General features: G+C 45.1%; 3 protein-coding genes across 6 annotated transcripts; 1 reads left to right on the top strand and 2 right to left on the bottom strand.

Annotated features, from left to right (window-relative positions):
- The first annotated feature begins 22853 nt into the window (after window positions 1-22853).
- LOC120946040 (methylcrotonoyl-CoA carboxylase beta chain, mitochondrial-like) lies at window positions 22854-52946 on the top strand. The gene is made up of 12 exons (XM_040360731.1): window positions 22854-23094; window positions 26618-26814; window positions 29925-30103; window positions 30190-30270; window positions 34815-34993; window positions 37692-37884; window positions 40295-40386; window positions 41345-41501; window positions 43027-43149; window positions 46683-46828; window positions 50878-50959; window positions 52789-52946. The coding sequence occupies exons 1-12, from the start codon at window positions 22931-22933 to the stop codon at window positions 52870-52872; spliced, it is 1677 nt and encodes a 558-aa protein (XP_040216665.1). The 5' UTR covers window positions 22854-22930; the 3' UTR covers window positions 52873-52946.
- Window positions 52947-58249: 5303 nt separating this feature from the next.
- Window positions 58250-86850, bottom strand: RPE65 (retinoid isomerohydrolase RPE65). Of its 2 annotated transcripts, XM_040360728.1 has the most exons (14): window positions 86749-86850; window positions 81540-81622; window positions 80083-80233; window positions 75901-76008; window positions 75528-75669; window positions 73366-73513; window positions 71062-71143; window positions 68045-68177; window positions 65566-65705; window positions 62041-62170; window positions 61800-61914; window positions 60207-60301; window positions 60014-60125; window positions 58250-58432 (listed from the first exon to the last, which is right to left on the bottom strand). In XM_040360728.1, exons 1-14 carry the CDS (start codon window positions 86757-86759, stop codon window positions 58281-58283), a joined length of 1602 nt encoding a protein of 533 aa, XP_040216662.1. In that variant the 5' UTR covers window positions 86760-86850; the 3' UTR covers window positions 58250-58280. The 2 variants fall into 2 exon arrangements, with proteins under 2 accessions (XP_040216662.1, XP_040216664.1); XM_040360730.1 differs by lacking the exon at window positions 86749-86850 and having other exon boundaries at window positions 81540-81633.
- An 18191-nt stretch (window positions 86851-105041) lies between these two features.
- Window positions 105042-139381, bottom strand: DEPDC1 (DEP domain containing 1). Of its 3 annotated transcripts, none has more exons than XM_040360725.1 (12): window positions 139179-139381; window positions 134278-134543; window positions 132846-133002; window positions 130284-130405; window positions 128626-128756; window positions 127386-127433; window positions 126515-126655; window positions 123204-124046; window positions 115191-115363; window positions 112895-113071; window positions 109762-109926; window positions 105042-106576 (listed from the first exon to the last, which is right to left on the bottom strand). In XM_040360725.1, the coding sequence occupies exons 1-12, from the start codon at window positions 139224-139226 to the stop codon at window positions 106436-106438; spliced, it is 2412 nt and encodes an 803-aa protein (XP_040216659.1). In that variant the 5' UTR covers window positions 139227-139381; the 3' UTR covers window positions 105042-106435. The 3 variants fall into 3 exon arrangements, with proteins under 3 accessions (XP_040216659.1, XP_040216660.1, XP_040216661.1); XM_040360726.1 differs by having other exon boundaries at window positions 123441-124046; window positions 139179-139380; XM_040360727.1 differs by lacking the exon at window positions 123204-124046 and having other exon boundaries at window positions 139179-139377.
- Window positions 139382-144179: the final 4798 nt, after the last annotated feature.

Below are 144179 nucleotides of genomic sequence, written 5' to 3'. Positions count from 1 at the left end.
CACCGACCAGCACAGGGAACACCGACCAGCCATACACTGACCAGCACAGGGAACACCGACCAGCCATATACTGACCAGCACAGGGAACACCGACACCGACCAGCCATACACTGACCAGCACAGGGAACACCGACCAGCCATACACCGACCAGCACAGGGAACACCGACCAGCCATACACCGACCAGCACAGGGAACACCGACCAGCCATACACTGACCAGCACAGGGAACACCGACACCGACCAGCCATACACTGACCAGCACAGGGAACACCGACACCGACCAGCCATACACCGACCAGCACAGGGAACACCGACCAGCCATACACTGACCAGCACAGGGAACACCGACCAGCCATACACTGACCAGCACAGGGAACACCGACCAGCCATACACTGACCAGCACAGGGAACACCGACCAGCCATACACTGACCAGCACAGGGAACACCGACACGACCAGCCATACACTGACCATCACAGGGAACACCGACACCGACCAGCCATACACCGACCAGCACAGGGAACACCGACCAGCCATACACTGACCAGCACAGGGAACACCGACCAGCCATACACTGACCAGCACAGGGAACACCGACCAGCCATACACTGACCAGCACAGGGAACACCGACACTGACCAGCACAGGGAACACCGACACTGACCAGCACAGGGAACACCGACACCGACCAGCCATACACTGACCAGCACAGGGAACACCGACCAGCCATACACTGGCCAGCATAGGGAACACCGACACCGACCAACACAGGGAACACCGACACCGACCAGCCATACACTGACCAGCACAGGGAACACCGACCAGCCATACACTGACCAGCACAGGGAACACCGACCTCTATCAGCCATACACTGACCAGCACAGGGAACACCGACACCGACCAGCCATACACCGACCAGCACAGGGAACACCGACCTCTATCGGCCATACACTGACCAGCACAGGGAACACTGACACCGATCAGCCATACACTGACCAGCACAGGGAACACCGACCTCTATCAGCCATACACTGACCAGCACAGGGAACACCGACCTCTATCAGCCATACACTGACCAGCACAGGGAACACCGACCTCTATCAGCCATACACTGACCAGCACAGGGAACACTGACACCGATCAGCCATACACTGACCAGCACAGGGAACACCGACCTCTATCAGCCATACACTGACCAGCACAGGGAACATTGACCTCTAGAGCTACTCAGTGACCAGCACAGGGAACATTGAGTACTCTGAGACTCTCAGTGGCCAGCACAAGGAGCACCTACTACTATGAACCACTTAGTGACCAGCACAGGGAACACTGACCTCTATGAGTCACTTAGTGTGTGACCAGTATATGGAACACAATTACTCTGAGCCACTCATTGACCAGCACAGGGGACACCTATTACTTTGATCGATTCAGTGACCAGCACAGGGAACACAACTACTGTGAGCCACTCATTGATGGGAACAGGACACACCAACTACACTAAAATCTAGAGGAATACTTTGTAGAACCGCCTTTCTCTGCAATTACAGCTGCAAGTCTTTTTGGGGATGTCTCTACCAGCTTTGCACATCTAGAGAGGGACATTTCCCCTCCATTCTTCTTCTTTGCAAAATATCTCAAGCTCTGTCAGATTGGATGGAGAGCGTCTGTGATCAGCAATTTTCAAGTCTTGCCACAGATTCTCAATGTGATTTAGGTCTGGACTGTGACTGGGCCATTCTAATAACACATGAATATGCTTTGATCTAAACCATTCCATTGTAGCTCTGGCTGTATGTTTAGGGTCGTTGTCCTTCTGGAAGGTGAACCTCCCCCCCAGTCTCAAGTGTTTTGCAGACTCTAACAGGTTTTCCTCTAAGATTTCCCTGTATTTGGCTCCATCCATCTTCCCATCAACTCTGACCAGCTTCCCTGTCCATGCTGAAGAAAAGCATCCCCACAACATGATGCTGCCACCACCATGTTTCACGGTGGGGATGGTGTGTTCAGGGTGATGTGCAGTGTTAGTTTTCCCCACACATAGCGTTTTGCTTTAGGGACAAAAAGTTCAATTTTGGTCTCATCTGACCAGAGCACCTTCTTCCACATGTTTCCCTTGTCCCCTCCCCCACATGGCTTCTCACAAACTGCAAACAGGACTTCTTATGGGTTTCTTTCAACAATGTCTTTCTTCTTGTCACTCTTCTATAAAGAGCAGATTTGTGGAGAGCACGACTAAGGCCCCATACACACGAGAGGATTTATCCGCGGATTTCCATGCGATGGACTGTACTCACCATCGAATCGAAATCCGCGCCGAAATCCTCTGGCGATGATGTGTCGCGCCGTCGCCGCGATTATGACGCGGCGACGTGCGCGACGCTGTCATATAAGGAATACCACGCATGCGTCGAATCATTACGACGCATGCGGGGGATCCCTTCGGACGGATGGATCCGGTGAGTCTGTACAGACCAGCGGATAAATCCGTTGGGATGGATTCCAGCGGATAGATTTGATAGCATGTCATCAAATATTTATCCGCTGGAAATCCATCCCAGGGGATAAATATCCGTGGAAACAGATCCGCTGGAGTGTACACACCAGGGGATCTATCCGCTGAAACCCATTCGCTGGGATTTTTCAGCGGATGGATTCTATCGTGTGTATGGGGCCTAATAGTTGTCCTGTGGACAGATTCTCCCACCTGAGCTGTGGATCTCTGCAGCTCCTCCAGAGTTACCATGGGCCTCTTGGCTGCTTCTCTGATGAATGTTCTCCTTGCCCGGCCGGTCAGTTTAGGTGGACGGCCATGTCTTGGTAGGTTTGCAGTTGTGCCATACTCTTTCCATTTTCCGATGATGGATTGAACAAAACTCTGTGAGATGTTCAAAGCTTGGGATATTATTTTATAACCTAACCCTGCTTTATACTTCTCCACAACTTTATCCCTGACCTGCCTGGTGTGTTTCTTGGCCTTCATGATGCTGTTTGTTCACAAAGGTTCTCTAACAAACCTCTGAGGGCTTCACGGAACAGCTGTATTTATACTGAGATTAAATTACACACAGGTGGACTCTATTTACTAATTAGGTGACTTCTGAAGGCAATTGGTTTCACTAGGGCCAGATTCTCAGTACAAGTACGCCGGCGTATCTACTGATACTCCGGCGTACTTTCAAATTTCCCGCGTCGTATCTTTAGTTTGAAGCCTCAAACCAAGATACGACGGCTTCTGGCTTCGATTCGACAGGCATACAGCTTCGTACGCCTTCGGATCGTAGGTGCAATACTTCGGCGGCCGCTGGGTGGAGTTCGCGTTGTTTTCCGCGTCGGGTATGCTAATTAGCTTTTTCCGGCGATCCACGAAGGTACGCGCGGCCGTCGCATTCTCTTACGTCGTCGCTAGTCGGCTTTTCCCGGCGTATAGTTAAAGCTGCTATTTTGCGGCGTATAGATAGACCTGCCATGTTAAAGTATGGCCGTCGTTCCCGCGTCTAATTTTTTTTTTTTTTTTTTGCGTAAGTCGTTAGTGAATAGGAAAGGACGTAACTCACGTCTACGTTCAAAAAATGACGTTGGTGCGACGTCATTTCGCGCAAAACACGGCGGGAAATTTCAAAACGGAGCATGCACATTTCAATGGGCGCGGGCACGCGCTTCATTTAAATGAATCACGCCCCCTACCCGCCCAATTTGAAATATGCGCAGAGAAATACATTACGCCGCCGTAACTTACGGCGCAAAATCTTCCTGGATTCGAAATTCCGCCAGGTAAGATACCGCGGCGTAGCGTATCTCTGATACGCTGCGCCAGGGCAAATGAATCTGGCCCACTAGACTTTAGTTAGGGGTATCAGAGTAAAGGGGGCTGAATACAAATATTTGAAACCCATTTATAATTTTCCTTCCACTTCACAATTATGTGCCAATTTGTGTTGGTCTATCACATAAAATCCCAATAAAATACTTTTATGTTTTTGGTTGTAACTTGACATATGTGGAGTTAAGGGGTATGACAACTTTTTTAGAGCTCTCTAACTAGCCTAATACCAGTTTGGACTTCTACTCATTGACCAATATATACTGTATTTCTTCAACTAGTCTGAAGCCTGCATTGATCGATAAAAAATTCTCTAACTAGGGTTCTACTCTCCTTGACCAGTGTAAAACTATCCAACTAGTCTTCAGTACTCATTGACCAATACATCTAATAAGAGATGAATCCCTAAGTGCTAGGGTGTTTTTTAACCACTCCGTGACCGTGGGACCCGATCGCCGCTGGAGTCCCACGATCAGTCCCCGGAGCTGGCGCCGTCATTAATCGTGTGTTCCATTTTATAGGGAAACGCAATCAACGACGTCACACCTACAGCCACACCCCCCTACAGTTAGAAACACAAATGAGGTCACACTTAACCCCTTCAGCACCCCCTTGTGGTTAACTCCCAAACGGCAATTGTCATTTTCACAGTAATCAGTGCATTTTTATAGCATTTTTTGCTGTGAAAATGACAATGGTCCCAAAAATGTGTAAAAATAGTCTGAATGGTCCGCCATAATGTCGCAGTCACGAAAAAAAAACGCTGATCGCCGCAATTAGTAGTAAAAAAAAAAAAAATTAATAAAACTGTAATAAAACTATCCCCTATATACCAAAAATAGGTAGAAGAATACGTATCGGCCTAAACTGAGGAAAATTTTAGTTTTTTTTATATATATATTTTTGGGGGATATTTATTATAGCAAAAAATAAAAAATATTGATTTTTTTTAAAAAATTTCGCTCATTTTTTGTTTATAGCGCAAAAAATAAAAACCGCAGAGGTGATCAAATACCACCAAAAGAAAGCTCTATTTGTGGGGAAAAAAGGACGCTGATTTTGTTTGGGTGCCACGTCGCACGACCGCCAAATTGTCAGTTAAAGCGACGCAGTGCCGAATCGCAAAAACTGGCCAGGTCCTTTACCTGCCTAAAGGTCCGGGTCCTAAGTGGTTAAATGGCCTTGATTGTCATTCTGTTAGAAGCCCAACAGATTTATGGGACTTTTGGTTTTTCATAAAGTTTAGGGTTATCCCCTTTAATAATGGTTGGTTGGTGACCTTAGTTTCCAGGCCTGGGCAAAAATGGCCTTTACTAGACATGTGCACTGCCGAAAAATTCGTTATTTTTTTCCGTTTTATTCTCTTTTTTTTGCTTTTTTCGAAAAATTCGAAAATCTAAAATTCGAAAATGGGAAATTTTTAAAAATTCGATTTCCGAAATTCCGAATTTCCGAAATTCAAAAGTTCGGAAATTGGGGAATTTGAAAATCCAAATTTCGAAATTTCCAATTTTCGAACTGTAGATTTTCGAATTTTAGATCTTATAATTTAGCAATTTCGAATCTCAAATTTCCGAAATGTCCAATATTCAAATTTAAAATTTTTCGAATTTTCGAATTTCTGAATTTACAAAATTCGGTAATTTGGAAATTCGGAAATTCTGAATTTCAGAAATTCGAAATTTCGGAAATCCGAAAATACGAAAATTTCGGAATTAACTAATTTGTCAAAGTTAGTTAAAAAACGAATTTGGAACTAAACGAATTGCACATGTCTATCCTTTACCCTTTGTTAGGCTCAGGAAGAGAGGTGGCCCACATAGGGGTTTGTAATGAGATTTGGATTATGGCGTTACGGCAGAGCTTCCAAATCATTTGGTGGAGGGGGGATTATGGTGTGGGGGTTGTTTTTCAGGGGATGGGTTGGCCCCTTAGTGCCAATGAATTGAACTCAAGGCGTCAGCATACCAAGACATTTTGGATAATTTCATGCTCCCAACTTTGTGACAACAATTTTGGGACGGCCCCTTCCTGTGCACTGCGCACCGGTGCACAACTGCTATAAAACATTCCCCCCAAAAATAAAAAATAAATGTAATTTCTCCATCAGTTTAGGCCAATATGTATTATTCTACATATTTTTGGTAAAATAAAATCTCAATAAGTGTAAATTGATTGGTTTGATCAAAAGTTATAGCGTCTACAAACTCTGGTCATATCCTGAATATTTACTGAAATAACAAAAAAAAAAATTCGGACAATATTCAAATTGGAATAGTTTTCTAATCGTTTTTCAATATTTTTCGAATTCGAATTTGAAAAGATTTCGAATTCGAAAAGTTTTCAAATAATTTTTTTTTAGTTTCGATTTGTTATTTGCATAAATTTGTTTAGTTAAATTTGTTTCATTTGTTTAATTCATCTTCGGAATTTGTTTATTTGTTTTCGAATCGATTCGAAAAGTTTTCAAATTCAAATAGTTTTCCAATTTCCAAAGAGAATAAAATAGAATTGAAAATAAAGGAATAGAATAGATTTTTTTTTGTTCTATTCCTTTATTTTCTATTCTATTTTATTCTTTTTGAAAATTGGAAAACAATTTGAATTTGAAAACTTTTCGAATCGATTTGAAAATGAATAAACAAAACAAATTCCGAAGATGAATTAACCCGTTCCCTACCGAGTCATTGTAAAATGACGTCGGCGGGAACCCTCCGTCCCTCAGACTGGACGTCACATGACGTCCTTGCCTTCTCGTGCGGCTAGCCCGCAATCACGGCAGGACCATGGATCTGTGTGTGAAATGATGGGGTGTAAACATACAGATCCATGTCCTGTCAGCGGTAAGGAGACTGATGTGTGTTCCCAGTACAGAGGAACACACATCAGTCTCCTCCCCTTGTGAGTCCCCTCCCCCTACAGTTAGAACACACTTTAGGGAACATATTAATCCCTTCAGCTCCCCCTAGTGTTAACCCCTTCCCTGCCAGTCACATTTACACAGTAATCAGTGCAGTTTTATAGCACTGATCGCTGTGTAAATGTGAATGGTCCCAAAAATGTGTCAAAAGTGTCCGATATGTCCGCCGCAATGTCACGCCATTACTAGTAAAAAAATAAAAAATAAATAAAAATGCCATAATTCTATTCCCTATTTTGTAGATGCTAGAACTTTTGCGCAAACCGATCAAATATGCTTATTGCGATTTTTTTTTTCTTTTTGCCAAAAATATGTAGAAGAATACGCATCGGCCTAAACTGAGGAAAAATATTTATTTTTTTTAAATTATGATATCTATTAAATCAAAAAGTAAAGAATTTTGTGTTTTTTTTCAAAATTGTCGCTCTATTTTTGTTTATAGCGCAAAAAAATAAAAACCACAGAGGTGATCAAATACCACCAAACGAAAGCTCTATTTGTGGGTAAAAAAGGACATCAATTTTGTTTGGGAGCCACGTCGCACGACCGCGCAATTGTCATTCAAAGTGCGACAGCGCTGAAAACTAAAAATTGGTCTGGGCAGGAAGGGGGTGAAAATGCCCTGTATGGAAGGGGTTAAACAAATGAAAAAAATTTAACTAAACTAATTTATGTAAATAACGAATTGAAACTAAACACATTTTTTCATTCTGCACATGTCTAATTTAGACAAACTATACAAAACAAGCCATTCAGTTTAAAATAAAAATGGCAAAAAAAGGCAAACATTTATATATATATATATATATATATATATATATATATATATATATATATATATATATATATATAAAATATATAATTATAAATACCTTTTTTTCCTTTTCTATAAGTGATCACCTTCTCTCTGTTCTCAGCTGCATAAGAGCTTGGGGAGGAGAAGCAACAGCACACTGATCTTCACAGTGAATTACTGTGCAGCAGGGGGCATGCCAGGACAAATCTGAGCATTGGAGGAGTACACTGAGTTCCCAGCATGGCTAGAGAACTGACCTTGTGTGCTCTCCTGCTTAGTGTGGTCAGTTTGTAATAGGAAAGAAGAGGGACTGGCAGGAACACCAGGGATTTCACATAAAGGAAGCAATACAAAGAGAACAGGAGACTTTCTCATACAAGTACATGGCACAGCAGACACATATCAGGAATATGAAGTGTTGGGATAACAAACACTTTAAACCACTTCAGCCCCGGAAGATTTGGCTGCTAAATGACCAGGCCATTTTTTTGTAATTCGGCACTGCGTCGCTTTAACTGACAATTGCGCGGTCGTGCGACGTGACATCCTTTTATTCCCACAAATAGAACTTTCTTTGATCACCTCTGTATTTTAAATGTTTTGCACTATAAACAAAAGAAGAGCAACAAAAAAAAAACACACAATGGCCCGGATTCACATACCTCGGCGCATAGTTATGCCGGCGTAGCGTATCAAATATACGTAGCGTAGAGCAGCGAGCACAGTATTCACAAAGTACTTGCTCTCAACGTTGCGCCGGCGTAACGTAAATTCCTAGGCGTAAGCCGGCCTAATTCAAAGTAGGTGGAAGGTGGGCGTGATCCATTTAAATGAACCGTGACCCCATGCAAATGATGGGCCGAACGAACGGCGCATGCGCCGTCCCGTGGACGCTTCCCAATACGCATGCTCAGAATCACGTCGGAACGAACACCTAAGATACGTCGCATCACTGCCTACGACGTGAATGTAACCTACGCCCAACCCTATTCACGTACTACGTAAAATACGACGGCTGTGTTCCCTGGTGCATTGATGCTGCTGACTTACACCTGCTTTATGAGGCATAACTTTACGCCGGATGTACGACTTACGTAAACCGCGTATCTTACTGTGACGGGCGCAAGTACGTTCGTGAATCGGCGTATCTCACTCATTTGCATATTCAAAGCGTAAATCAATGGGAGCGCCCCTAGCGGCCAGCGTAAATATGCGCCCACGATACGACGGCGTAGGAAACTTACGTCGGTCGGATGAAGCTTATTTTCAGGCGTATCTAGTTCTGTGGGCACGGTGCACAGATACGACGGCGCAGATTTACACTTACACTGCGTATCTCGAGATACGCCGCGTAAGTGTTACGTGAATCCAGGCCAATATCTTTTACTTTTTGCTATAATAAATATCCCCAATTTAAATAAAAAAAAACTAAACATTTTTTTTCCCTCAGTTTAGGCTGATATGTATTGTTCCACATATTTTTGGTAATACATTTTTTTGCAATAAGCGTATATTGATTGGTTGTAGCGTCTACAAAATAGGGGATAGAATTATTATTATAATTTTTATCGGGACTGCGACATTGTGGCAGACACATTGGACACTTTTGACACATTTATGGGACCAGTGACATCTATCGAGCGATTAATGCTATGAAAATGCACTGATTACTGTTTAAATGACACTGGCAGGGAAGGGGGTTAACCAGGGCCGCCATCAGGAATTATGGGGCCCCTTACACAGCTTCAGGCATGGGCCCCCTGGAGCAGAGAACCGAGGGGGGGTGTTGCCTCCTCAAATTGAGAAGCGGGAGGGGTGCCACCGCTAATTGAGAAAATTGAGAAGCGGGGGCTGAGGACGAACAAAAAAAAAAGAAAGGGAGGTTGCCCTGGGGACCTCTGGGCCCCTTACAAAATATATATATATATATATATATATATATATATATATATATATATAAAAAAAAGGGGGGGTAGCCATCCGGGGGCCCTGGGGACCTCTGGGCCCTTTAATAAAAATAAAATAAATATTTAAAAAAAAATTATATAAAAAAAGGGGGGGTTGCCATCCGGGGTCCTGGGGACCTCTGGGCCCTTTAATAATAAAAAAAAATTATAAAAAAAAAGGAGGGGGGTTGCCATCTGGTGCCCTGGAGACCTCCGGGCCCCTGGGGACCTCTGGGCCCTTTAATAAAAAATAAATTAATTAATAAAATAAGGGGGGGTTTCCATCCGGGCCCCTGGGGACCTCCGGGCCCCTTACAGATGTACTGCCTGTACCCCCTGATGGCGGCCCTGGGGTTAACACTAGGGGGTGATCCAGGATCCAGGGGTTAACTGTGTTCCCTCGTGTGTTTTAACTGTAGGGGGGATGGGACTGACTAGAGGAAAAGAGAGATCGGTGTGCATACATAGGGCTGGATTCAGGTAGAATTAGGCGGGCGTAGCGTATCTCAGATACACTACGCCGCCGTAAGTTTGAGCAGCAAGTCCTGTATTCACATAGAACTTGCGCTGAAACTTACGGCGGCGCAGTGTGACAGGGCCGGCGTAAGCCCGCCTAATTCAAAATAGGCTAGTTGGGGGCGTGTTCTATGTAAAATGCTAGTGACCCCACGTATTTGACCTTTTTAATGAACAGCGCATGCGCCGTTCGTGGACCTATCCCAGTGCGCATGCTCCAAATGACGTTGGCAAATCCTCATGCTTTCGACGTGAACGTAAATTACGGCCAGCCTCATTCACGGACGAGTTACGCAAACAACGTAAAATTTTTAAATTTTGTTCGTGAATCGGCGTATCTAGCTGATTTACATATTCTAGGCGTAAATCAGCGTACACGCCGCGGCCAGCGTAAATATGCAGTTAAGATATGACGGCGTAGGAGACTTACGCCGGTCGTATCTTTCCTGCCACAAGATGATAAGCGCGGGGGGGGGGGGGGGGGGTTGTGGTAACAAAAGTGTCATTGCTTCTCTTCTCTCTCCTGCCACGCGTGATGATAAGCGGGACCGGGGGTTAGTGCTGACGAACAAAACAAAGTTAAGTCAAGTCTTCTATTTTCTCACCGCCCCTGACGCAAGTTGCTAAAGGTGGGGGGGGGGTCAGACGAAAACAAATAAAATAATTTTCAATAAAAAAAAATGGGGGGGGGCCTGCCGCAAGTTTCTAAAGGTGGGGGGTCAAAGAAAAAAGGGGGGCGTCTGGGCCCCTTACAGTTGTAATGCCCATACCCCCCTGATGGCCGCCCTGCACACACACATCCCTGTTCTCATTCTGTAACGAGCAATCGCGGGTGCCCGGCGGACATCGCGACCACTGGGCGCTCGCATCCGCTCCGGGGACACGTTTCGGGCGCGCGGCGTCTTAAAGAGAGTACAGCTACGACGGCTCGCGCAAGGGAACCAGCCTGCCACAGTACATACTGCGGCGGCTGGTGCGGAAGCGGTTACGATGTCAGTATTGTCACAGTTGACGCTGCTATCTGCTACAGAGGAAGTTACTAGGGGGTCCCGATCAAAATGTTGCTATGGGGTCTCATGATTTGTAGTCCCTCCCCTGCGCTTCTGAGAAGATCTGACAGTCACCGAGTCTGATTACGGGATCCTGTCTGCAGTCCTGGGCAATCCTTGTCTCCGCTCCCGACCTGCAAGGCATGCTTAGACTTGTAGTTTGCCGGCAGTTAAAGAGCCGGCATGTGCGATCCCGAGCATGCATCTCCATGACAGAGCTCGCAGCGCGTTCCATGCTGTGCACTCGCATTGTTGCAAATTTGCCTCACGTTACCAAAGGGCAGAATTGATGACTGTTTTCTCAAATATCCGGAGCTCTGCAATGAGATCATGTCTGAGACTTCTAGCGCACGTTGTTACGCAACACGGGCCGAGGACTCTCCCATCAGAGGTGTCTGCACTGAAAAACTGTGTCAGAAGAAACGCTCATAACACGCACTTCAGCAATGCCAGAAAGCAGGAAAATGATTAACCACTTAAGCCCCGGACCTTTAGGCAGCTAAATGCCCAGGCCAGGTTTTGCGATGCGGCACTGTGTCGCTTTAACAGACAATTGCGCGGTCGTGCGACGTGGCTCCCAAACAAAATTGGTGTCCTTTTTTTCCCCACAAATAGAGCTTTCTTTTGGTGGTATTTGATCACCTCTGCGGTTTTTATTTTTTGCGCTATAAACAAAAATAGAGCGACAATTTTGAAAAAAATGCAATATTTTTTCCTTTTTGCTATAATAAATATCCCCCAAAAATATATAAAAACATTTTTGTTTTCCTCAGTTTAGGCCGATACGTATTCTTCTACATATTATTGGTAAAAAAAATCACAATAAGCGTTTATCGATTGGTTTGCGCAAAATTTATAGTGTTTACAAAATAGGGGATAGTTTTATTGCATTTTTATTAATAATTCGTTTTTTACTACGATTTTTTTCGTGACTGCGACATTACAGCGGACACTTCGGACAATTTTGACACATTTTTAGGACAATTGTCATTTTCACAGCAAAAAATGCTAAATAAATGCATTGTTTACTGTGAACATGACAATTGCAGTTTGGGAGTTAACCACTAGGGGACGCTGAAGGGGTTAAGTGTGACCTCATATGTGTTTCTAACTGTAGGGGGGCGGGGCTGGATGTGTGACATCATTGATAGTGTTTCCCTACATTAGGGAACACACGATCAAAGGCAGCGCCACAGTGAAGAACGGGGAAGCTGTGTTTACACACAGCTCTCCTCGTTCTTCAGCTCCGAGGCCGCGGCGATTGGGTCTCGCGGCCGCGGTTACGGAGCTTCGGACCGGGTCACAGGCGCGCGCCCGCGACCCATGGCTGGGCACTTAAAGAGGACGTACAGGTACGTGCTTGTGCCCAACCGTGCCATTCTGCCGACGTATATGTGCAGGAGGCGGTCCTTAAATGGTTAAACTCCAAAAATACTTGTGCTGAAATTGCACGTTATATATATCGATGTTACACTGCCGATATGTCACATCAATTATTTATGAAAGTTACATTTTTCCATAAAGTGAAAATTTATTAAAAAAACGCATTTAAAATGGATGAAATCTGTTTATTTTTCCACTTTAATATGCAAATGACAATTGGGTATACAGCGAATCGCAGTCCTCGGAGACGGCGTTGTGTGAGATGATCTAGGCAGCATTGACTCAACAGCAAAACGCCCTTTGAAATCATTCTAAAAAAAATGATAAATTGGCAGCCGCGGTGTGTTGAAAATTTTCAGACAATTCCTGCAGTGATCTGGCCTAATTCTCTCGCTAAAATCTTTTTTTTTTTTAATAATTTTTTTTTTTTTTTATTCGTTAGAACGTGTTGCGAGTTTTTGCAGCAAAGCAAAGTGATCTGTTTTCATTACGGCATGAAGCTTCTTTTTTTTTTTTTTGATCTGTTAGCATTCCGGACCTGACTTTGCGCATGATGAGAGAATTCCACGGCTCTGGACTCTTTCCAGGACTTCAAGAGGACACAGTGAGTAGACTCTGCCAAACATTTGCCATCTAGCAAAATGACTCTTTTGTTATATTAGGAACACCAGCGTTAACCCCCGGCTGGGACGCGCAGGAGCCGGAGAGCAGTTATGATTAAACAGAGCATCAAATGATACGTTTTTTTCTGGATAATGAGCAAAAGTTGGCAGAGGAGACCTTGCGGTGGCAATGGCTGGTGACAGCAACCAGACCAATTAGACTGGGGTATCTTTGTTATGCCTGGTTCACCGTCCTTACTTCTTTTTAATTAAGTCATGAATATTCCCAGTCAATGAGCCCGACAGAAATAATTACAAGGCTTTCTGAAGGCAAATGCAGAGGCACAAAAAGCAAGGTCTTGGGGGAAATTGTAATTTTCCACTGTGCTTCTGTGTTATATGTGCGGTAGATGGCGCTGGCAAGCCCGGATTTCCCACAAGGCCACTAAGGGCAGGCTTTGGGTGCGGCAGGGCCCCAAGGGGCGGCAGTGGCATGGGGTCCCCCGACGTACAGTAACATACAGTTAAGGGCGGTAAGTTATGGGGGAATCCACTCGCTCGTTAACAAGTGATTGTGGCGATGTCGCCGAAATCACTTGTAAAATGTGTGCTCCCGTCCGTCCTCCCCTCTCCCCCCACCCCACATATCTCTCTTTGCTGGCTCTGTCTTCGGGACTCCCCCCTCCCCCCGGCCACCGAGTCTGTCTCCTGTCCCTGCTGCTGATGTACACAGTGAGAGGGGAGAGCTGTGCTCTTCCCATCTCAGCTGTGACAGGAGTTCTAGCACAATGCTAGGACTCCTGTTTTGGAGGTGACAGGGTCAATAAAGAGAACATGTCAAGTGAAAAAAATTGATAAAAAATAAATAAATAATAAGAAATAATAATTAAATTAATAAAATAAAAATGTAAAGAAAAAGAAAAAATAATAAGGAAAATGATAAGAAAATTATACAAAAATTAATAAAAGTACCGTAAGCGACAAGCTACAAAAAAAAGTGATAAAAAATAAATAAAAAATATTTTAACTAACCGTGCCGCCCATTCTCCTTTGATTTGGGGGGGGGAGGGTTCGGTTGGCGGGGAGGGGGTGCATTGCGGAAGCAGATTGGTACACTTGATAATAACCTGTTTTGAAGATTTATTGAATAGGAAAAATTACTGCGCTCGTTCAAATACAGTGAAACAAAAAGCTGCGACCAAAAAGTGTTATACTACACCAAACAAATATATAAACAGAGAGAAGGTCGCGCTAATAAACGTGATAAGCTGTGTACCAAACAGCTAACCCCAATTGAATGAAACAAATAATACAAATAAATAATATAACATATATAAAGTTTAATGAAAATACATATATATCAGTGGATGGTGATAGTTGGAGTAAAACAAAGTCCACCTTGAAGAAAGTTCATAATAAAAATTTCCCCAGTGCAGGATCAGTGAAAATCAGTGATCCCAGGAAAAGTGATGAGAAAGGCACTTCTCATCAAACGCTGCCTCTTACCGAATCCTATTGGTCTCTGTTTTAAGGAGACCAAATACAGCATGAAAAGATGGTATCCTCAAACAGGTTATCCAGCTCAGGAAGCCCAGAACGATGGATGATCTCAGTCAACCCAGGATAAGTACCATATTTATCGGCGTATAAAATCAGGGCAAAATCGTGGGTGCGCCATATACGCCGATACCCGCTTTCCCGCGCCGAGTTTGAATACTGCGCCGGCATATACCGAGCGCAGTACACTCGTGTATAGTCGGGCAGGCTCAGCTCCTCTCGCGCTCACGTCCTGGACGTACAGGACGTGAGCGCGAGAGTAGCCGAGCCTGCCCGACTATACACGAGTGTACTGCGCTCGGTATATGCCAGCGCAGTATTCAAACTCGGCGCGGGAAAGCAGGGATCGAGCGGGGAGGACGCCGCAGAAGGATGCTGGACCCGATGAAGAGGACACCCGAAGCCGCAGACGGACGACGGACCCGACGAGGCCGCCGATGGACGCCGCGCAAGACACCAAAACTGTAAGTACTAAAATCGTTTTTTACAGGAATGTCGGGTCCACTTTAGGGGTGCGCGCTATTCGCCGGAGCGCGCAATACCCCGATAAATACGGTATATGTAAGGAAGAAAGGACTGACATAGTGTAAAATCCTTGTGTTTAATAAGAAATAAAAGGAGTTGCACTTACATCAGGTCAAATGAATAAAGGCATCCAGTAAAAATCAAGCCGGCCAGCTCTCAAAACAAACAGCCCGTATCTTCCGGGTCCGATCACAATGCGCGGTGACGTCAGAACGTCGCCTCCCTACGTTTCGTCTCGAAGGGGACGTGGTATCCCGTGACTTTTCATGCTGTATTTGGTCTGCTTAAAACAGAGACCAATAGGATTCGGTAAGAGGCAGTGTTTGACTTTGGTGGAAGTGCCTTTCTCATCACTTTTTCTGGGATGTTTCACTGATCCTGCACTGGGGAAATTTTTATTATGAACTTTCTTCAAGGTGGACTTTGTTTTACTCCAACTATCACCATCCACTGATATATATGTATTTTCATTAAGACTTTATATATGTTATATTATTTATTTGTATTATTTGTTTCATTCAATTGGGGTTAGCTGTTTGGTACACAGCTTATCACATTTATTAGTGCGACCTTCTCTCTGTTTTGAAGATTTATTGCATACAATGTAAAGCCAGACCGTTTGATTTAGATAATGCAGGAAAAGTGGAAAAGTGCCACGTCTACCCCAACGCAGGTGGTCAGACACTATAGCTGGTGCAACGGAACGTCCCGCATTTGGCTCCCGGGCCGGACTTTGGACATGCCTGCTCTGGGGTAAAAAGGATCAGAAAGGCTGCCATAGAAGATTCCCACAATTGTAGTGCACAACATCACATCTAGGATTAAAGCACCACACCACAGAACCACTTGCCTACTGGGCACTTTCCCCCCTTCCTGCCCAGGCGAATTTTCAGCTTTCAGCACTGTCACATTTTGAATGACAAATAGACGGTCATGTGACACTGTACCCAAATTAAATTGTTATAATTTTTTTGAGACAAATAGAGCTTTCTTTTGGTTGTATTTAATCACCACAGGGTTTTTTTTTTTTTTGCTAAACAAATGAAAAAAGACCAGAAATGTTGAAAGAAAATAAGTTTCTCTTATCAAATTTTGCAAGTACAGTGGAACCTCGGATTACGAGCATAGTCCGTTCCAGGAGAATGCTCGTAGTCCAAAGTACTCGCATATCAAAGCGAGTTTCCCCATTATAGTCAATGGAAAGGAAAATTTGTTCCGCATTGGCTTCAATGGCATGCAATACCGCATGCGGCCAGAGGCAGGGGGCGCCGGAGAGCCTCAGAAACGGCCGAAAAGGCCTGAGAACACCTCGGCAAACCTCAGAAAGACTTTGTTCCCGAGATTTGCAGAGGTCAGCCCAGCTGTCCTCTGGCCTTTCCGCACATTTCCAGTTGCAGTTTGCCATCTTTGCCCTGGGCACGGGATGACCTTGTCCTGGCACTACATCTCAAAATTCTTTAATATTATCTCAAGAATTTATTTATTTCAGTAAGTTAGTGCTATTGCTAGTTAGTTAGCTAGTGAAAACCCAAAATTCTGTATCTCAGAAAATGTGACTATTGTGAAAAAGTTTAATATTGTAGACTCATGGTGCCACTGCCACTCTCTAATCAGCTAATTAACTCAAAACCCCAAAACCCCTGTAAAGGTTTCCCGAGGCTTTAAATGGTCTTTCCACAAGGAGGGTAAGTCACAAAATGTAATTGCTAAAGAAGCTGGCTGGTCACAGAGTGCTGTATCCAAGCATATTAATGGAAAGTTGGGTGGAAGGAAAAAGTGGATTGCACCGATACTAGTAGATACTCCATTCTCCGGTCCTCCTCCGTGCTCCTTGGTCCCCCTCCATGCTCGGATCCCCCTCCATGCTCCAGTCCCCCCTCTGTGCTCCTTGGTCCCCCTCCATGCTCGGATCCCCCTCCATGATCCAGTCCCCCTCCATGCTCCTCGCCGATTCCCCTCTGTGTTCCTTGGTCCCCCTCTGTGCTCCTCGGGCCCCCTTCTTGCTCCTTTGCCCCCTCTGTCCTCGTTCTGTCAGGATGGAGAGCGAAGGAAAGAGCCAGTAAACATGTAATTTACCGGCTCCTTCCTTTTCCGAATAAACAGAGTCAGTGATCACTGACTGTGTTCATTTATTAACTGTCACTAAGCATCGTAAACTATGTTTACGATGCTTAAATTTATGACTGGAGAGGAGCCGTTATCTCCTCTCCATTCATCTCCAGTGCAGCTGAGGCTGCAGAGAAAGGGACTGGAGAATCTGTGTCCTCAGTCCCCTTCCCTGTCTCAAAAAGGGAGATGTCAGGGGTCAGGGATGTAATAAATAAATATTGAAAAGGTTCTAAAAAGTGTAAAGGCGTAAAAAGAATAAAAATGTAAATAAAAAACACACTGACACTATCCACCCCCCCCCCCCAAAAAAAGAAAGAATTGTAAAAATAAATAAAAAGAATTGTAATAAATAAATATTTAAAAGGTTACATTTTAAAAAGAATAAAAAAGAAAATAAAAAAACACACTGACACTGTCCACCCCCCCCCAGCCAAAAAAAGGAAACATTGTAAAAAATAAAATAAAAAATTGTAATAAATAAATATTAAAAAGTTTGTAAAAAGTGTAAAAAGAAGTGTAAAAAGAATAAAAAAATAAAAATAAAAAACACACTGACTCTATCCACCCCCCCCCCCCCAAAAAAAGAAAGAATTGTAAAAACAAAATTAAAAATAAACAAAAAGAATTGTAATAAATAAATATTTAAAAGGTTAAATTGTAAAAAGTATAAAAAATTAAATAAAAAACACAATGACACTATCCACCCCCCCCCCCCAAAAAAGAAAGAATTGTAAAAATCAAATTAAAAATAAATAAATAGAATTGTAATAAATAAATATTTAAAAGGTTAAATTGTAAAAAGGATAAAAAATGTAATGAAAAACACATTACTGATAAAAAAAATAAAATAATGTCATGTGACACAGTGGCACTAATATTATGGGCACAGTTGACGGTAGTTTATATGTTATTTTTTGATGTATTTTTTTACAATGCGGGGAGTGGACGGTGTGTCCACTCCCCGCATTGTAAAAAAAAAAAAAAAAATGATTGTAAAAAAAAATGACATAAAAACTACCGTCAACTGTGCCCATAATATTAGTGGCACTGTCACATGACATTACATTTTTTTTTTATCAGTAATCAGTATTGGCGAGTACTTGAAAAAAAGTGGTATCGGTGCAACCCTAATATATGTATATGTCTAAATATATGTAAATTCAATCACTAAAATCTCATATATAAATAAATATATGTACCGTATTTATCGGCGTATACCGCACACTATTTTGCCCTGAAAATCAGGGCAAAATCGCGGGTGCGCGATATACGCCGATACCCGCTTTCCCGCGCCGAGTTTGAATACTGCGCCGACATATACCGAGCGCAGTACACTCGTGTATAGTCGGGCAGTCTCGGCTACACTCGCGCTCACGTCCTGTACGTCCAGGACGTCAGCGCGAGCATTGCCGACTATACGCGAGTGTACTGCGCTCGGTATATGCCGGCGCAGTATTCAAACTCGGCGCGGGAAACGAGCGAGGAGGACGCCGCAGAAGGACGCCGGACCCGACGAAGAGGACACCTGAAGCCGCAGACGGACGCCGGACCCGACGAGGCCGCCGTGCAAGACACCAAACTGTAAGTACAAAAATCTTTTTTTTCACAGGAATTTCGTGGGGCAACTTTAGGGGTGCGCGCTATACGCGGGAGCGCGCTATACCCCAATAAATACGGTATATCTATATATATATATCTATATATATATATATATATATATATATATATATTTATTTATATATGAGATTTTAGTGATTGAATTTACATATATTTAGACATCGTTGCTGCCTGGAACTGAGCCGCGCCAATGACCTCACACCTCGACTTTGTTTATGTTTGTTGTGTCTGCAGTCTACACTCTATTCAAGCTGCTATATTACCCATAGCATAACACAGCTATTTGCATCCTGGGAGCCCAGAGACAGCCATGGACTGTGAAGCTGTGGTTAGCAGTGGTGGGGGGGGGGGTGGATAATGTGCATGGAGGGGGGGGTGGGGGGGGGGTAGAGAATACCAAATCAGTGCAATTGACTCTGCTGGAATGTTGCAGTGCAAGTAATGATGATAAGATCTGACAAGGTGGCTTTCATGTACTATGGCAATATCCCCACCACCCGCTGTGAGGCTGAAAGGCAGAGCTTTCTGTAAAATTCACAGCACTCATCCTAATTAATCCTCAGACTTCCCGCTGTGACTGAATACATTGAGCTAGGTATCCAGCCCTTTAATGTGAGATATCTTCTGAATTTCTCTCAACCCCCTAAGGGCCAAGCGATACGGATAGCGAAGTAGGACACGGGGGCCCGCCATCTACCTACACTGTCCTCCTTGCCGTTCTTTAACCACTTAAGGACCGGACCAATATGCTGCTAAATGACCCAAGGGGTTTTTACAATTCGGCACTGCGTCGCTTTAACAGACAATTGCGCGGTCGTGCGACGTGGCTCCCAAACAAAATTGGCGTCCTTTTTTCCCCACAAATAGAGCTTTCTTTTGGTGGTATTTGATCACCTCTGCGGTTTTTATTTTTTGCGTTATAAACAAAAATAGAGCAACAATTTTGAAAAAAATTCTATATTTTTTACATTTTGCTATAATAAATATCCCCCAAAAACATATATACATTTTTTTGTTCCCTCAGTTTAGGCCGATACGTATTCTTCTACCTATTTTTGGTAAAAAAAATCGCAATAAGCATTTACCGATTGGTTTGCGCAAAATTTATAGCGTTTACAAAATAGGTAATAGTTTTATTATTATTTTTTTTTTTTACTACTAATGGCGGCGATCAGCGATTTTTTTCGTGACTGCGACATTATGGCGGACACTTCGGACAATTTTGACACATTTTTGGGACCATTGTCATTTTCACAGCAAAAAATGCATTTAAATTGCATTGTTTACTGTGAAAATGACAGTTGCAGTTTGGGAGTTAACCACAGGGGGCGCTGTAGGAGTTAGGGTTCACCTAGTGTGTGTTTACAACTGTAGGGGGGTGTGGCTGTAGGACTGACGTCATCGATCGAGTCTCCCTTATATAAGGGATCACTCGATCGATACGCCGCCACAGTGAAGAACGGGGAAGCCGTGTTTACATACGGCTCTCCCCGTTCTTCAGCTCCGGGTAGCGATCACGAGGGGGCGGCTAGAAACGAATAGCCGCGCCGTCGTCCCGGATCGCTCCTGAAGCCACGGGAACCACCACATGTACCGGGGGGGTCCCGATCGGACCCCCGACCCACGTCAAGCAGGGCACGTACAGGTACGTACATGTGCCTGTCCGTGCCATTCTGCCGACGTATATGAATATTGTGGCGGTCCGGAAGTGGTTAAAGTTTTTCAAAAAATTGACATACGATATAAAAATCGCCATATGAGCCTCGGTGTCATTTATTTTCGCTAACCGTATAGGGACCCCCGATGTATATAAAAGGGTTTGGATGGCGGCGCAATGAGCACAGGTCAAATCTCTGCTGCTATTGGAGCCTTTGGCCCAGATTCACAAAGAAGATACGACGGCGTATCTCCAGATACGCCGTCGTATCTCTGAGTTGTGCCGTCGTATCTATGCGACTGATTCTTAGAATCAGTTACGCATAGATATCCATTAGATCCGACAGGCGTAAGTCTCTTACGCCGTCGGATCTTAACTGCATTTTTTTTTGACCGCTAGGTGGCGCTTCCGTCGAATTCCACGTCGAGTATGCAAATTAGCTAGATACGCGAATTTCCCGAACGTACGCGCGGCCAACGCAGTAAAGTTACGACGTTTACGTTGGGCTTTTCCCGGCGTAAAGTTGCCCCTGCTATATGAGGCGCAGCCAATGTTAAGTATGGCCGTCGTTCCCGCGTCGAAATTTGAAAAAGTTACGTCGTTTGCGTAAGTCGTCCGTGAATGGGGCTGGACGTCATTTACGTTCACGTCTAAACCAATGACGTCCTTGGGGCGTACTTTGGAGCAATGCACACTGGGAGATTCCACGGATGGCGCATGCGCCGTTCCGCAAAAACGTCAATCGCGTCGGGTCACAGTAGTTTTACATAAAACACGCCCCCCCCGATCCAAATTTGAATTAGGCGGGCTTACGCCGGCCGATTTACGCTACGCCGCCGCAACTTACGGAGCAAGTGCTTTGAGAATACAGCACTTGCCCATGTAAGTTGCGGAGGCGTAACGTAAATCAGATACGTTACGCCCGCACAATTTTACGCGGCTCTACGTGAATCCGGGCCTTTGTCTCTAGAAGTTTTGTAGAGCTCAACATGTAATGGAAGTCACTACAGTAAAACCTTGGATTGCGAGCATACTTTGTTTCCGGAAACATGCTTGTAATCCAAAGCACTTGCATATCAAAGCGAATTTCCCCATAAGAAATAATGAAAACTCAAATGATTCGTTCCACAACCATTTATTCATAAGTCGTTCAGTTTATAATCCATATAAAAAGATTATAGCAATGTGATAGGTTGTGTAACCATAAAATGCCCATCCACAAATGAACAATATCAATCATTTTTAATGAAATACCCAAATCAGGAAAATACTGCATTATGGTAACTAGATCATGCATGTATCATTAAAGGGGTTGTAAAGGTAAATGTTTTTTCATCTTAATGCATCCTATGGCATCCTATTTTTCATCCCATTGGCTGACGCTGCTGTCAATCATATCTAATGACGCGGCGCGGCGGGGGGCGTGGCCGAGTGATACAGTCGGCAGCGATGGCCGCCGCTGTATCACGGAAGCGCGCCCGCAAGAGTGCATGTAAAGCACCTGAAAAGTGTCTCTCAAGCCACCCCAGTGTTAAAGCCGAGTGCTTTCACACTGGGGGCTTTCACACTGGGCGCTTGCAGGACGGGAAAAAAGTCCTGCAAGCAGCATCTTTGGGGCGGTGCGGGAATGGTGAAACAAATCAGCAGCGCTGCCGAAGCGACTGCAAAGCGTTATGGCAGTGCCGCCAAACGGGCGCTATTAACCCTTTCCTTGGCTGCTAGTGGGTGTTAAAAGCGTCTGCTAGTGGCTGAAAAGCATGCTTTAACAGCAGTCAAGCACCGCTAAAACTAGCGGGGCTTTACAGCTGACGCCTGCATCACCCCAGTGTGAAAGGTGTTAGTGTCAGAGCGTGTGCCGCAATATCGCAGTCCCGCTATAAGCTGCGCTAATAACAGCCAGGGAGACATTTCACGATCCTCGCAGCCGAGCATCGGGACAATGTCTCCCTGGCTGTGATCATTAGCACATCGCCGTGCACCCTTCCTGGCGGGCTCTGCACGTGTTCTATGCGAACACGCCAGAGCTCATCCTTAATCAGAACGCGGAAGCCCTGGACAAAATCAGGATATAAAGGTAAGTACAGAGAAAAAAAAAAAAATGCTGAAATGAAATGTCCTTACTATGCTAGCTGTAATGTAAAAAAAAAAAAACGTTTTTAGGGTGAACCTCCACTTTAAAGGACAGATCCATTGTATATACTAATTTTTGCGGTTTTGGAACTTTCATTGCACAATGACCTCTGTGAAAGAAACATTCCAGCGCAGGCTCCGCCATCTGGTGGTCCTATGAGGGAATTACAACAACAAGGAAGTGCTGCTGTGACGAATCAGCTGCTGTGAATCTGCAGCTGTGTGGAAAGTGCTGCTCTGCGAGTTTGCCCTTCCCTGGGAGACTTTGCTCAGGGCTGCAGCCATTGCATTGCTGGCTGATGGCAGCTCTGAGGCTGTACAGACACCTCCTGCGGCCGCCCCAGTGCTGCAGGTTCAGTAGCAGGGCTGCCCAGGCCTTCCCTGTCCTCAGAGGGGACATCCTGCCCATCCACAGACATGTCTATGAGGCCAATTCCAGGAACAGTGACCGCTGCAGGGAAAGGTGAGCCGGGGGACACTACTTCTCATTCATAGGTGACCCTGCTAGGGGACAGCGACAAGGGCTACATCTGCTGAGTGACTTCAAGTTGGCGTTGCGAGATTAAATCTTCTGCAAACACTTGCAGGTTAACATTACTTTGAGGGTTGAATGTTGGCGTTCACCCGACGGGCTCATGCACATAATCCTATGTGGTGCTAGAATGTAAAATACGGGTGTATTTCTGCACCCAGGCGCTTCCAGGGTTGTGTACATCCTCTTGTACAAATGAATGACAGGATGTGGCTGCACTCAGGCTCCAAATATTCACGCCGCACAGGTATGGACTAAGCATGAGCTCCAGCGTGTTCGCATGGTACACGTGCAGAGCCCGCCAGGAAGTCTGCACAGCGCTGCGCTAATCACAGCCAGGGAGACATTTCCCGGTGCTCGGCTGCAGAGATCGGGAAATGTCTCCCTGGCTGTGATTAGCGCAGCGCCGTGCAGACTTCCTGGCGGGCTCTGCACGTGTACCATGCGAACACGCTGGAGCTCATCCTTAGTATGGACATATCCCCCTGGAAGCAGATCGTCGGCATCTGGGGGCATACATGTGTGCATGTTACGCTCGGAGCTGGGTATACCAGCATACCAGTTCTAATTTCGTCTACTAAAACATTTTCGTTGACTAAAGTAAATACTATTTTAGGGCCAGATCCACAGAGCAAGTATGCCGGCGTAGCTACTGATACGCCGGCGTACTTTCGAATTTCCCGCGTCGTATCTTTAGTTTGAATCCTCAAACCAAGATACGGCTTCTGGCTTCGATCCGACAGGCATACGGCTTCGTACGCCTTCGAATCGTAGGTGCAATACTTCCGCGCCCGCTGGGTGGAGTTTGCGTCGTTTTCCGCGTCGGGTATGCATATTAGCGATTTACGACGATCCACGAACGTACGTGCGGCCGTCGCATTTTCTAACGTCGTCTGTAGTCGGCTTTTTCCGGCGTATAGTTAAAGCTGGTATTTTTCGGCCTATAGATAGACTTGCCATGTTAAGTATGGCCGTCGTTCCCGCGTCGAAATTTGAATTTGTTTTTTTTTGCGTAAGTCGTCCGTAAATAGGGATGGACGTAACTCACGTCTAAGTTAAAAAAAATGACGTCGTTGCGACGTCATTTCGTGCAAAGCACGGCGGGAAATTTCTGGACGATGCATGCGCAGTTCAATCGGCGCGGGGACGCGCTTCATTTAAATGAAACCCGCCCCCTGATCGCCGATTTGAATTCCGCCGCCAGAAATACACTACGCCGCTGTAACTTACGGCGCAAACTCGCTGAGGATTCGAATATACGCCAGGTAAGGTACGGCAGCGTAGTGTAGGTGGTGGAGCCTGGAATCCATGGCGGGGCAGTCGGGTGGGACACTTTGGTGGGGTGTATAATAAGGATGAACATCCGGCATGTTCGCACACTCCATGTGCAGAGCCCGCCAGGAAGTCGGCACCGTGCTGCGCTAATCACAGGCAGGGAGACATTATCCCGATGCTCGGCTGCAAAGATCAGGAAATGTCTCCCTGCCTGTGATTAGCACGGTGCCGACTTCCCGACGGGCTCTGCACATGGAGTGTGCGAACATGCCCGAGCTCATCCTTAGTGTAGAAGTGAAGCCAGCCAAATCACTTCCACCAGAGAGCCCTTCGCCTGCTGTCGAAATTTGAACACTAGAGTAGGGTGACCAGACATCCCCGGTTTCCAGGGACTGTTCCTGGATTAAGGACACTGTCCCCAGAGCCAGTCTCTGTCTCCAGATTACAGTGGCGGGGGCATCTGGTACTCTCGCCCCGGGTGCAACATTTAGGGGGGCATAAAATCATTACTGCCCGCCCTGCCCAGGGTCCAGCCTGTCCCCCATGATCCCTGTGTGTGTGTGAGAATGATGGAGGGGCGATGCTGAGCGTACGGCGGCAATTGGAGAAGCTCTTGGCAGGGGATCCTGAGGAGCGGCTGGGTGTCGGGAACAGTACCTGGTGCTGGGGAGAGCCCTGCTCCGATAGATTATCATGGAGGCCATGGAGAGGTGAGCAAAATCATCCGATCTACACTGTTCCAGTTTGGGGGTGGGGGATCTGTGTGAGTAGTGCAGGAATCAGGTAGGTCAGTGTAGTGGTCAGTATAGAAACTCAGGTAGGTCAGTGTAGGGATCAGTTAGGTCAGTGTAGTGGTCAGTAAAGGAATTAGGTAGGTCAGTGTAGGGATCAGGTAAGTCAGTGTAGTGGTCAGTAAAGGAATTGGGTAGGTCAGTGTAGGGATCAGGTAGGTCAGTGTAGGGATCAGTTAGGTCAGTGTAGGGATCAGTTAGGTCAGTGTAGTGGTCAGTGTAGGGATCAGTTAAGTCAGTGTAGTGGATAGTGTAGGGATCAGGTAGGTCAGTGTAGGGATCAGTTAAGTCAGTGTAGTGGTCAGTGTAGGGATCAGGTAGGTCAGTGTAGGGATCAGTTAAGTCAGTGTAGTGGTCAGGTAAGTCAGTGTAGTGGATAGTGTAGGGATCAGTTAAGTCAGTGTAGTGGTCAGGTAAGTCAGTGTAGTGGATAGTGTAGGGATCAGGTAGCTTGGTGTAGTGTGTAGGGTGACCACATTTCCAAACTGCCATTCAGGGACACACCCCCTCTCTCACCTTCCCCAAAAATAGATGGGGGGGTGAGGGTAATGTAGTCTCAGGGTTGATGGGGAATTTGGCGGCGGGTTATTTGTCAGGTGAATGTGCCACTTGCCACCAGATGCAGTGCCGCTTGCCACCCATAGCCTGCCACCAGATGCAGTGCTGCTGTCACTCCCTCTGCATGAGCCACGTGCGTAGAAGGAAAGGAGTGGCGTCACTATCTGGAGAGTGAAGATCACACCGGTCCTTGCTGCTGGGTGCCAGAGAAGGAGGAGGTGCCAAGGTGGGTGGGGACAGCAGTGCTGCACTAGGCGCAGGCCTCGCTCTCAGTCTCACTGTCTGAGAGTAAATTGTCACTGGTTGCAAGATGCCAGGCAGCGCTGGCCCTAGCAACCAGTTCCGGAAATGTAGTTACTAGTTAGTAGGGGGTGGCTGTGTCCTCTATTTCATTCCGGGACATTGTATTGTCCCAGGAATGAAGGTGCCCGGGACACGTGGGCACCTTTAGTGTAGTGGTCAGTATAAAAATCAAGTAGCTCAGTACCACTATACTAGTGGAAGGGACTGCTGAAAGTCTGGCGGGGTGGAAATTTCTTGCCCTCTCCCACCGCCGATAATGGTGATCTCACGGCGAGTCCGCCGCGGAGACCACCATTATCGTTTACAGGACCGGCCACTGAAAAGATGGATATCTCTGTTGTGGCAGCAGCTGCTGCCGTTACCGAGATATCCATCTTTAAAGTGCCGACGTATATGTACGTGAGCCGGTCCTGAAGTGGTTAAGAAATGTTTCCTATAAAAGGTTGGTAGTTGATATATAATTATCTTTTATGATGGTTTCAGATTAAAAAATCTCTAAGAAGAAGTGTGATTGTGTCATTTTGTAGGTACCTGGAGCTCACGGAGAAGGTGAAGTTGGGAGGAGGCGAGAACGCCATCTTGCGCCATACACAGAGGAACAAAAAGCTGCTGGTGCGGGAAAGGTTAAAGCTGCTTTTGGACGATGAAAACTTCCTTGAATTATCTCCGTTAGTGGGTCTTGGTCTGTCGTACGGTGATGTGCCTTCTGCCGGATGCCTAGCTGGTACGGTTAGTCCTTAACCAGTTCAGCTCCCACTATAGACCAAAATAAATCTTCACATTTCTTCTATGGGCCTGTTTGTTCTGCTGTACTGTAATCTTGTCATTAAAGCGAGGGTTCTCCCTAAATTTTTTATTTTTTTCTAGCATGTCATTCGGCATAGTAGCATGAGCTACAGTATGCCTTTATATATTTTTTTTTGCGCCGTACTCACTGTTTAATCGCGTAGTAAAGTTTCAGGGGAATGGGCGTTCCTATGCAGAGGGCTCGTGATTGACGGCCGGCTATAGCGCGTCATGCTTGACGGAAATAGCTGAAATAGGAGTTTGCTCTTCATGGCGCCTGCGCATTCAGCTCCGATGTCTGTGCGCAGGCGCCGTATAGCGCCGTGAAGAACCGAGACCTACTCCGGCTATTTTCGTGAAGCGTGACGCGCCATAGCCGGCCGTCAATCACGAGCCCTCTGCATAGGAACGCCCATTCCCCGCGGGGAGTCTGAAACTTTACTACGCGATTAAACAGTGAGTACGGCGCCAAAAAAATATATAAAGGCATACTGTAGCTTGCGCTACTATGCTGAATGACATGCTAGAAAGTTGTTTTTTTAGGGTGAAACACCGCTTTAACCACTTAACCCCAGGACCATATTGCTGGTCAAAGACCAGAGCACTTTTTGCGATCCGGCACTGCGTCGCTTTAACTGACAATTGCGCGGTCGTGCGACGTGGCTCCCAAACAAAATTGGTGTCCTTTTTTCCCCACAAATAGAGCTTTCTTTTGGTGGTATTTAATCACCTCTGCGGTTTTCAGTTTTTGCGCTATAAACAAAAATAGAGCGACAATTTAGAAAAAAAAATGAATATTTTTTACTTTTTACTATAATAAATATCCCCCAAAAATATATAAAAAAACTATTTTTTTCCTCAGTTTAGGCCGGTACGTATTCTTCGACATATTTTTCAGCGTTTTTTTTTTTTTTTTTCGGTACTGCGACATTATGGCGGACACTTCGGACACTTTTGACACATTTTTGGGACCATTGGCATTTTTTTAGCGATCAGTGCTATAAAAATGCATTGATTACTATAAAAATGCCACTGGCAGGGAACGGGTTAACACTAGGGGGCGGGGAAGGGGTTAAGTATGTTCCCTGGGTGTGTTCTAACTGTAGGGCGGGTGTATGAACAGACAATCAGGCATTTCTCCCCCTGACAGGACCGGGAGCTGTGTGTTTACACACACAGCTCCCGGTCCTCGCTCTGTAACGAGCGATCGCGGGGGCCTGGCGGTGATCGCGACCACTGGGCACACGCGCAGGAGCCAGGAGCGAGCGAGCGGGGGGTGCGCGCTCCTAGTGGCCGCTTCGCCTGCCTGCCGACGTAGAGCTACGGGCTCTCGCGCAGGAGAGCCAACCTGCCGCCGTAGAACAGTTCTACGGCGGCTGGTCGGCAACCAGTTAAAGGAGAAGTCCAGCCTGAGCTCATTTGGCTGGGCTTCTCCTGTGGATCACAGGAGTGCAATTAGTTTTTCACTCCTGTGACCCGTTTTCAGCAGAGTCTTCTTAAGTCCGATCTCTGCTGACGTCACAGGAATCAGTCCAGGCACCACGTAAATTCCGATGTATTGACGCAAAGTATCGGGAGCATTTTCACGAGTACTTGTGAAAAAAAAAGTGGTATCTGTACCGATATCCCTAATTTTATTTTTTAATTTGTCCCATTCAAAATGACACTAATGCCGCGTACACACGATCGGTTCGTCTGATGAAAACGTCCATCAGACCGTTTTCATCAGACGAACCGATCGTGTGTGGGCCCCATCGGTTTTTTATCCATCGGTGAAAAAACGTAGAACTTGTTTTAAAATGATCTGATGGTTAAAAAACCGATAGAAAAAAACGATCGTCTGTGAGCACGTCCATCGGTTAAAAATCCATGCATGCTCAGAATCAAGTCGCCGCATGCTCGGAAGCATTGCACTTCATTTTTCTCAGCGCGTCGTTGTGTTTTACGTCACCGCGTTCTGACACGATCGGATTTTTAATTGATGGTGTGTAGGCAAGACTGATGAAAGTCAGCTTTATCGGATATCTGATGAAAAAATCCATCAGACCGTTTTCATCGGATGAACCGATCGTGTGTACAGGGCATAAGATTATGATTCGTGAGCAAAGCATTGCAAAGTTATTTACAAATGGAACAAAATAAATGAATAGTTAATTGGAGAAGGGGAAGAAGGGGTTAATTAGGAACACATGTTTGTGGGGGAAAAAAAAAAAAACAGCGCCGCCTGCTGCTTATGTCTGAAAAGAAGCTCCTGTATATGCAGTGACTATGGCCCATATTCTCCTAGATTTCCCGCGGGCGGCGCGTAAGGCATTTACACTCCGCCGCCCCAAACTACAGGAGCAAGTGCTGTATTCCCCAAACACTTGCTCCGTAGTTTGGGGCGGCGGAGTGTAAATGGCCCGGCGTAGCCACGCGTATCTTCAAGGGGGCGGCTTCTATTCAAATTAAGCGCGCCCCCGATTCTAAGTAACTGCGCATGCGCCGGGCTTAAAAAAGCCCAGTGCGCATGCTCCAGTTCTCGGCGGAAAACGTCAATGACGCCGACGTGTGCGTCATTGACGTAAAGTCGTATTCAAGAACGACTTAGGGAAACGACGTAGCCGACGAAAAAACACGACGCGGACCCGACGCCATACTTAACATGGCCTACGTGGGACATGCGGAAACTTACTCCTCATATAGCAGGAGTAAGTTTCCGCTTACGCAAACGACGTTTAGCGACGGGTACGCGACGCAAAATTGTTCGGGAATCGGCGTAGCAGGCTCATTTGCATAAACAAATGAGACCTTCACGTAAATGCCATCTAGCGGCGGGCGGCGTAATTACATTTAAGATCCGACAGTGTAAGTGACTTACACATGGCGGATCTTAAGCGTATCTATGCGAAAATGATTCTAAGAATCAGTCGCATAGATACACGGGCCAAAAAAGAGAGATACGATGGAGTATCCTGAGATACTCCATCGTAACTTCTCTCAGAATATGGCCCTATGTTTTAATCCCTAAATACACATCTAATGTACGTGTTGCATTGTCTGTTGCAGGTATCGGGAAGGTCTGTGGTATTTGGTGCATGGTCATCGCTAATGATGCCACTGTAAAAGGAGGAACCGCCTATCCGATCTCGGTGAAGAAGCAGCTGAGGATGCAGGAGATCGCTCTGCAGAACAGGCTGCCCACCATCTACCTGGTGGACAGCGGAGGAGCCTTTCTGCCTCTGCAGGTGCCGCCCTCCCCCCATGTTGTCTGTGCTGCTGCCTACTCTGAAGAAAGTCCTCCGGTATATCAATATTTCTCTTGTCTTTCCAGGCTGAGCTGTTCCCAGACAAGGAGCACGGTGGAAGGACGTTTTACAATGAAGCCATAATGTCAGCCCTGAAGATCCCACAGGTACAGCAGCAGATGTAGGAGGGATTTTTATATGGGTAGGCTTGGTCAGGGCTTTTTTTCTCAGAGAATAGGTACAGGAACTCTCCCCTTCTAAATCACTACTTACCTCCGCCCCCTACCAACCCAGAGCACCGCCCCTTTGTTTCACCCCCTACCCACCTCCCATTACTGATCCGTTTAGAGAATACAGAACCAATTTTTATTTTGTGGTGCTTTTGATATGGATTGCTTTGATAATAACAAGAAAAGTAATAAAATAAATCCTCTGCAGCCAGTGAAAATAGACCCCCACCTCAGCAATAATAGATCCCCCAGCAATATAAGTTCCCACAGCAACAATAGATCTTCCAGTAATAATAGATACCCCCAGCAACATTAGACCCACCCGTCAACATTATACCCACCCAAGCAGCAATAGATTCCCCAGCAACAATAAATCCCCCAAGCAACACTAGACCCACCCCAGCAACACTAGACCCACCCCAGCAACACTAGACTAGACCCACCCCAGGCAACACTAGACCCACCCCAGGCAACACTAGACCCACCCCAGGCAACACTAGACCCACCCCAGGCAACACTAGACCCACCCCAGGCAACACTAGACCCACCCCAGGCAACACTAGACCCACCCCAGGCAACACTAGACCCACCCCGGCAACACTAGACCCACCCCGGCAACACTAGACCCACCCCGGCAACACTAGACGCACCCCGGCAACACTAGACCCACCCCGGCAACACTAGACCCACCCCGGCAACACTAGACCCACCCCAGCAACACTAGACCCACCCCGGCAACACTAGACCCACCCCGGCAACACTAGACCCACCCCGGCAACACTAGACCCACCCCAGCAACACTAGACCCACCCCAGCAACACTAGACCCACCCCAGCAACACTAGACCCACCCCAGGCAACACTAGACCCACCCCAGGCAACACTATACCCACCCCAGGCAACACTAGACCCACCCCAGGCAACACTAGACCCACCCCAGGCAACACTAGACCCACCCCAGGCAACACTAGACCCACCCCAGGCAACACTAGACCCACCCCAGGCAACACTAGACCCACCCCAGGCAACACTAGACCCACCCCAGGCAACACTAGACCCACACCAGGCAACACTAGACCCACCCCAGCAACACTAGACCCACCCCGGCAACACTAGACCCACCCAGCAACAATAGAGCCACCAGCAACAATAAATCCCCCAAGCAATAATAGACACCCCCAGCAACACTAGACCCACCCCAGCAACAATAATTTACCCTTAGCAATAATAGATACCCACCGCAACACTAGACCCACCACAGCAACAATAGATCCCCCAGCAACAATAGACCACCTGTTACAAAATATCACCCCAGCAACAACAACAGATTTCCCAGCAGCCAGCAACAATAGACCCCTCCCTCATCAATTGTCCAACCAGCAACAATAGACCCCCCAAACAAAAATAGATTCCTGCCAGAATACCTCGGTACCCATTGCCATTACATATATTCAGTGCTAAAGGTGCCGAACTGCGTTCCCCGCGTTCCCGCAAAAAAAAAAGCCCTGGGCTTGGTTATGATTGACGTTTAGGATTCATGTGTTGTGTTATGGTTGTGTCTCTGACGGGGAGATTATCCCTCTGTATTGGTCCTGATGATCACTGTCCCCAGTGCAGAAAATTGGAAATCCAACATTTTGTGATCAGATCAGGATCTTCCAATGGGGACATGTGTTTTGGTGACAACTCTCAAAGTGAGGAATTTTCCTTCACTTTAGAGAGATCTTCTTTTATGTCCTGTTGTACTTCCAGAACAGGATATTAAGGCATACCTCCCCTAGTGAAACACAAATAGACAAAAATAAAAAAGAATGGTGTCTTATGCCGCGTACACACGATCATTTTTCAGCATGTCAAAAAAACTGTTTTCCCAACTTCATCATTAAAACGACGTTGCCCACACACCATCGCTTTTAAAAAAATGCTCTAGCAAAGCGCGGTGACGTACAACACGTACGACGGCACTATAAAGGGAAAGTTCCATTCGCCTTTGGGCTGCTTTAGCTGATTTTGTGTTAGTAAAAGACGATTTGCGCTTTTTTGTCTGTTACAGCGTGATGAATGTGCTTACTCCAGTATGAACGCTAGTTTTATCAGAACGAGCGCTCCCGTCTCATAACTTGCTTCTGAGCATGCGCGGGTTTTTTACGTCGTTTTAGCCCACACACGACCATTTTTTACAACCCGAAAAACGACATTGTTTAAAACAACGTTAAAAAATGCAGCATGTTCGAATTTTTTTTTTTGTCGTTTTTCAGAACCTGAAAAATGATGTGAAGCCCACACACCATCATTTTAAATGACGTTTTTGAAAAACAACGTTTTTTTCATGCCGAAAAATGATCGTGTGTACGCGGCATTAGTCCTTCCCTAATTCTGTGTTTCTCAACCTTTTTCCAGTCAAACGCACCCTTTAAAATATTCTCGAGACACCCCCTTCTAAAATTATAAACTAGTAAACTAATAGTTCTACATAATCTATAATTAAGTTATTCTGCACTTACCAAAGTGATCATTATTTTTAAAATAACATAAACACTTGTGAAAAATTTGTGATGGAATATAAAATTTTTAAAATATAAGAAAATATATAATGTGAAAAATATGTGTAGGTGCCACTACTCAATTCACTCACACACATATATATATATTAAGAATTGCGCAATCCTAGATCACATAAATTTGAAAAATTTAAACATTATGAAACAAATGCTTAGCAGGAACACAAGGTCTCTATCTTCTCCCCTGTCAGAACGGCGATCTGCTTTGTTTACATAGGCAGATCAGCGTTCTGTCTCTTTGGGAAACGATCGCAGATGGCCGGGGGACATCGGGTCCGCTGGCCCCGCTGATTGGCATCCCCTGTGTCTAATCGGCACACGATTGCGCCTCCGGTGGTGTGCGCACACCACCAGTGTGTATTGCAGGAAATGACATACAGGTACATCGTTTCGCGCAATAGAGCCGACCTGGCGCAGTACAAGTGCAGTAGGTGGTCAGCAAGTGGTTAATGCATTTACTATATTAAAGCGGAGCTCCACCCTAAAGTGGAACTCACGCTGATCGGCACCCGCCCCCCCTCCGGTGTCACATTTGACACCTTTCAGGGGGGAGGGGGGTGGGGGGTGCAGATACCTGTCTAAAGACAGGTATCTGCACCCACTTCCGGCCCTACGATACGGGCAAAAGACGGGTTTTTCTGACTTCCCGTCTGTCGCCCGTTGTATGCTGGGAACACTCGGCTCCCAGCACACAGCGTGTGAGCCAATCAGCGGGCGCATCGCGACTCGCGCATTCGCCGCAGGGAACCGGGTAGTGAAGCCGGAGCGCTTCACTTCCTGGTTCCCTCACTGAGGATGGAGGGGGGAGCAGCAGAGAGACGAGCGATCGCTCATCCTCTGCTGCAGACGGCGCTGGACTCCAGGACAGGTAAGTGTCCTAATATTAAAAGTCAGCAGCTGCAGTATTAGTAGCTGCTGGCTTTTAATATTTTTTTATACTGGCACATCCCCTTTAAGGTATCAAACCTTCTGTGTGCAGCTCCCTTTTTATACTTGCCTGAGCCTTATCTCCGTCCAACGATTTGCACAAGAGCAGCGTCTCTCTTCCTCCTCATTGGTTCAGACACAGCAGTGGGAGCCATTGGCTGTCATACACAGCCGGTAAGGAGAGAGAAGGGGGTGGGGCTGAGCCACGCTGTGTGTGTCATTGGACACACACACAGTGTCTTGGGAGTGAGTACGCATTAGTGCCACCATAGCAAGTGGCTGGGGGGTGCCAAGAAGAGGAGGATCAGAGTTGCTTTGTGCAAAAACCATTAAAAAGCATAACATGTCTATTATAAAAAAATAAACTCTTTACAATCACTTTCAAGTGTGTGTTTTATATCTTTTATATAATAAACCTATCTTTTTCAGCTGATTAAATATATATATATATATATATATATATATATATATATATATATATATATATATATATATATATATATATATATATATATATATATATATATATATATATATATATATATATATATATATATATATAAATTTCTTTTTTTTTAATAAAAACTAAATTGACCTTGTTTATGCAGTTTACTATGACATTGCTAAACTGTAGTTTAGGTGAGATTGGCACCGATGTACTGAAAATCTGAGGGAATGGGGTCAAAAGCTATAAATGAAAGGGAAAATAAAGGCAATACACTTACCTCCACTTTAATGATCTGGGTCCCTCACTGGTGCCAGCATCCTCTCCCCGAGTGCCAGCCTCTATTGGCCGACTCTGGATAATGTAATGTCTAAGCATGTGCAGGAGACATTCATCCTGGTCTACTGTAGGTGTATTTCATTGCAGTAGAGACCGTGGGTTTCATTCATTAAAAGGAAAATAGACTGTGTATTTTGCACATGCAGTTGCATTAATTTTCTGACAATTCCTAATTTTCATTTAAAAATATTTGTGTTTTTTTTGGGCCAGGTGGCGGTAGTGTGCGGCTCGTGTACAGCTGGCGGGGCGTACATCCCAACCATGGCAGAAGAGACCATCATGGTGGACAGGATTGGAACTATATTTTTAGCAGGACCCCCACTCGTTAAGGCTGCCACAGGGGAGGAGGTATCGGCTGAAGACCTTGGCGGAGCCAAACTTCACTCCAGGTAACACAACCCAGCGTGCCTAGGAAGAGATGGCTGACTTTGAATTACAAATTGTTACCTCTTGAGAGGCTTGGGTGTCCCTACCCACCTTTTGTGTATTTTAGCTCCTCGTTTTGAATACTCCATAACATAGAATAAAGTAAAACCCAGCAGGGATGGTGGTAGAGAGAGCAGCCGTGCAGACCTGAGAACTCAGTGGCCCAGATTCTCAAAGAAGCGCCTATCTTTAGGCGGGCGTAGCGTATGTCAGATACACTACGCCACCGTAACTTAGAGCGGCAGGTCCCGTATTCAGAAAGGACTTGCGCTCTAAGTTACGGCGGCGTAGTGTAAATGGGCTGGCGTAAGCCCGCCTAATTCAAACTAGGCTGGTAGGGGGCGTGTTGTATGTAAATGATTGGTGACCCCACGTAAATGACGCGCTTTACGAACGGCGCATGCGCAGTATCACGTTGAGTTTTCAAAGTAAATTACGCCCGCTCAATGCTTAGTCGACGTGAACGTAACCTACGCCCAGCCCCATTCACGGATGACTTACGCAAACAACGTAAAATACGACGCTGTTCGTACATTTCCGACGTCCATACCTAACATGACTTACCCCTGCTTTATAAGGGGTAACTTTACGCCGGTCCGACGCCTTACGTAAAAGACGTATCTTGATACGCAGGGCGCACGTACGTTCGTGAATCGGCGTATCTAGCTCATTTGCATATTCGACGTGGAAATATACGGAAGCGCCCCTAGCGGCCAGCGTAAATATGCACCCCAAGATAGGACGGTGTAAGAGACTTGCGCCGCTCGTATCTAAGCAACAGTGAGGCGTATCTGATTCTATGAATCGGGCGCAGAGATGCAACGCCTCACACTCAGAGTTACGACGGCGTATCTGGGGATATGCCGTCGTAACTCCTTTGTGAATCCGGGCCAGTGTGTGTACATGTGTGTGTGTGTGTGTGTGTGTGTGACTTTGGTGTGCACACCCTAATGCAATAGGCTGTGCACACCTGTGCACAATATTATGATGAAGCAGTGTTTATGCACTGCTGCTTTATCATGTGATTGCTGTCAAACTACAGTGATCACCAAATGGATATCCATGTGGTGGGTTCTGAGCACCTTCACTGTGGCCATAGCTGCTAGTTACAGATTTGTATACAGCGGGGACGTTCAGTCAGGGGAGGCCGATGAGGCAGAGCCTCACCTGCCATAAAAAAAAAAAAAAAATACAGTATCAAAAAAAAAGATCGAGGGTCGTAGCTCGGTGACCTGGGGTCACAGAGGCCCCAAGTTTTGGGGGTAGGTAGCTGAAGTCATACCCCACCACTAGTCAACACTAGTTTAAGTACAATCTAGCAGACTCTGTTTGCAGCAGACTGAGAGGATGGGCTCACAGTGCCTTTCACTTCTTTTCTGAAGCACTGAGCTTAAAGCGGAGGTTCACCCTAAAAAGTATATACCATTACATCCAGCATACTTCCAACATGTACAGTATGCTGTGTTTTTTTTTTTTTTTTATCACTGTACATACCGTTTTTATTATTCTTTTCCACCCGGCTTCCGGGTTCTCACTCCCACGGGGAGTAGGTGTTCCTATGAAGAGGCGTAGTGTCATCTGGGACGTTCGAGAAAAAAATCTCCTGCAAGCAGCATCTTTTGAGCGGAGAGAGGAGCGGTATGTATACCGCTCCTTCCCATTTAAAGCGGAGGTTCACCCGCACATGACACTATTTCCCCCTAGATGGATGCTCGTTTTCTCTAGGGGAATCGGCTAGTTGTTTTAAAATATGAGCTGTACTTACCGTTTACGAGATGCATCTTCTCCGCCGCTTCCGGGTATGGGCTGCGGGACTGGGCGTTCCTATTTTGATTGACAGTCTTCCGAGAGGCTTCCGACGGTCGCATCCATCGCGTCACGATTTTCCGAAAGAAGCCGAACGTCGGTGCGCAGGCGCAGTATTGAGCCGCACCGACGTTCGGCTTCTTTCGGCTACTAGTGACGCGATGGATGCGACCGTCGGAAGCCTCTCGGAAGACTTGTCAATCAAGAAGGAACGCCCGCTCCCGAAGACCCATACCCGGAAGCGGCGGAGGAGATGCATCTCGAAAACGGGTAAGTACTGCTCATATTTTAAAACAACTAGCCGATTCCCCTAGACAAAACGAGCAGGAATCTAAGGGGAAAACATAAAAAAAAACATAATTGGGTGAACTCCCGCTTTAAAACAATGGGAAACCGCGGTAATACTGCAGAGGCGCATTGTGGCCGGTATTAACCCTTTATTGGCCGCTAGAGGGGGTTAATACTGCACCGCTAGCGGGCGAATCCCGCGGCAATTCCGACGGTATAGCGCCGCTATTTTTAGCGGTGCTATACCGCCACCGCGCCTCCCGCCCCAGTGTGAAAGGGGCCTTACAGAGGAGGTCTAGTGCTAGAATTATTACTCTCGCTCTAACGTTCGCGGCGTATGTAACCTGTGTGTATCTGGCTCTGATAATAGCCACTGACCTCAGCAGCCACTGACCCTGGTATACAGTCTATGTGAACATGCGCCCACACACAGTGAATGCACCTGGCTGGTAGGACATGTTGGAACTTGTAGTTCCCAATGGTTGAGTGTAGGGGGCCTATGTCCTGTGTACACCTATAATGACATCCACTATTCTATTTTAAGCGTTGTCTCCATTCTCTGCCTAGAGTCAGCGGTTGTGTCGATCATTTTGCAGCTACAGAACAGGAAGCGTACAGCTGCGCCCGACTCATCATTTCTACCCTAAACTTTGATCCGCCACCCGACGGCTGTGCCAACTTCGAAGATCCCCTTTATGACACACGTGAATTAGCGGGGCTCGCACCGAGGGACTACAGCTGCACCCTGGACATAAAACTGGTGAGTGTATCAGATAATGATATAACATTTAGGAATTTATCAAAAATGTTACAATCTAGGGCGGGCACAACTTACTAAACTTTACTGAAACTGGAGCACTCAGAATCTGGTGCAGATGTACATGGTAGTCAATTAGCTTCTAACTTCAGCTTGTTCAATTAAGCTTTGACAGCAAAACCTGGAAGCTGATTGGTTTCTATGCACAGCTCCACCCTATTTTGCACTCTTGAGTTTTATAGCCAGATTCAGAGACAGTTACGCCGGCGTATCAGTAGATACGCCGTCTTAACTCTGAATCTACGCCGTCGGAAATTTCAGCGTATTCTGGGAACCAGATACGCTTAAATTAGGCTAAGATACGAGCGGCGTAAGTCGCCTACGCCGTCGTATCTTAGGGTGCAATATTTATGCTGGCCGCTAGGTGGCGCTTCCGTTGGGTTCGGCGTAGAATATGCAAATGACTAGATACGCTGATTCAGAAACGTACGTGCGCCCGGCGCATTTTTTTACGTTGTTTACGTAAGGCTTTTTCCGGCGTAAAGTTAGTCGAACAAATAGCTGGCCTAGCCAATGTTAAGTAGGTCCGTCGTTCCCGCGTCGAAATTTGAAAATTTTACGTCGTTTGCGTAAGTCGTTCGTGAATGGGGCTGGACGTAATTTACGTTCACGTCGAAACCAATACGTCCTTGCGGCGTACTTTGGAGCAATGCACACTGGAATATGTCCATGGACGGCGTCAATCACGTCGGGTCACCAGTCATTAACATAAAACACGCCCCCCTGTTCCACATTTGAATTAGGCGCGCTTAGGCCGGCCCATTTACGCTACCCCGCCGTAACTTAGGAGGCAAGTGCTTTGTGAATACAGCACTTGCCTCTCTGACTTACAGCGGCGTAGCGTAAATACGATACGCTACGCCGACTCACTAATACGCCGCCGTACCTGAATCTAGCTATTAGTAAATCTATTGCTCTGTGGGTCCCCTTATGGCCTATACACACGATATGAATATCGTACGACTTTTTTCGCTTAATAGTCACAAGAAGAAATTGAATAGGGTAATAGAAGTCAGGAAAATTCTCATACGACAGAAAAATAAATCGGAAGTGTTGTCATGTGTTGTAATGTATTTGTATTGTATATTCGGACGACAACTGTACTGACTAAATGAAAATCGTACGATCTGGTATCGTACAAGGAACATTTTTGCGCTGGTCCGATCGAATAATATCGAATGAACTGTCATGATCGGCTCTCGAAAGTAGTGTACACACGATCCGAAAATCGCACGATTCTTCCTCGGACGACCGTTTTCGTCCGATATTCGGATCGTGTGTACGGGCCATTAGGGGAGATTTCTCCCAATGTCTGTCCCTGCAACACCAATTGGCCCAATGACAGGATATCCTTTCAGGTACATCATAGAATGTAATAGGAAACCTAACAGAGGCTTTAACCCTTCCCTGCTATTTTCAGAAACAAAATTGACTTAAAGGGGAACTTCACTAAAAAACAGAATTTTTAGCTGCTAATTTAATTTTTTGAAACCTGACTGAAGCTCCACCTCACATTAAAGCAATCATGGCTACTTGCACAACAACATACATTAGCATAGCCTGTGTAGGGCACAATGCTGGTTTTAGATATTTCCATTGTGCCCATGGAGATTGTAAAGTTCCTCCGATCACTATCACTTTCAGGCTGTTCGGTATTGGCACACAAATGTGGGGCATGGAGTATGGCTATGCTTATGCTAACTTGAGAAAATGGGTGCAGCAGAGAGTTAGGCCCCATACACACGATAGAATCCATCCGCTGAAAAATCCCAGCAAATGGGTTTCAGCGGATAGATCCTATGGTGTGTACACGCCAGCGGATCTGTTTCCGCGGATATATCTCCCCTGGGATGGATTCCAGCAGATCGAATATTCGCTGACATGCTAAACAAAATCTATCTGCTGGAATCCATCCCAACGGATGGATCCGCTGGTCTGTACAGACTCACCGGATCCATCCGTCCGAAGGGATCCCCCGCATGCGTCGTAATGATTCGACGCATGCGTGGAATTCCTTATATGACAGCGTCGCGCACGTCGCCGCGTCATAATCGCGGCGACGGCGCGACACGTCATCGCCAGAGGATTTCGGCGCGGATTTCAATGCGATGGTGAGTACACACCATCGCAGAGAAATCGGCTGAAATCCTCGAGAGGATTTATCCGCGGAAACGGTCCGCTGGACCGTATTCGCGGATAAATCCTCTTGTGTGTATGGGGCCTTGGAGGCTACCACCAGAGCACCAATGTTTATGCATTGTGTGTGTGTGTGTGTGTGTGTGTGTGTGTGATATATCTATCTATCTCTATATATAATATGTATAGTGGTTTCACTGAATAAAACTCTTTGCAGATTCTGAGTCGCCTTGTAGACGGCAGTAAATTCCTAGAATTCAAAGCCGATTATGGAACAACACTGGTGACCGGATTTGCTGCCATTCAAGGGTATGTATGCACATTTTTTATTTTAAGATCATCTTGAACATGTGGGTGTTTTTTTTTTTTTATTAGAAATTTTGTATTTTCTTTATTTTTTATTAAAAAAAAAAAATCATCTTTTTTTTTTTATTGTGCAATCGTTTGCAGATAATTTCAGTAGCTGTAGTTCAGAAACATTACAGCACTTCATTATGTTTGAAAGGACTTGCGGTGGCTCAACGCGATTGGCACCGCGATTGGCGCTGCGGTGGCTCAACGCGATTGGCACTGCGCTGACAAGCCATTCACCTCTGCAGCTAGGGGTTCGGATCCCGGTCTCGGCTACATGTGAATTGAGTTTGGTGGTCTCAGCCCGGCTCCCGGTGGGTGTGCTATGCGAGGTAAGCCTGCGCTTAGTACGCCCACCCCCCTCCCACAAAAAAAAACACCACACTTACACGCACTCGAAATTGGGTTAACATGCACGCACTTTGACCACACGGTCTCTAAAAAGAGAGGCGAAGGACTAACGGGGCTGGTTGAGCGGGCTAGATCCTCTCACTCCCTTATAGGGAGTCCCTCTGCCCCGTTGGGCTTCAAAGCGGAGCAGGTAGGGCGGGCTGTGTGGGAGGACCCCCTTACACACCCGCCATTGCCACCCGGGGCATGGAGAAAGGTGGCAGATTGCCTCTGGGGGAGGCCTGCCTACTCCCAACTCCTGCAGTCCGGCTCCTCTCTCGAGTACACGCACAAAATACATTTAAAAAAAAAAAAAAAAAAAGAAAGGACTTGCCAGGACTTTATTGTTTTCCTTACTGCACTATACCCCCTGCGCGGGTGACTATTTGCACAATTTGTTTTCTATTGCTACAATAAAAAATGATTGTACCAGAAAGGACAGTTTTTCTTGAGCTTGGTGTTTCACCCAGTGTGTCATGGTATCAGGTTTGATTATTTTTTTTTCTTTATTTTTATTTTTTTACAGATATTTGGTTGGAATTGTAGCTAGCAATGGTGCACTTACCCATGATGCCGCACTCAAAGGAAGCCATTTTGTACAGATCTGTAACCAGCGTAACATCCCTCTACTTTTTCTTCAAAATACAACTTCTCAGGAACCCCTTCCACCGAGTCTGTCAAAGGTATGCTGCAGTGCAGGGGCATCAGATTTAATGTCCCCCCCCCCCTCCGTCTCACAGCACTCAGTACTTTCAGGCATAAAGGGACATATGACTCCCTTCCTTTCCTCTCCCATCCACCATGTGATGGCACTGGTACAATCACTAAGCACCAGGGCTGTCACATGGAGGCTATCCTCAGTCCTGTGTGAGCTTTCCTTGCTCTTGGTGACTGAAGGTAGCAAACGCAAACACAGAGAGAGAGAGAAACCAAACTCTATGCAGATTTGATAGGAAGATGTCGCAAACCCACTGTGCAGGCATCCTGGATGGCCGCTCAGCATCTTGGCTGAGCGGCCACGATGTCAGCAGCCGAGGCTAAGCAATTGCTTGGTAATCGGCTGCTTCCGCCGCCATCCTCGGTGAGGGAATCAGGAAGTGAAGCCTTGCGGCTTCACTGCCTGATTCCCTACTGCGCATGCGCGGGGATCGTGGCGCGCAATCACTGGTCCCTGCTCTCTCCTGGGAACAGTGTTTCCCAGAAGACAGCGGGGGGGGATGACGTGCCAGGCTGGATTCCCCATGGGCATCCGAACCCGGAAGTGGTGCAAATACCTGTCTGAAAGGTGTCAAATGTGACACCGGAGGGGGGGAGGGATCCAAAAAGCGGAGGTTCACTTTTTTTGTGAACCTCCGCTTTAAACTGAGGTTTCACTGTAATGGTTATTCTAGAACAGGGTTTCTCAACCAGGGTTCCATGGAATGTTAGGGTTCCTTCAGAGGTTGGTAGGGGTTCCTTGAGCAATTTCTGCCTCTCGGTTCCCTCTGGCACCATTGATTTTTTTACATATCTGTAATTCTTCCCAATGACCACAAGTGTAAGGCCCCATACACACGATAGAATCCATCCGCTGAAAAATCCCAGCAAATGGGTTTCAGCGGATAGATCCCCTGGTGTGTACACTCCAGCGGATCTGTTTCCGCAGATAAATCTCCCCTGGGATGGATTCCAGCAGATCGGATATTTGCTGACATGCTAAACAAATCCATCTGCTGGAATCCATCCCAACGGATGGATCCGCTGGTCTGTATAGACTCACCGGATCCATCCGTCCGAAGGGATCCCCCGCATGCGTCGTAATGATTCGACGCATGCGTGGAATTCCTTATATGACAGCGTCGCGCACGTCGCCGCGTCATAATCGCGGCGACGGTGCGACACGTCATCGCCAGAGGATTTCGGCGCGGATTTCAATGCGATGGTGTGTACACTCCATCGCATAGAAATCCGCGGAAATCCTCGAGAGGATTTATCCGTGGAAACGGTCCGCTGGACCGTATTCGCGGATAAATCCTCCCGTGTGTATGGGGCCTTAGGAGCAATCTTCCCACTGACCATCACATGAACGTATCCTGAGTTGTAGATATGTAATTTTTTAGCAGGGGGTTTCCTGATACCAGAAAGTTATTTTAAGGGTTCCTCTGTTTTGAAAAGGTTGAGAAAGGCTGATCTAGTTCAATAATTTAACTGTGTTGTTTTGTTGTCCAGGCAGAAGTTTTGACGAACAGGCTGAAGGCTCAAGCCTCTATGATGGCTTCTGTAGCTTGTGCCTCTGTGCCAAAGATTACACTGGTGGTTGGTGGATGCCACGGAGGAGAGAGCTTTGCCATGGTATGTAGCCTCATGATTTCCTAAATGCACTAAATGGTTAGAAATGATCCCCTCCTCTAGGGGGCAGCGCACTAAAGAAAATTAAATGGCCACATCTTCCATACAGAAGATGGTGTATAAAAACCATTGCATAAAAATCCTCAAGAGTTTGGGCTTTTTCACATTTGACTCAATTTCTAACGCTTAACAAATGCTCTTATAGCGTTTGTCTGAGGTTAGTATGGGCATCAGACTGGCGTCAATGAACTTTGCCAGAGCGTTACCATAAACTTGAATAGGAGACATTGAAGGACTTGAAACGCCTCCTGACTTGAAATGAGGCTTCAATTTTGAAGCAAAGCGCTGTCATGTTGTATCATTTGCCTAGGCATTTGGGGCCAGATTCACAGCGGACTTACGATGGCGTATCTCCACGTACGCCGTCGTAAGTCCAAATGTGAGCGGTCGTATCTGTGCGTCTGATTTTTAGAATCAGTTACGCATAGATTTGGCCAAGATAGGAGCGGCGTACGTCTCCTACGGCGTCGTATCTTGGGTGCAATATTTACGCTGTCCACAAGGGGCGCTTCCGTAGATTTACGCGTTGAATATGTAAATTAGGTAGATACGCCGATTCACAAACGTATTTGCGCCCGCTACGCCATTTACGTAAGGCTTACGTCCGGCGTAAAGTTACCCCTGCTATATGAGGCGTAGGTAATGCAAAGTATGGACATCGGCAAGCGTATCTTTTTACGTAGTTTACGTAAGTCGTACGCGAATGGGGCTGTGTGTAGGTTACGTTCACGTCACAGGCAATGGGCCTGGCGTATCTTATGGAGTAAATTCAACGTGATACTGAGCATGCGCGCGCATGCGCCGTTCGTTAGGCGCGTCATTTACGCGGGGTCACGATTGATTTACATACAACACGCCCACCTCTTCCACATTTGAATTACGCCAGCCCATTTACGCTATGCCGCTGCAACTTACGGAGCAAGTGCTTTGTGAATACTGCACTTGCCCATCCAAGTTGCGGAGGCGTAGCGTAAATAGGATACGCTACGCCCGCACAAAGTTACGCGCTCGTACGTGAATCTGGCCCTTGGTTTTTAATGCCTGCTTTTAATGCCAGTGTGAACTTAGTCTTATAGTCATCCAAAATTCACACAGATATGGACGCAATGTACAAACTCCATGCAGATGGTGTCCTTGGTATAACCAGCATGTTGGGTTTCTAGCATTTTATTATTGCCAGTGGCTATAGCCGCTAACGATAATCCATTGTGTTTTCCCAACAGGGACGGCTTTCCGTGCCTCCCACCAACTGGGAGAACACAATCGCTCTACAGAAGGGATTGCCCCATCAACATTGACTGTATGGATGGGGGAAATTGAGCGATTCTCTTTCCTGCAAACCATGGTTGCAGGAAAGAAAATCACATAATCTATGGCTGGCTTAAGTTTTAAATAACATTTTATAAAAACGGTGCAGAGCCCCCCCTTCCCCAAAGCACCCATCCCCCTATGTTAAGGGCATGCAGCCTGGTATGGTTCCGGAGGGGGGGCACTTGCTTTTCCTCCTCCCTTTCCTGACCTGCCGGGCGGCATGCTTGGATAAGGTTCCGGTATAGATTTTGGGGGGGACCCCACTCTTTTACATTTTGACCTAGGGTCCCCTCCGAATCCATATTAGACCCGTTTTTTACGCTAATTTTTTTTGTCTGTCATTTTTTTTTTCAATTCAGGGGAACCCCGCTGACAGCTGATGACTTGTCAGTTGTTAGGGACGTGACAGCCCCCTCCTTAGCAACCAGCTTTATACAGTGTGTCTTAGGCCCCGTACACACGACCAAACATGTATGCTGAAACTGGTCCCCGGATCAGTTTCAGCATACATGTTCGGTCGCGTGTAGGCGCGAGCGGGCCGAATTCCAGCAAACATTTGCCCGCCGGGCCTTTTCCCAGCAGACAAATATTCCTGGACGTGTTTTAAAACCGTCCGCTGGAATCCTGCCCGCTCGGACATGTACGGTCGTCAGTACAGACCTACCGTACATGTCCGAGCGCCCGCCGTCCCTCGCATGCGTCGAATGACTTCGACTCATGCGTGGAAGCCTTTAAATGGCAGGCCCGCCCACGTCTCCGCGTCATCGCCACGTCATCGTCGCGGCGACGACGCGGACACCCCCTGCATATTGTTTACGCGCGGACTTCTGTACGATGGTTAGTACAGCCATTGTACAGAAGCCCTCTGGCAGGCATGTACGATGAAAACGGTCCGACGGACCGGTTTCATCGTACATGTTTGCCCGTGTGTACACGGCCTTACAGTGCGTTTAAAGAAAATAAAAGTAAAATGCTAAATGCATGAAAACTGCATGCAAAGACTCATAAAAGACGCTGGTTTAAAAACGCAAAATGTACTGGAAAACGTGTCTAAAAAACACATCAAACACAGCCGCATAGATGTGAACCTAGACTCAATCTGCCCATCGGGGACAGCAATAGCAGTAGATAGACAGCAATAGACAACTGAACGAATGTCTGTTCCCTAATCTATCCACGCCTAAAAAATGTTTTTTTAGATTTGACTAGAGATACACAAAAAATAATAAACCTTACTCTGTTAGTTTGACCAATCCCGTGTTGCCTGAAATCATTATTCTATAGGGTGGAATTCCCCTTTTTATATTTAGTGGGAATAGCATTCCCAGTATTGTTGTTCGTTTTTTATTATTCTTAATTTTATTCCGTACGTTTTTTTGGCTCTGCGTAACTTCTGCATACTTTTAGCTATTAAGACCATTCAACTTTTAAAATGTTCAGCTCTTTCAGCTAATGATGGGACTTCAACTTTTTTTCTACTATTTATACTTTTTAAAATATTATTATGCTTTTTAACACTTTTTTTTAACATTGAAGTCAATGAGAGCATGGGGCAGTTTTTGATGGGGCAATAGGATGGGGGAAATTTTGATGGGGCAATAGGATGGGGCAGTTTTTGATGGGGGCAATTTGATGGGGTTTTTGGTAGGGCAAAAGGATGGGGCAATAGGATGGGAGCAATTTTGATGGGGCAAAAGGATGGGGGCAGTTTTTAATGGGGAAATTTGTTGGGGCAGTTTTGATGGCGCAATAGGATAGGGCAGTTTTGATGGGGCAATAGGATGGGGGCAGTTTTTAATGGGGAAATAGGATGGGGCAGCTTTTGATGGGGCACTTTTTGATGGGGCAATTTGATGGCAGTTTGTTTGGTGGTAATATGATGGGAGAAATTTGATGGGGGCAGTTTTGATGATGGTAATATGATGGGGGAAATATGATGGAGGCATTTTGATGGGGGAAGTTTTGATGGTAGAAATTTTATAGGGAAGCTCCTGCAAAAGGTAATTACTTTTAAAAAGATGCTAATTGGTGGGAATGCTGATTCTCACTTCAACTTTGTCTTACGGATTTAAGCTATTCATCCAGTTAGCTTTAGCAATTCAGCATTCCCACGCATTTTCTGCAGGAAATGCATTTTCTAGTTTATTTTTGTTCTTTATCTGCAGTGCGGGAGATCATTTGAGCCAAACTTTTTCTTCCTTTGGCCGAATGCAAGAATCGGTCTTGTAGATCCAAACTGTGCTCCACCTAGCAGACCGGAGGAGGGGGATAGGTCAGAAGATGAAGAAGAATTCACTGCTTTGCTGACCAGGTATGGAACATCTGACAAAGCGATCCAAGAGTTACAACGTATAGATGGCAGGCACTGAATCTGCCGTTCAGTCTTACAGTGCGGAATGGAGATTTATACCATAAGAGTGTGGCGTCTCTTGTAAACCTTAGGGCAGGGTGTCCAAACTTTCGACTCTCCTGGGCCACATTGGAAGTAGAGGAATTGTCTGGCCCACGCATAAATAGAACCCTAGGGCTCATTCACACTTTGCAATTTTGAATCGTAGGCAGAATTGCGCCGTTTCTGCCTGTGATTCAAAATCGCACTGCAATCGTGGCAAAACGCACCACGAATATGTGGGTGCCATTCATTTTTAATAGCACTTGAAATGCGGTGTAATTTCTCTTTCGTTCATGGACGGACACAGAACTCTCTTGACAAAGTGGGTATTCAAGCTTCAACTAGGAGAGGACTAGGCAGAAACAGGTTAATGTTTAAACACATCAAATAAATTGTACAGCACCGCCCTCTCCCTGCACCATGCCCTCTCCCTGCACCATGCCCTCTCCCTCCACCAAAGTCTCGATCATCGAGGGGTGTCAGCACTCGCAGATATGTAAAAGAACCAAGGGAGACTTGCATAGTGTAAAATCCTTTGGATGTTTTAATGAATAAAAAGAAATGCGCACTTACATCATGTCAGTAGCATTCGATCATAAAACGAATAAGCCGGCCGGCATATCAGAAGCGTGTACCCGTCTCTTCCGGGTCTTAACGTGCAAAGCGGTGATGTCAGAACGCCGCCTCACTGCACACTGTGGGCTGGATTCAGATACATTGGCGTATCTGTCCGCCCGGCGTAACGTATCTCCGATACGTTACGCCGCTCTAACTTTGGGCGCAAGGGGCCAGATTCACAAAGAGATACGACGGTGTATCTCCTGATACACCGTCGTATCGCTGACTTAAACTGGTCATATCTATGCGACTGATTCATCGAATCAGTTACGCATAGATATGGCTAAGATTCGACAGTGTTACACTGTGTTACACCGTCGGATCTTATTTTCAATTTGAAAATGGCGCCGGGGGCGTTCCTGCTGATTTACGTTGAATAATATGTAAATCAGCGAGATACGCGAATTCACGAACGTACGTCGTTTGCGTAAGTCGTTCTCGAATACGGATGGACGCCGTTTACGTAAGCGTCGAAACCACTAACGTCCTAGCGACGTCAGTGGGAGCAATGCACGCCAGGAAATTCCGCGGACGGCGCATGCTCATTTAAATCGGCGCAGGAACGCGCCTGATTTAAATAGTACACTCCCCCTAGCCGCGGAATTTGAATTCCTCTGGGGGATTTACGATCCGCCGCCGCAAGTTTGGAGGTAAGTGGTTTGTGAATTACCCACTTGCCTCGCAAACTTGCGGGAGCGGATCTTAAATCAGGTAGATCGAGCGGATCTAAAGATCCGCTGATCTACGTGAATCTGGCCCATGTTCTTTGTTCAGAAAGAACTTGCGCCCTTAGTTACGGCGGCGTAACGTATCTGTTGCGGCGTAAGGCCGCGTAATTCAAATGTGGAAGGGGGGGGCGTGTTTTATGTTAATGTATGATGACCTGACGTGATTGGCGTTTTTTACGAACGGCGCATGCGCCGTCCGTGTACATATCCCAGTGTGCATTGCTCTAAATGACGTCGCAAGGACGTCATTGGTTTCGCAGTGAACGTAAATTACGTCCAGCCGTATTCGCGAACGACGTAAAATTTCAAAACTCGGCGCGGGAATGACGGCCATACTTAACATTAGCTACGCCTCATATAGCAGGGGTAACTATACGCCGGAAAAAGCCGAACACAAACGACGTAAAAAAAAAAGCGCCGGGCGGTCGTTCGTTTCTGAATCAGCGTAAATCCTCATTTGCATATTCCTCGCGTAAAAATACGGAAGCGCCACCTAGCGACCAGCCTGGAATTGCAGCCTAAGATACGACGGTGTAAAACACTTACACCTGGCGGATCTTAGGGATATTTATGCGTAACTGATTCTCTGAATCAGTCGCATAGATACGACCGTCGGAACTCAGAGAGGCTCAGCTCACATGTGGGCATTACATAGGGCAGTGTTTCTCAACTTCAGTCCTCAAGGCGCCCCAACAGGTCATGTTTTCAGGCTTCCCATTATTTTGCACAGGTGATTTGATCAGTTTCACTGCCTTAGTAATTACCACAGCCATCTCATCTGAGTAAAATTCTGAAAACATGACCTGTTGGGACGCCTTGAGGACTGGAGTAGAGAAACACTGTCCTCTGAATGCAAATAAAGCCAGTCTAGGAATACCCACTCCTTCAAACTGACCTCCACCCATCAAGGCATTTAGATTTTTTCATAACTATGAAGGGTCCCCCTGACCATTGGGGTCCTTTCCTCTGGTCATGGGGGCCCTTCCCTCTAAGCCAAGGGCCCTTCTTACTGCTTTTGGGGTCCTTTACTCCCATTGGGAGACCCTTATAAGCCCCAGTTCACACTGCTGCGACACATAAAGACAAATGACAAGTCAAAACACATTGGCCCGGATTCACATAGCACTTACGCCGACGTATCTCGAGATACGCCGCGTAAGTGTAAATGTGCGCCGTCGTACCCATAGAACTAGATACGCCTGAAATTAGGCTTCATCCGACCGACGTAAGTTTCCTACGCCGTTGTATCGTGGGCACATATTTACGCTGGCCGCAAGGGGCGCTTTCATTGATTTACGATTTGAATATGCAAATGAGGGAGATACGCCGATTCACGAACGTACTTGCGCCCAACTCATTCATATACGCGGTTTACGTACGTCTGGCGTAAAGTTAAGCCTCATAAAGCAGGTGTAAGTCATGTTAAGGTATGGACCAGGGAACAGCCGTCGTATTTTACGTCGTTTACGTAGTAGTACGTGAATAGGGCTGGGCGTAGGTTACGTTCACGTCGTAGGCAGTGATTAGACGTATCTTAGGGAGTATTTCCGCCTGGTTGCAAATGTGTGATTTTTGCTTCCCTGGTAGTTCTGCCACCCAACATGCTGTGATGTTTTCAGGAAACTATGTACAGCACCCTGCCGGTCCCTTCCACCAGCCATGACATGCCTGCTTTGCAAGAAGCGGTGACCCAGTAAGGGTCTAACATAAGATATATTGTGAAAAACTGATTCATTTTAATTAGAAGGTTAAAGTGGTTCTAAACCCATTTTAGCAACTTTATGCTACAAATAAGCCTATAATAAAGCTTACCTGCAGCTACCCTGGATATCTCCTAAACCTACATGGTTTAGGAGATATCCCCCTGTATCTGCCAAAGTGATCGGCACATGCGCACTAAAGCGACGGCACGTTGTGCCATCGCTTCATATAGATGTGCAACGCGTTACCCGCGGCTCCCGCGCGCGGAAGTGACGTCATCGCGGCTCTGGCGAATCACGGGGCCGGAGCCGTGATATCTGGAAGTAAGCTCCGGGAGAGATGTCCGCGGCTGGAGGGGGGGGGGGGGGGGGGTCGAGGATGGCTGCTGGGGCTTCAATAGGGTTGCCACCTCATCCCTTTAAACCCGAACACATAGTAATTACACAGGTTCTGGGGCTAATTTAATGTCGATAAGGCACCAAGTGAGTTTAATTAGCAGCACCTTAATCAGCCAGAGAACCTGTGTAATTAATATGTGTTCGGTTTTAAAGGGATGAGGTGGCAACCCTGGGCTTCGCTCTCAGGTAAGTAATACATAATGAGCTAGTATGCTATGCATACTAGCTCATTATGCCTTTGTCTTGCAGGTTTTTTTTTTTTTTTTAAGGGTTTACAACTACTTTAATAAGGGAGGAGAGGAGGAACCAGGCCATGCACAATATAAACAGTTTAAATATCCACTTTAATTGAGTCATTGACTGGTAAAGACAAGATTTTAGGGTAATTATCTAGCAATTTATTAACCCCGAATTTACAGAAAATGTGTGCAGGTGGTTCTTGTATTTTTCTCCATAGAAGATTTACACTTCAGTTTTATAATGTTAATGGTCATGCAAAACTTGGCTTTTCTTTGTTTTTTAGACTAAAGGAAGAAAGTTCAGCATTTTACTCTTCGGCCAGACTATGGGATGATGGAGTTATCCTTCCTGAAGACACCCGACAAGTAAGTCTATATTCCAGGCGAGGAAGAAAAAACAACAGTTTTTTGTATTTTGGCTCCAGCAGTCAAAAAAAATAAATAAGCAGCTGTGTTTTTTTTTTCTTATGCCGCGTACACACGACCGTTTTTCGGGTTGTAAAAAATGAAATTTTAAATGGTCTAGAAAAAACGAAGTTTTTTTTCAACCCGATCGTTAAAACGGCCTTGCCTACACACGATCGTGAAAAAAAAATGCTCTAGCAAAGCGCGGTGACGTACAACACGTACGACGGCACTATAAAGGGGAAGTTCCTTTCGGATGGCGCCACCCTTTGGGCTGCTTTTGCTGATTTTGTGTTAGTAAAAGACGATTCGCGCTTTTCTGTCTGTTACAGCGTGATGAATGTGCTTACTCCATGACGAGCAGTAGTTTTACCAGAACGAGCGCTCCCGTATCATAACTTTTTACGACGTTAAAAAATGTAAAAATTTTTTTTACATTTTTTACATCGTGAAAAATGCTCTGGAGCCCACACAAGATCGTTTTCAATGACATTAAAAAAAACTAAATTTTTTACAACCCGAAAAACGGTCGTGTGTACGCGGCATTAGAATATATCCATTAGGCTTTCCTTCCTGTGGCTGCTTAGTTATTCCAGTGTTTAGGGACGGGTACAGGTCCATTGACTGCCATTGAGTTTAAAGTGAACCTGTCACATGACCAAAATGCAAAAGGTTTAACTAAATTCCTGTGATGGTGGGGGAGCCTCCAGATCCCAGGCCTGTATTATATGTAGGTCTTTGAATGCTACTAGACCAGGAGATAAATCCCACACAATCTAGAATATTGGTCTCAGCTGATAAATTAACAATTCAATGTGAGAGACTTTACTCTGAGGTTTCCATGTTGGATTGTTCAATAATGGGGGCTGAGCTCAGCTACAGGGTGGACAGGAAGGATGGGCTGAAGTCAATGCATTTACTGTGCATAACAAAATGTGGAAAAAGTGAAGCGCTGTGAATATTTTCCAGATGCACTGCCATGCCTCCCAACTTTTTGAGATGGCAATGAGGGACACCTATCAGCAAAAGTATGCAGGCATAGGACACACCTCCTTGCCACGCCCCCTTAAAGGAGGATTGTACAAAAAAACAAGATTGGTTAAACCCACAAGTGCTTTTTTTACCACTACTATTTCTTTATATTGGCTTTTGGAACTTAGAAATGCAACAATTTAGAAATCAGATGAAAGGTTTAGCACTGGGAAACACTTTTCGATAGCTAAAAAATTAATATTATATACATCAGACCAAAATGAGGGACAAATGAGTTGAAATGTGGGACAGAGGGACATTGTTCCAAATCAGGGACAGTCCCTCGAAATCAGGGACAGTTGGGAGGTATGCACTGCATCTAACTGAGAATTAATATAACAGAACATTCCCTCAGAGTTCATTACCTGGGTGTCTGGTTTAACTGATTTTTATTTATTTAATTTTTTCCAATGCAGGTCAAGTCACAACTCTTCCTACCCCAAGTGGTGGCGACATTAAGTGCATTAGTGGTCAATCTCCAGGCATTAGCGTGATTAGGGGTTATCTTTAAATATTGCCATACACCAGTGATGGCGAACCTTGGCACCCCAGATGTTTTCGAACTACATTTCCCATGATGATCATGGGAAATGTAGTTTCAAAACATCTGAGGTGCCAAGGTTCGCCATCACTGCCCTACACCATACTAAGCTACCAACAGAAGCCAGAGAGGAACCGCAGCCGAGGCTCCACATAGGAGTACACTGGAGTACACTGGAATTATATTTGTTTATGAAATTTGTTACTCTTTTTACCAGGTTCTCAGCAAGTGCTTTCGAATTATTAATCAAAGGAAGTATGAAGGGGCCGCCCTCCGTTCGTCTCCAGTGCTGAGAATGTGATACACTTCTCTTGTAATTCAGGGATCTTTATAAATTGTGTACATATTCTATAAAAAAAGTGTTTTCTAAACTAACAGGGAAACTTTTTAAATTGTATTAATTTTATAGATACCATAAAAAAATATACAGCTGCAATATAAAAAAAAAAAGCCTCTTGTTTATGTTTACATACAGATTAAAAGGGGGTTCCACCCGCAATTTATTTTTATTTTTTTAAAGTCAGCAGCTACAAACACTGTAGCTGCTGACTTTTAATAAGGACAATAACCTGTCCTACTCACCCGCTATGTCAGCCCCCCCCTGAGGCCGATCCCTCGATCCTGGCAGCTCCCGGCGCCGCCATACTCGGTAAGGGAAACAGGCAGTGGAGCCGTGCGGCTTCACTGCCCGTTTCCTACTGCGCATGTGCGAGCCGTGCGGCTCTTTGTGAATGGGCGGCTGCACTCTGGGATACACACTGGCCCAGATCCACAAAGAACTTACGCCGGCGTATCTATTGATACGCCGCGTAAGTTCTAAGATGCCCCGTCGTATCTTTGTTTTGTATCCACAAAACAAGATACGACTGAATGTGGGCTCGATCCGACTGACGTACGTCTTAGTACGCCGTCGGATCTAAGGTGCATATTTACGCTGGCCACTAGGTGGCGCTTCCGTTGATTTCTGTGTAGAGTATGCAAATTAGCTAGATACGCCAATCCTCAAACGTATGTCTGCCCGGCGCATTTTTTACGTTGTTTCCGTAAGGCTTTTTTCGGTGTAACGTTACCCCTGGGTCTATGAAGCGTACGCAATATTAAGTATGGTCGTCAGGCCAGCGTTGAATTTTCAGTTGTTTGCGTAAAACGTTCGCGAATAGGGCTTTGCGTAAATTACGTTCACGTCGAAAGCATTGACTATTTGCGACGTGATTTCGAGCATGCGCACTGGGATACCCCCACGGACGGCGCATGCGCCGTTAAAAAAAAAAACGTCATTTACGTGGGGTAAAGTAGAATTAACATAAAACACGCCCACATCTTATCCATTTGAATTGCGCGCCCTTACGCCGACACAGTTACACTACGCCGCCGTAACTTACGGCGCAAATTCTTTCAGGATACGGAAACTACGCTGTAAGTTACGGCGGCGTAGTGTATCTTAGATAGGCTACGCCTGCCTAAAGATAGGCAGATCTTTGTGGTTCTGGCCCACAGTTCTCAGAAGACACCGCGCCCCATTCCCCAGAAGACAACGCGGGGAGGACGGAGGAAAGGACCCACTGCGGACAATGATGAGGCAGATTACGGACTTCTGCATAGCAACTGCTATTTCTGGTAAGAAAAAAAAATATTTTTTTTTTTTTAGGATTTTTGGTAAAAAAAAAAATCAGGGTGGAACTCCACTTTAAGAAGAATTTCTGTTCTGAGAAAAACATTTAGGGCTAGATTCAGGTAGATTCGTGCATTGTTACGGCGGCATAGTGTATCGTATTTACGCTACGCCGCCGTAAGTAAGTGAGGCAAGTGCTGTATTCACAAAGCACTTGCCTCCTAAGTTACGGCGGCGTAGTGTAAATGGGGCCGGAGTAAGCGCGCCTAATTCAAATGAGGATAAGGGGGGCGTGTTTTATGTAAATGGGTGGTGACCCGACGTGATTGACGTTTTTTACGAACGGCGCATGCACCGTCCGTGTACATATTCCAGTGTGCATTGCTCCAAAGTACGCCGCAAGGACGTATTGGTTTCGACGTGAACGTAAATTACGTCCAGCCCTATTCGCGAGCGACTTACGCAAACGACGTAAAAAATTCAAAATTCGACGCGGGAACGACGTCCATACTTAACATTGCGTACGCCTCATAGAAGCAGGAGCAACGTTACGCCGGAAAAAGCCTTACGCAAACTACGTAAAAAATTCCGCCGGGCGCACGTACGTTTGTGAATAGGCGGATCTAGGTCATTTGCATATTCTACGCCGAATTCTTACTGTATTTATCGGTGTATAACACGCACAGGCGTATAACACGCACCCTAACTTTAAGAGGGAAGTTTCAGGAAAAAAAACTTTCCACCGCCCCCTGCGTATAACACGCAGGCACAGTTTACCCTCTATTTTCAGGGTAAAAAAGTGAGTGTTATACGCCAATAAATACAGTATGTCAGTGCAGGTCGCTGCCACCTGTGGTGTGTCTGAGACCAGAGCTGTCATCTCTCACTCTCCCTGTTCTGCCCCTGCTGGTGAAAAGGGGTTTTGCCGTTTGGCCTTTCGGATTAAAGAATATTCAAACCCAACATTTCATATTCCTGATATAGAAATAAAAAAAAGATGCATCTCTGCGCTGTGGTGACAGCTGACACCGATAAATAATATACCGAACTTATAACTAATCTTAAGAAAAAGTGTGTAGTGCCAAAAGTAAACGAACAGCGATGAGATGATAATACTTAGGGGTCATTTACGAAAGGCAAATCCACTTTGCACTACAAGTGCAAAGTGCACTTGAAATTGCATTGAAAGTGCAGTTTCTGTACATCTGAGGGGTAGATCTGAAATGAGGGGAAGCTCTGCTGATTTTATTATCCAATCATGTGCAAGATAAAATGCTGTTTTTTTTATTTTCCTTGCACGTCCCCCTCGGATCTACAGAGACTGCACTTCCAAGTGCAATTTCAAGTGGATTTGCCTCGTAAATAACCCTAACAGTGTTATAAATAGAAAGCACATTGAAATAAAGTCCAAAACAGTGTTAACCCCTTAACCCCCGGGCCATATTGCTGGTCAAAGACCAGAGCACTTTTTGCGATTCGGCACTGCGTCGCTTTAACTGACAATTGCGCGGTCGTGCGACGTGGCTCCCAAACAAAATTGGCGTCCTTTTTTCCCCACAAATAGAGCTTTCTTTTGGTGGTATTTGATCACCTCTGCGGTTTTTAGTTTTCGCACTATAAACAAAAATAAAGCGACAATTTTGAAAAAAATGAATATTTTTTTACTATAATAAATATCCCCCCAAAAATATATAAAAAAAAAGATTTTTTTCCTCAGTTTAGGCCGATACGTATTCTTCTACATATTTAAAAAAAAAAAAAAATTGCAATAAGCGTTTATTGATTGGTTTGTGCAAAAGTTATAGCGTTTACAAAATAGGGGATATTTTTATGGCATTTTTATTAATATTTTTTTTTTACTAGTAATGGCGGCGATCAGCGTTTTTTTTTCGGTACTGCGACATTATGGCGGACACTTCGGACACTTTTGACACATTTTTGGGACCATTGGCATTTTTATAGCGATCAGTGCTATAAAAATGCATTGGATTACTATAAAAATGTCACTGGCAGGGAAGGGGTTAACACTAGGGGGCAGGGAAGGGGTTAAGTATGTTCCCTGGGTGTGTTCTAACTGTAGGGGGGAGTAGCCTCACTAGGGGAAATGACTGATCGCTGTTCATACATTGTATGAACAGACGGTCAGGCATTTCTCCCCTGACAGGACCGGGAGCTGTGTGTTTACACACACAGCTAAGAAAAAGGTTCCTGTACTACTTTGGGGGCGATTCGGGGCGACTTGCATTCACTTCAATACTGAAGTCATTTTGCAAGTTGCCTCTCAAGACGCCTTGAGATTGCCTTGCCGAGTCGCCCCCAAAGTCGTGTCGCCTGTGTGTAAACCGGCTCTTCCTGTTTTGTTATTTTTTTAATTCATGAAATTCTTTTCTTTTCTAAAAAAGCATTAAAAAAATTGTTGCGCAAATATGTGTGACATAAAAAATTACAACTTCCCCTAAAAACATGGACGTAGCCTTTATGGTGGTTAATTGCTTAAACTATTTCCTGAATTGCACAATCCTGTCAGCAGGGGGCACTGTTTGTCCATCAGACTCTGCTATAGACACGCTTGTGAAGTTCATTGACAGTAAAAGTTCATTGAGTGATATATAAAATAACTTTATTGACAAAAGAAAAAGGTAACTAAATAACATTATCTGGCACAAGATGCATTTTATTTCTGTGATGGACTAGGCAGAACATTAATACACCCCGAGCGTGACAACTCATTCCATAAGAAGATGCTGAGAGTTGTCAGGGGGTCTCATTACACCGGGCTGTACTGTACACACATTCACATACGTGATACAACAGGCTCCACTAAGGACCAATTTGTGTTCTCCATACCAATCAGATTCTTTTGCCGTGGGAAAGGGAGAATCTGATTGGGTGCCATGTGTAGCCAGGACTGTTCCTCCATTGTACGGTATGTCACCAGAGAAACAAACATTTACCTTTTGGGGGGTCTGCTTATAAATGTTTTCACACAATATTTACCCAAGAATGTGTGAACGCTGGGTGAATCTTGGGCAGGGCCGATCCTAGGGTCACAGACGCCACAGATATAATACAGGAGATGGTCAGAGACTCCAGACATACTACAGGAGATGCTCAGAGACTGCAGATATAATACAGGAGATGGTCAGAGACTCCAGACATACTACAGGAGATGGTCAGAGACTGCAGATATACTACAGGAGATGGTCAGAGACTGCAGATATACTACAGGAGATGGTCAGAGACTGCAGATATAATACAGGAGATGGTCAGAGACTGCAGATATAATACAGGAGATGGTCAGAGACTGCAGATATAATACAGGAGATGGTCAGAGACTCCAGACATACTACAGGAGATGCTCAGATACTGCAGATATACAGGAGATGGTCAGAGACTGCAGATATAATACAGGAGATGGTCAGAGACTCCAGACATACTACAGGAGATGCTCAGAGACTGCAGATATAATACAGGAGATGGTCAGAGACTCCAGACATACTACAGGAGATGGTCAGAGACTGCAGATATACTACAGGAGATGGTCAGAGACTGCAGATATACTACAGGAGATGGTCAGAGACTGCAGATATAATACAGGAGATGATCAGAGACTGCAGATATAATACAGGAGATGGTCAGAGACTGCAGATATAATACAGGAGATGGTCAGAGACTGCAGATATAATACAGGAGATGGTCCGAGACTGCAGATATAATACAGGAGATGGTCAGAGACTGCAGATATAATACAGGAGATGGTCAGAGACTGCAGATATAATACAGGAGATGCTCAGAGACTGCAGACATACTACAGGAGATGGTCAGAGACTGCCGCTATGGAAGGAGGAGGGAGGGAGGGAGGATGGACTTGGGCAGGAAACACAGCCTCTCTCCTCCTCCTCTGATCAGCTCTTGTCAGTTGGCCGGTGGAGAGAGCTGCCTCTGGACACAGACAAGAAGAAGAGGAGGAGTTGGAAGGTGAGCACTCTGGCACTTCAGCGTTCCCCACCTCTGTGGCAACTGCCCAGGATCGGCCCTGATCTTGGGGGGGGGTGAAAACATTTAAAAAAATGGACCCTTGTGATGTGATCATGTGTTTAGGCGTTCTTGAACATCCCGTGAAACGTGACGGGAATGTCGATGTCGACTTCGGCTCTGGCGATTTCACTCATGTCTTTGGCGTCCAAAATCAGCATGAAGGAAGGTTTGTGCCCCACACCTGGGCAAACAGCGATGCTGAGCAACACACCTACCAAATAAAAAAGTTGGTGTATTAAATTCAATTAGATCAAAGATTGTATGCAAACCCAAGAACAAATATGATCCAGCCAGTAACACATTTCATATCCTAGAGCAGTGATGGTGAACCTTGGCACCCCAGAAGTTTTAGAACTACATTTCCCATGATGCTCCTGCACTCTGCAGTGTGGTTGAGCATCATGGGAAATGTAGTTCCACAACATCTGGGGTGCCGAGGTTCGCCATCACTGTCCTAGAGTGACAATGCTCACTCATTGTACTTTATCTACGGACGAGCAGCACTGTTGCTATAATGCAGGACTACAGAACTCCTCCCCATCACCACTACATGTGGGGGAGGTGTTCTGTAGTTTACAGAGAGGATTGGGATCCATGTACAGTGGAACCTCGGTTTAAGAGTAACTTGGTTTGAGAGCGCTTTGATTTGCGAGCAACTTTTTTTTTTTTTAATTCTGACTCTGTTCGCGAGTGTTGACTCGCAAGACAAGCAGAATTCAAGCTAAATAGGCCTGCAGTACCTCATTTGGCCTGAGGTACGGAGGCGAAGAATGCCGAGCAGAGCTGAAAATAGGCCTGCAGTACCTCATTTGGCCTGAGGTACGGGGGCGCAAGAGCAGAGCTGAAAATAGGCCTGCAGTACCTCGTTTGGCCTGAGGTACGGGGGCGCAAAAGCCAAGCAGAGCTGAAAATAGGCCTGCAGTACCTCATTTGGCCTGAGGTCCGGGGGGGGCGCAGGAGCCGAGAAAAGCCGAACATTGGCCTGCAGTACCTCATTTGGCCTGAGGTACGGGGGCGCAGGAAATGAGCCGAAGTGTCCTCAGACCTTTTCGACGCTCTCTGGCGCCCACCCACCTCTGGCCGCATTTGGTATTGCATCCCATTGAAGTCAATGCGGAACAAATGATTTTCGTTTCCACTTCAATGGGAAAACTCGCTTTGATATGCGAGCACTTTGGATTACGAGCATTCTCCTGGAACGGATTATGCTTGTAATCCGAGGTTCAACTGTAAATGATAACACTTAGTACCGAAGAGCCAGAGTACAGAACAGTCAGTTCACTAGATTTCTGGAAGGATCAACAGTGTTTTTTTTCCCATTTAAAGTGTTACTAAACCTACAACAGTAAAATCAGTCTGTATATGCAGTAAAGCATGCTTGTTATACTCACTGTGGAACCTAAGGGGGTAATTCTGCACACTGTGTAAAAAAGGCTGTTAGATCCTTTCTTCTCTGATCCTCCCCTTCTTCCACTGTCCCCAATTCATCTTCTGATAAAACAGAGCCTTTGGGGTACTCTGCATATGCTCAGTTTGGTGTGTATTGCTGGCAGAATGCATGTGATCGGCACAGGGCCAATCGGCACAGTCCAGAGCCATACAGCCTCATAGGGCAGTCAGAGGAGAATGAAAACTCCTCCTACAAGCTTTAACCAGACACTGCTAGAAGTCACAAGACTGCTATATACTGCTGATGAGAAAAGGTAATCATGAATTGCTTTCACTTTATAGATCACACCTACAAATCTCATTATAACATAGTTTTTTTTTCTTTTTTTTTGTTCATTATTACCGTCATCCTCTCCTGTGGCATCTGGCGATTCTACAAATATCGGCTCGGAGGGGTAGGTGTTGGGCTCTTGCCATACCCAAGTTTCTTTGGTTTTAACATTCAGTTTGGTGAGCTGCAACAACATAAAATCCTGTTAGCAGAGCTCCGCGGGGGCGGGCCTACAGGGCAGGGGGCAGTGATGAGTGACGCTTACCCTGTCCGGAATAAAATTGTTCAGACCCAGTGCATAGGCAAAGGAATAATCTTTTCCGGCGTACTTCTTATAATTTATCTGTGGGAATTCAAAGGCTGTAAAGATAATCAAAGCTTCAGAAGGAGTTGTAGTGATAAAGAAACACATTTCGTATAAGGTAACTATGTTTTTTCATGACATACACAGCCTCTGCTTCCTTCTTAGGAGTACTGCACAGCAATCGAGTATTGCAGATCATCTTGTATCACTGCGAGTCTACAAGACAGGGGGCTAGATTCAGGTAGCTGCGCTTGATCTTACGGCGGCGCAGTGTATCGTATTTCCGCTACGCCACCGCAACTTACAGAAGCAAGTTCAGTATTCACAAAGCACTTGCTCCGTAAGTTCCGGCGGCGTAGCGTAAATGCGGCCGGCGTAAATCCGCCTAATTCAAATGTGGAAGGGGGCGTGTTTTATGTTAATGTGTGATGACCTGACGTGATTGACGTTTTTTACGAACGGCGAATGCGCCGTCCGTGTACATATCCCAGTGTGCATTGCTCCCGAGTACGCCGCAACAACGTATTGGTTTTCGAAGTGAACGTAAATTACGTCCAGCCCTATTCGCGAACGACTTACACAAACGACGTAAAAATAAAAAAATCGAAGCGGGAACGACGTCCATACTTAACATTGCATGCGCCTCATAGAAGCAGGAGCAACGTTACGTCAAAAAAACCTTACGCAAACGACGTAAAAAACTACCGACGGGCGCACGTACGTTTGTGAATCGGCGTAACTAGGTCATTTGCATACTCTACGCCGAAAACGACGGAAGCGCCACCTAGCAGCCAGCTTGAGAATGCACCCTAAGATACGACGGCGTAGGAGACTTACGCCGCTCGTATCTTAGCCTAATTTAAGCGTATCTGGTTTCCAGAACACGCTTAAATTTACGCCGGCGTAGATTCAGAGTTACGACGGCGTATCTACTGATACGCCGCCGTAACTACTACGTGAATCTAGCCCAGTGTATTGCAAAATGCTTGTTAACCGCGTTTCTCGCAATCCAAGGTTCCACTGCGGCCCTCCAGCTGTTGCAGAACTACAAGTCCCACGAGACACTGCAAGTTGATTACAGTTATAAGCAGGGGCGGACTGACCATTGAGGCACTCGGCACTGCCTGAGAGCCCCATGCCACTAGGGGGCCCCATCAGGGTTGCCAGGCTCAGTAAAACCAGGGGCAGTATTTTTTACATCTGTCCCTGATATGTCCGAAACCGACATCCCGAGTTTCTAGCTGCCCCGCCTCTGCACTGCCTCCTGGCGTGGTGGCCATCTGTAAGCCCAGTGGCCCCATAATCTTCTATTGCCCGGGGGCCCCATAAGTTGTCAGTCCGCCTCTGGTTATAAGCATGACTCCGAAAGGCAGAGGCGTGTATTTCCTCAACAGCTGGAGGGCCACAGGTGGAGCACCCATGGTTTAACCCTTCCCTACTCTATCCTAACAAAAGTTTTTGCCTTCGCATACACTTTACACTGACCACGTTCAAAGAATATCGTTACCCTTTAAAGTTCCACGCTGTGAAATAAGAATTACAGAAATCACCAACCTTGACGTGGCCCTGAGAAGAGAACCTCGGGCTCCAGCCAGATGGTGTCATCGCTGCGCAGGGTCGCTGTGGCGGTTGTGTACGGTAAACTGACCAAGTTCTTCCCCACGTCATTCTGCGCATCAGAAAAAGTAGTAGTAGTAACTTATCACAATCTAATGGATCTACTGCTAATCTAAATCCAGTGCCTCGCTTCTATTTGTTTATCTCCTGAAATAGCAGCTGTTCCGGAATACTTTACCTTCTGGATATCGAGAGGCAGGACGTATCGGCGTGCTTCCGGCTGTGGCGCTTTGTCCGCGAGCCTTTTAATCTCTTCCCAGTTTTCACGCAAGTTGGCCAGATACAGATAGTTGTAGATGAACTCAAAGCTGCAAGAGAAACAACCAGACGTTTTGGTCAACTTTCAGAACTGCTATAGAATGGATGACGCCGTCTGGCAGGGCTGCTAATAGAAATCTAGGGGCCCCGTACAGCCTACCTGACAGGGCCCCCCCATGCTGAAAATATCAAATATGAAAGGCCACAGCCAAGATGCTATGCTTTGCAGCCATGGCAGAGATTACACCCCTGTCAAACAAGACCCATTCAAGTGAACAGGGCCTCCATCAGGGTGTTACAGGCATTACACCTGTAAGGGGCCCGATGGGGCCCGGCTGGCCCCCCTCCCGTTTTTTTTTTTGCATTACATCTGTAAGGGGCCCGATGGTTCCCAGGGGCCCGGCTGGCCCCCCTCCCGTTTTTTTTTTTGCATTACACCTGTAAGGGGCCAGATGGTCCCCAGGGACCCTTACAGGCCTGGCTGGCCCCCTCTCCCTTTTTTTTATTTATTTAAAACAAATTATTTATTTTTTGCATTACACCTGTAAGGGGCCCAATGGTATGGTCCCCAGGGCCCCTTACAGGCCGGGCCGGCCCCCCTCCCGTTTTTCTTTCTTTCAAATTACACCTGTAAGGGGCCCGATGGTCCCCAGCCCCCCCCCCCCGCTTATTATCTCGCGTCAGGAGAGAAGAGATTACACTTGTTTTTTTTATTTGTCAGCACCCCACCCCCCGGGTTCTGTGTAAGGGGTGGGGGGTGGGGTGTTATGGCTGCCCTGCAAGTGAACAGTGCTGCTCTGTAAGCGCCCTGCAACCTTGTGCAAAGCATGCTAATGCAGTGCGCTAGTGTGGGGGTTAAAGCAGGTGGCAAAGAGTCTAAATGTGCACCCCCAATAGATAGGCACTGATCGCTCACTGTGTTCATTCAGGAAAGGTGTGTTAAATCCATATGGTGAGCTCCCCCTCTCATCCAGGACTGTTTTAATGCATGGGCAACACTGGGCACTGCCCAGGGGCCCTAGGTGCATGGGGGCCCCATGATAAGCTCTCATTACATCATACTTGCCAACTGTCCCGGATTGGCCAGGACAGTCATGTTTTTTACTAAGCCGTCTTTTTTAGAATGTCCGTGTCCCAGGCAGCGTCCCTAAATCTGTTTTGTGCCTTCCTGATCCCCCCTGTACTGTGCCATTCCGATTTCCCCCCCTCTTTGGGTTGATTAGTCTTTGATTTATGGCATGTTTTAAAATCGATTTTATTGAAATTACTAATGAATATATATTTAATTCCATCCACGTTTTATACTTAAATTCCTGAGAGCAGATGCATAAATTGGGTAAGGCTGGTAGGGGCTCCAGTGCATTACTTTGCCCAGGGGCCCATGATGGCATTAAGATGGCCCTGCTGTCACTATCCTAAAATGACCCCCCTGTGTATCCTCAGCAGCTGCCAGTGGGAGAGGAAGACGGTAGCACTGTGGTGGAGGCACATAGGGGTCCCAGACAGCAGAGGGAAGGGGGTGAAGATATTAGAACCAATTCCCCCGCAGCGCAGCTAGTAGAAACCAGCAGTGCTGCGGGGGGGATCCACAAGAGTAACAAGTGTCAGCAATAAGGTGGTATAGCCGGCCCTCCTGCTCAGCAGGTGCCCGCCCCCCCCCCCCCTTTTAAACTGATGGGGCCCGGTACATAAGGGCTGGCTGTACTGCCTTTCAACGGCCTTCTTGTTTTGGTATTAATACTTAGACCCGGGGGATCATGGAGTCAAAATTGGAAATGCCCAAAAGGTGCAGAAGAGCCTTATACTCAAGGCAAACAGCTAAATGAAATGATGAAGTAGATATACGGTTTGGGGCTGTTTTACCTGCCAAAAAGTTTGTATGTCTTTGTCCTAAGATTAAGGCTGGGTTCACACTGCAGCACGGGTTGGCTCACAGCGGGGGTCCGATGCGTCCCAATTCACCGTTTCAGGTCTAATTTCAGCCCGAACTTTTGGCTGAATTAGAACCCGAAAGGGATCAGAAGACGCACAGGACTCCTGTGCAATTCGCTCCGGAGATACGTGATCCGGGCTCCTTAGAGAGCCATTCACAATCTCATGACATGCGAATTGGATGCAGAGAAACCTTGCATGGGGACTGTGTACTGGTGTGCTCTACATGGTGATTGTGTACTGGTGTCCTCTACATGGTGATTGTGTACTGGTGTCCTCTACATGGGGGATTGTGTACTGGTGTCCTCTACATGGGGGATTGTGTACTGGTGTCCTCTACATGGGGGATTGTGTACTGGTGTCCTCTACGTGGGGATTGTGTACTGGTGTCCTCTACATGGGGGATTGTGTACTGGTGTCCTCTACATGGGGGATTGTGTACTGGTGTCCTCTACATGGCGATTGTGAACTGGTGTCCTCTACATGGGGACTGTGTACTGGTGTCCTCTACATGGCGATTGTGTACTGGCGTCCTCTACATGGGGACTGTGTACTGGCGTCCTCTACATGGGGATTGTGTACTGGTGTCCTCTACATGGGGATTGTGTACTGGTGTCCTCTACATGGTGACTGTGTACTGGTGTCCTCTACATGGTGATTGTGTACTGGTGTCCTCTACATGGGGGATTGTGTACTGGTGTCCTCTACGTGGGGATTGTGTACTGGTGTCCTCTACATGGGGGATTGTGTACTGGTGTCCTCTACATGGGGGATTGTGTACTGGTGTCCTCTACATGGCAATTGTGAACTGGTGTCCTCTACATGGGGACTGTGTACTGGTGTCCTCTACATGGCGATTGTGTACTGGCGTCCTCTACATGGGGACTGTGTACTGGCGTCCTCTACATGGGGACTGTGTACTGGCGTCCTCTACATGGGGACTGTGTACTGGCGTCCTCTACATGGGGACTGTGTACTGGCGTCCTCTACATGGGGACTGTGTACTGGCGTCCTCTACATGGGGACTGTGTACTGGCGTCCTCTACATGGGGACTGTGTACTGGTGTCCTCTACATGGGGATTGTGTACCGGCGTCCTCTACATGGGGATTGTGTACTGGTGTCCTCTACATGGGGATTGTGTACTGGTGTCCTCTACATGGGGACTGTGTACTGGTGTCCTCTACATGGGGATTGTGTACTGGTGTCCTCTACATAGGGATTGTGTACTGGTGTCCTCTACATGGGGACTGTGTACTGGCGTCCTCTACATGGGGGATTGTGTACTGGTGTCCTCTACATGGGGACTGTGTAGTGTACTGGCGTCCTCTACGTGGGGATTGTGTACTGGTGTCCTCTACGTGGGGGATTGTGTACTGGTGTCCTCTACATGGGGATTGTGTACTGGTGTCCTCTACATGGGGATTCTACAGATGGAGATACAACTATTCCAAAATGTTTTGGTCCATCAGCCCCCTCCTAATAGAAAGAGTAAAAAAAAAAGAACACATTACCCTTTCCAGCAGCACAAATCCACTATTAGAAATCCATTGTCTTCATAGGTGTTGATGTGGTGGAAAATGTTGAACGCTGAGGTTCTGTATTTTATATTAAGATATTCCCCAATGTGCTTTTCAGCTACGTGCATCCAAACCTACATAACATAGGAGAAGAGTTATATATTCTATCCATACTTACAGAACACCATCCATGCCTACATGACATAGGAGAAGAGTATATATTCTATCTATACTTACAGAACACCATCCATGCCTACATGACATAGGAGAAGAGTCTATATTCTATCCTTACTTACAGAACACCATCCATGCCTACATGACATAGGAGAAGAGTATATATTCTATCTATACTTACAGAACACCATCCATGCCTACATGACATAGGAGAAGAGTATATATTCTATCTATACTTACAGAACACCATCCATGCCTACATGACATAGGAGAAGAGTATATATTCTATCTATACTTACAGAACACCATCCATGCCTACATGACATAGGAGAAGAGTATATATTCTAAGTTTTTTTTTTCTTTTTTAAAGTGTATTTTGTGCGTGTACTCGAGAGAGGAGCCGGACTGCAGGAGTTGGGAGTAGGCAGGCCTCCCCCAGAGGCAATCTGCCACCTTTATATAAGGGAGTGAGAGGATTAGCCCGCTCAACCAGCCCCGTTAGTCCTTCGCCTCTCTTTTTAGAGACCGCGTGGTCAAAGTGCGTGCATGTTAACCCAATTTCGAGTGTGTGTAAGTGTGGTGGTTTTTGTGGAAGGGGGGTGGGCGTACTAAGCGCAGGCTTACCTTGCATAGCACACCCACCGGGAGTCGGGCTGAGACCACCAAACTCAATTCACATGTAGCCGAGACCGGGATCCGAACCTCTAGCTGCAGAGGTGAATGGCTTGTCAGCGCAGTGCCAATCACGTTGAGCCACCGCAGCTCCCTAGCCCGCCGTAAGTTTGTGCGGGCGTAGCGTATCTCAGATACGCTATGCCGCCGTAACTTAGTGAGGCTGGGGCTGGATTCACAAAGAACCTGCGCCCTAAGTTACGGCGGCTTATCGTAAATCTGCTGGCGTAAGCGCGCAAAATTCAAATTGAGAAGAGGTGGGCGTGTTTTATGTAAATAAAACATGACCCCACGTAAATGACGTCTCTAACGAACGGCGCATGCGCCGTCCGTGAACGTATCCCAGTGTGCATGCTTCTAATCACGTCGCAAATAGTCAATGCTTTCGACGTGAACGTAATTTACGCAAAGCCCTATTCGAGAACGACTTACGCAAACGACGTAAAATTTGACGCTGTCCCGACGTCCATACTTAACATTGGCTATGCCTCATATAGCAGGAGTAACGTTACGCCGGAAAAAGCCTTACGCAAACGACGTAAAAAAATCCGCCGGGCGCACGCACGTTTCTAAATCGGCGTATCCAGCTCATTTGCATATTCTACACTGAAATCGACTGAAGCGCCACCTAGCGGCCAGCGTAAATATGCACCCTAAGATACGACGGCGTAGGAGACTTACGCTGCTCGTATCTTAGCCTAATTTAAGCGTATCTGGTTTCCAGAATACGCTTAAATTTACGACAGCGTAGATTCAGAGTTACGACGGTGTATCTACTGATACGCCGGCGTAACTGTCTCTGAATCTAGCCCTATATGTTCTATTTATAACTACATGAAAATGGGTTGGAGAGGTGACCGGATTGGCCGCCGAGGAGGAGACCAATTGTGTGTATGCGGCATTAGAGGCGCCTCTCTTCTCTTTTATACTCAGTGGCTCCTGCTGGATCCCCTTGTGGAGGCTTCCATTTGTGGATGGACATTTTATGGTTACACAACTTATCACATTGCTATAATCTTTTTATATGGACTATAAACTGAAGGACTTATGAATAAATGGTTGTGGAACGAATCATCTGAGTTTCCATTATTTCTTATGGGGAAATTTGCTTTGATATACAAGTGCTTTGGATTACAAGCATGTTTCCGGAACGAATTTTGCTCGCAATCTGAGGTTTTACTGTAATAATAAAGGTGGTTGAAGGTTTTTTTAGATTCCGGGGGAATATGAAGCAGTCATAATACTGTAACCTCAGAGATTGGATTGCAGAGGACTGTAGTGTCTACTTTGATTTCACCTGCTCTGTATTCCCCGGGAATCTTCCTGCAAGGACGGTGACATCATGCAAGGATGGTGACATCATGCAAGGATGGTGACGTCATGCCAAGTGATGTGGAGGACGGGTTACTATAAGTATAAATCTAGATTTTTCTACAGCTTTTTACATTATTAGGGGATTAGTAATGGGGGAAAGGAGGGGGACGTTTTATAGAACTTTGCATTTTACTGAAAGGTCGGCTTTAAATGAGAAATAACAGATTAAAAGGAAAACCATCAAACTCCTTCGCTAAGAAGTTGTGTTCAGTTTCGATTTTTTTTTTCTATCTTCTATATTTCTCAGACTCACCCCCATGGTTTCATGGGACTCGAAGCAATCCATGTAGTTGGCCCCCCAAATACTCCACGCCGAAAGGAACTTAAACAGATTAATCTTCACCGGCTGTTCTACGAAGACTATATAATTTGGCGACAATCCGAAACTGCAAAACAGGTAACAAGAGGTGATCAGTGAACTGTACCGCTAGTGGCAAGACCTCATCTACACCATGCCTGTATACACTATATTGTCAAAAGTATTGGTACGCTTGCCTTTACACACACATGAACTTTAAAGGCATCCCAGTCTTAGTCCGGATGGTTCAATATTGAGTTGGCCCCGCCCTTTGCATCTATAACAGCTTCAACTCTTCTGGGAAGGCTGTCCACAAGGTTTAGGAGTGTGTCTATGGGAATATTTGACCATTCTTCCAGAAGCACATTTGTGAGGTCAGACACTGATGAGGACGAGAAGGCCTGGCTCGCAGTCTCCGCTCTAATTCAGTGGCAGCTGGTGGTATTTTTTTTGGGGGGGGGCAAACAATCCAGGGGTTGGGCTTGGCCCCTTAGTTCCAGTGAAGGGAACTCTTAAGGCGTCAGCATACCAAGACATTTTGGACAATTTCATGCTCCCAACTTTGTGGGAACAGTTTGGGAATGACCCCCTTCTGGTTCCAACATGACTGAGCATCAGAGCACAAAGCAAGGTCCATAAAGACATGGATGAGCGAGTTTGGGGTGGAGAAACTTGACTGGCCTGCATAGAGTCCAGAACGCAACCCAATAGATCACCTTTGAGCGGAGAATGTGAGCCAGGCCTTCCCATCCACATCAGTGTCTGTCCTCACAAATGCTCTTCTGGAAGAATGGTCAAACATTCCCATAGACACCCTCCTAAACCTTGTGGACGGCCTTCCCAGAAGAGTTGAAGCTGTTATAGCTGCAAAGAGTGGACCAACTCAATATTGAACCCTACGGACTCAGACTGGGATGCCATTAACGTTCATGTGCGTGCAGGGCAGCCATCAGGAATTATGGGGCCCCTTACACAGCTTCAGGCATGGGCCCCCTGGAGCAGAGAACCGGGGGGGTGCTGTCGTCTGAAATTGAGAAGCGGGGGGCTGCTGCGAATTGAGAAGGGGGGGCCTTTACAAAGAAAATAAAAATATATATAAAAAAAGGGGGGGACCTCTGGGCCCTTTAATGAAAAATAAACAAATATATATATATATATATATAAATATATACAAATTATTTTATTTTTTTATAAAAAGAAATTACAAAAAAGGGGGGTTGCCATCCGGGACCTCTGGGCCCTTTAATAATAATAAAATTAAAAAAATAAACCTCTGGGCCCTTTAATAAAAATATATATAAAAAAAATAAAAATAAACATTTATAAAAAAAAAAAAAAAAAAAAGGGGGGTTGCCATCCAGGGCCCTCTGGGCCCTTTAATAAAAAAATAAAAAATAAATAAATAAGTATATATAAACAAAAATAAACATTTATAAAAAAAAAAAAAGGGGGGTTGCCATCCAGGGCCCTGGGGACCTCTGGGCCCTTTAAAAAAAAAAAGTATATATAAACAAAAATAAAAAAAGAAACATTTATAAAAAAAAGAAAGGGGGGGGGGGTTGCCACATGGGGCTCTGGGGACCTTCTGAGCCCTTTAATAAAAAAAAATACAAAAAAAATAAAAATATATATATATATAATATATATATATAAAAAAGAAATTAAATATATAAAATAATAGGGACCTCTGGGCCCTTTAATAATAATAAATATATATACCTATAAAATAAATAAAAAAATATATAGAAAAAATATTTTTTTTTATAAAAAAAGGGGGGTTGCCATCCGGGCCCTTACAGGTGTACTGCCTGTACCCCCCTGATGGTGGCCCTGTGTGTGTGTAAAGGCTGGTGTCCCAATACTTCTGACAATATAGTGTATATAAAAAGAATGTAAGATGATGAAACTCTCATGAATAAGTTTTTATAACGAAACATGTCGGGGTATTGCCATACAGTCTAATTTTACTAGTGAGTGCTGCGTTTTTGGATGCAGAGTGCGTTTGAAGTTTTTTATTTAAGTGGATGTGCAGCTGCATCTGACAGAAGTCCATGGCACCGTGAGTAGGAGAATTGGTTTCACTTTTTCTCGCTGATCGGGGGTCCGCCGTGACCGCTTCTCACCATTTTGACGTTTGAAGGAGTTTCTTGATGTGATATTCTGCTGTTTTACAAGATTTTGTTTGTGAGTGCACTGTTTGAAGTTTTATTTTGGTGTGCTATTAAACCTTTGATGGTATCACACTATTTGCACTTCTTTTGTCTCTCTCTGACATATATGTGGAACTGATTGGATGTCATATTTGGATTACATCTTTATTGACGGGAACAACTACATCTGATAAGGTTTTTTGTGCCAAAACACGAGAGTGTGAGGCATACCTATCCGGTGAGTGTCCATTTGATGGGGGAGGAGTCACTGAGCACTGTCGGGTGTGGTGGAAGTTTTTGGAAAAATTTGAAGATCGCAGGATCCTTATACACATGAACTTTGCTTTGTTTGGCCACGTTCTAAATTATTTTTAAAGACTGTCTCTTGCACTTTCAGTGCGTTCACTTCACGTTTAAGTCAATCACGGGTGTTTATTATTACAGTCACAGTTTAGTGTTTATTTCTTAAACTGGATATATTTTGTTTATTATCACTGTATATCATTACATATGGGTTGTAGTAATGTATTTTATATAGTCAAATATGCACAGTTATTTGATAGCGCTGTTTTAATTTGTTGACACTCCTTAGAGAGTTTCATCATCTTACATTCTTTTTGTTCACTTATTATCTTCTAAACAGCAGCTAGGCATCATCCACTCCTCCACAGGCGCAACGGTGGGCGACTTTTTAGGGCGCATTCTATAGATCACCCATTGTTACTATCAATATAGTGTATATAAACCTTTTTTTTGTCAAACTACATAGCCAGGTGTACAGAAAATCGGGATCACGTGTTATATTATGAATGCTCCGCTCACCTGTGAACATAGGATGGCATAAATCTGTCACTACAAGGAAACTGGACAACGACCTTGGATTTTGTCACGGGATCTTCTTTGTCTGAAACGTAAAACAGGAAATGTTTTTCATTTTATACATTCTTTGCTTTACAAAGAAACATTTAAAACTCAAGCTTAATGGGGGCGTGGTCTGGAGCTGCATGTAGCAGGACGTGCAGAGTGAGAGCTCCGCTCGAGACTCATCCTTTTCAACCGATCCTGGGGGATTTATTCCCTGCCAAAGACCACCTGAACGCTCTACTCACTCGCAGGCGACCATGTCCCCAACTAAAAGGTCTGGGGCTATCGCCAAAATGGCTCCATTCCGCCACGACGAGCAAGATCCTAAGGAGGAAGATGGCAGCCGACTCTTCTCGTGTGGATGGAGCTCAGGCCTCTGGAGACACAGCCAGAGTGCTAGAGGCGATCGCTCTCTGCCAATCCACTCTAACAACCAGAATCGAAGAGGTAACGATTGATATCTCCCTAATCCGGCAGGATATCCACAAGCTCCGCGAGCGGGTGACTGAGACGGAGCGCCGGGTCGGCCACGTGGAGGAGGGCCTGCATCCCCTCCAGGTTACCACAGAACAGCTGCAATACCAACTGAATGCGGTCTTATCCAAGCAAGACGATATGGAGAATCGCCTACGAAGATGTAACATGCGCTTCGTGGGCATCCCCGAGAGGGCGGAAGGTGCGGATCCCCCTACCTACCTTAAAAACCTGCTGGTCAAGACGTTTAGCAGGGAGGCCTTCTCCTCAACGTTTGTGGTGGAGCGTGCGTATCGCCTTGCTGCAGAGTGCAGGGGTCAGGAGTGGGTAATGTACAGAGTGCAGGGGTCAGGAGTGGGTAATGTACAGAGTGCAGGGGTCAGGAATTAAAAGAATGAAGGGGTCATGAATGGGTAACGTACAGAGTGCAGGGGTCAGGAGTGGGTAATTTACAGAATGCAGAGGTCAGGAGTGGGTAATGTGCAGAGGTCAGGAGTGGAGGTTAGGTAAATGTATGATTTTTGAGGAAAGGCAGAGTAATCCTCTGTGCCATGATTCCGGAAAATAAATAAAAGTCCTGGCCTTTTATTTTATTTCTGGGAATGGCGGCATGGAGAATTACTATTTGCTATTTCTTGCGCTGGTTTGAATTTTCCATTGAATAAAAATACCAAAGTAACGATACCATATTTGGCCACTAGATGGTGCTAAGTATTATAGGAGTTTGCTATGATACTTAGAACCATCTAGTGGCCAAAATTCAGTATTGTCCATATTAAATAAATAAAAAACATTATATAGAATATACAGGGCCACCATCAGGAATTATGGGGCCCCTCACACAGCTTAAGGCATGGGCCCCCTGGAGCAGAGAACCGGGGGGAGGGAGAGGGTGGTGCTGCCGTCTGAAATTGAGAAGCTGGGGGGGGGGGTGGCTGCCATGAATTTAAAAAGAAGAAATAAAGAAAAATCTATAAAAAAAAAAGGGGGACCTCTGGGCCCTTTAATGAAAAGAAATAAAAAAATATATATTTTTTTTTAAAAAAGGGGGGGTTGCCATCTGGGGCCCTGGGGACCTCTGAGCCCTATATAAATACAAATTATTATTATTTTTTATAAAAATAAATTACAAAAAAAGGGGGGCTGCCATCCGGGACCTCTGGGCCCTTTAATAATAAAAAAATAAATAAACCTCTGGGCCCTTTAATAAAAAATAAATAAAACCAAGAAATAAAAAAATATATATAAAAAAAGGATTTTTTTTTTATAAAAGAAAGGGGGTTGTCATCCAGGCCCCTGGGGACCTCCTGACCCCCAAATAAAAATAAAAAAAATGTCCCTAAATTGTCCCTAAAATAAAAATATAAAAAAAAAATTCTATAAAAATAAATAAAAAAAAGGGGGGGGTTGCCATCCGGGGCCCTGGGGATCTCTGAAAAAAAATGGGCCTTTAATAGAAAATAAAATAAAAATATATAAAAAAAAAAGAAAAAAGAAAAAAGGGGGGTTTCCATCTGGGGCCCTGTGGGCCTCCGGGTCCCTGGGGACCTCCGGACCCCTTACAGGTGTACTGCCGGTACCCCCCTGATGGCGGCCCTGAGAATATAGCCTAATAACATTAGTTTTTTGTGCCACATTTGCCCAGAACGAATGTACATGAACTTTCACTGGAGGAATTGCTATGCACACTTTTTGACTGTCATTTTCTACCCCAGTGAATACAGAGTGCGTATTCCATCCATGTACCAGAGCAGACCCCCATAGTCTGTTCACTTATTGGGGACGTACCTGCCTGCAGAGGGGGAATTTTGATGACATTATAAGCGAAGGCGAAATGCTTCCCAAAACAATTGCCGATGTTGTAGACCGTGCCGTCGTTCTCGATGTGCGGGTGTGCCGTCACCCCGTTGATGGAGATGTAGTTGGAAAGATCTACCTGAAAGTCAGACAGCAAGCGACAAGGTTATCGATGACTAATCGCAGTGACTCACGCTGCGCATTTTGCCCCGCCATTCAATGACATTTCCAGAGCCATCCGCATATGTTTCCTTCTTCCATCATAAAAAACGGTCGTTTAAATTCACAGTCACGCTCCGGTTCACATTACTTTCCTAATTAGTGTGAAAAACAAATATCCCATAATTCTGGAAAAGGTTCACATGAGTAATGACAAGGCTCAAAGGGGACGTGAGGTCTCTTCAATGAGCCTTTCAGATATAGGCTAAAGAGAACCTGTCACATGACTTGTAACACAATGGCTACCCTATTAAAGCTGCCCTTTGTGGTCTGAACCTGAAAGTTAGCTGTCATTGCTGAGACATTGAGCTACTGGCAGGAGGTTCTCCATCCCCGACCTTGGCAGGGATGCTTGAGCCAATGACATTGGCATAGGCATGCGCAAAGGGCGTGCCAGGTGTGCCTGGGCACACCCTAAACACCCTGTGCTGTGCAGGTTTCCCCTGCTGCTTGGCTGCAGAGAAAGGGACTGGGGAATCTCAGGGGGGTACAGGCATTACACTTGTAAGGGGCCCGATGGTCCCCAGGGGCCTGGCCGCCCCCCCACCCCACTTTCGTTACCACAACCTAAAGCTGTGTAAGGGGCCCCAAAATTTGTGATGGCTGCCCTGGTGTATATTTGTACTTTGATGCACTTCGCAGTTATCGGTGTATTATCGGTATTTGCACCACTTCCGGGTTCAGATCCTCGCGGGGAATCCAGCCTGTGACGTCACCCGCCCGCTGTCTTCTGGGAAACACTGTTCCCAGGAGAGAGCGGGGACCAGTGACGGGGCGCCACGATCCTCGCGCATGCGCAGTAGGGAATCGGGCATTGAAGCCGCAAGGCTTCACTTCCTGGTTCCCTCACCGAGGATGGCGGCGGAAGCAACAGAGGACCGAGCGATTGCTCGCGGGCGCGCTGGACAGGTAAGTGTCCATTTTTTTAAAGTCAGCAGCTGCCGTATTTGTAGCTGCTGGCTCCGCTTTAATAAACCTATTTCCTGATAATAAAATAATAATATATAATATATATATAGCTCCCTCTACTGGCTAATCTACAAATCTCTTAATTTATTATAACAAAAATATGGAAAAACAACCAGTTTAACCACTTCAGCCCTTAAAGTGAGGCTATATATATATATATATATATATATATATATATACACACAGGGCCAGATTCACAACCGAGATACGACGGCGTATCTCCAGATACGCCGTCGTATCTCTGTGTTGCGCCGTCGTATCTATGCGCCTGATTCCTAGAATCAGTTACGTATAGATTTCCCTTAGATCCGACAGGCGTAACTGTGTTACACCGTCGTATTGTAAATGCATATTTACGCTGGCCGCTAGGTGGGGCTTCCGTCGAATTCCGCGTCGAGTATGCAAATTAGCTAGATACGCGAATTCAAGAACGTGCGCCCGGCCGACGCAGTACATTTACGCCGTTTACGTTGGGCTTTTCCCGGCGTATAGTTACCCCTGCTATATGGTGGCGTAAGTGCGGCGTACCAATGTTAAGTATGGCCGTCGTTCCCGCGCCGAAATTTGAAAATTTTACGTCGTTTGCGTAACTCGTCCGTGAATGGGGCTGCACGTAATTTACGTTCACGTCAAAACCAATACGTCCTTGCGGCGTATTAGGAACAATGCACACTGGGAGATTTCCATGGACGGCGCATGCGCCGTTCGTGAAAAACGTCAATCACGTCGGGTCACACAACATTTACATAAAACACGCCCCCCTGTTCCAAATTTGAATTAGGCGGGCTTACGCCGGCCGATTTACGCTACGCCGCCGCAACTTACGGAGCAAGTGCTTTGAGAATACAGCACTTGCCCGTCTGAGTTACAGAGGCGTAACGTAAATCAGATACGTTACGCCGCCGCAAAGATACGCGGATGTACCAGAATCTAGCCCACAGTATATATATATTTTATGAACGTACCTTTTTAATGGTCTCTAACGTTTCTGGATCCACCTTTGTGATGAAATTGGTTTCTGTGCAGGCGTAAAAGTCCTCGCCAACGGGGTAGATGTTGACCAGGGCATTGTCCGTCACTTCTAGCCCTTTAAAGTAAGAGAAAAACCTGCAAGACAACATCGCAGTCACTCGCTGTCCATAGGAGGCAATCCATTTTACATTTTGTCTCTGGTTTGCACTGTATAGTCAATATTGAATTAAATATTATATAAAATAATATATATAAATAATAAAATATATAAAAAATAATAATACATATAAAAAATATTATAACATTTAAATAAAATAGAATGTAAAATTGAATAGTCAATAGTTTGACATCATATATCCCACTCACCTGGAAAATATGTTTTTGCAGGGATCAGGGTAAGCAAATGTTCCAAACTCTGTGATGACAATTCTTTTCTCAGTCATGGCCCTGACATATGCATCAGTCTTTATAAATCTGCAAAATAACATTAAAGAAATATTGAAGCATATATATATATATATATATATATATATATATATATATATATATATATATATATATATATATATATATATATATATATATATATATATATATTAATATATTATTTAAAGTAGAACTAAAGGCAATGCTTTCTTTTTTCATTTTTGGAAAGAGTAAGGGATACCCTTACCCTGATAACCTTGTTGAAGTCACGTGACGGTGTGACAAAACGCCTCAGGGTGGAGCTTGCAACGTAATTTCTCAAACCCAGAAGTGGGTGTGTGACTTTCCTATGATGGAGTGCCTATCAACTAACTTTAAGGGGGCAATGCTGTGTATGTATATATATATATCACACATATATATATATATATATATATATATATATATATATATATATTTATTTTTTAACAGAAATGCTGCATATATACATTTTTTGGGTTAACAAACGCTTTAATGTAGAAAAATGAAGAGGGTTTAATGCTACTTTAAATTTACCATTGGAAGGATTGTGTTATATCTGTTCAACAAGTGAAAAACACATCCTGTTGATCCTGAATTGCGCTGCTGTCCTGTGCACTCCGCATTGTGGTCACAATGACCAGCCCTGTCCAGTTCCCCTCGATGAATTCACAAAGTGGATTAATATCCTTTTTGGCTACTGAGAAATATATTTAAAACGGTTGTATACCCCCCCCAAAAAAAAAACCTGCAAGGCAAAGGCATAATGAGCTAGTATGACTAGCACACTAGCTCATTATCAATTACTTACCTTAGATCCAAGCCCCCGCAGCGGTCCTCAGACACGTCCTACGTCGCCGCCATGATACCCAGAGTGACTTCCGGGTATCGCCGCTCTGGCGCTGTGACTGGCCGGAGCAGCGATGACGTCACTCCCGCACATGCGCGCAGAACTGCACGATCCCCGCGCATGCGCACATTTACTGCACTTTCCGGCAGGCTCTCATTCAAGAGCCGGCACGCTAACCATGTAGGTTATGGAGATATTGCAAGCACCTACAGGTAAGCCTTAATGTAGGCTTACCTGTAGGTGCAAGTAGGATATGAGCGTATACAACCTCTTTAAAGAGTAACTCATTAAAATGCAAATCAATTTAGAACTTTTTTAAAATGCATTTTTCAGGAAATTTTTGTTGTTGTTCTGTCTCTCACTGTTAAAATAAACCGACCATTAAAATTATAGACCGACCATTTCTTTTGTCAATGGGCAAACATACAAAATCAGCATGGGAACTAATACTCTTTCCCTGTAGGATAACATGCTGGGGGAATTTACTGGCTGCTACTCTGTAAAAAAAAAACATCCAGTGTCCATGAGGCCTCAACTAGCTGCTGTACTTGCAGGGTTCTAATGAGGAATGTGGCAGGGTCTGTATCCCTTTAGCTGTGGTGCAGCTGTGCAAAGTAACCAATCAGCTTCTAATTTCAGCTCAAAGTGTTTGTTAACCCCTTTTAGTAAGTCACTGCCAGCCCCTCTATTAGAGGCTGGCATAGCACACTATGTAAGTTGTTTTAAAAACCGAGCATCCTGAATATCGATTTAGAGCTCTCTTCAGGCCGGTCACATGACTCGCGGCCGCTTTACAGCTCTGATGGATGGCTTATGCGGGAAGGGCCGTGATCTTCCTCTGAAGTCAGCCGGGGAGGTCACGTGGCCACTCGTCTCCTCCCGCAGAAGCTTTGTCTCGTAGCTGTAAAGCGGCCGCGAGTCACGTGACCGGTCTGAAGACAGCTCAAAATCTGTATTTAGAATGCTTGTTTTTTAAAACAACTTAAATAGTGTGCTATGCCAGCCTCTAATAGAGGGGCTGGCAGTGACGATTTTATGTTTTTTTTTTTTTAAAGAATAGCGGCGGGGCGGGGGGGGTGGTTTAGGGCGGGGCATGGTGGAGATAGACTATAGAGATAGAGAAGGCGCTGACAGGCAGGAAGGAGGGGGTGAGAGGAGAGCAGAGGGGACAGCAGCGTATGATGCAGGGACGCACTCTGACCACGGTGGTCAGGGCTCAGCAGCCCTGATTTCCGTGGTCAGTATAGAGAGGGCATACAGGAAGTGGCAGATTCAGGCAATTTTTTTTACAGTTTAGAGGGGGGCAGAGAACACAGCACAAGCACTTTGCTGTGTAATCTGCTTTAAGGGACCAGGATCTGTATTTATTTTTTTTCGTGTTAACAAACTCCACTTCAGGACCGGCTCACGTACATATATGTCGGCAGTTTTAAGATGGATATCTCGGTAACGTCAGCAGCTGCTGCCACAACTGAGATATCTATCTTTTCAGTGAGCGGTCCTGTAAACGATAATGGTGGTCTCCGCGTTGGATTCGCCGCAAGATCACCGTTATCGGCGGCGGGAGAGGGGCCCCCCTTCCTGCCGCTTTCCCATGCCCTCTGCCGCTTACCAGAGACGTCGGTAGCGGCGGAGGCGATCGGGTCCCTGTTCTTCCTTGGTATGGAGACGAGTGAGGGGAAGATGTCCCCCACCCGTCTCCATACCATATCAGGGCGGAAGTGGCATCAAAACGTCACTTCCGCCCATGCGTCTTAAAGGCACTTTTTTTGTTGTCATCTTTTCAAATGACAATTTTTTTTTTATTGCATTTTAGTGTAAATATGAGATCTGAGGTCTTTTTGACGCCAGATCTCATACTTAAGAGGACCTGTCATACTTTTTTCTATTACAAGGGATGTTTACATTCCTTGTAATAGGAATAAAAGTGACCTATTTTATTTTTATTTTTTTTAAGCAGTGTAAAAATAAATAAAATCAAGTAAAATAAATAAGAAAACAATTTTTTTTTTTTTAAAGCGCCCGGTCCCGACGAGCTCGCACGCAGAAGCGAACGCATATGTGAGTAGCGCTCGCATATGAAAACGGTATTTAAACCACACATGTGAGGTATCGCCACAAATGGTAGAGCGAGAGCAATAATTCTAGCCCTAGACCTCCTCTGTAACTCAAAAGATGCAACCTAAAGAACTTTTTAAACGTTGCCTATGGAGATTTTAAAGGGTAAAAGTTTGACGCCATTCCACGAGCGGGCGCAATTTTGAAGCGTGACATGTTGGGTATCAATTTACTCGGCGTAACATTATCTTTGACAATATAAGAAAAAAAATTGGACTAACTTTACAGTTGTCTTTTCCAAAAAAAAGTGCGCTTGTAAGACCGCTGCGCAAATACGGTGTGACAAAAAGTATTGCAATGACCGCCATTTTATTCTCTAGGGTGTTAGAAAAAAAAAAACAATTATAATGTTTGGGGGTTCTAATTAATTTTCTAGCAAAAAATTTTTTTTTAAACGTGTAAACACCGAGGGCCCGATCGACGAAGCGTTTACGCTGGCGTATCTATTGTTGATACGCCGCGTAACTTCTAGTTTGCTCCGGCGTATCTTTGTTTTGTATCTACAAAACAAGATACGCCTGAAGCTGGGCTAGATCCGACTGGCGTACGTCTTAGTACGCCGTCGGATCTAAGGTGCATATTTACGCTGGCCGCTAGGTGGCGTTTCCGTCAATTTCCGCGCCGAGTATGCAAATTAGCTAGATACGGCAATCCACGAACGTACGTCCGGCCGGCGCATTTTTTTATGTCGTTTCCGTAAGGCTTTTTTCGGCGTATAGTTACCCCTGCTATATAAGGCGTATCCTATGTTAAGTATGGACGTCGTTCCCACGTCGAATTTTTAAAATTTTGCGTTGTTTGCGTAAGTTGTTCGCGAATAGGGCTTTGCGTAGAATGACGTTCACGTCGTAAGCATTGGCTTGTTGTGGGTTAACTTCGAGCATGCGCACTGGGATACCCCCACGGACGACGCATGCGCCGTTCAGAAAAAACGGCATTTACGTCGGGTCAAGACGTATTACCATAAAACACGCCCCCATCTCATCCATTTGAATTTCGCGCCCTTACGCCTTTGACAACAAACCTACAAGCTGATTGGTTATTATGTAGCGCTGCACCAGATTCTGTGTGCAACAGTTTTAGTAAATCTCCCCCAATGTCTACAATCATACTTACTGTGATAGGCGCACACTTACCGCCGATGATATGTCACATGACCGTCTTTAACCTCAAACTTGTGGAGGAGAGCCTGACCATCGAACAAATGATAAAACTGCTCAGAGCCAACTTCAAACAGGCCGGGACCGCATCGCAGGAGACTGCCGGACAGCCAAGTGGGGAGACGGCCTGTGGTGTAGATAAACTGTATAGGTATGGAGAGATCGATAGATACTAGACATGTGCAATTCGTTTAGTTTCTAATTCGTTTTTTAACGGACTTTGAGAAATTTGTTAATTTCGAATTTTCGTATTTCCGAATTTTTCAATTTCCGAATTTTCGGATTTCTGAAATTTCGAATTTCCGAATTTTTCAATTTCCGAATTTTCAATTTTCGTATTTCCGAATTTCTGAACTTCCGAAGTTTAGAATTTACAGAATTTTTCAATTTCCGAATTTTCGTATTTCCGAATTTTTCAATTTCCGAATTTTCGTATTTCCGAATTTTTCGATTTCCGAATTTTCGTATTTCCGAATTTCGGAAATTCAGATTTTCGGAAATTTTGCAATTTTGAATTTTCAAATTTTCACATTTTCGAATTGTTTAATTTTCGCATTTCCGAAAAAAAGCAAAAAAAACTAAAACATTTCGGGAGTGCACAAGTCTAATAGATACCAATAGATAGAGAAATAGGCAGGTAAAGTGTAACTAAAGGCAGATTTTCTTATTTCCTGAATTTCTTAATTTTTTTTAAATTTTAGAATTTCCGAATTTTGAATTTCCGAATTTTGAATTTCCGAATTTTCGTATTTTCGAATTTCGGAAAAATATGAAAATTTTAGATTTTCGAATTTTAGATTTTCAAATTTTGCAATTTTGGATTTTCGAATTGTTTCATTTTCGAATTTTCGAATTTCCGAAAACAAAACAAAAAAAAGACAAGAAGACAGACAAACAGACAGACAAATGCACAGACAGACAGACAGACAGACAGACAAATACACAGGCAGGCAGACAGACAAACAGACTGACAAATACACAGACAGGCAGACAGACAAATACACAGACAGACAAACAGACAGACAAAAAAATACAGACAAACAGACAGACAAACAAATACACAGACAGACAGACAAATAAACAGACAGACAGACAAATACACAGACAAACATACAGACAGATAGACAAATACACAGACAGTGAGACAAATACACAGACAAACATACAGACAGATAGACAAATACACAGACAGTGAGACAGACATACAAACAGACAGAAAAAAACACAGACAGAAAGACAAACAGACAAATACACAGACAGACAGACAAATACACAGACAAACATACAGACAGATAGACAAACAGACAAATACACAGACAGTGAGACAGACATACAAACAGACAGAAAAATACACAGACAGAAAGACAAACAGACAGACAAATACACATACAGACAGATATGGGTATCTAGATACAGATAGATAGATGCCTAACCTGTGACATGCACACTCATTGGTGTAGCCAGCTCCTCCACTGTCTCGAACAGTTTCTTGTACCCTCCGGCGGGGTGCTCCACCCTACAAGACATCTCAGGTTATCTATGATATCGGGGTTACATTGGAATATTCTAAAAACTTTAGCCATGTTTTAAAAATCACATACAGACCACAAATAGTATTTCTAGGAGGGTTCTTTTGGCTAAGTTTCTATACAAGACCAGAAACCCATACTTGGCCGGCTAGTGTTGGGTCCTAGAACTATAGATGGGAATCCCTGATGATTGTGAAATTTGCTCTGTTGGAGTGTTATGTGCTCAGTGGGAATTGCTAAGAATGCGGTGGGGTAAAGTTTTTTGGTCCAGTGTTATGTAATCTGTACTATATGTTTAATGTCTGATTGATCTATATAATGTCATGTGTAGCTTAGAATATAGAAGATCATATGCTGGGAATGTAAAGGTTCTAATGGAAAAGAGATGACGGTTGCACCCAATAATCTAGCCGACACTAGCTTAGGTGCTCTGGAACTGGAATTTCATTGTAGACTCACACATAATTTACATACCACACAATCACGTTATGCAAACAGTAAAATAATTAACATAGCTAAGGAACAGCCAACATAAACATAATCTAAGTAAGCTAATCAACATAAACATATAACATCCACCTACAGGGGGGGGGGGGGTACAGACTGCACCTACCTACACGTGCACATGATACAAGAGAAAGTCAGAGACTGTGGGAATGATACAAGCGATGGTCAGAGACTGTGAACATGGATACAAGAGATGGTCAGTGACTGTGGACATGATACAAGAGATGGTCAGAGACTGTGAACATGGATACAAGAGATGGTCAGAGACTGCAGACATGATACAAGAGATGGTCAGAGATTGCAGACATGATACATGAGATGGTCAGAGATTGCAGACATGATACATGAGATAGTCAGAGACTAAATACAGGATACAAGAGATGGTCAGACATAATACACGAGATGGTCAGAGATTGTGGACATGGATACAAGAGATGGTCAGAGAGTGCAGACATGATACATGAAATGGTCAGAGACTGCGGACATAATACAAGAGATGGTCAGAGATTGAACACATGATACATGAAATGGTTAGAGACTGCGGACATAATACAAGAGATGGTCAGAGATTGAACACATGATACATGAAATGGTTAGAGACTGCGGACATAATACAAGAGATGGTCAGAGACTGTGGACATGGATACAAGAGATGGTCAGAGACTGTGGACATGGATACAAGAGATGGTCAGAGACTGTGGACATGGATACAAGAGATGGTCAGAGACTGTGGACATGGATACAAGAGATGGTCAGAGACTGTGGACATGGATACAAGAGATGGTCAGAGACTGTGGACATGGATACAAGAGATGGTCAGAGATTGCAGACATGATACATGAGATAGTCAGAGACTGAGTACAGGATACAAGGGATGGTCGGAGACTGCAGACATAATACAAGAGATGGTCAGAGATTGTGGACATGGATACAAGAGATGGTCAGAGATTGCAGACATGATACATGAAATGGTCAGAGACTACGGACATAATACAAGAGATGGTCAGAGATTGCAGACATGATACATGAAATGGTTAGAGACAGTGGACATAATACAAGAGATGGTCAGAGACTGTGGACATGGATACAAGAGATGGTCAGAGACTGTGGACATGATACAAGAGATGGTCAGAGACTGTGGACATGATACAAGAGATGGTCAGAGACTGTGGACATGATACAAGAGATGGTCAGAGACTGTGGACATGATACAAGAGATGGTCAGAGATTGCAGACATGATACAAGAGATGGTCAGAGATTGCAGACATGATACATGAAATGGTTAGAGACAGTGGACATAATACAAGAGATGGTCAGAGACTGTGGACATGATACAAGAGATGGTCAGAGACTGTGGACATGATACAAGAGATGGTCAGAGACTGTGGACATGATACATGAAATGGTCAGAGACTACGGACATAATACAAGAGATGGTCAGAGATTGCAGACATGATACATGAAATGGTTAGAGACAGTGGACATAATACAAGAGATGGTCAGAGACTGTGGACATGATACAAGAGATGGTCAGAGACTGTGGACATGATACAAGAGATGGTCAGAGATTGCAGACATGATACATGAAATGGTTAGAGACTGCGGACATAATACAAGAGATGGTCAGAGATTGCAGACATGATACATGAAATGGTTAGAGACTGCGGACATAATACAAGAGATGGTCAGAGACTGTGGACATGGATACAAGAGATGGTCAGAGACTGTGGACATGATACAAGAGATGGTCAGAGATTGCAGACATGATACATGGAATGGTTAGAGACCACGGACATGATACAAGAGATGGTCAGAGACTGTGGACATGGATACAAGAGATGGCCAGAGACTGTGGACATGGATACATGAGATGGTCAGAGACTGTGGACATGGATACAAGAGATGGTCAGAGACTGCAGACATAATACAAGAGATGGTCAGAGATTGCGGACATAATACAAGAGATGGTCAGAGACTATGGACATGGATAAAGGAGATGGTCAGAGACTGTGGACATGATACAAGAGATGGTCAGAGATTGCAGACATGATACAAGAGATGGTTAGAGACTGCGGACATGATACAAGAGACAATGTAACGTTGTTCACAGGGGAGATACAAAGATACAATGTAACATTAACAGGAGAGATACAGAGATATAATGTAACATTGGTCATAGAGGAGACAGAGAAAGAATGTAACATTGTTTCTTTTGTATCTTTTCTGTTGAATTTTTCTGCAAATCAACGTAACCCTTTATTACGGTGGCCACACACGCTTCAATTTAATTACATGATCGATGTGCAATTCAATCAAAATGATCGATTCTACAAACATATGAATGGTCATAACTTCCCTTCCAATCGATTTAGACTCAATTTCGGTAGTACCGAGATACCGTGTTCATTAATATGATCGTATTTTGATTAACCGCAGTATAAGATTACATGGTGGAAGCAGAGAGGTGATCAATAATTTATGATCATAAATTAGATTGTTTCTTAACTATCAATTGAAACCCACTTCCCAGTGTTTGGAATTATTGATCTAATAGGTTGTTGACTTTAGATTGAGTATTCCTATCAGAAGAGATCGATTGTGAAAAATACTGATTTATTGAATAGTGTATGGCCCCCCATGTAACCTAAGGATGGATCCTGTAACAAAACGTCCCGCACTCCACTTGAGTGCTTTCGTCATATACGGCTTCCTCCAGTCTGAATATAGATATCAGATATTCCAACCACTAACAACCAAGAACTAGGCAGGACTCGTTTTGGCTGCTGAACATGAAGGGCCAGATTCAGCAACGATTTACGCCGGCGTATCCATAGATACGCCGCGTAAATTCAAATCTGTATCTACTTTCTGTATTCAGAAAGCAAGATACGCCGACATTAGCCTAAGATACGACTGGCATAAGTCTCTTACGCCGTCGTATCTTAGGGTGCATTCTCACGCTGGCCGCTAGGTGGCGCTTCCGTCGTTTTCGGCGTAGAGTATGCAAATTACCTAGTTACGCCGATTCACAAACGTACGTGCGCCCGGCGTTCGTTTTTTATGTTGTTTGCGTAAGGCTTTTTCGGCGCAACGTTGTGCCTGTTTCTATGAGGCGCACTCAATGTTAAGTAATTTGCCTGGAGTCAAAACAGAACTCCAGCCAAAAATAACGATTTAAACGAGTCTCCCAATAAAAGATAAAATAACAAGATCAACTATTGTTGCAATACTTTGCTTCAATCCAGAGATTCCCCCCCCCCCCCCGCTGTACTTTCTTCTGCCACTAGATGTCCTCTGTCTGATGGCCCAAATCATTCGTACCCACTTCCTCTGAGCCCAGGTCGCCGCCCCCAGCCTGTGATTGGACAGTAAAAGGAGAGGCAGCACAGTAGTGAGCTCATCTGTCTGTCACTCTGCTCTCTCCTATCCGATCAGCATGCTTGTTGTCATCACATGAACTGATTGGCTCCTTGTGCTGCTTCTTCCTCTCACACTCCGGCCCTGCTGTACAAGAGGCTGATAGCAAGTGCTTGCATTTGAAAAAAAAAAAAAATATATATAACTAAATATATATATAAATAATAATACATTTTACACACACACACACACACACACATATATATATATATATATATATATATATATATATATATATATATATATATATATATATAAAAAATGAAATATATAAATAAATTAATATATTTAATATATTAATACATTTTATATATATATATATATATATATATATATATATATATATATATATATATATATATATATATATATATATATAATTTATTAATATATTAAATTATATATATATATATAATTTAATATATTAATACATTTATATATATATATATATATAATTTAATATATTAATAAATTATATATATATATGTATATATATATATATATATATATATATATAATTTATTAATATATTAAATATATTAATTTATATATATATATATATATATATATATATATATATATATATATATGTGTGTGTGTGTAAAATGTATTATTATTTATATATATATTTAGTTATATATATATATATATATATTTATATTTATATGTGCGTGTGTGTAAAATGTATTATTATTTATATATATTTAGTTATATATATATATATATATATATATATATTTATATTTATATGTGCGTGTGTGTAAAATGTATTATTATTTATATATATTTAGTTATATATATATATATATATATATATATATATATATTTTTTTTTTTTTCAAATTCAAGCACTTGCTATCAGCCTCTTGTACAGCAGGGCCGGAGTGTGAGAGGAAGAAGCAGCACAAGGAGCCAATCAGTTCATGTGATGACTATATATATATATATATATATATATATATATATAAAATAAAAATATATATAAAAAAAATAAAATGTAGTAATAATACTGCATTAACTTGTATCCTTTGTTTTATCTGCCTGAAGTTCAGCTTTAAGCGTTAACTTGACCCCTCCCCATCCAAAACTAAAAAATAAACATTTGGGATTAGAACGCCGGATAGCAAAGAATTATATTGTTCATATTCTGTGATTATTTCGTATTTAGGTGATTAGAAGTCCACTTACCGACTGACCATGGCGCCTGTTCTCGGGGACCGGCTGTGCGGACAGTAAGGTTCGGAAATTCGCAGCCCCGGTGCTATTTATAGGGATTTTGATTTGTTTCAACAGAATAATCTCCTTAAAAAGCCGCAGCGGCCAATCAGAGGAGGGATTCGGGAACAGAAGTCCCTTTCAGTTCTTGGAATTCTCTTGAAGGACTTTTTTTTTTTTTTTTTCTGAGTCTTCAGCGCCTTTGCTCTTCTCAACAAGGAGTTTCTTTGAAAAAAAAAAAAAAAAAAAAAAAAGTTTCCTTCTTAAATCCTTTCAAGCCACCAGTGGATTAAATGAAAGAATCGCGGGAAAGAATTTGGTCACGCAGCCAGACAAATGTTTCCACATACTGATATCTGCTTACAATTGGTGAAACACACTGAGGCCCTATAGAGACGCATCGTGACGCTCAGCCGCCGTGTCTTATATTCCGGGACGGGTCTATATTCCTCTAATGATGCGCCTTTCTCAATGGGCTCCATTTTTATTTTTTTTAAAGGGACTCCAGAATTCAGTGGAGCATTGTCCAGAGCCAGCTATTAATAAACCATGTGATTAGAAAAAGTAATTATAAACAATTATTATTAAAATATATATATAATTTTTAACAAGTAAACAAATAAATATAAAAAAAGTATAATAAATAATAAGCAATATAATAAGTATATAAGTACATAAAAAATATAAAAAAAAGTATAATAAGTATAATAAGCAATATAATAAGTATATAAATACATATAAAACAAGTACAATAAGTATTATAATAAGTATAATAAGTAATAAATAAGTATAATAATAATAAATAATAAGCAATATAATAAGTATATAAGTACATTCATAAATATAAAAAAAGTATAATAAGTATAATAAGTAATAGATAATAAGCAATATAATAAGTATATAAGTACATTACTAAGTATAATAATAAGTAATACATAATAAGTATAATAATAAGTAATAAATAATAAGCAATATAATAAGTATATAAGTACATTCATAAATATAAAAAAAAGTATAATAAGTAATAGATAATAAGCAATATAATAAGTATATAAGTACATTACTAAATATAAAAAAGTAATATAAGTAATAAATAATAAGCAATATAATACGTATACAAGTACATAAATAATTATATAAAAAAAAGGATAATAAGTCTAATAATAAGTAATAGATAATAAGCAATATAATAAGTATATAAGTACATAAATAAATATAAAAAAGGATAATAAGTCTAATAAGTAATAAATAATAAGCAATATAATAAGTATATAAGTACATAAATAAATATAAAAAAGTATAATAAGTCTAATAAGTAATAAATAATAAGCAATATAATAAGTATATAAGTACATAAATAAATATAAAAAAAGTATAATAAGTAATATAATGAGTATAATAATAAATAATAAGCAATATAATAAGGGGCAGATCCACAAAGAAATTACGCCGGCGTATCAATACGCCGGCGTAATTTCAAAATTCCCGCGTCGTATCTTTGTTTTGAATCCTCAAAACAAGATACGACGGCATCTCGGCTAGATCCGACAGGCGTACGTCTTAGTACGCCGTCGGATCTTAGATGCAAAATTTCGGCGGCCACTAGGTGGCGTTTCCGTCGAATTCTGCGTCGAGTATGCAAATTAGCTATTTACGGCGATCCACGAACGTACGTCCGGCCGGCACATTTTTTACGTCGTTTTCGTTCGGCTTTTTCCGGCGTATAGTTAAAGCTGCTATTATGAGGCGTACTCAATGTTAAGTATGGCCGTCCTTCCCGCGTACAATTTAGAATTTTTTACGTTGTTTGCGTAAATTTTTCGCGAATATAAATTTGCGTAGAATGACGTCACCGTCGTAAGCATTGGCTGGTTCCGGTTTAATTTCGAGCATGCGCACTGGGATACCCCCAGGGATGGCGCATGCGCAGTTCCAAAAAACTTTGTTTACGTCAGGTCACGATGTATTAGCATAAAACACGCCCCCATTAGATCAATTTGAATTCCGCGCCCTTACACCGCAAGAGATACACTACGCCGCCGTAACTTACGGCGCAAATTCTTTGTGGATTAAAAAAAAAAGATAAGTTACGGCGGCGTAGCGTATCTTAGATACGCTGCGCCCAGCGCAATTCTACGTGGATCTGCCCCTGTGTATATAAGTACATAAATAAATATAAATAAGTATAATAAGTAATAAATAATACGCAATATAATAAGTATATAAGTACATAAATATAAAAAAAGTATAAGTAATAAGTATAATAAGTAATAAATAATAAGCAATATAATAAGTACATAAATAAATATACAAAAAGTATAATAAGTAATGTGTGATAAGTAAATACTGTAAATAAATGAAATACAAATAAGGTAAATCAATAAATACATAATATTTTTTTATTATTATATAAAATTATAAAAAATGTATCAAACAAATAGACCCAAATGATGTACTTAGAAAAAGTAATTATCAATAATTTGTATACATAATAATATTAGTAAATATATAATAAATTAAATATGAATAAAAGGAAATCAATACATAATCATTTTTTTTTATCTTTTCAGAGACAATTGAGTACTGTCTGTGATACTTTTTTTTATTTGCACTAGCATACAATTTTTCAGAACAAGCTTTTGGGTTATGTCCCCTCAAGGTCCAAGCAGTACTCAAAATATATATAAGTTACTGTATATCAAAATTATAAAATGATGCTTCCAGAATTTAGTTGAGCATTACCCAAAACCAACTATTAAAAATTATGTAATCAGAATAAAGTCATTATAAATAATAATTACTAGTAAATAAATAATAAATGAAATACGAATAAAACACATTAAATAAATACTAAATGAAATACGAATAAAACACATTAAATAAATAATAAAGTATATCAATAAATATTACATATATTTTCTTTATTATTATATGAAATTCTAAAAATGATGCTTCCAGAACTCAGCAGAGCATTGTCCAGAGCCAGCTATAAAAAATTATGTAATTAGAAAAAGTCATTATAAATAATTATAACTTGTAAATAAATAATAAATGAAATATGAATAAAACACAGGAAATAAATAAATAATAAAGTAAACCAATAAATATTGCATATATTTTCTTTATTATTATATGAAATTCTAAAACAATGTTTCCAGAATTCAGTGGAGCATTGTCTAGACTCTAGAGCCAGCTATTAAACATTATGTCATTTGAAAAAGCCATTATAAATAATTATAACTAGTAAATAAAAAATAAATGAAATATGAATAAAACACATTAAATAAATAATAAAGTAAATCAATAAATAAATCATATATTTTCTTTATTATTTGAAATTCTAAAATTATGTTTCCAGAACTCAGTGGGGCATTATCCATAGCTAGCTATTAAAAAGTATGTAATTAGAAAAAGTCATTATAAATAATTATAACTAGTAAATAAATAACAAATGAAATATGAATAAAAAAATAATAAAGTAAATCAATAATTTTGTATTATTATTATTATGACATTTCTAAACAGATTCTAGCAGAATGCACTGGAGCATTGTCCAGAGCCAGCTTTTAAAAATTATGTCAAATGAAAAAGTTGTTTTAAATAATTATTATAATGAATTATATCAAGAAATAAATTGAATACAAATTAATTCAATAAACCCAAAAAAATATATATACACACACACACACAGTATCTCACAAGAGTGAGTACACCCCTTCTTTTCATGTGATAACACTGAAGAAATTACTGTACACTTTGCTACAATGTTGTGTAGTGAGTGTACAGCTTGTATAACAGTGTACATTTTCTGTCCCCTCAAAATAACTCAACACACAGCCATTAATGTCTACACCGCTGGCAATAAAAGTGAGTACACCCCTAAGTGAAAATTTCCAAATTGGCCCCAATTAGCCGTTTTTCCTCCCCGGTGTCATGTGACTCGTTAGTGTTACAAGGTCTTAGGTGTGAATGGGGAGCAGGTGTGGTAAATTTGGTGTTATCGCTCTCACTCTCTCATACTGGTCACTGGAAGTTCAACATTGCACCTCATGGCAAAGAACTCTCTGAGGATTTGAAAAAAAATTATTGTTGCTCTACATCAGTGTTTCTCAATTCCAGTCCTCAGGCCCCCCCAACAGGTCAGGTTTTCAGGATTTCCCTCAGATGAAAAGGCTGTGGTGATTACTAAGGCAGTGAAACTGATCAAATCACCTGTGCAAAATAATGGAAATCCTGAAAACCTGACCTGTTGGGGGGGCCTGAGGACTGGAATTGAGAAACACTGCTCTACATAAAGATGGCCTAGGCTATAAGAAGATTGCCAAGACCTTGAAATTGAGCTGCAGCACGGTGGCCAAGACCACACAGCGGTTTAACAGGACAGGTTCCCCTCAGAACAGGCCTCCCCATGGTTGACCAAAGAGGTTGAGTGCAAGTGCTCAGCGTCATATCCAGATGTTGTCTTTGGGAAATAGACATTAGAGTGCTGCCAGCATTGCTGCAGAGGTTGAAGGGGTGGGGGGTCAGCCTGTCAGTGCTCAGACCATACGCCGCACACTGCATGAAATTGGTCTGCATGGCTGTCATCCCAGAAGGAAGTCTCTTCTAAAGATGATGCACAAGGAAGCCTGCAGTTTTCTGAAGACAAGCAGACTAAGCACATGGATTACTGGAACCATGTCCTGTGGTCTGATGAGACCAAGATAAAATTTTGGTTCAGATGGTGTCAGGCGCGTGTGGCGGCAACCAGGTGAGGAGGACAAAGACAAGCGTTTCTGCCCACAGTCAAGCATGGTGGTGGGAGTGTCATGGTCTGGGGCTGCATGAGTGCTTCCGGCACTGGGGAGCTACAGATCATTGAGGGACCCATGAATGCCAACATGTACTGTGACCTACTGAAGCAGAGCGTGATCCCCTCCCTTCGGAGACTGGCCTGCAGGGTAGTATTCCAACATGACCTCCAAGGTGACCACTGCCTTGCTAAAGAAGCTGAGGGTAAAAGTCATGGACTGGCCAAGCATGTCTTCAGACCTAAACCCTATTGACCATCCTCAAACAGAAGGTGGAGGAGCGCAAGGTCTCTAACATCCACCAGCTCTGTGATGTCGTCGCGGAGGAGTGGAAGAGACTCCAGTGGCAACCTGTGAACCTCTGGAAAATAATGGTGGCCACACAAAATATTGACACTTTGGGAGAGGGAGGGGAGAGAGAGAGAGAGAGAGAGAGAGAGAGAGAGAGAGAGGGGAAGAGAGAGAGAGAGAGAGAGAGAGGGGAAGAGAGAGAGAGAGAGAGAGAGAGAGAGAGAGAGAGAGAGGGGAAGAGAGAGAGAGAGAGAGAGGGGAGGGGAAGAGAGAGAGGGGAGAGAGAGAGAGAGAGAGAGGGGGGAGGGGAAGAGAGAGAGGGGAGAGAGAGAGAGAGAGAGGGGGGAGGGGAAGAGAGAGAGAGGGAGAGAGAGAGAGAGAGAGAGAGAGAGAGAGAGAGAGGGGGGGGGGAGAGAGAGAGAGAGAGAGGGAGGGGAAGAGAGAGAGAGAGAGAGAGGGAGGGAGGGAGGGGGAAGAGAGAGAGAGGGAGGGGGAAGAGAGAGAGAGAGAGAGAGAGAGAGAGAGAGAGAGAGAGAGAGCGCGAGAGGGAGAGCGCGAGAGGGAGAGGGAGAGGGAGAGGGAGAGGGAGAGGAAATAATACATAGCACATGGAATAATACATAGATAAAATTAGATAAATACATAGATAAAATTAGATAAAATTAGAAAATGATGCTTCCAGAATTCAGTGGAACATTGCCCAGAGCCAACAATTACCAACAATATAATGATAAAAAGCTATTATAAAGCCATTATAAATAATGAATGCATGATAAATTAAATAAAAGTACAATTTAAAAAAAAATTAAATGCATGGTTAAAAAAAAAAAAATATATATATATATATATATATATATATATATATATATATATATATGTTAAATAAATACAGTACATAGTAATTTAATTGTAAATTATTATTTTTTTTTTGCGCCGTCGTGCGACGTGGCACCCAAACAAAATTGACGTCCTTTTTTCCCCACAAATAGAGCTTTCTTTTGGTGGTATTTGATCACCTCTGCGGTTTTTATTTTTTGCGCTATAAACAAAAAAAGAGCGACAATTTCGAGCAGGGCGGTCGATGTTATATATATACGCTTCATAGGAAAATAAATTCATGGTGACATCGCCATTGTAAACGCTCATTGTTGGCGAATTGTATAATGGGATTATGTAGGGACTTATTATCTGGTTATGTGGTTTGTTGGACACTAAGAACCTTGTCCTGGAACACATGTAATGAGATTACTCCTATCACTTCTTCTACATTTCTCAGAGTATTTACCAAAGGATCTTACAAATTATAAAAAGAATGTTGGAGTTTCTATTGGGGATCCTGAAACAAAGAGACGCTCATAGAAAAGGCAGCAACGAGATTATTTTTTAATATAAATAATTTTGTATTAAAAATGCCGTTACTATAATGGCGGCATTGATTAATAATCAGTTTCTTGTCCAAATCGATACCTCTCAATAGGAATGATCGATACAAAGTTCACAACCCATTTGATTAATATGACATTAACAGGGAAATGGGATTTGATTGACTGGGAGATATGATTATAAGTTATTGATCACATCTCGGCTTTCGGCATGCAGTCCCTTAAACTGATCGATCAAAATGCAATAGAACTTATGAATAAAGCATCCCATCTGCACCCCCCTCCCAGATTCTGTATGTGCAGCACCATATTCGCACGTGCGGTTTTTTTGTTTTATGCCCAAAGACAGGTAAAACCGAAGTCTCAAAACGTCACTGTCATTGCCAGGGCCGGATTTGCTCTCCCTGCCGCCCCAAGGCCAGGTTCCATAATGCACCCCCTCCCCACCAACCGAACCCCCCCCCCCAAATCAACGGAGAATGTGCGGCACGGTTAGTTCAAATATGTTTTGTTTGTTTTTTTTAGTTTTTTATTACTTTTTTTTTGTAGCTTGTCGCTTACTTTTTGTATCATTTTCTTATTATTTCTCTTATTATTTATTTATTTTTTATCAATTTTTTTTTTACTTTACTTTTTTGCTATCACACAGGAGAAAACAATTTCCTGTGTGATAGCAATTGGAGGTGAAATGTTCTCTTTATTGACCCTGTCACCTCCAAAACAGGAGTCCTAGCACTGTGCTAGAACTCCTGTCACAGCTGAGATGGGAAGAGCACAGCTCTCCCCTCTCTCTGTGTACATCGGCAGCAGGGACAGGAGACAGACTCGGTGGCCGGGGGAGGACGGAGTCCCGAAGACAGAGCCAGCAGAGAGAGGTATGTGGGGTGGGGGGGAGAGGGGAGGACGGACGGGAGCACATATTTTACAAGTGATTTCAGCGACATCGCCGCAATCACTTGTTAACGAGCGAGCGGATTCCCCCATAACTTATCGGCCTTAACTGTATGTTCCGGGTGTCGGAGGAATCCATGCCACTGCCGCCCCTTGGAGCCCTGCCGCCCCAAGGCCTGGCCTCAGTGGCCTTGTGGGAAATCCGGACCTGGTCATTGCGCACATGCAGGACATTTCCTGCATGTGCGCAAAAAGGGGCTCTTTTGAGGTATTCCATAAAGTCTGGGACCCATGGCTTGGATATCTTACCAATGACCTAAGGACGCTGGCGACATAGTTATGGTCCTATTTGATGGGTCTTAGGGCTCTGGACGGTTGCTCTCCTATTTCTTCCTTTTCCTTCTTTACTTCTCTCTTCTTCCCCTCTATTTTTCTCTCAAGAGTTCTCAAATACTGGCCCTCATGTTTAGGTACTAGCAGTAGGATGGGCTTATGATTTTGTGCCCGGGGACCCTTGGCCTGGGGTACTTGAGGTTCCTGGGGTACATACTGACTGTTTTCCTATTTATAATGGGTTGCACTTTGGGTTATGCCCTAGGGTTTTTCTAAGATTGTTATTATTTTTACGATTTATGTATGGGCACTTATATTGCGTTTGTTAACGCATGCTAATGTGTTGCGATACTTTTGTACTATTTTATTAAACTTTTCAATAAACATAATTGAAACTAAAAGAAGATGTGTTATAAAAGGGACTTTTATATTTTATTGAATTTCACTTTTTGGGGTGCCATCGCTTAAAGCGGAGTTCCGGCCACAATTTCACTTTTTATATATAAATACCCCTGTAATACACAAGCTTAATGTATTCTAGTATAGTTAGTCTGTAAACTAAGGTCAGTTTTGTTAGGTTGTTACAGCATTTGGACACTTTATAAAATAGAAATTGACTGGGGCCATCTTAAGTGTGGGCATCATGAAGCCAGACTGTATGACTTCCTGGATTTCAGCCTTGCAGATCTCGCACATGCCCAGTGCTGCACAAGCAGTGTCAGATCAGGTTTTAGCACCTGTGCTGTCCAAGTCACATGATTCTTCGAGACTGGGGAGTGCACAGACTCCTGGAAAGTTACACCCACTACATTCCCAGGAGTCTGTGCGGTGTAGGTTAGGAAGCATTAAGCACCTAGGTGTAGGAAGTGGGAAGATTAACTAGTCTGCCTAGCAACAACACTTTGAAGGCATCTAAAAAAAAAAAAAAAAAAAAAAAAAAAAAAAAAAAAAAAATCGTAAAGGACTAATGACATTTTTTTTTAAAACTACTGATGTAATGTTATATTTATGGGTGGAACTCCACTTTAAGTTTAACAGATGCAAAGATACGCCATCATCACCGGTCATTTAGCTCTTCCTAATGATCTTCTTTTTCTAGCAATCCATTGCAGGCTGACAGCGGAGGCCCCTTAACACTGACAACCTGAAAGATTATGGTATCGTTGTCACCAGCTGGAGTAGCAGTTGTGCCGGACACACCAACCTGGAGTGTACACAAATACTCGGCCTTTGTTTCTGTAGGCTAAAGAGAAATGAGTGGCTTTCTCATCTAAACAAAGGCTCTCCATCTTAGGACCACACCATCTGTTCCAGAAAATGTGGTAACCCGGTACAAAGGACACAGAGAAGATCATCCATCTACATAAGAAAAATTATGGAAAATTGAAAAAAAAAAAAAAAAAAAAAAAATTAAACCATGAAAATTGTTGACCTTTTCAACATATATAAAGAGGCAAACATCAGGTCTAGATTCAAACAGTGCCTACAGATAATGGCGATATACTTCAAGGGGTAGTAAAGGTAAACGTTTTTTCACCTTAATGCATTCAATGCATTAACCACTTGCTTACTGGGCACATAAACCCCCTTCGTTCCCAGGCGAAATTTCAGCTTCTGGCACTGCGTCGCTTTAACTGACAATTGCGCGGTCGTGCGACGTGGCTCCCGAACAAAATTGGCGTCCTTTTTTCCCCACAAATAGAGCTTTATTTTGGTGGTATTTGATCACCTCTGCGGTTTTTATTTTTTGCACTATAAACAAAAAAAGAGCGACAATTTAAAAAAATATATTTTTTTTTTACTTGTTGCTATAATAAATATCCCAATTTTTTTTTTAAAAAAATATTTTCTCAGTTAAGGCCGATACGTATTTTGACGTATTTTTCGACGTATTTTTGTAAAAAAAAAAATCGCAATAAGCGACTGGTTTGCGCAAAAGTTATAGTGCCTACGAAATGGGGGATAGATTTATGTTTTTTTTTTTTTTTTACTAGTAATGGCTGCGATATTGCGACGGATGTATCCGACACATTTGACACAATTTTGGGACCATTCACATTTATACAGCGATCAGTGCTATAAAAATGCACCAATTACTGTATAAATGTGACTGGCAGTGAAGGGGTTAACACTAGGGGGTGAGGAAGGGGTTAAATGTGTATCCTGGGTGTGTTCTAACTGTGTGGGGGGAGGGGACTGACTGGGGGAGGTGACCGATGCTGTGTCCCTATGTAAAGGGACACAGATCGGTCTCCTCTCTCCCTGACAGCACGTGGAGCTCTGTGTTTACACTCAGAGCTCCACGTCCTGCTGTGTTACCGACGATCGCGAGTGGTTGGCGGATATCGCGGCCGCCAGGCACTCGCAACGGCTCCCGAGCGATGCACCGGGCACGTTGTTTCCCCGCTGCGCGCCCCCAGCGGCGCGCACAGGGAACAACAGCAGGACGTCTATGGACGTCCACCCAGGACTTGAGAGCCGTGCTGTGGACGTCTTTCGACCATAGCGCGGATCTCAAGTGGTTAAGGTGAAAAAATATCTGTGTATTAGCGCCCCCCGAGCTCCCCTTTACTTACCTGACCCTTCAAAAGTCCCGCGCCATGAATGCACAGGCTTCTGGGCCGGCTCATTCATTGGTTGATCGAAAGCAGTGCAGCTATTGGCTTGCGGTGCTGTCAATCACATCCAATGGCGCGCCGCGCCGGGGCCGAGTGATACAGTGAGCGGCTATGTCCGCCGGGTGTATCACGGGAACATGCCCGCAAGCACTCAACACCATGCTCGTTCGCATTAAAGGTGTCGAATCCTTGCGGGGGGAGGTTGAGACAGTCGCTGAGGGACCTCAAAAGACCAGGATCTGCACAGTGGAGGCAAGTATAAAATGTTTGTAATTTAAAATAAAATACCTTTAGTGATCCTTTCAATAAAGAAAATGTGCCTTTTCAATAATTTCTTTAACAAAAATAGATGTATTGTTCTACTGTGGGAAAACTAAGTACGCCCTTGGCATCAGAAGATAGCATTGCCCTGTTCAGTAGAAATGATTTCTAGTAGGCGTTCTATAGAATTGTCTCTAACATCAACTCAACTGTGAAATTTTTGACCACTTCTCCATGCAGTTGCAAGATGCGTTTGGGTTTCCCTATATTAAAATTTCCCATTTTAAAACCTCCTACAAAATTTCAACGGGACTCAAATCAGAACTTTCACTAGGGCCATCTATAACCTTCTGTTTCGGCTTTTATTTTTTTTGTGTTTCAATAGTTTTTATTGATATTTCAAATAGAAAGGAAGAATTACAGTCAAAGAAATAGAAGATTGTTAATAATGGTCAAAAATAATCACAAATATTACACATACAGAACGTAACTAAATGACTGTTACAAATGTTTTAACTCAGGGGAGTACACTATATACAAGCAATATAGTATTGTTTTATAAACAATTCGATAAATAATCTATCCAAGGTTTCCACATCTCACCAAAAGAATGTTTGTCCAGTAGAATTGCTGCAAGACGTTCATTAAACTATTATAAATGATAATTTATTTTTAACCAACTGGATGGGAACATAGGGAGATTTCCAAGATTTGGCTGCTGCAATTCTAGCAGCAGCAAAAATGAATGCTATGGGCCAGATTCTCAAAGGCGTTACGACGGCGCAACACCATTAGCGCCGTCGTAACTCCTCATCTGGCCCCGGGTATCTATGCGACTGATTCTTAGAATCAGTTGCGCATAGATACCCATTAGATCCGACATGCGTAAGGCTGTTACGCTGTCAGATCTTAAAAGTAATTTTTTTTCCCGCCGCTAGGTGTCGCATCGTCGTTTTCCCCGTCGTCTATGCAAATGAGGTAAGTACGCAAGATTCCCGAACCTCCGCGCGTCCGACGCTGAGAATTTACGTTGTTTCCGTAGCGTACGCGACGCGTAAGGTTGCCCCTGCTATTAGCAGGGGCAACCAATGTTAACTATGGCCGTCGTTCCCGCGTCAAAGTTAAAAAAAAAATACGTTTGCGTAAGACGTCCGTGAATGACGCTGGACGCCATTTACGTAAACGTCTAAGCAAATGACGTCGGGGCGACGTCATTTAGCGCAATGCACGTCGGGTAATTTACCCGACGGAGCATGCGCAGTACGCTCGGCGCGGGAGTACGCCTAATTTAAATGGTGCCCGCCCCATTTGAATTGGGCGGGCTTGCGCCGAGTGAATTAACGATACACCGCCGCAAGTTTACAGGTAAGTGTTCTGAGAATCAGGATGTAAACCTGCGGCGGTGTAGCGTACAGCACATACATTAACGTTGCTCCTGGGCAGCGTAATGTATGAGAATCTGGCCCAAAAAGTTTTCTCATATGTTTCCGAGAATGTTCAATAGAGTATCCTAATAATGCTTGTTTAGGAGATTTTATTAGGGTCATTTTGGTCAAGGAATATATTAAATCATAAATTCATATCCAAATTTTTTTTATTCTTGGACAAGTCCACCAAATATGGAACATGGTGCCATCCATTCCACATTCTCTGAAACATAATGATGCTTCTGGGATATATTTTGCTAATCTAATTGGAACCATATACAGAACCACCTAAGTAATGCCTTATAATTAGCCTCCATCAGGTTAGTATTAATAAAGGATTTAGAGGCATATTGTACCAACGGTTTCTTCTTTGAGACATTCCTTGGTGGATTTGCTAGTATGCGTCAGATTAGAGGCGTTGCTAGGTCTGCAAAAGATCTGGGGCTAGAGCCCATAGCAGCAGTCACCAACTTGCCATGCCAGCCAGTTCTACCAAATGTGCATTGTAGGCAGGCTGGCAGCACTGGCCCATTTAGCACAGAGGCAGGTGCAGTTGCCGGTTCTGAGTGAGGGCAGCAGAGCAGTAATGCGGGGTGGGCAGTGAGAGATGGTGTCATCTTGCTGGTCCCCTGCTGCACCTCCGACACTGAAAAAGGCAGGCTGTGAGGGCGGAGGAGCGGTGATGCAGGGCGGGTGGAGAGAGAGATGATGTCATCTGTGCTCATCCGCCCACTCGCTTCTCTCATCCCCCTGCGCGGCTCTCTCATGCAGGCCGCACGCTGCACCCAGCTGCAGCGAGGCCACGGCCTGCAGGTTAGGCAGGGATCCCTGCGACAAGGGGCTATGGGCCCCAGATTCGGGGCTATAGCCTCAATAGCCACCCCCTAGCAACGCCACTGCTTCAGATTATGTTGAAGGACCCATTTCCATTACAGCTTCAACTCTTGGATAGATGGCTTCACAGTCTCTTCAAGAACCATTTTATATGATGTACAGTAGAATATAAAGTAGGCTCAATGACTGGACAGTTGCACAGGACCTGAAGCAGCAAAGCAACTCCAAACCTTTCCACCACCATGCTTCAGTTTGAGGTTCTTCTCCTAAAATACTGTCTTTGTGACAAACATGTATTCCGTTAAGATGAACCATTATCTTGGATTACACAGTCTTCAGCACCTGTCTTCTCCTGTTCATAGTTACATTGTTGAAAAAAGACACAAGTCCATCCAGTTCAACCACAAAAAATAAAAACCAGTACAATCCTATACACCCAACTCCATACCCACAGTTGATCCAGAGGAAGGCAAAAAACCCCAGCAGAGCATGATCCAATTTGCTATAGCAGGGGAAAAAAAAATCCTTCCTGATCCCCCGAGAGGCAATCGGATTTACCCTGAATCAACTTTACCTACAAATCTTAGTACTCAGTTATATTCTGTACATTTAGGAAAGAATCCAGGCCTTTCTTAAAGCAATCTACTGAGCTGGCCAGAACCACCTCTGGAGGGAGTCTGTTCCACATTTTCACAGCTCTTACTGTGAAAAAAACCTTTCCGTATTTGGAGGTGAAATCTCTTTTCCTCTACACGTAAAGAGTGCCCCCTTGTCCTCAGTGTTGACCGTAAAGTGAATAACTCAACACCAAGTTCACTGTATGGACCTCTTATATATTTGTACATGTTGATCATATCCCCCCTTATTCTCCTCTTCTCAAGAGTGAATAAATTTAGTTCTTCTAATCTTTCCTCATAGCTGAGCTCCTCCATTCCTCTTATCAGTTTGGTTGCCCTTCTCTGCACTTTCTCCAGTTCCCCGATATCCTTTTTGAGAACTGGTGCCCAAAACTGAACTGCATATTCCAGATGAGGTCTTATTAATGATTTGTACAGGGGGGGCAAAATTATATCAAGGAGGCCTTGTTTATGCCCGATGTCAAACTGGAGTCTTGCTCTAATGCCCATTTATGGCAAGCAAAAGCTTTTTCTTTCCACACCTCTCATGCAATTCATATTCGTGCCGTTGCGAAGACCTTGTCAGCTCCGCAAGCTCATTCAAATGCAGTGTATGCAAGAAGAAAAAAAAAAAAATGCATACTCCATAGTGCAATAACGTTTAAATAAAACACTATTTTTATTAGGAAAGAATTGCACTTACATTCTGTGCATAAACTAAATGCAGTAGGGGAAAACAAAAAAATATATCAAAGTCCGTGGTTCTCAGACCTTACCTGGATGACGCGCATTGGCTCCAGTGTCGCACCTTAGTCAGGGGGGGGGGCCCAATCGCTCTTAAAGCGGCCGACAAACATCGACGGCGATTCGCGCAAACCTGCCACAGTATAACAGTGGTTGGTCGGCAAGTAATTGAAGATCTGCAAATACAGACTTCCTTCAGAAATCAGCTGTTACATATTAAAAACCGAGCGCAGAACCATTACCCGCCTTTTGGGATTTAAAAACAAACGCTACAAATGGATAGAAAATCAAATTTATTTTTTCAAACATTAAAAACATGCTTATACTTTCTTAGCTTTAATGTAAAACAATGAATGCTTCAAGTGTTTTCAAGCAGATGCATAGCGAGAGATCACACACAAATTAGGATAAAAAAAAAACTGAACACATAAATACAAGTCAATATATACAATGGAGTGCAAAACATAGCAAGTGACAGAAGACACAAGAAATGTACAGAAAAAAAAAAAAGTGTCAGTTTTTTCGTTTGAGGCACTATGGTGGTTTTGGTTTAAAGAGGACCTGTGTAATGCTCATAGCAGTGGCAGCTATTTTCATGGCGACATTAAATTGTTAAGAGAGGGCTTCTGAAGAATCTCTGAATACTACAAAGGAAAATTGTTGGACTAGCATATTCTTTGATGGGCGATTTAAATGTACCTTCTATGGATCATTTATCTGCTGCATAGTTTTGGTACCTGTTGCTTAGACCAATCAGGCCCCTGTCCCTAAAACTCTCTTTAGTTTTGGATAGAGTGGAGAGGGATTGGAACACCCGTTAGTCTTTATTGCCGTCTGTGCCCCTGTTAGAGCCGGTTCACAATGGGGCGGCACGACTTGCCGAGCGACTCAGAAAGGCGATCTGTCCACGACTTCAGAGGCAACTTGCAAAATGACTTCTGTATTGAAATCAATGCAAGTTGCCGTGAAGTCGTCCCAAAGTAGTACAGGAACCTTTTTCTAAGTCGGAGCGACTTGAGTCGCTCTATTATTAGAACAGTTCCATAGTACAGAGTGGAGCGCGACTTGTCAGGCGACAAAGTGGCATTACGAGTCGCCCCTGTGTGAACCGGCTCTAAGGGAGGATTACCCCGCTCTGTCCCGTTTACCATCATCATTGAAAGAAAAAAAGTAAAAGAAAATCCCAAATTTTGGGTTGTCCCCAGAAAAGTAATAGAGGAGAAATCTTTCAATGGAGACACTAGTTCTGTTGGTCCCCAAGGGATTCCTTTAATTTGCAGGGATTTCCTCTTACTTCCCTATTTTGGCTGTGGGACAGGAAGTGAACATAAATCTTCCCAATGGAAAAAAAAAAAAAAGATGGCAAAAAATAAACTAAGAGGGGTATTGCCTTGCTCTGTCCAAAATGAACAGTTCTACTTTAGGATCTGCATTCAACATCTCCATGCTGGAGCTGAATTGTGCAAAAAAAAAAAAAACCACAAACAAAAACACACATCTGCTTTAGGTTCACTCCACATCGCCGCGTGAGGGCTAAAATCGCAGTAAAAGCTTGCAAATAGAATCGCGGGATGCCTGTCGCCCAACAGAAGCTACTGTATTTCTTTTGGGCGATGCGCGTCCCGCGCGTGTGTTTTTAACACGATTGTCGCCCGAAAAAATCATGAGGGATTGGGGTGCTATTAAAAATCAACAGGGAACGCACCGTGAATGCAAAGGAGTCCTGCGATTTGCTGCTACTGCAAATCGTGGGCAAAATCACGGCGACTGCCTGCTATTCGGAACGTGGAGATGTGAATGGAGCCCTAAAGCTTTTTAAAAGCGCACACAAAAAAAAAAAAAAGCCTTATGCTGCATCTTTCAAAACTGCAGGGATTTATTAGAACTCTATTCGAAAGTGCAGAAAACCCGCACCAAACCGGCGGATATGCTGTGCTGCTCCCACGGTGTGGTCAAACCACATAAGTTTGAAAGCAGCCTAAATGTAGCATTATTACAGGGCCGATCCTAGGCAGGGTGCACGGGGTGCTCCGCACCCAGGCGCCTCAGAGGTGGGGGTCGCCGAAGCTCCAAAGTGCTCCCCTCCCTCCTCCTTGCCTGTGTCCAGAGGCGGAGCGCATGTAGCGGGTGCTGCGTTTCCCCATCCCGCTTGCTCTCTCCGCTGGCAACTGACAAGAGCGCATACCTCCCGCTGGCCCTGGAATCCGGGCTGAGTACCACAGCGGAGCCTAGTACCAGAACATGTTCCGGCACTAGGCTCCACTAATTAATTCGGTCCGGTGTGCATGAAGCAGTCTCCCGTCTGCCCGCCCCCTCTGTGTGTATCGGCTCTTCTACCATAGGCGGTGTGATGAGAGGCTTCTCGGTTGGCTGGAGCTGCTGCCAATCATTCCATGCATTCCCAGAAATGCTCTCCAAGTGCCACCCTCCAAGTAACCAAAGATGCCACGTATGCCCTGCCCTCTGTAATGTGCTTCTGCTCCCAGCACGCCTGAGCTACAGGGATCCATTGGACAAGTACTGATCTATGGGGACACCTGCTGGGGGGGGGGGGGCACCTGATGTGGGGGGCGGCTCTGATGGGGGACACCTATGGTAGGGGCCTCTAATGGGGGGACACACCTATGGTAGGGGCCTCTAATGGGGGGGGGGGGGGGACACCTATGGTAGGGGCCTCTAATGGGGGGGGGGGGGGGACACCTATGGTAGGGGCCTCTAATGGGGGGGGGGGGGGACACCTATGGTAGGGGCCTCTAATGGGGGGGGGGGGGACACCTATGGTAGGGGCCTCTAATGGGGGGGGGGGGACACCTATGGTAGGGGCCTCTAATGGGGGGGGGGGGGGGACACCTATGGTAGGGGCCTCTAATGGGGGGGGGGACACCTATGGTAGGGGCCTCTAATGGGGGGGGGGGGGGGACACCTATGGTAGGGGCCTCTAATGGGGGGGGGGGGGGGACACCTATGGTAGGGGCCTCTAATGGGGGGGGGACACCTATGGTAGGGGCCTCTAATGGGGGGGGGACACCTATGGTAGGGGCCTCTAATGGGGGGGGGACACCTATGGTAGGGGCCTCTAATGGGGGGGGACACCTATGGTAGGGGCCTCTAATGGGGGGGGGACACCTATGGTAGGGGCCTCTAATGGGGGGGGGGGACACCTATGGTAGGGGCCTCTAATGGGGGGGGGGGACACCTATGGTAGGGGCCTCTAATGGGGGGGGGACACCTATGGTAGGGGCCTCTAATGGGGGGGGGACACCTATGGTAGGGGCCTCTAATGGGGGGGGACACCTATGGTAAGGGCCTCTAATGGGGGGGGGGGGGACACCTATGGTAAGGGCCTCTAATGGGGGGGGGGGGACACCTATGGTAAGGGCCTCTAATGGGGGGGGGGGGGACACCTATGGTAAGGGCCTCTAATGGGGGGGGACACCTATGGTAGGGGCCTCTAATGGGGGGGGGGACACCTATGGTAGGGGCCTCTAATGGGGGGGGGACACCTATGGTAGGGGCCTCTAATGGGGGGGGGGACACCTATGGTAGGGGCCTCTAATGGGGGGGGGGGGGACACCTATGGTAGGGGCCTCTAAGGGGGGGGGGGGGACACCTATGGTAGGGGCCTCTAATGGGGGGGGGGGGACACCTATGGTAGGGGCCTCTAATGGGGGGGGGGGGACACCTATGGTAGGGGCCTCTAATGGGGGGGGGGGGACGACACCTATGGTAGGGGCCTCTAATGGGGGGGGGGACACACCTATGGTAGGGGCCTCTAATGGGGGGACACCTATGGTAGGGGCCTCTAATGGGGGGACACCTATGGTAGGGGCCTCTAATGGGGGGACACCTATGGTAGGGGCCTCTAATGGGGGGACACCTATGGTAGGGGCCTCTAATGGGGGGACACCTATGGTAGGGGCCTCTAATGGGGGGACACCTATGGTAGGGGCCTCTAATGGGGGGACACCTATGGTAGGGGCCTCTAATGGGGGGACACCTATGGTAGGGGCCTCTAATGGGGGACACCTGCTATGGGGGGGCTCTAATGGGGGACTTCTTAGGGGGAGCATCTCTGTGTTTGAGTCCTAGCCATAGAAACATGTGTAAAGGGGAGGAGTTAGTAAACTGTGACCCTAGGATCGGCCCTGCATTATTAATTATCTATACAAGGGAAATTACTGCCAATGTTACAAGCAAATACCTCTTTGGCATACTTCATTTCAAATTTAAAATATATGAACACATAAAATGACAAATATGTAAACCGCAAAGATGTCAGTTCAATATTTCATGTAAAATGAAATTTGAGGGGAAAAAAAAATATAAAAGTATGAACACATAAAAACAATACAGTGACAATGTGTAAACAGCAATGATATCAATTCAAGGTTTCATTTTAGGAGGCAAAAAAATAAATAAAAAACACACCGCACACAAAACCCGCAACATGGAGCTCCTTATGTCTTCTACGACATTATTGGCTCTTGTGGGTTTTTAACCAATGTGCGATATGATACCTTGTACATCTCAAATATGGAAAGTTTACGGCTTTTGACAAGTTTGACACAAGATGCAGAGATCGCTGTGAAATCTCGCCAACACCGCGTCTGAACATTACATAAACCTGCATGGTCACTTGAGTGAAAAGGGGCCGATATCGATCGATTATAAATACCGGGCACCCCTACAAGTTTCTAACCCAGCTTCTGTGGTTTATACTTGGCCCACTGCCGCCGGTCCCCCTGCTCCTTCCTATTGGCCGCTAAACATAATAGCCTGTCTAAATAGTCAGTAGGAAAGAATGGAGGGGCAGGAGGAGATGGCCCACCATGAAAGCGGTGGTTGGCTTTAGATCTATCCTCAAAATCCTGGGTACCCCCCATTGTGCACGTTCCTACCCCAGCTTCTGTGGTTTTCACTTGACCCACCTCCTCCAGCCCCTTGCTCTTTCCTATTGGCCAAACCCAATGGCATGTCTATAGGACCAATAGGAAGGTGTGGAGTGGCAGCAGGGGGTGGTCCACCATGAAAGATGTGGTTCATATATGCTCAATAACGTGCCCGGGTTCCAGAGATAGAGATTGTACAAGTCGGCAACTGAAGGCGTCAATAGACTTGGGACCAACTTCCAGCGAGTAATGCCCCACCCCCCCTTCCTCCGCAAGTTTGCCCCCCCCTTCATGTCTCTAGTAGCTTTGGCAATGGAGGACTAGGTAGGTGTCCCTCTACCAATACCTATGTCCGATAATACTCTGGCTTATATGGACAGATTTTTATAGTCTAAAAAAAAAAAGAAATAGCAATAGCATGACAGCCAGGAAAATAGCATTTTTAGGAGGAGGATCTTCGTTCGAACTGGCAAATTATGGTCTGAATAAAAAAGTATGAAATGTTCCCATACAAGAGTCTTCCCTGAAGGACAGATTGTCAAACAAAGAGGTGGAGACCGTCCTACATGTGCGACTCTTCTAGTCAGTGCCTTAGATTGCGGAATTTTGGTCTTTTCAGGACCAACATTGGCTGCTTGATGGTAGGCTTGTCTCCAAACAGTTTGGCTTCACTTTCTGTGGTTGGAAATCGGCTCTTGTATATTTCAGGATATTCTTTCTGGAACTGAGGAAACAAGGTTTACATATAAATATATAAGCATCTTATCTGGAGGATTCATTCATGAGCACTTTAACCACTTCACATCTCGCCTATAGCAATAGGACAGCCACAAGGTGGCTCTGCCATCCTGGGTGGCCGTCATAGGACGTCCTCGGGCCCGATGCGTGTGCCTATCGGCCACAATGTCCGCCAGATACCCGTGTTCGCCAGTTACAGAGCCAGGGACGAGACTGTGTGTAAACACAGATCCATGTCCTGTCAGGGAGAGGAGGAGACCGATGGTGTGTCCCTTGTACATAGGGACACAGATCGGTCACCTCCCCCAGTCAGTCCCCTCCTCCCAGTTAGAATCACTTCCTAGGGAACACATTTAACCTCTTGATCGCCCCCTACTGTTAACCCCCTTTCCTCCCAGTCATATTTATACAGTAATCAGTGCATATTTATAGCACTGATCGCTGTATAAATGAATGGTCCCTGTAACGGAACGTCCCACACGCCGCTTGAGTGCTTCCATCATATACCGCTTCCTATCAGTCTGGATATAGATGAGATCAGATATTCCAGCTGCTCACAACGAGACAAGACTTGTTTGTCTGCTGAACATGGAGAGTTTAATAGAACCAAGAATACAACCTTATATACAGTTTAAAGGAGGAGGTAACCAGAACATAAATGAACATGAGCTAATTAACTAATCATTTACCCAGACTAGGTGACTTATATGACCTTTCAGAGTAGACGTTACGTCTCCTCGCTCACCTGCTATACAATACACATTATCATAAGTGTAAACACAGGACATATTCACACAATAGCAGGGTCAATTAGCACAGAGAACAGACAGATGGCTGTAGGGGATGGCATTAGCATCTCCTTACACTGTATGTCCCAACAGTATGAATCACTCTAATGGCATATACAGGGTCCCAGGCATACAGCTCACAAAGAGCACTGTTCCCCAAATGCCAGGGCCCATGATCGCAAGGCAAGAGGCGAGCATTCAGTCCCCTCCAAAAGCCTCTGTCCCGGGTGAGTCTGTCACAGTCCCAAAATAGTGTCAAAAGTGTCCGATCTGTCCGCCGCAATATCGCAGTCCTGAGAAAAAACAAACAAACAAAAAAAAACACACACACACACATTAATTTTGTCTGGGAGCCATGTCGCACGACCGCGCAATTGTCATTCAAAGCGTGACAGTGTTGAAAGCTGAAAATTGGCCTGGGCAGGAAGGGGGCAAAAATGCCCGGTATTGAAGTGGTAAAAAAAAAAAAAAAAAAAAAAAAAAAAGGCAAATGACCCCTCCTTCCTCATCTTGAATAGCCCAGACATGCAAACATGCAGGTGTACAGCTAGCACTGCTATAGGTCACCTCTGGTCCCAAAGTCCAGCAGGGCTTTTCGCTTCAGCTTACAAGTGTTCATGACGGGTCATCCACGTGCTGTTGATTCAATTAGTTACATGCCCAACCCAGCCAGACCATCGCCAGGGCATTTAAAGCTTGGCTTATTCCCTTAGGCGTAGCTTGTGCAGCAAACCAGTAACTAGTTCCTAGCGCAGGTCCCCTAGCAACTTTATTTCCAAGATGATTTCTAGTCTCCCCAACCCCCATGCAATTCGGCACTATCCGATAGGGGACTGGGGAAGAGGCAGGGGGAAGGAGGAGCTCAGCCACGCTACAGCGGCAGCCTACAGGGAAGAACGGGAGGTAAGAATAGAAAAAAAAAAAAATTGTGGCCTTAACGTAGGCTTTGCATGCAGGGGGGGGGGGGGGTGCTTGGGGGCCCTCATTTTGCTTGGGGCCCCCAAATTCCTTCAAACGGCCCTGCACAGGACCGCAAAAGGTGGTTGTGTTTCTACACCATGCAGAATGAATGTAGTCACCCTCTAACTCCTCACTTCCTGTGCAGATGACAGGGTGACACAAAGGCAGGAAGTTGTGGGCAATCTCTCCGACAGGAGCACAGTAACTATTTTTTTTTAACCACTAGAGTACCGGGCCATCGTCAAATGACGGCTCCACGGTGACTCTGAATATTCAACAGGATGTCATATGACGTCCTGTATTCCTGCGGCCACTGGGGGCGCGCACGCGCCCGGCGCGTCCCCGAGATGCCGATGCGCGTGCCTGGCGGTCGCGATGTCCGCCAGGTACCCGCGATCGGTAACGACAGAGCAGGGACGTGGAGCTCTGTGTGTAAACACAGAGCTCCACGTCCTGTCAGGGGACAGAGGAAACCGATCTGTGTCTTGTACATAGGGACATAGATCGGTCACCTCCCCCAGTCACCCCCTTTCCCCCACAGTTAGAACACAATACAGGTATACATATTAACCCCTCCCTCACCCCCTAGTGTTAACCCCTTGAATGCCAGTCACATTTATACAGTAATTAGTGCATTTTTATCGCATTAATCGCTGTATAAATGTGAATGGCGCCAAAAACGTGTCAAAAGTGTCCGATGTGTTCGCCGCAATGTCACGGTGACAGAAAAAAAAAAAAAAAAAAAAAAAAAAAACGCAAATCGCCGCCAATACTAGGAAAAAAAATTAATAAAATAAAAATGCCATAAATCTATCAGCTATTTTGTAAACGCTATAACTTTTGCGCAAACCAATCAATATATGATCATTGCGATTTTTTTTACCAAAAATATGTAGAGGAATACGTATCGGCCTAAACTGAGGGAAATTTTTTTTTTTTTTTTTTAAATTGTGATATTTATTAAATAAAAAATTTAAAAAATAGTGTTTTTTTTTTAAATTGTCACTCTTTTGTTTATAGCGCAAAAAATAAAAACCGCAGAGGTGATCAAATACCACCAAAAGAAAGCTCTATTTGTGGGAACAAAATGATAAAAAAATTGTTTGGGTTCAGTGTAGCACGACCGCGCAATTGTCATTCAAAGTGCGACAGTGCTGAAAGCTGAAAATTGGCTTGGGCAGGAAGGGGCGTAAGTGCCCGGTATGGAAGTGGTTAATCTGATTTCTTTTAGAAAAGTGGGGAAGTTTTTCTTTTCTGTGTTCTAGTGACCCGTTCTCATTCCTTGTGCTGGATTCAAGACGGAAAAAAGAAAATCTCCTCTGTTAGAACCGTGTTATAATTCTTTTAATGTCCCTTTCCCCACTCTATTAATTGTAGATTTATGCCTTGGCACACCCAACAAGCCAGGTAGAGAAGGTCTGACCTGCTTTAGCTTCTTCTTCTTGTCCTTCACAGAGATGTTTTTGTCTTTCACAATACTTTCCAGCAGATCCATTATAGCAACCTGTGACATCACCACTTTCTGCTCCTCGAATTCCTGGGCGCTGATCTGCTTACAAAAATAAAACCCGGGAGGTTGGCCCTTCACCTACAAAAACAGAACACCGTTATTCAGGGAGGATCCACACAAAATGAACAGAAAGCAGACAGACAATGCGGGGCTATAGGAGGACAGCCACAGAAATACTGCACACATCGGGCCAGATCCACAGGACAATTACGCCGGCGTATCTATTGATACCTACAAATTTCCCGCGTCGTATTTTTGTATCTACAAAACAAGATACGACGGCATCTCGGATGGATCCGACAGGCGTACGTCTTAGTACGCCGTCGGATCTTAGGAGCAATTTTTCGGCGGCTGCTAGGTGGCGTTTCCGTCGAATTCCGTGTCGAGTATGCAAATTGGCTAGATACGACGATCCACAAACGTACGTCCGGCGAATTTTTTTACGTCGTTTGCGTTCGGCTTTTTCCGGCGTATAGTTAAACCTGTTATTATGAGGCGTACTCAATGTTAAGTATGGCCGTCGTTCCCGCCTCGCATTTTGAATTTTTTACGTCGTTTGCGCAAGTCGTTCGCGAATAGGGATTTGCGTAGAATGACGTCACCGTCTTAAACATTGGCTTGTTCCTGTTTCATTTCGAGCATGCGCACTGGGATACCCCCATGGACGACGCATGCGCAGTTAAAAAAAAAACGTTGTTTACGTCGGGTCACAACGTATTTACATAAAACACGCCCCCATCACAGATATTTGAACGGCGCGCCATTACGCCGCCAAAGATACACTACGCCGCCCTAACTTACTGCGCGCATCCTTTGTGGATTTGAAAAAAAAAAAAATGAAAAAAAAATTACAGTGGCGTAGTGTATCTGCGCCCGGCGGAGAGAAGCGCCGAGATACGTGGATCTGGCCCACCATTTACAGAATTCTACAAATATTCAGAAAACGAGTGAAATGCATCAACCTAGAGCGACCAGTCAGGAAATCAGATTTTTCGGCATAATTCGCCAAATTGAAATATTTATCCATAAAACAAAGGTCGGTCCTTTTTGGGACTTTGAGGCGCAACCAAAAAAAAAATTTAAATAGTTACATTTTTCCCTCTACACCAATGGGCACGTCTGAGGCTGCACTGATTATCAGTGAAAATGTCCCCCCTGTCACAGGATCGCCGGTTATAGGCTTTCCTTAGACAGTGACAGCAATGAGGAAAGGAAATGCTGAAAGGAAGCATTTGTTTACATGTGATGAGCTGTGATTGGACACAGCTGATCACATGGTAAAGGGCCGCTGTGAGTTGCCCTTTGCCTCAATCTGTGGTCAGCTGTGGACAACCGCACTGTAGCATTTGTTCAGCTAGAGCAGGGAAATGCAATTAGCGGACCTCCAGCTGTTGCAAAACTACAATTCCCATCATGCCTCTCCGTGTCATGCTTGTGGATGTCAGAGTCTTGCTATGCCTCATGGGAATTGTAGTTCTGCAACAGCTGGAGGTCCGCTAATTGCATATCCCTGGGCTAGAGCATGGTTGGCTAGTGATTAAATTAGATAGGGCATGACCTGGTCCCTGAATTGTTTTATTACAAAGTCGAATCAGTATTTTAACCACGCAAGACCCGGACCAAAATGCAGGTAAAGGACCCGGCCAGTTTTTGCAATTCGGCACTGCGTCGCTTTAACTGACAATTGCGCGGTCGTACGACGTGGCAACCAAACAAAATTGACGCCCTTCCCCCCCCCCCCCCACAAATAGAGTTTTCTTTTGGTGGTATTTGATCACCTCTGCGCTTTTTATTTTTTGCGCGATAAACAAAAATAGAGCGACAATTTTGAAAAAAAAAAAAAATGCAATATTTTTTCCTTTTTGCTATAATAAATATCCCCCAAAAATATATAAAAACAACTTTTTTCCCCCCCCTCAGTTTAGGCCGATACGTATTCTTCATATTGTTGGGGAAAAAAAAAAAAAATATAAAAAAAAAAAAATCGCAATAAGCGTTTATCGATTGGTTTGCGCAAAATTTATAGAAATAGGGGATAGTTTTATTGCATTTTTATAGATACATTTTTTTTTTTACTACTAATGGCGGCAATCAGCGATTTTTTTCGTGACCGTGACATTGTGGCGGAAAGTTTGACACATTTTTGGGACAATTGTCATTTTCACAGCAAAAAAAAAAAAAAAAAAGCTATAAAAATGCAATGTTTACTGTGAAAATGACAATTGCAGTTTGGGAGTTAACCACTAGGGGGCGCTGTAGGGGTTAAGTGTGACCTCATATGTGTTTTCTAACTGTAGGGGGCGGGGCTGGACGTGTGACATCATTGATCGCGTTTCCCTATATCAGGGAACAGACGATCAATGACAGCGCCACAGTGAAGAACGGGGAAGCGGTGTTTACACTCACCTCTCCCTGTTCTTCAGCTCCGGGGACCGATCACGGGACTCCAGCGGCGATCGGGTCCCGTGATCGGCGATCACGGAGCTTCGGACCAGGTCACGCGCCCGCGACCCATGGCTGGGCACTTAAAGAGGACGTACCTGTACGTGCTTGTGCCCAGCTGTGCCATTCTGCCGACGTATATGTGCAGGAGGCGGTCCTTAAGTGGTTAAAATTAACCAAATACATTCCAGGTGATTAACACAGAAGGTGGGCAAAGTCCTACAAGTGGCTTTCTTTAGAAAGCAACCAAAGCCCGAGTGCCAGCATGGTGCAGAGGGGAACCCTTGCTCTGTGTGGAAGCAGCGGTCTCACTGCAGAGGTCGGATATGCCCCTTGAAATCTACAAAGCTCATGCCCTCTGCTGATTGGAGAAATCCAGCTCTGACACAGCAGAAGATTTGGGTGAAGGGGGAATTTGGACCTGCACAGGGAGAGAAATGATCATTTGGCGCTAATCCATCACGACCAAAGATGACCCCACATCTGCTAGAAATATGGGGCTTGGGTGAAACTCTGAGGGTCCAATTGGGTGGCATACTGAAGACCTTTACACCCCAGGAAAAAGTGACACTTCCAACCATCTATTCCCAAAAAGGACACTTACTCGAGGTCTCTGGAGGTAGTGAATATGTTCCTGAACAGCAGTCTGCAGATAGCAGGGTACTTGCAGGACCTCTTGGTGATGGTCCATGAGGAAGGAGACCAGTCTGGTAGCAAGTAATTCATCCAGATCCACCTCCTCAGCACAGCAAAGGACACATCGCGAGAAAGTCTGGATCATCTGCAAGCACAAGACACCACAGAATTTATTTGAGATAGAGATATAGATAGATAGATAGAGATAGATAGATAGATAGAGATATAGATAGATAGATAGATAGAGATATAGATAGATAGAGATATAGATAGATAGATAGAGATATAGATAGATAGATAGAGATATAGATAGATAGATAGATAGAGATATAGATAGATAGATAGAGATATAGATAGATAGATAGAGATATAGATAGATAGATAGAGATATAGATAGATAGATAGAGAGATAGATATATATAGATATAGATAGAGAGATAGATATAGAGAGAGATAGATAGAGAGATATAAAAAAAAATAATAATAAAAAAAAATAAAAAAACACCCCAGCATGGTTTCTCAACTAGGGTAGGGTTCCTCCTGAGGTTGCTAGCAGTTCCTCGAGCAATGAACAATTTCTGCCTCTCAGATAAGTTTCCACCGACACCAGTGATCTTTTAAGTTATCTGTAAGGGAGTAATTCTTCCCAATGATCTCAAATGTAGGGCCGAAACAACTAATCGATTATGAAATTAATCGATTACAATTTTCATAATCGAATAATCGGCCAGTAACATAGTGGGGGTCAAAAAAATTAAAATTAGCCCTTTATAGTACAAAAAAGCAAAAATTGCTACTTACTTTCACTGTCCCACAGTAGAAAAATTAACCCCTTACAGTAGCGATTATTTGCTCTTTGTACTTATTTTTGTGTTTTTTTAACCCCCATTATGTTACTAAACATCTCAGGCCTGGGATCACACCTGTTTTGGTGCTTTTTGCAGAAACACACTACAGTTCATTTACATGTTTTCCTATGGGACACGTTCACATCCATGATTTTTTTTCGGCTGCTGCGTATTTGGAAAGGGCAAGGAGTTTTTAACGCAAAACGGTGCCATTTTGTTTTTTTTGGTTCAATATACTTCAATGGAGAAGCTGCAGAAAAAGCATGAAATGTGTTTTTGCGGCAATTTGTGTTTTGTAATCTGCCCAACTACAAATTGCCCCCCCCCCCCCCCCCCAAAAAAAAACTATTTTTTTTTTTTTTTTTTTAAGGCCATTATCCGATTAATCGAAACAATAAATCGGCCAACTAATCGATTATGAAAATCCTTGTTAGTTGCAGCCCTACTAAAATGTAAGGAACAATTCTTTCCACTGATCACCACACTTGTGTATCATGTTATAGATATATACTGGGCTAGATTCAGAGAGAATTTACGCCGGCGTATCTATAGATACGCCGCGTAAATTTAAATCTGCGCCGGCGTATCTTCTTTCTGTATTCAGAAAGCAAGGTACGCGCCGACATTAGCCTAAGATGCGACTGGTGTAAGTCTCTTACACCGTCGTATCTTAGGGTGCATTATTACGCTGGCCGCTAGGTGGCGCTTCCGTCGTTTTCGGCATAGAATATGCAAACGACCTAGAAACGCCGATTCACAAATTTACGTACGCCCGGGGCTATTTTTTTACGTCGTTTACGTTAGGCTTTTTCGGCGTAAGGTTACTCCTATTAGGAGGCACACGCATGTTAAGTATGGCCGTCGTTCCCGTAAGTCGTTCGCGAATAGGGCTGGACGTAATTTACGTTCACGTCGAAACCAATGACGTCCTTGCGGCGTACTTTGGAGCAATGCACACAGGGAAATTCCACGGACGGCGCATGCGCCGTTCAGGAAAAACGTCAATCACGTCGGGTCACCAAGAATTAACATAAAACACGCCCCCTCATCCACATTTGAATTACGCGCGCTTACGCCGGTCCCATTTACGCTACGCCGCCGTAACTTAGAAGGCAAGTGCTTTGTGAATACAGCACTTGCCTCTCTAACTTTCGGCGGCGTAGGGTAAATACGATACGCTGCGCTGCCGTAACTATGCGCGCCCCCTACCTAAATCTAGCCCAGTAATTTTTAGAAGGGGTTCCCCAAGTCAAGAAAGTCATTTCAAGGGTTCCTCTGTGTTGAGAAATTCTGGTCTACAAAACCCTAATCCCACCGTTGATACCAACGCACAGTCCAAAAAGCGATCATCTGACTGTTCAGTGCCCAGCATTTATTAAACATACAGCGATGCTTGAGAACAAACAGCTTTCTCACCAGAGATCTGGTGCCCATGGCGTCGTGCAGTCGTGGCATGTCCACGTTCTGGCTCATCCGGGAGATCATTCTCATCAGCAGCTGAAGCTTCCTGCGGTTTGGAGGTGGGAGCAGCAGGCAGCACACCTGAAGGGCGTCTATAGCCACTCTCTGCAGGTGAGGCTGCAGCAAGCCTGAGAAAACAGATCATAGAGAGAGATCAGCGACCGGCTAACACAAGAGTTGGCAACCCACAACCATTTTGGGATAGTGGAAAAACGATTGTGATAGACACGAGCTGCTCACCCAGACAAGACATCATTGGAGAAACCACTGAACCTAAAATACCACATAAAAAGGGAATCTGGGACTGCGACCCACAAAAAAACAAATGCAGCCACCACATCCATGGATTAGTAAGCTGCAATTTATTACATTTTTGTTCCCGGGTTTAGATACAAATAAAAGTCCAACTGAACACTTTATATTAACCACTTCAGTCCCAGAACATTTGTCTGGTTAAAGACCGGGCCACCTTTTGCGATTCGGCACAGCGTCACTTTAACTGACAATTGCGCGGTCGTGCGACGTGGCTCCCAAACAAAACCGACGTCCTTTTTTCCCACAAATAGAGCTTTCTTTTGGTGGCATTTGATCACCTCTGCGGTTTTTATTTTTTGCACTATAAACAAAAATAGAGCGACAATTTTTGAAAAAAATATAAATAAAAAAGCAATATTTATTTTGCTATAATAAATAAATATCGACAAAAAAATATGAAAATATTTTTTTTCCTCAGTTTAGGCCGATACGTATTCTAAAAAAATCGCAATAATCGCTTATTGATCGTTTTTTGCAAAAGTTATAGGCCCAGAATCACGTAGGAGATACGACGGCGTATCTCCAGATACGCCGTCGTATCTGAGGCATCGTATCTTGGCGCCCGATTCAAAGAATCAGATACGACAGAATTTGTATAAGATACGACCAGCGTAAGTCTCCTACGCCGTCGTATCTTAACTGCATATTTACGCTGGCCGCTAGGGGCGTGTACACTGATTTATGCCTAGAAATATGTAAATCAGCTAGATACGCCAATTCATGAACGTACGCCCGGCCGTCGCAGTAGAGATACGCCGTTTGCGTTAAGCTTTGTCCGGCGTAAAGTTACCCCTGCTCTATGAGGCGTACCAATGTTAGGTATGGACGTCGGAATAGCGTCAAATTTTTCACGTCGTTCGCGAATAGGGCTGGGCGTCATTTACGCTCACGTCTAAAGCATTGGCTTCTTGTGGGTTCATTTGGAGCATGCGCACTGGGATACTTTCACGGACGGCGCATGCGCCGTTCGTAAAAAGCGTAATTTATGTGGGGTCACAATAAATTTACTTAAAACAAGCCCACATCTTCCACATTTAAATTAGGCAGGCTTACGCCGGCCTATTTACGCTACGCCGCCGCAACTTTGGTTTGTGAATACTGCACTTGCCTGTCAAAGTTGCAAAGGCTTAACGTAAATAGGATACGTTACGCCTGCACAAAGATGCGCTCTTCTACGTGAATCCGGTCCACAGCGTCTTCAAAATAGGGGATAGTTTTATGGCATTTTTATTTTTATCGTGACTGCGACATTATGGCGGACACATCGGACACAATTGACACATTTTTGGGACCATTGTCATTTTTATAGCAATCAGTGCTATACAAATGCAACGATTACTGTGAAAATGACACTGGCAGTGAATGGGGTTAACCACTAGGTGGCGCTGTAGGGGTTAAGTGTGCCCTAGGGACTGCTTCTTACTGTAGGGGGGGGGGGGGGGGGGCTGTGTGTGACAAGACAGTGATCACCGCTTCTGATTACAGGAAGCTGTGGTCACCGTCATTGTCACTAGGCAGAGCAGGGAGATGCTTGTTTACATCAGCATCTCCCCGTTCTTCCTCACTGAGATGATCGCAGGTATCCCCGCGGCAATCAAGTCCGCGGGACCTGCGGTCGGGCTCACGGAGCTTGCAGCGGGCCCACAATGCCGCTTCCTTAAGGGGGACATACAGGTACGTCCTTTTGCCCAGGAGTGACATTCTTTCGACGTATAAGTGCGTGTGGCGGTCGGCAAGCAGTTAAGGTCAGGCTGCAGACACAATCCAATGCCGATGTTTTAGTTAAAACATGCAGCACATTGGAAAGTCTGACCTCTCCTTTCACAGGCAAGCAGTGAACCCAGTCTCCAGGCATCGGCAAACCATCTGGCACACTGCTCCAGTCAACAGGGTTGGACGGCTGGAGACCTCTCACCTTCCCTGGCTCACTGCTCCAATCAACAGTGCTAGACCTCCCAGGATTCCCTGGCACACAACCAATTAACAGGGTTAGGCTACTGGAGACCTCCTCCCCCTACCAGCTGCAACCAACAGGATTGGACAACTGGAGACCTGCCACGGCATACTTCAAACAAACCGGTTGAACCGCTGGAGATCTCCCCACCTTCCTTGGCACACTACTCCAATCAACAGGATTAGACCGTTGGAGGCCTCTTCCTCCCAACACACTGCTTCAATCAATAGACTTGGCCGTCTGGAGACCTCCCTCTCCCAACACCCTACTTTAATCAACAGGATTGGACCGCTTGGGGCCGCCTCCTTTCCCTGGCATACCGCTTCAATCAACAGGGTTAGACTGTATGTGACTGCCCCCTCCCAGTACACTGCTCCAGTCAACAGAATTGGACTGCTGGAGACCTCCTTCATTCCGCAGCACACTACTCCCAACAGGATTAGACCGCTAGAGACCTCCCCCCTTCCACAGCACAGAGCTCCAATCAACAGGGCTGGACTGCTGGAGATTTCGCACCTTCCCTGGCACACTACTCCAATCAACAGGGTTGGATTGTTGAGACCTCCCCACTTTCCTGGCACACTGCTCCAATCAGCATGGCTGGACCGCTGGAAACCTCACCTTTCCCTGGCACACTACTCCAATCAACAGGGTTAGACCAGCTTGAGACCCCCCTTCCACAGCGCTCTAATCAACAGGTATGGAATGCTAGAGACTACTCCAACCAACAGGTAGGGAATGCTGGAGACCTCCCACCTTCCCTGGCACACTACTCCAACCAACAGGTAGGGAATGCTGAGATCTCCCCCTCCTTGGCACACTACTCCAACCAACAGGTATGGAATGCTGGAGACCTCCCACCTTCCTTGGCACACTACTCCAACCAACAGGTAGGGAATGCTGGAGATCTCCCCCTTCCTGGCACACTACTCCAACCAACAGGTAGGGAATGCTGGAGACCTCCCCCTCCCTGGCACACTACTCCAACCAACAGGTAGGGAATGCTGGAGATCTCCCCCTCCCTGGCACACTACTCCAACCAACAGGTAGGGAATGCTGGAGATCTCCCCCTCCCTGGCACACTACTCCAACCAACAGGTGGGGAATGCTGGAGATCTCCCCCTCCCTGGCACACCACTCCAAGCAACAGGTAGGGAATGCTGGAGATCTCCCCCTCCCTGGCACACCACTCCAACCAACAGGTAGGGAATGCTGGAGATCTCCCCCTCCCTGGCACACCACTCCAACCAACAGGTATGGAATGCTGGAGACCTCCCACCTTCCTTGGCACACTACTCCAACCAACAGGTAGGGAATGCTGGAGATCTCCCCCTCCCTGGCACACTACTCCAACCAACAGGTAGGGAATGCTGGGGATCTCCCCCTCCCTGGCACACTACTCCAACCAACAGGTGGGGGAATGCTGGAGATCTCCCCCTCCCTGGCACACTACTCCAACCAACAGGTATGGAATGCTGGAGACCTCCAACCTTCCTTGGCACACTACTCCAACCAACAGGTAGGGAATGCTGGAGATCTCCCCCTCCCTGGCACACTACTCCAACCAACAGGTAGGGAATGCTGGAGATCTCCCCCTCCCTGGCACACTACTCCAACCAACAGGTAAAAAATGCTGGAGATCTCCCCCTCCCTGGCACACTACTCCAACCAACAGGTAGGGAATGCTGGCGATCTCCCCCTTCCTGGCACACTACTCCAACCAACAGGTAGGGAATGCTGGAGATCTCCCCCTCCCTGGCACACTACTCCAACCAACAGGTAGGGAATGCTGGAGATCTCCCCCTCCCTGCCACACTTCCCCAATAAACAGGGTTGGACTGCTGGGGTTTTGGGCCATTGTGTCCCATGTAAAAGCAGCATCCGACTCTGCAACATGCTGCCAGCAGAGACCATTTTAACCCATGGTATAAGGAGCACCTATTCTGCCGGTTCAGTTTTTTTTGGTCACTCTATATTATATATATATATATATATATATATATATATATATATATATATATATATATATATATATATATATATATATATATATATATATATATATATATATATATATATATACATATACACATATACACACACACACACACACACACACACACACACACACACACACACACAGCGCACCTTCATTACAGTAATGTAGAGGGCTCCACGGGGGGTTTAACAGAATAGCACAACGAGAAGCTTCTACTTAAGATTCATTAGTCATTCCCTTCGGTTACGTTCAGCGCCAACGTGCCAATGACAGGCATTTTTTTTGGAAGTCAAAATGATTATCTACAGCCGTCAGCGGTCCGCCTACATAGATAAAATATTACCGTATCCCATTGGGAATCTCTGACGCAGCCTGTGGAAGCAAAAGAGCAAGATAGGGGCTGAATACTCATTCCCAAATTTCCTTAGCCATTGCCATGACTAACAATATAACCTGTCATATAATTTGAGAAAGATGCCCGCTGGCACCCACAGGGGACAGACTACTCAAACGTACAACTCGCTCCTCCGCTCACAGAAACCCAAAGATTCCAAAACTTTTACAAACAACTCGAAGTGTTGAAGATTTTAGGTTCAGTGTTCTCTAGAAAAAGATAAAAAATTTATAAAAAAAATTACACAAATTTTCTCATGGCATCATTAAACAAGTGTATAGTGGGTCTTGTTTAATGGTACATATCCTGTATAACAGTTAAAAACAGGAGTCTGGATTCTGTAGAGTGATTGCAGTTTGATTCGTTTGTGAAAAGCTACAAAAATACACACAAGTAGGGAAAAGAAAAAAAACAGGACAAGGCACAAAAATCACATCAAATCAAAAAAACATTTAAAGTGGAACTTGATTTTCTTTAGAAAGCAGCCACAGTCTGAGTAGAAAGCCTGCCTCCTGCCAGCATGTTGTAAAGAAGGACCCTTACTCTGTGTGGAAACGGTGGTCTCTCTGCAGAGGTTCAATACACCCACATGCTTTTATTATTTTTAGATGTAGGGTTGTTCTGATACCACTTTAAGATCGAGTACAAGTACCGATAATTTTTAAATGTCATGTGACAGTTTGACAGATGGGGACTGATAGGTGGCGCTGACTGATAGCTGGCACTGATGGACACTAATAGATGGCTGGCACTGAAATGCTGCAAAAAAAAGGATTCATAAAAATAAAAAAGCCCATCTTGGTACACCTTGCACTCGGCTGCATTAAAGGGGTGGTTCACCCTAAAAACTACTTTTTTTTATTACAATGGCCCCCCACATTACGATTAAGGCTATTATTATTTTTTTTAAGCTGTACATACCTTTGTACAGCATATTCACCCGTTGCGAGTCCCGCGGGAGTGGGCGTTCCTCACATGTCTGTGATTGACATTTTGACCAAAAACGAGCTCCCCCCCGTCGCGTAAGCCGCGTCACGATTGGCGAAAGGAGCCGAACGGCGATGCGCATGCGCAGTATAGCGCCGACTCGCCGCTCGGCTCCCTTCGCCAACCGTGACGCGGCTTACTTTGCAAATAGAGAAAGGAGCTGTGTTTTAGTGGGCGTCCTGACACTCCTGCTCGCCCCCTCAAGAGGCTTTTTCCACACCAGGGAGAAAGCCTCGCATTACTGTGTGGAGTTACAGACAGAAGAACAGGAAGTGAGTATTTCTCAGAAGAAATAAGGACATTTAAAAGCAAAATGGAAGGATGAGGTAAGTGAAGGAGGACTGCACTAAGGTAAAGGAAGCTATTTAGGGGAAAAAATGTATTTCCATTACAACCCCATTAAAATGTAAAAAAATAAAATGCTTTGGGCTTTAGAACCACTTTAAAGTCTTCAAAGATTATTACCACCCGTGTCCCTGACAGCGATATTCAGCCCTCTACTGGTCCTATTTGAACACAGTCAGGCAAAAAGTTAAAAGCAGAATTCCAGAATAAACTCAGGTTATTTTTAAAATGCTCCCTCCTAAAACCTACAGGAATAAACAAAAGAAAAAGAAAGCATGTTATATTGTATTCTGACAGGGGGGGGCACCTCCCTTCCCCCAGGTCAGAATACACAGATCAGCGCTGCAGCCATTGGCTAGTTTTCTTTTTGACTACTCTTAACCACTTAAAGACCTCAGGTGTTTTTCAGATTTGGTGTTTGCAAGACTAAAACATTTTTTTCTGCTAGAAAATTACTTAAAACCCCCAAACATTATATATATTTTTTCCTAACACCCTAGAGAATAAAATGGCGGTCATTGCAATACTTTTTGTCACACCGTATTTGCGCAGCAGTCTTACAAGCGCACTTTTTTTGGAAAAAATTCACTTTTTTGAATTAAAAAATAAGACAACAATAAATTTGGCCCAATTTTTTTATATATTGTGAAAGATAATGTTACGCCGAGTAAAATGATACCCAACATGTCACGCTTTAAAATTGCGCCCGCTCGTGGCATGGCGTCAAACTTTTACCCTTAAAAATCTAGATAGGCGACGTTTAAAAAATTCTATAAATTGCATTTTTTGAGCTACAGAGTAGCTCTAGGGCTATAATTATTGCTCTCGCTCTAACGATCGCGGCGATACCTCACTTGTGTGATTTGAACACCGTTTTCATATGCGGGCGCTACTCGCGTATGCGTTCGCTTCTGCGCGCGAGCTCGTCAGGACGGGGCGCTTTATAAAATTTTTTTTTTTGTTTTCTTATTTAATTTTATTGATTTTATTATTTTTTACACTAAAATATAAAAAAAAAAAAAAAAAATTATCACTTTTATTCCTATTACAAGGAATGTAAACATCCCTTGTAATAGAAAAAAGCATGACAGGTCCTCTTAAATATGAGATCTGGGGTCAAAAAGACCTCAGATCTCATATTTAGGCTTAAATGCAAAAAAAAAAAAAAAAAAAAAAAAAAAAAAAAAGGAAAATTTGTCATTTAAAAAAATGACAGAAAAAAAATTGTCTCTTTAAGAGGCTGGGCGGGACTGACGTTTTGACGTCACTTCCGCCCAGCAGAGCTATGAGGACGGGTGGGGGCCATCTTGCCCTCACTCAAGTCCTCACTCTCCAGGCGGCAGCATCGGATCTCCTCCGCCGCTACCGACGGCTCCGGTAAGCGGCGGAGGGCGCGGAAAAGCGGCGGGAGGGGGGGCCCCTCTCCCGCCACCGATAACGGCGATCTCGCGGCGAATCCGCCGCGGAGACCACCGTTATCGTTTACACGGCCGCCAGCTGAAAATATGGATATCTCAGTTGTGGCAGCAGCTGCTGCCGTTACTGAGATATCCATGTTTAAAAAGAGGACGTATATATATATATATATACAGTGGGGGGTCCGTAAGTGGTTAACCTACCGGTTAAAAAAAAAAATTCTAGAGCATTTGCTAAAATGTATATGGAAACAGTTAGATTTCATTTTCCTGGATCTACTACAACTCGAGAGGTTAGTTTTGCATGGACTAACTTTTTGCTTTCTCAGATAAGCAATGCAGACGCAAAGCATGCAATATGTAAAAAGAGACAACAGACAAGATGAAGACGAGACGGAATTATGGTGGGTTATATGGAAACATAGCATGCAGTGTGGTCATGCAACGCGTAGGGGGGGGGGGGGGGAGCATGCAGTGTGGTCATGAAACGCGTAGGGGAGCATGCAGTGTGGTCATACCATGCATTGGGGTTCTCATGCCACAAAAGTGTTAATCTTACTTGGCGTGCCAGTGCAGGGCTGGGAAGCGTGCATTACAGGAGAGGTGGAAGGGGAACTGGAGAGCTCCATAGTGCTCTGACACAAGCGCTTGGTTACAGTGAAATCCAGATCAGCCATTTCCATCATTTCAATAGAACTCAGCCGCTTCTGTAGCCGATTTTGTGCAGACTGGTTGGGTTTCATGGTAATTTCAGCCACGGGAGCGTTTATACTAAAGGAAGAGCCGAGGCAATCACCTAGACTCTGCGATCTGGGCAGTCTCCTGGAATCGTGGAAAGGAGCATATCGGTGCACATCAGGCCACAGTTGCAGAGTTTGTGGTTGACCGCCAGAAGACAAAGAAAAAGCATTTCCTCCTAGAAGTGCGGAATGGTCCTCTGATGGCAGATTTGGTGAGCAAGGTTTTGAACTCGAAGAGTCTGCAATACTGCCGTCGTTACTGGACCCCGACACATCGGCGATGCCCTCCAAGGAGCAGCTGCGCACCCGCACCCTGTAGGGCCCGCTGCCACCCCTTCCAGAAACCGAGAGATTCTGGCAGCTGCCACCGATGACCCTGCTGCCACCCGTGGATTGTCCGTCTACGGTGCCGTGCAGTGGGGCCCGTTGTGAATTTTTGAGATCAAAGTCCCGTTGTCGGCCGATCTCGCCAAACGTGTCGACGTCATCTTGCTCCTCTTCGTTGGGAACTTTGCGCAGCAAGCTAAGGAGGAGGCATTCCGTGGACTTAAAGTTGGTGTCGCCCGACTGCAGAGGCTTAGATGGCTGCTGTCTAGAAGTTCCCTTCTTTGGTTTACGTTTCGTGGTGCGCCTGCGGGGAACTGTAATGTAGCCACAAACGACTATCAAGGAACGAAATACATGTTAAATATACCAGAGGATTGGGAGGAGGACAAATAAAGCAGCCAAGAAATTAGTATAGACAGGAGTGCCAAAACGGTTATTCTGGGCAAACTATTATAGAAGCAATGCTATGAAAAAAAAAAAAAAAAAAAAGGGGGGGGAGGCTTAAAAATAATAAGGGGGGGGGGGGGGGGAGTGGGGGCTTCAGGAAGAGTGGGACTTCCTGTCCCACTTTCTCCAGGCGACCAAGCTTAATCGCCTACAGGAAGGGGCTGCTGTAGGCGATCGCCTAGGACACGTCACAGGTCCTAGGCGATCTCCTGGCCAATTACACGGCGCAGCGGGTGCCCGGCCGTGAAGCCGAAAGCTGTCACGGCCGGGTGCCCACACTGAGAATGAAGACGCCGGCCGGGGAGGGGGGGTTTAGGGGGGAGCGGAGCCCCGGCCGGCGCGTCGCTGGAGCAGGTAAGTGTCTGTTTATTAAAAGCCAGCAGCTACACTTTTTGTAGCTGCTGACTTTTAATAAACATACAAATTGGCTGGAACTCCCCTTTAAGTGGCTGTAAACCTCAGATATGAGACCTGAACAAAGCATATCCCTCTATAGCAGGGGGTCTCAAACTAGTCTCCCTCCAGCTGTTGCGAAACTACAAGTCCCATGAGGCATTGCAAGGCTGACTGTTGCAAGCATGACTCCTCCAGGCAGAGGCATGATGGGACTTGTAGTTCAGAAACAGCTGGGACAGACGCCAGTTTGAGACCCATGCTCTATCGTATGTACTTGCCTCTCTCCAAAGCACTAAGTGACACTTGCCTGCCGCGTCATTCCTCTGCATAAATCATTTGATAAGTTTTCCTGACACCAAGAGAAAAAATGGTGACAGGGCAGGGATCTCCAGCAGATTGACAGAATCAGCTCTGTTCCTGTGTGAAGGGGGTGTGCAACTTTCCTCCAATCAACTTCCAGATCTCTTGTACAGTGTGTAACTGTAGCCCACGCCCCCCCCCCCTTCTTACTTTGCAAATCTGAAAAATCCCTTTGATCTGAGCTTTACAAGGATTTAGAGCAGTGGTCATCAACCCTGTCCACAGGGACTACTATAACAAGCCAGATTTGATGCATTACCTTGGGGAGATGCAGACTAAAATACTGCAATCACTGAGCAGCAAATAATATCACCTGTCATATATTTCAGTTATCTTGCAAACCTGGCCTGTTAGTGGGCCCTGAGGACAGGGTTGATGACCACTGATGTAGAGAACAAATGGCTGCAAATAAACAACTACAACTTCCATATACCCAGTGAAGTGACTGGTTTCAGGTGATGCACAGATGAAAAATCCTTCCACACAAGTTGTACTGGTTTATCTGTGGTTTTTCTCTACATCCACTAAAAGTGCAGAAGTTTCTCTGACGGCTTCTCCGAGCCATCAGAGAAAGGGGATGGAGAGGTGAAATTACACTCTGCAGAGCCCAGCAAGGAGAACTCAGAGCTGATTGGAGGGGAGGAGGCAAGGGAAGTGAAGTGAAGAAGGGACGTGAAGTGAAGAAGGGACGTGAAGTGAAGAAGGGACGTGAAGTGAAGAAGGGACGTGAAGTGAAGAAGGGACGTGAAGTGAAGAAGGGACGTGAAGTGAAGAAGGGACGTGAAGTGAAGGGACGTGAAGTGAAGGGACGTGAAGTGAAGAAGGGACGTGAAGTGAAGGGACGTGAAGTGAAGGGACGTGAAGTGAAGGGACGTGAAGTGAAGGGACGTGAAGTGAAGGGACGTGAAGTGAAGGGACGTGAAGTGAAGGGACGTGAAGTGAAGGGACGTGAAGGGAAGAAGGGAAGTGAAGTGACGTGAAGTGAAGTGAAGTGAAGGGGGAAGAAGGGAAGTGAAGTGACGTGAAGTGAAGGGAAGTGAAGTGAAGGGAAGTGAAGGGACGTGAAGTGAAGTGAAACCCCCCCCCCCCCCCCACACACACACACACACATTAGAGCTAAGACTGCCAATCACAGGGTGTGTTGTTGGAGCTCCCTCCCTTGCCTCTTTAGTTTTTCCTTTGTGTCAGGAAAATTTGTTTAAAGTGACTCTTGACAGAGGAACGAAGCAGCAGACAGAAATTACACTTAGCGCTCTTAATGGAGACAAGTACACACTATAGGAGGGATACGCTTTGTTTCATATTTCATGTCTGAGGTTTACAACTACTTTTAAAGCCTGACGTGGTGTTCCACATGAGAAAAAAAAAACAAAAAAAAAAAAACACACACACAACCTCAGATGCAGTTGGACACTTGATGCCTATAAGCTCGTGCATAAAAAGCTGCCAATAAGCTTTGTGGTGAACACGGGTTGTAATGCGTATGCTCACCATCTGTAGACAGCCTGGATGCATATTACGGTCTACAGCAAAGCGACCACAAAACAGCTACACAGATGCATTACGTCAGGGCTGCAGACATTACAACGTATATACATACCCAAAATATTCACAAAGAGCTCATAATACTCATAGGTGAGAAGGGGCCCCGGGAGATTCAGGAAATAGTCCGCCACCGTCCTAAAAACATCGCCTTCAAACCCGGGATAGGTCGGCTGACTCAGATCATTGTTCCTTGGCCCTGATGCCAAACAGAAATCAGCATTTTAAAACAAGAAAATAGAAGAAGCATTTGATGAATTATATTGTTTTTTCTTTCAACAGACTATTAAAATAAACCAACATTAGCATTTTTAGCAACAATGGAAAACCCCACAAGACCTGCAGTAGCAAACAGGCCGATATACAGGGCATCCGGAAAGCATTCACAGCGCTTCACTTTTTCCACATTTTGTTATATTACAGCCGGATATACGTTGGCAAAATGCCACGGCTGGGCACAATCACGTACATCGCTTTTAAGAGCCCAGACGTGGGTCGCGAGCGTGCCGCCGTGCTCGCGACCTGGTCCTGTGCTCCGTGACCGCACCCAATCGTCGCCAGTGTCCCGCGATCGGTTCACAGAGCTGAAGAACAGGGAGAGGCAAGTGTAAACAAACCTTTTCCCGTTCTTCCTAGTGAGACTGTCACTGATCGTCTGTTCCCTGTCATAGGGAACAGACGATCAGTGGCGTCACATGCCAAGCACTGGTCGCTGTAAAAAGGACAATGGCCCCATAATAGTGTCCGATGTGTCCGCCATAATGTCAGTCACAAAAAAAAAAAGCCGACTGCACTTCGCAACCAAAATGCGGATATTTAGAAGCGACACAGCGTTGCTTTCCATGTAAGAATTTAAAATGGCTTCAACATAAGCAGTTATTTGGGATGTGACCGGTTCACACTGAGCGAGCGCCGAGTGATATACTTACAATTTGCCAGACATTTCATAGCAGACAAGACCCAGTGAGGAAGATCATCTAAAACACAAAGACATTATTATAAGTAAAGCCACATGTGAACCAGTCTGTGTCCTCCAAAGAGATCACAATCCAATACCCTGGGCTACGGTAAGGCATGCAGCTTCATTTTGGTGCAAGTCAATAAGTCCTTAATGTTTATGACTTGTTGGAGGAAGCCGGTACATTCAAAGAAAAAATAAAGCTGGGAAAATAAAAAAAACTGCCACACGGAAAAGTGCGCTACAAGGAGGGTTGACCTCCAAGCCACTGTGCCGTTTCACATACATTGGATTCAAAGGGGGTTGTCGTGGGGGCACTTACATTTTATTTTTTTGTGCTCCATTTTTTTTTTTTCTAAATCACCATTAGGTGACACAAGGAATGTAAACATCCTTCCTCCTGCAAGCAATAAGTGGCGGCATGGAGGCCATCAGTTCCTCTATATACTGTCCCTCCTGTGCAGGTTCCTTCTGCTGCTCGCGGGCCCCTCTGCTCTCTCCTGACCCCCTTTGCCGTTCTCCAGTCCCTGTGCTCTGCTTCCCATGCTCTTCTCTGGTACTGTCTCCTGCCCCCCCCCCCCCCCCCCTCAGCAGTGCCAGGTTCCCACTCCCTCTCTTCCACCGGCTGCTGCAGCAGGATGGAGAGAGGGGAAGGGGCCAGTAAATATGTAATTTACCGACCCATCCTTGCCTGAAGTGACAGTCAGTGATTGGTACCAGTCATTCATTATTGAAGTGTAGAAAGCTGTATTTACTATGCTTCAGTTTATGAATATACAGGAATCTCTGTACAGTTTGCCCTGTCCAGCCATTCTGTGCAGGGGAGGCTACAAAGATGGAGATAGGACACAGCCCTCCCGTCTCAAAGATTAAACAAACCTACATTTTAATCTTTGAGACTGGAGGGCTGTGTCCTATCTCCATCTTTGTAGCCTCCCCTGAAGGGACTCAGGGAGCGCCATTAGTCCGTGGGTTAGAGGTGCAAATTACTTTCTTTGGGTGCCGACAACCCACGCTACGAAAATTTCACTGTTAGGGGTCCCCACAACTTGAGAAATGTTATCAAGGGGTCACGCCACTAGAAAACGTTGAGAACCACTGCTTTAGATTGTCATATATAAACACCTCGCTAAAATGTACAACCTTGACCAATGTTATGCGGTGATGGTTGTGAATCTGTATAATTGCAACTCTAAAAAGGAAGGACCAACCTGTCTTATCTTGTAGAAAGACCACTCCGTGTTTGCTGGTGTGCGTCATATTGTACATGATGTGAGCCGGATTTATCTGGGCCGGATTCAACACTTCTTCCAGTGATGGAAGAGCCAGGATTTTCTGCAGACTAGTTAGATCAGACAAGAGAGATCAGATAAGTACAACACACAGAAGTCACAACACTTAAAGGAAAAAAAATGTTTTGCCTAAAATGAATATCTGCAAGGTAGACAGACAGAATAGTGTAATGATTCTGTTAAAAAACGAGTAAATACCTATTAAATTCCTTCATCTAGATCACCTCCGTCATTCTAGTTTCTGTTCTCTCATTCACTTCCTGGTTTGCGGCGCTCGTTCATGTAAGAACTACTTCCCCAGTATGAATTGCGGCGCACCCAGTAATTCACACCTCCTTGAAGTCTAACATGTTAGAGAGCGTCCTGCCGCACAGATGTAGTTCCCAGGAGGGGGGCGAGCATGTCACTGACCATCGCAGTAAACCCTCCCGTCACGGTGGTGAGTAAAATCAGACAAGCAGGAAGTGAACAGAACAGAGAAGAAATAGAGCAACTTCTGAGCAAAAACGAACAATGAGGAAGTGAAAAGAGGAATGTCTGCAGATAAAGGATGCTTATTATGAATTTTTTTTCCTTTACAACCCCTTTAACTGAAGACCCAGTTTGCAAGATATCAGCAGCACCATATTGGAAAAAAATGTCCTCTGGAGGTCCCAAAACAGTAAACTGACCAATAGGAGCCAAAAGTAATGAAAAACAAATAAATAAAATAAATAAAATGGGAAAAAAATAAATAAATAATAATATATATAAAAAAAAAAAAAAAAAAAACATTTTGGGCCAGATTCACAAAGAGATACGACGGTGTATCTACAGATACACCATCGTATCTCTGACTTACACTGGTCCTATCTATGCGCCTGATTCATAGAATCAGATACGCATAGATAGGGCTAAGATCTGACAGTGTTACACTGTCGGATCTTTTTTTCCATTTAAAAATGGCGCCGGGGGCGTTCCCGCTGATTTACGATAAATATGTAAATCAGCGAGATACGCAAATTCACGAACGTACGCGGACCCGACGCAGTCTTCTTACGACGTTTCCGTAGCGGCTTTCCCGGCGTATACTTACCCCTTCTTTTATCAGGCGCAGCCAATGTTAAGTATAGCCGGCGTTCCTGCGTCGAATTTGAATTTTCTAACGTCGTTTGCGTAAGTCATTCTCGAATACAGACGGACGTCGTTTACGTAAGCGTCGAAACCACTGACGTCCTAGCGACGTCAGTCGGAGCAATGCTCGCCGGGAAATTCCCCGGACGGCGCATGCGCATTTAAATCGGCGCGGGAACGCGCCTGATTTAAATAGTACACTCCCCTAGCTGCGGAATTAGAATTCCGCCGGGGGATTTAGGATCCGCCGTCGCAAGTTTGGAGGTAAGTGGTTTGTGAATTAGCCACTTGCCTCCTAAACTTGCGGGAGCGGATCTTAATTCACGTAGATCGAGCGGATCTATAGATCCACTGAGCTACGTGAATCTGGCCCCTTAAGTCAACCTTGACCCACCAGGTGAACTGTCCAAGTGTGAAATAGAAGTACAAGACTAATAAAAAAATAAAATAAAAATTAAGCTTACTGGTTTAGGGTGATGTTCCCCCAGATATCCTCAACGTCTTTCTGGGTCAGTTCCTGTGGACCACTTTCATCACAACCCTGATCTTCTTCCATGATTTCCATCTCCTCGTTCTCTTGTTGACCCTGGAACAACATAGAAATTAATGCAAACCAAAAAACCCAACAAGGGTCAGTCTAAACATTGACAAAACAAATGTTTGATAAATTCAATATTTTGGAGACATAGCTTCCTTTTTGTGGCATTTAATTTTATATAAAGAAAAAAAAAACCCAAACACATTTTCTGTGTTTGTTATAAAAACTTTCCTCATAAATTAGGCTAAAATTTATTCTGCTACATTTCTTTGGCTAAAAAAAAACAAACCCCAAATATAACAGCCTCTCATTTCTTGAGGCTTGAAAATGACAGGACAGTACAGATACCCCCCAAATGACCCCTTTTTGGAAAGTAGACAGTCCAAAGTATTTAGTAAGAGGCATTGCAAGTTTTTTTTTTTTAAGCCGTCATAAAAAAAATAAAACATTTAAAAAACACTTTCTATATACAGGAACAAGAGCAGTATGGCATCATTATATGACTTGTGTGGCAGTTATTAGGGATACTGACTGGTGAGTTTATATAAAAATAAATATAATACAATTGTAACTTTTTTTTACATCCTGGGACCATAGCTGTGCAATGTTACCATAGTGACACTGTACTACTCTGGCGAGACGATTTTTATAAAATGATTGCTTGTAACAGTGACGATCACTTTAATAAGCAATTATTTTTATGAATGGCATCAATTCATTGCCAGTGTGTACTATTGTGATAGCCTTGATTGGCCACATGGTACAGATGTGCTGCGATTGGCCCTGTCTGTACAATGTGATCACTATGACCAAATCGCTGAGATCACCACAATAAAAGCAATTAATCGAGTACAACTGACATGCGATTTGTCACAGCGATCACATGATACCGGACTGGCACAACAAGCCATCATCCGTTATGCTCAGTGGACACAGCGGGTGACAGATCGAGCCGCAGTGTAGCCGCCAGAGCACGCAGGAGGTGCGCGACTGGAAGGACTTAATACGACATCCAAGAATGGGAAAGCTCCCACTTGGCTGCCATTTTTCTATAGGCCAGATGGGAAGCATTTAAAGTGGCTGTAAAGTCACCAATCACAAATCCTGGAATATCCTCTGTTACAGAAAAAACCTGAGCAGCATCTATTTTTTTTTAATTATGCAGTAAAAAAACATTATAGAGTGCTGCTGTGCACTCACGTGACCTCTTGGGTCTCTCTTTCCCCGATCTGAGGACTACAGTGAGGGTCTGAGATTCCCCATTGACGTCAGCCAGGAGGAGAGTGGTGGGAGGGGGAGGCAGGTGAGGCAAGGAAACTTCGAGGGTCGGCGATCTGAGGTCACAGAGACCCCAAATTGTGGAGGTAGATAGTCCAAGTCCTACCCCACCACTGGTAAATTTAATTTACGACCTATGGTTCCGGAGATACAGGGCTCCTTGTGCCGCCTGTCAGAAGCAACATACAGAGCAGCCAGTTTAAATACAAGCTGGCACACTGTTTGCAGCAGACTGAGAGGATGAGCTCACAGTGCCTCTCCTCACTTCTCGTCAGAAGCACTGAGCTCAATGGACAGCTTGGAGTCTTGGACCAATGATAAAGTACCATTAGCCCCAGCTGTCCAATAAAAATGAGGAGAGGGACGGAGGAGGAGATGGCTTACACATAGACTCCTGAGCTGACAGGGAGGAAGGGGGAGATTGTGGGCTAACAGGCACGGAAATGGACCACGGTATCACGGATCAGCAGCCACGATTACTGTGATCCGCACACCAAGACCCCTTTCACACTGAAGCATTTTTACAGCGTTAAAAATAGTGCTATTAAAACGCTCTCCATGCATCTCAATGGACCCTTTCACACTGAGTCCTGCAAGCAGCATCTTTGGAGCAGCTTTTGGATGCTAAAAAAAAAAAAAAAGAAATAAAAAAAAACCTCCAAAAACGCCCCTCTCCATTGAAATGAATTGAAAGTGCTGTAAAAACGCCTTACCCTTTCACACTGAGGCACTGCAAAAACGTCCAAAAACGTTAGGGTCTTAGCAGTGTGAAACGGCTCTGAAAGCACTCGGGCTTTCACATTGGGATTGCAGATGAGGCAACGCTCGAGTGTGAAAGGGACCCAAGGGGGACAAAGAAACGGGCAGGATCAACCAGGTATTTTACAGCATAGAAAGGGACAAGACACCAGACAAGCACTATGCTTTTTATCCTGCAACAGGATCTTTTTTTGGGTTACAACCGATTTAAAGAGGAAGTAAACTCTGTGTACAGTGCAGTGTGCTCTCCCAACAAACAAAAAAAAAAAAAAAAGCTAGGAGCAGGAGAAAGCTCCCCCCCCCCTTTGACAAGAGTGACCAAGCATGCAAGTTTTACCTCCTAGCAATGTCTTTTTGTACAGAGAAGTTGCAATACCAAATACAAAACCATACCAGCCAGCCATGTTTTATATAAATGGTGCTTTTACCCTCCTTACAGTCCCTCACTGACCTGGCTATCTAGAGAGTTGTGCCGTTTCGGTGTCTTCTTGGAGAAATGTGGCATTTTAAACATATTGTCCTTTTCTTTGAAGACATTTTCTAAACTGCTTCTCTTCCAAAGAGGCTGCCGATTCGGAATGGTCTTCACAGGAGAAGTGGAAGGGAACCTACTCAAAACAATCAATGAAGAAGAGTACAAAAATACATGCGCATGCACACCTAATCATTCATCTAATCCAGCCTCTCAAAATGTTCTACTTCAGTGGAACCCTTGAAAAATTTTGAGGTCTCCCCTTGGTAAGATTAGTCCATCAGTGGTCATTAAGAAAATGGCCTTACATTGGTGGTGGGAAGAATGCCCCCCTTACAAGGTGGCTAGAATGACACGCTAAAGCCTCTTGCACACGATTGGATATTCCGACAACAATTGTGTGATGGACGTGTTTCGTCAGATAATCCGACCGTCTGAATGCTACATTGGATAATTGTTGTCGGAATTTCCGACAACAAAATGTGGGACAGCATGCTCTCAAATTGTCCGACAACAAATGTGTTCTGTCGGATTATCCGATCGTGTGTACACAAGTACAAACACGCACGCTCCGAACCAATGCTATCCATAAGAAAACATTAGCAGAAGTAGCACAAAGGGTGGCGCTAAAGAGCAGAAAAACCACGTAGTTTTGTGAATGTAGGCTGAAAAAGTTCTGCCGTCTGTGTGCAGAACAAGTTCATGGCTAACGCCCGTCGGACAACAATCCACGGATTTTCCGATGGAAATCTGATCGCGTGTCATGCTGCTGCCTCTGCCAAGTGGGGTTGGACATGAATCTATGTAGGCACCCTCAGATGAGAAGTCAGTTGGCCACAGCTCAAGGAACCTTCAGCCCAACCCGGGGAGGAAAACCCCCTTCAGCCCAACCCGGGGAGGAAAACCCCCTTCAGCCCAACCCGGGGAGGAAAACCCCCTTCAGCCCAACCCGGGGAGGAAAACCCCCTTCAGCCCAACCCGGGGAGGAAAACCCCCTTCAGCCCAACCCGGGGAGGAAAACCCCCTTCAGCCCAACCCGGGGAGGAAAACCCCCTTCAGCCCAACCCGGGGAGGAAAACCCCCTTCAGCCCAACCCGGGGAGGAAAACCCCCTTCAGCCCAACCCGGGGAGGAAAACCCCCTTCAGCCCAACCCGGGGAGGAAAACCCCCTTCAGCCCAACCCCGGGAGGAAAACCCCCTTCAGCCAACCCTGGAGGAAACCCTTCAGCCAACCCCGGGAGGAAACCCTTCAGCCAACCCCGGGAGGAAACCCTTCAGCCAACCCCGGGAGGAAACCCTTCAGCCAACCCCGGGAGGAAACCCTTCAGCCAACCCTGGAGGAACCCTATTGTGCCACAGAACCCTGGTTGAGAACGGCTGCACTAAAACGTGCATGGTTGGCAAGCAATACCTGTACAGGTTGTGGTTATCCTCCAAGTCCTCAGTGCCCCATCTCCCCTTCAGGTCCTCAATAACGTGGTTCTTCAAGAACTTCCTTAGAAGCTGGATTGTCTGTTGCCTGGTCACTTCCGTTCCGAAGTTGCTGTTGTTCCTGAGCAGCTGATGGAGCCAGTCTATGGCCTCCGAGGACGTGAAGCAGTTCCCGTAAGTCTTAAAGTGGATTCTGTGCCTCTTCAAGGGCATTCCAGCCCGAAAGTATTTGGTTACTTCATTCCACTGGAAGGCAAAGCATTGCTATTAGAGGAGCACAACGCTCGGGTCACATGATCAATATTTGCTGAAGCCCCTTTCACACCTCTGAGACCCTCAGATATACAAAGTATCATCACACAATGACGAGTGCCGCGCCTGGGGACGCGACAGAGCTTGGGGAGGATTGTTTTGTGGTAAACAGATTTATTTTAAAAATTAACAAAATAGGGATCAACCCCACCCCCCCCATACTAGATATGAGGAGTGACACCCAGTGCCCCCCCATACTAGATATGAGAAGTGACACCTAATACCCCCCCCAAATACAAGAAGTGACACCTAATGCCCCCCCAATACAAGAAGTGACACCTAATGCCCCCCCCCCCAATACAAGATATGAGGAGTGACACCCAGTGCCCCCCTCCCCCCCATACTAGATATGAAGAGTGACACCCGGTGCCCCCCCCCCATACTAGATATGAGAAGTGACGCCCAGTGCCCCCCCATACTAGATATGAAAAGTGACACCCGGTGCCCCCCCCATACTAGATATGAGAAGTGACACCTAATACCCCCCCCCCAATACAAGAAGTGACACCTAATGCCCCCCCCCCAATAGAAGATATGAGGAGTGACACCCAATGCCCCCCCCCCCCCAATAGAAGATATGAGGAGTGACACCCAGTGCCCCCCCCCCATACTAGATATGAGAAGTGACACCCGGTGCCCCCCCCCATACTAGATATGAGAAGTGACACCCGGTGCCCCCCCCCATACTAGATATGAGAAGTGACACCCGGTGCCCCCCCCCATACTAGATATGAGAAGTGACACCCGGTGCCCCCCCCCATACTAGATATGAGAAGTGACACCCGGTGCCCCCCCCCATACTAGATATGAGAAGTGACACCCGGTGCCCCCCCCCATACTAGATATGAGAAGTGACACCCGGTGCCCCCCCCCATACTAGATATGAGAAGTGACACCCGGTGCCCCCCCCCATACTAGATATGAGAAGTGACACCCGGTGCCCCCCCCCCATACTAGATATGAGAAGTGACACCCGGTGCCCCCCCCCATACTAGATATGAGAAGTGACACCCGGTGCCCCCCCCCCATACTAGATATGAGAAGTGACACCCGGTGCCCCCCCCATACTAGATATGAGAAGTGACACCCGGTGCCCCCCCCATACTAGATATGAGAAGTGACACCCGGTGCCCCCCCCATACTAGATATGAGAAGTGACACCCGGTGCCCCCCCATACTAGATATGAGGAGTGACACCCGGTGCCCCCCCATACTAGATATGAGGAGTGACACCCGGTGCTCCTCCATACTAGATATGAGAAGCGACGCCCGGTGCTCCACCATACTAGATATGAGAAGTGACACCCGGTGCCCCCCCCATACTAGATATGAGAAGTGACACCCGGTGCCCCCCCCCATACTAGATATGAGAAGCGACGCCCGGTGCTCCACCATACTAGATATGAGAAGTGACGCCCGGTGCCCCCCCCCATACTAGATATGAGGAGTGACACCCGGTGCCCCCCCCATACTAGATATGAGGAGTGACACCCGGTGCCCCCCCATACTAGATATGAGGAGTGACACCCGGTGCCCCCCCCATACTAGATATGAGGAGTGACACCCGGTGCTCCTCCATACTAGATATGAGGAGTGACACCCGGTGCCCCCCCATACTAGATATGAGGAGTGACACCCGGTGCTCCTCCATACTAGATATGAGAAGCGACGCCCGGTGCTCCACCATACTAGATATGAGAAGTGACACCCGGTGCCCCCCCCATACTAGATATGAGAAGTGACACCCGGTGCCCCCCCCCATACTAGATATGAGAAGCGACGCCCGGTGCTCCACCATACTAGATATGAGAAGTGACGCCCGGTGCCCCCCCCATACTAGATATGAGGAGTGACACCCGGTGCCCCCCCCATACTAGATATGAGGAGTGACACCCGGTGCCCCCCCATACTAGATATGAGGAGTGACACCCGGTGCCCCCCCATACTAGATATGAGGAGTGACACCCGGTGCTCCTCCATACTAGATATGAGAAGCGACGCCCGGTGCTCCACCATACTAGATATGAGAAGTGACACCCGGTGCCCCCCCCATACTAGATATGAGAAGTGACACCCGGTGCCCCCCCCATACTAGATATGAGAAGCGACGCCCGGTGCTCCACCATACTAGATATGAGAAGTGACGCCCGGTGCCCCCCCCATACTAGATATGAGGAGTGACACCCGGTGCCCCCCCCCATACTAGATATGAGGAGTGACACCCGGTGCCCCCCCATACTAGATATGAGGAGCGACACCCGGTGCCCCCCCCCCCCATACTAGATATGAGGAGCGACACCCGGTGCCCCCCCCCCCATACTAGATATGAGGAGCGACACCCGGTGCCCCCCCCCCATACTAGATATGAGGAGCGACACCCGGTGCCCCCCCCATACTAGATATGAGGAGCGACATCCGGTGCCCCCCCTCCCCATACTAGATATGAGGAGCGACACCCAGTGCCCCCCCCATACTAGATATGAGTTACACCCGGTGCCCCCCCATACTAGATATGAGTTACACCCGGTGCCCCCCCATACTAGATATGAGTTACACCCGGTGCCCCCCCATACTAGATATGAGTTACACCCGGTGCCCCCCCATACTAGATATGAGTTACACCCGGTGCCCCCCCATACTAGATATGAGTTACACCCGGTGCCCCCCCCATACTAGATATGAGTTAGACCCCTTTCACACTGGGGCGTTTTTCGGGCGTTTTTTAGGCGCTTTGGCGTTTAAAAAAAAGCCTGTAAAGCGCCTGAAAGAAGCCTCATCTGCAATCCCAATGTGAAAGCCCAAGTGCTTTCAGAGGCCTTTCACACTGCCAGCGCCCGAAAAACGCTGGTAAAGCGCTGCTAAGACCCCTTTCACACTGAGGCGCTTTTCAGGCGCTTTGGCGTTAAAAAAAGCTTCCTCAATGGGAAGGGGGCTTTAGGAGCGGTGTATTAACCGCTCCTAAAGCGCTGCAAAGAAGCTGCATGCAGGACTTTTTTTGACGCCCTGCCAGCTCAGCGCCTCAGTGTGAAAGCACTCAGGCTTTCACATTGGGATTGCAGATGCAGCTTCTTTCAGGCGTTTTACAGGCGCTTTTTTTAACGCTAAAGCGCTTGAAAAATGCCCCAGTGTGAAAGGGCCCTTACACCCGGTGCCCCCCCATACTAGATATGAGTTACACCCGGTGCCCCCCCCATACTAGATATGAGTTACACCCGGTGCCCCCCCATACTAGATATGAGTTACACCCGGTGCCCCCCCATACTAGATATGAGTTACACCCGGTGCCCCCCCATACTAGATATGAGTTACACCCGGTGCCCCCCCATACTAGATATGAGTTACACCCGGTGCCCCCCCATACTAGATATGAGTTACACCCGGTGCCCCCCCATACTAGATATGAGTTACACCCGGTGCCCCCCCATACTAGATATGAGTGACACCCGGTGCCCCCCCATACTAGATATGAGTGACACCCGGTGCCCCCCCATACTAGATATGAGTGACACCCGGTGCCCCCCCATACTAGATATGAGTGACACCCGGTGCCCCTCCATACTAGATATGAGTGACACCCGGTGCCCCTCCATACTAGATATGAGGAGTGACACCCAGTACCCCCCCCCCATACTAGATATGAGGAGTGACAACCGGTGCCCCCCCATACTAGATATGAGGAGTGACACCCAGTGCCCCCCCATACTAGATATGAGGAGTGACACCCGGTGCCCCTCCATACTAGATATGAGTGACACCCGGTGCCCCCCCATACTAGATATGAGTGACACCCGGTGCCCCCCCATACTAGATATGAGGAGTGACACCCAGTACCCCCCCCATACTAGATATGAGGAGTGACACCCAGTACCCCCCCCATACTAGATATGAGGAGTGACACCCGGTGCCCCCCCATACTAGATATGAGTTACACCCGGTGCCCCCCCATACTAGATATGAGTTACACCCGGTGCCCCCCCATACTAGATATGAGTTACACCCGGTGCCCCCCCATACTAGATATGAGTTACACCCAGTGCCCCCCCATACTAGATATGAGTTACACCCAGTGCCCCCCCATACTAGATATGAGTGACACCCGGTGCCCCCCCATACTAGATATGAGTTACACCCGGTGCCCCCCCATACTAGATATGAGTGACACCCGGTGCCCCCCCATACTAGATATGAGGAGTGACACCCGGTGCCCCCCCATACTAGATATGAGTAGTGACACCCGGTGCCCCCCCATACTAGATATGAGTTACACCCGGTGCCCCCCCATACTAGATATGAGTTACACCCGGTGCCCCCCCATACTAGATATGAGTTACACCCGGTGCCTCCTTATTATTAAATAATAAATACAAAAATAGTTACATACAGTATTTGGCCTGGCTGAGAAAAAAAAAAAACAATAATAAATGAAAATCAAAAATGAAAGAAATAATAAGAAAAATTAAATAAAAATGAAACCAATAATTATAAATAAATAAGAGGTGACACCCGGTTCTCTCTCTCCTATTCAGTACAGACAGCACCGGGTGTCTCACGGACGGTCACGCCACTTACCAGCTTGGTGGCCCGGTACGGCCCCGGTGTGATGATCCGGCTCTCCATTCTCCCGGTCTCGGTGGCCCGCGGGCCGCCAGCGGCTCTTTAACTCGCCCGAAACACGTGACCCTCCCGAGTTCTCCGCTCAACCGTCCACCGAGAGAGTTTGAAAAAGCGTGCCCAGAAGGCGACGCACGGCGATTGGCTGAGTTAGATGCACACATGGGGCCGTCCGCCAATCAGAGCTCGGAGGCGTCCTGGGAAACGGAGGCGTGGCGCTTGTGTTCAGGAACTGGGCGGTGCGATGGGCGGAGGATGGAGGTAGGAGGGCGTGGCCGCCAGTGTTCTCCATCTGTCCCGGAAACGCCCTTCTCCTCCCCCTCCCAGCTGGATGTCATTTGTATTTCCTGTTCTCATCTCCCGATCTCCCGAACCTCCGTCCCGGGACCGATCACCGGTTCAGTCCCGGGGACCGATCACCAGGGATCCGGGGAGCTGTCTGGGGTAATGCAACCCTATACGACGCACATGGGCGGCCAGGACAGCAAATGTTACATTGTATATTTATATCATTCCATTTATCAGAGAGAACATGATGGACAGTAAAAAATAAAATAATAACAGACAAGAAATTATTATATAACTAATAAAAATAAAAAGTAAAATGATTACATAAATGAAATATTATAAAGAAATAAATAATAAAGTAAATTATTATAAAAATACATTATTATTGTTGTTATATTATATTCAATATCAAAATAATTTATATTTTAACCTATATAAACAAATAATAATAATAAATAAAATAATTTCATAAAAATAATGTAAATTATTATACAAATACATAAATAAAATAAAAAATAATAATAAATTCTTATTAATAATTTTACAAAAAAAATGTACAAAAAGTTATAAACAGAAAAAAAAGAAAAGCGTTTTTTTTTCCCGAAATTTTTGGGCTTTTTTTATTTTTTTTTAAGCAAAAAATAAAAACCGCAGAGGTGATCAAATACCACCAAACGAAATCTCTATTTGTGGGAAAAAAATGATACAAATTCTGTTTGGGTACAGTGTAGCATGACCGCGCAACTGTCATTTAAACAGCGACAGCGCAGAAAGCTAAACATTGGCCTGGGCAGGAAGGGGGTGTAAGTGGTTACCGTATTTATCGGCGTATACCGCGCACTTTTTTGCCCTGAAAATCAGGGCAAAATCGTGGGTGCGCGATATACGCCGACACCCGCTTTCCCGCGCCGATTTTTAATACTGCGCCGGCATATACCGAGCGCAGTACACTCGTGTATAGTCGGGCAGTCTCGGCTCCTCCCGCGCTCACGTCCTGGACGTACAGGACGTGAGCGCGACAGTAGCTGAGCCTGCCCGAGTGTACTGCGCTCTGTATTTGCCGGCGCAGTATTCAAACTCGGTGCGGGAAAGCGGGAAACGAGCGAGGAGGACGCCGCAGAAGGACGCCGGACCCGACGAAGAGGACACCTGAAGCCGCAGATGGACGCCGGACCCGAGGAGGCCGCCGATGGGCTGTGTTATGGAAGGAGGGGGGGGGTTGATCAACGGGGCAGTAAAACCACAGCTCAACCACCTTTTTTTACCAGCCCCCGTCTGCCCGTGTAAACAAGCCCTTATACAGCAGAGGTCAGAGAGCAAATGCAACCAGGAGTGACCTATGAGAGCCAAACAACTCACATTCATTAAGAGCACTGAAGAGAACAATAAAGATCAGATAATGGGTGACAGGGGTCATTGTACTTTGTATTTATTTTTCTATTGGGATTCTTATCTAAATTCTGATGTGTGAATAAAAGATTAGCCAGCCTGCAGATTCACTGTACATAACACACAGGGGAACACAAACCAAGGATTGGGAATAGATCTGTCACATATGCATGCATGTGCATTTCACATTTCCATTACAATCAATGGCCCGGATTCAGCTAGATTTGCGCATTTATTACGGAGGCGCAGGGCAACGATTTTGCCCTGCGCCCCCGCAAATAATTTGCGCTGCCCTCAATTCACGGAGCAGTAGCTCCGTAAATTGCGAGGGCGCGCCGGCAAAATTGCCCGGTGTAAGCGCGCGCAATGTAAATGATCCGTAGGGGTCGGGAATCATTTAAATTAGGCGCGCTCCCGCGCCGAGCGTACAGTGCATGCTCCGTCGGGAAACTTTCCCGACGTGCATTGCGGCAAATGACGTCGCAAGGACGTCATTTGCTTCAAAGTGAACGTGAATGGCGTCCAGCGCCATTCACGAATCACTTAGGCCCCATACACACGAGAGGATTTATCCGCAGATACGGTCCAGCGGACCGTATCCGCGGATAAATCCTCTCGAGGATTTCAGAGGATTTCTATGCGATGGCGTGTACACACCATCGCATTGAAATCCGCGCTGAAATCCTCTGGCGATGACGTGTCGCGCCGTCGCCGCGATTATGACGCGGCGACGGGCGCGACGCTGTCATATAAGGAATTCCACGCATGCGTCAAATCATTACGACGCGTGCGGGGAATCCCTTTGGACGAATGGATCCGGTAAGTCTGTACAGACGAGCGGATCCATCCGTTGGAATGGATTCCAGCAGATGGATTTGTTGTGCATCACAGCAAATATCCGATCTGCTGGAATCCATCCCAGAGGAGATTTCTCCGCGGAAACAGATCCGCTGGCGTGTACACACCATAGGATCTATCCGCAGAAACCCATTTGCTGGGATTTATCTGCGGATGGATTCTATCGTGTGTACGGGGCCTTACGCAACTACGTAAAATGCAAATTTCGCGATGCGGGAACGACGGGTATACGTAACATTGGCTGCCCCTGCTAATAGCAGGGGCAGCCTTACGCAAAAACCGCCGTACGGAAACGCCGTAAATTGCGTACGCAGGGCTCGCGCAACGTTGTGAATCGGTGTTAGTATGCAATTTGCATACTATACGCTGAGCACAACGGGAACGCCCCCTAGCGGCCATCGCAAGAATGCAGCCTAAGATATGCGGGCATAAGAGCCTTATGCCGCACAGATCTTAGGCTGCAGTCGGCGTAACGAGGTTCCTGAATCAGGAGCACTCGTTACGCCGGGGCAAGTAAGCAATTGCGCTGTGTAACCTATGGTTACACGGGCGCAATTGCTTCTTGAATCCACCCCAATGGAAACATCAAAACAAATGACAACGCATGACGTAACATACATTAAGATATATAGCGGGGAAAATAATTATTTGAACCCCTGCAGAATTTTCTAAGTTTACCCATGAAGGGTCTATCATTTTTATCATAGATGTATTTTAAATGATAGAGACAGAATATCAACCAAAAATCCAGAAAAATCACATGATACAAATGTTATAAATTGAGTTGCAGTTCAGTGAGTAAAATAGTATTTAATCCCCAAGCAAAACATGACTTAGTACTTGGTGGGGAAACCCTTGTTGGTGAGTAGGGATGAGCCGAACTCCCCCCCCCCCGTCCAGTTCGCACCAGAACCTTCGAACAGACCGACCGTTCGCGCGAACATTTAGAACCCCATTGACGGGGGCCTAATATGCAAGTTATTGTTGTAAAACGTCTTTGAGAACCCGGGTCTTGCCCCAGGGAACATGTATCAATGGAAAAAAAGTTTAAAAAACTCGTTTTTTTCAGGACTCCTGAAAAAACAACCGTTTTTAAAACTTTTTTTCCATTGATACATGTTCCCTCGGGCAAGACCCGGGTTCTCAAAGACGTTTTCACAGGCATACTATAGACACCCAGCAGGTACAATATTTAAAGGAATTTTTAATTTTTTTATTTAAGTACCATTAAAATCACTGCTCCTGAAACTTTAGGTGCAAACTACAGAGCACACAGGCAATAAACCACGTAAGAATACTGCAGCTAGCACAATCACCTGCCTGCCAATAAATTAGGAAGAACTGTAGCTAAACTATACAGTGTATAAATATATGTACAACACCTGGGATGTATATATATCCTCTACACACTGTAACATTAACTGACTAGCCTGCCTGCTCTATCTACCTGCAAAAAATGACTCTCTCTCTGTCCTCTCTTAAAGCGGGGGTTCACCCTTAGAGGGCACTTTTCCCCCTTAGATTCCTGCTCGTTTTTACTAGGGGAATCGGCTATTTATTTTAAAATATGTGCAGTACTTACCCGTTTACGAGATGCATCCTCTCCGTCGCTTCCGGGTATGGGCTTCGGGAATGGGCGTTCCTTCTTGATTGACAGGCTTCCTAGAGGCTTCCGACGGTCGCATCCATCGCGTCACGATTTTCCGAAAGAAGCCGAACGTCGGTGCGCAGGCGCAGTATAGAGCCGCACCGACGTTCGGCTTCTTTCGGCTACGAGTGACGCGATGGATGCGACCGTCGGAAGCCTCTCGGAAGGCTGTCAATCAAGAAGGAACGCCCGCTCCCGAAGACCCATACCCGGAAGCGACGGAGAAGATGCAGCTCGAAAACGGGTAAGTACTGCTCATATTTTAATACAAATAGCCGATTCCCCTAGACCGAACGAGCAGGAAGCTAAGGGGAGAATTTTTTTTTTTTTACAAATGGGTGAACTCCCGCTTTAACCACTGCAACACACTACACAAGGCCGTCCTGCAGGCGGCCTTTTATAGTGTGGGGCGTGTACTAAACCCCCTGAGCCATAATTGGCCAAAGCCACCCTGGCTTTGGCCAATTATGGCTCTCCGTTTTTTGCAAGCTGTGATTGGCCAAGCATGCGGGTCGTAGTGCATGCTTGGCCAATCATCAGCCAGCGATGCCGCAGTGAATTATGGTCTGTGAAACGTAACTCGAATTTGGCGCGAACGACCCGTTTTGTTTATATTTCGACGAACGATCGAACATACGATGTTCGAGTCGAACATGAGTTCGACTCAAAAACGAAGCTCATCCCTATTGGTGAGCACAGGGGTAAGACGTTTCTTGTAGTTGGTGACCAGGTTTGCAAACATCTCAGGGGGGTATGTATATTACTAAGATATCCAC

Source organism: Rana temporaria, chromosome 7 (assembly GCF_905171775.1).
Source record: "Rana temporaria chromosome 7, aRanTem1.1, whole genome shotgun sequence".
NCBI classification, from domain to species: Eukaryota; Metazoa; Chordata; class Amphibia; order Anura; family Ranidae; genus Rana; species Rana temporaria.
Note: the sequence above shows the minus strand (reverse complement) of the source record. Positions and strands in the feature narration are given on the sequence as shown.

Coding starts and splice junctions, on each gene's coding strand:
- LOC120946040 (XM_040360731.1), top strand. CDS start 22,931: ATGGCAGCTCTGAGGCTGTACAGACACCTCCTGCGGCCGCCCCAGTGC. Junction 23,095..26,617: donor AGTGACCGCTGCAGGGAAAG/GTGAGCCGGGGG, acceptor GTCATTTTGTAG/GTACCTGGAGCTCACGGAGA. Junction 26,815..29,924: donor TTCTGCCGGATGCCTAGCTG/GTACGGTTAGTC, acceptor TGTCTGTTGCAG/GTATCGGGAAGGTCTGTGGT.
- RPE65 (XM_040360728.1), bottom strand. Junction 71,144..73,365: donor AATTCCCCCTCTGCAGGCAG/GTACGTCCCCAA, acceptor TTTACGTTTCAG/ACAAAGAAGATCCCGTGACA. Junction 58,433..60,013: donor TGCCACAGGAGAGGATGACG/GTAATAATGAAC, acceptor TTTATTTGGTAG/GTGTGTTGCTCAGCATCGCT.
- DEPDC1 (XM_040360725.1), bottom strand. CDS start 139,226: ATGGAGAGCCGGATCATCACACCGGGGCCGTACCGGGCCACCAAGCTG. Junction 134,544..139,178: donor CGTACCGGGCCACCAAGCTG/GTAAGTGGCGTG, acceptor TTTGCCTTCCAG/TGGAATGAAGTAACCAAATA. Junction 106,577..109,761: donor AGAAGAAGAAGCTAAAGCAG/GTCAGACCTTCT, acceptor TTGTTTCCTCAG/TTCCAGAAAGAATATCCTGA.